The sequence below is a fragment of the Aythya marila genome (genome assembly GCF_965140915.1).
Source record: "Aythya marila genome assembly, chromosome: 2".
In the NCBI taxonomy this organism is placed as follows: domain Eukaryota; kingdom Metazoa; phylum Chordata; class Aves; order Anseriformes; family Anatidae; genus Aythya; species Aythya marila.
Genome location: NC_139043.1, coordinates 100,635,209 through 100,779,387, shown reverse-complemented (window position 1 = coordinate 100,779,387; position 144,179 = coordinate 100,635,209). Strand labels below are relative to the sequence as shown.

At 35.6% G+C, this 144,179-nt stretch overlaps 1 protein-coding gene across 1 annotated transcript; it reads left to right on the top strand.

Moving 5' to 3' along the window:
• Positions 1 to 40,497: 40,497 nt before the first annotated feature.
• CDH7 (cadherin 7) lies at positions 40,498 to 129,861 on the top strand (the record flags this gene model as incomplete). Its single annotated transcript, XM_082754439.1, has 12 exons — positions 40,498 to 40,550; positions 49,895 to 50,279; positions 83,281 to 83,575; positions 90,971 to 91,090; positions 94,650 to 94,817; positions 96,400 to 96,587; positions 106,700 to 106,953; positions 111,262 to 111,398; positions 117,350 to 117,471; positions 118,990 to 119,107; positions 121,577 to 121,828; positions 129,368 to 129,861. The coding sequence occupies exons 2-12, from the start codon at positions 50,070 to 50,072 to the stop codon at positions 129,859 to 129,861; spliced, it is 2,358 nt and encodes a 785-aa protein (XP_082610565.1). The 5' UTR covers positions 40,498 to 40,550; positions 49,895 to 50,069.
• Between the last annotated feature and the right edge of the window lie 14,318 nt (positions 129,862 to 144,179).

Here is a 144,179-nt window from a genome sequence, read left to right as displayed (position 1 = left end):
CAATATCTTGCTAGACAATTTTGACCTTTCACAAACAGTGCTACATTTCCTAAATTATATTATCAGGATTTTGAGCAAAAATCAGTAATAAAGCCTACATTTTACATATGTATCCTTGGATTTGTATTAGGAGGTGGGTTATGGTTGTTAAAAGTGGAGGAAAAATACTCATACCGTTAGGACATTAGTTGATTTTAAGTAGAATTTAAATGCTTAGGACCAAATTATACTAAACTGCAAAAGTGATGCTTGAATATTTGCATACAATGAACCAGTTGTCAGGTGCCTGCTATCAGATCATGCTGCAGGTGCACACTGACACAAGAAGCACTGAACAATAATAAATATAGGGCATAAGGAATAAAGGAGATTTAAGAATTCCACAGGTGTCAATTTAGGATCTTAACAGATATAAACAAGAGAATGGTTTTATATTAACAGAGTGGTTTCAAATAGCAAATAAATACAGTTCCTCTCCTGGAATTGTTTAGAGTCAGGAAATGCATTTGTGTTTATAAGAGTCTTCAAGAAATCATTTATTTTTAATTTATCTCGTGAGACTGAAACAGTAAAACTGAATACCTTCTGCCATCATACTAATTCCAAATATGCTTTTCTTCAAACTAATGTCTTCCCTTGCTAGTCTCCTTATTTTCCAGAACATTCTGGTTTCGGTAATATGCAACTAGAGGGTACTGCAATGAATTAAATTAATTTTAATAAATAAGGTCATTTTTTTACCCTTTCTGTATATGAATGAGTCCATATTAGGATAACTTTGTCATCTAATAGTTTAAGCTTCTTTCAAGTCTGTCTTCTGACCATTAACATGGTGTTGAGTCAGGATTAAATAAGAAAGTAAAACCTCTACTTTTCTAGAAAGATTGAAGTACATTTTTGTGTTTATAATAGTCTTTAATACAATATGGAAGACCAGGCCTTTTTGTTTGTTTGTGTTTTGTTTTGTTTTGTTTTGTTTTGTTAGAAAGACTTCTAAATGAAACAACAGAGTAGCAGACGAAATAGTGTGCGGTATGATCTTAGCTGAAGTGTGTATAAATACATAAATCACAGCCTATATTTCTGAGCCTTGGTACCTACTTATGACCTCTTAAAGACAGTGAGAAACATGTTGACTTCAATTTGTGAAATAAATTACAGTGAGGGGTACTTCAAATATCTTCAAATATAGACTTCTGGCATTTTAAAATACTCTGAGAAATAAAAGAGAAAACAGCTGCCAATTAAAAGCCTCCTGCAAAATAATGAGCACTCAGGAGTGTTACAGGAGGATATCAGATTTATGTACTAGTATGACTGGCAACATTTTTAGCCAAAAGCAGTTTATATACATGTATGATATCAGTACATGGCGCTGAAGAAATATAATGGACGCCCAACTTTTTTCCTTTACCTTCTCTAAATACTTTTTGGACAAAATCCTCTGCTTTGTTCCACCATCACAAACATTTCCCTCACTTGAAATAGTTTTAACATTAATTCATATTTTAGAAGCCACTTACTTGTGACATTGTCCTATAACAAACTAAATCTGTACGTCCTGTTCTTAAATGTAAAGAAACTCATGAAAGTCTTCATAATGTGTTTGGAGGTCTGTTGAACCTTCAGGACATGTTACAAGCACAACAATTTCAAGCTACTGCATTTGCTTGCAACACTAGATCTCTGACACATGCTGCTAAAATAGTGACACAAACATGACTATCCATGGCAGCAAAGACAGAAGCATGTCTTTCAGCAAGGTCAGAGCTTCCTTGCTCACAAGAGTGATAACATGGTCATAAACTGCACAGATTTTACATGTGCCTAGGAAAATAATTTTAGGAACTATATTTTTGACTGCAGAGCCATTTGTAGGACATGGGAGTTCATTTGGCCCATCTTCTGCCATCAACAAGGTGTGACATGGACAAGTTCATGCATGAACATTCCCTAGATGAAGTGCCATAGCAGTACAGAGTTGCTCTGTGTGAAACTCTGGCCCCATGAGCTGGCATCTGGCTACCAAGGAACTTCCCCTGCTGCCATGGTTCATGGCAACCCAGCACAGTCAGCTACCCTTTTTCTGGCACCTCAGGTGGTGTAAAGTATGCTGGCCTTGATCAGAGGTGTTTCTTTTTACTTTTCCCATAGAGCACAAATGCCTTTTTTTCCATCAGGCAACAAAAGGAGGTAGTGTGAACCTTACACATCATTCCATGTGTGGTTCAACTCTAGGAGTTCCTCATAATGCTTTGCAGTCCTCTTGGGCTTTGAAAACAGCATGAAAGGGTTAGAAATAGTGGCAGAAGGGACAGTTCTCTGCAAGGTCACAGAACTGATCTAGTTGTTATTGATATTTTTTCCTCTTACAAGCACCCTCTAATAATAGAATAAAATCCCTGCCACTTATCTCCCTCTGTGGATCCTAACTCTGTCACAATCTGATGATTTTCTTCCCACAATAGATAGTGCTATGTCTGAGCTGTACTTAGCAGTTAGTGTCACTGCCAAGCAATACGCAACTTTGATAAGTAGATTATTGACATACTAGATGGTAATTTCTCAGCTGGAACAATTGTTTTTTTCATGTCAATACTCACTTGAAAAGTTTGTAATTCATGGATATGCAATCAGTAAGTGATATAACATTAAGGAGAGTCCTTCAAGTCCACAGGTTCACACATATACTCTCATGATCTGTTTTAATCCTGAATTGGTATATTTAAAAATAAACATACTAAGCAATCTGTATATTATAATTAACACTAATAATAAATATGCATTCTAGAAACAATAGGAAGGAACAAACATAATACCGGGGAGTTTTAAAGCTTAGAGATTACTGCTGCATTAATACAAAAATAAATAACTACATTGGTCACTTATCGCAATTACATATAAACAGCTGTAACATTTGTGGATTTATCTTTCAAAGCATTTGAGGTACAGTAGTGATGAAAAAGAATCATTGTGTCTTCTTTTTGCACTGTAGACTTCTAGAACTTCATGATGTCTAAACCAATTTATACCCATATTAATAAAAACGCTTTGAACTCAGAATTTACATGTCAAGTTGTAACACAATGAATTTTTACTGTCATGTTGTAATCCCCTAAATTAGGAGGTGCCTTATAATTGAAATGCTGACACAGACATCTAATTGTAGAGGGGTTGGAAGGTGCTGCTATGATAGCATTATATTAGCAACTTTTACATGCGAATATTGTTCATTAAGGTTATGCTTATATCACATACATGCAGATTATAGGATGTAGAACAGCAGCTGTGGAAAATCAGTCAAATTAGAACACACACTTTATATACAAACAGTCACACATTAAACAGATTGAGTGTCCTTCAAAGCTTTTTCATTTAAAAAATATATTTGGCAAATATATTATAGCTATATACTTAAAAATAAAGGATCTAGTTTATGAAATGGTTCTTGGTATACCATTAATAACAAAGGAAAAATAAAAATAGATATTCTCTTTTAACTAAATATTAAATTAACTCACCTAGTTGCCTGAAATGCAAGTGAATGTTATAGAATGCAGATCTAATTTCTGTAGTGTTCCAACTCCCCAAGCAGTGCAGATGTTATGCAAATAGTTTTATGTTTTGTGTGATTTTTTTTTCAAAATCTGAATGAATATCAACACATACACATGAAATCCACTGAATTTCCTTATGCCTGGTGACTAGAAAAACATTTCAAAGCAGAGCCCTATTTTACAATGTTAGTGACAGACCCCCACCAAAACTCTTGATTGAAAGGTAGTAGACAGATAAAATTTGGATCTGAACGTTACTGGGCCTGCTGGGTCTCACTCTGTGTGTGTGTTTATTGAAAATTCTCTGGGTATGAAGTACCACTGTGTTACATTGGTATAAATATCTTCCTTTCCTTGAGTCCATCCTGTAGAAAGTCCTAGTACCAACTGCTTATATGTTCTGCTGGTGTATATTAGCCTATTTCCAATGATAGCCAGTGATAATTTAGTATGTGTATGTCTAAAGTTGACTGTAGGTGCTGAGATATTTGCAATTACCAAAGTTTTAAAATTGTGAGTCTTTCAACTTTCTAATGTTTCCATATGCCTTGAGTAGGGGATTCTGGCAATTCAGAATTACGCTGGAGACGTTAATACAATGAGATCAGCGAGAAAGAGAGAGAGAGAGAGAGAGAGAGAGAGATTAAAGTATTATTTCTAAACTTTATCTTTTCTTTCCTTGACTTTTATTTATTTATTTTCAGGGAAATGGTTAATTTGAAGTTAAAAATGCATATATTAAACTTTTTTTTTTTTTTTTCTGTGACATTAAATTATCCTTTTTACCTATAAAATATATATTCAGCTAGTCACCTCCCACTGGCATTTTTAAAAGGTTTGTTATTTTTAGTAGTTATTCTCTTAAGTAGATGTCATTATTATATTTCAATGTATGTTTTATGTGGCAAAGAGTAAAAAAAAAAAAAAAGATAAGAAGATAAAAAGATAATTTCTTAGTAGCTTTTCAGTGACTTTTTTTTACGTGAAGTTGAATTCCTTATTCATCTCACCTATTCTGTCCTATCTATTCCTTATTTATACCTCTCTTCAACTGACCTTTTAACAAGATAAATTTATTTCTAAATTTATTTATTTGTTTGACCCTAAATGTATGTTCTACATACTGTAGTTAATCCCCATGTTCAATTATATGTATCCACATATAATTATGAATGAACATGACTTAGGTTTATTTGCATACTTCCTAACCCATCTCTTTTCTAAAAACACCTACCATCATTTGCCTACCATCACTGTAGCCACCTTTTCTTTTGTGTGATTCATCAGCACACTCACTGGATCACAGGAACACATCTTTAGTAGTGTTATGTAAAATGTCATTAGCTGAAATTTCATGCAGGAAATTCTGAGAAAAATCACCAATGTGTATCCTTGGCATAAGGCATATTAAACGTCAATTAAGTCTCTTAATAATATCACTGGTTTTAAAACGAGCAACTTTGTGACAAAGGAATTCTTTTATTTGGCAACTCCATCAAAATTATTTTGTCTTTGAGTTAATCTTTTACATAGAATTATTTGCTTGAGGATTCTTTTAGGTACAAAGTTAAGACTTTTTTTTTTTCTTCCTTTGGATGACAAACATGAATTAAAAACAAAGAACAAACAAAACAAAAACAAAAACAAAAACAAAAACAAAAAAAGAAAACAATGAAATACAGTCAGATAGATTTTGTGTTCCTGCTCTGTTTTAGTTTATATTTCTTGCACAAGACAATTGAGAGTAGGGATTAAGATCCTGTAACATACTATCTACTGTTTCTATGCTAAGGAAACAGCAGATTGCATGTGTATGTTCAGATATTTTCTCTGAATCTGTGTAGAGAATTGAACAAAAGATTTGAGCTATTGCTATCCATTATTGTAGTTCAAAAATACTTTGAGCTATGAGGAATGTTCTTATTAGGAAATGGCTTAAGAATTGACAGCTACTGGAAAGATGCATGAATAAACTGTGTCAGAGAAGGTAGAAGATTGTCACTTCTCTTATTTTATTTTGAATGATTTCAACAGAAGATCATGCTTTCTCAAGAAAAAAAAATGTATGTATGTCACTGAGTTAGAAACAGTATTTCCTTTTACCAGGGGAAGTACAGGACAGAGCAGGTAAAGTTATCAATTGTTATCATTTATCAATTTTTAGTATCAATTATCATCTGCTTCCTGACCTCCATAAGTAACTTTCAGTTAGTTAAATAAATTACCAATAAAAAACAAAACACTTTCTTCAAAAGTCTGCCTTAGAAAAAGACTAAAAATAAAAATTAAAAAATAAATCAAAACTAAATAAGGTTGAACCCAGCAAATAATTAAGTATTTCAGTTAGGGGTTTGGACTTCTCTCACTGTGCTCAATCTTATGCTTTACCTGCAGAACTGTTTTCCTTGATTGTAATTGCAGTGGATTTAAAACATATTTTGTTTAACAAAGTAAGAGGTTAAGATATGAAAAAAAAATACCACAACACTCGCAAACACTTTATTGCTCTGAACATACTGAAATGCCAATTTGATTTCACCTCTGCCACCTGGAGGAAGCAGAGCTCAGTTTCTCATCTTAATGCCTGTCACTAAATTTCTTTACTATATGACAGTACACTGGCAAGATGAAGTGTGGCATGGTTAAGGCAGGTGCCTGAAAAAGAAGGCTCTGTTCTTTCTTGTCTGTGTTTTGTATTGAGTCCATCATTTTATTTTCTCTTTTCCTTTTTTCTTTTTTTTTTCTTTTTATTCATTTACAAGAAAGAAAGAATAAAAATTTCAAGACGCCCAGTATCTTGATAAAAAGTGCTTTTGCAAGGTTCTGTAATATTATGGTATTTTAATTGTTTATTCTTCTATTACAAGCAAACTGTTAAATTTATGGATCATATATGTAGACTTCTAAAAACTTTTTTTTTTTTTTTCTTAAGTAAAGAAAAATTACTGCCTTTCTAAATAAAACAAACTTTAATCATGTGTTCTGGAAACAGGCCTCTTGATTCAAAAAGAAGACAAGGAAATTAAGTGAAGTTAAAATGTCAGTGGTTAGTCCCATTAAAATATCACTGTGATGTTTTCTCAACTGTGCAGCATAAATAAACAATAAACAGTTGTATAGCCAAGATTCAGGAGTGCTTTTATTTGATCATTCTACAGCCTCATAATAAAATGAAGATCATTTTTAAGGAAAATGCTACTTTTCTGTCCCTCAAAAGTTGTATTAAACAACATTTGGATAATAAGTGATATCACTGCAGACTACTGCTATATTACCTTCTTAAGTGAATAAAACTGTTCCCACCTGAAGAGTAACAGTAGACTGGGATGAGCCAAATGAGTTAAAATATATGTATGTACATGTATATATGTATGTGTGTATATAAACAAATATATGAAAATATGCAGATATATTTACTTATGCATGTATGAGTTTATCTATATTGTAAAACTAATACCTTTTTGTCTTGCAGGAAAATCAAATGCTTGGATCCACTGAAGCTATTATTTCACAAAAATAAATAAATAAATAAATAAATAAATGTGCTTTAGCATGCTTTATGTCTTGTTTGCATAAAAACATAAGAAAAAACAAAACAACCTCACTTGAAGGTAAAAACATTTTCTTTAAATAGAGCACTTCATTCAGTGCAGGAGAGGTTTGTAATAGTTTGTAGTCTGGCACTGATTTATGAGGTGAAGTTTATTTATCTTTTTTGTTGTTGCTGTTTGGATTGTCTTTTTCTGTTCTGGTGATCAGATATGTTTTTAAAACATTTTGTTTAGTTTTGGCAGAAAATTTAGTCCTCTGAGGATTAGTGATATGCTACACCCTGAATTAACTGCCAAAGATGCAATAATTTTTCCCTCCTGCTTAATTGTATTGTGGAAGCAATCAGTCATGCAGCAAAAGCAATTACATTTTTGTTTTTATCCTATTTTCTTACTATATTTGTTAATATCAAAGTGTATATAGTACTCGAAAAGATGTTCTCTCTCAAGCACATTTTCAATCTATAAGAGTGAGGAAGCAAAATAAAACCACCAGTAATGAAATAAGTCTGTATTTTGATAGTACAGTGTAGAAAAAAGACATGGAAATTCACAACTACCTCATCAAAAATATTCTATCTGTTTTTGGTTTGACTAACAAAAAATAAATAAATAAATTAGAAAGACATCTGCTCTCCACAGAAAATTGCATCTACTCAACAAAAACAAAACACCTGAATGTCAAAAATACTCAGCTGAAATATTTTTATTCACATCTGCTGATAATAATGCCCCATAGGCATTCAAAAGTCTCATGCCATTGTTCTCAATAGGTTTGGTTCATTAGCAAAGATTTTTCCCCTTGATGCACTTTTGGCCAAAATGTAACATGACTATTTTTTTAATGTACTGAGTTTTCAGCTCCTAGGGGAAATATATATATATATCTACTTGAAAAAAAAAATAATAAAATTGAATAAATAAATAAGTAAACCAGCAGTTTCTGCAATGGAAATATTTTACACAAAATCAACCTGTTTTTCTGGATGTTCTCATAACCTTGAAATTTCAAACATCCAGCACTATAAAGAAGGATACTAGACAACCATCTAACCAACAGGTCAGTATTCCAGCCCCAACTGTTCTGTGATATGGATGATGCTTTCTGTTTCAACAACAATCACAATGAGGCTGTCCACTCATTTGTAACAAACACACACACATAAAAGCCTTAATCCTTTGAATATTGCATCTAAATATACAGAAATAAAACTGTCTTCCCTGTTTTATACTGTGCTTTGTCTAATGTACTTTATTCTTCATCTCTGAAATCAGATTCAAAATTATTGCTAAATTACAAGTAAGTGATGTCCTGAAATCTCTAAGGTGTATATGAGAAGAAACACAGGTATTTCTGCAGATAACATTCAGTGACTTGGTCTTACCAAATTCAATATTAAATAAGGTATGTTTTTATAAACCTAATTTTATCCTGCTATAATTGATGAAAACTAAAGGAGGTGCTTCAGTGGAGAATTTTGAGTTTCTCATAGATGTGCATAGTGAATTTCTAGATAATGACCTTACCAAATAAATGACATTCAACTTGGGGAAGACCAGATATTAAACATTGAAATAAACTAAAAGAAATCCAACCAATCATTACCATATTTTAATCATATATCTTGTAATTTTATCAACTTTTTTGTGAACAAATTTTCATTTACAAGATTGCAGCTGCAAGAATAACCTTTATTAATTTTAGTGGGGTAAATTTGTAATCTCTACATAGAATTTACTACAGGATTTTAAAAACATTAGAATTCATCAAAATGAAAGAAAAGTAAATAAATAAACAGTCTGCTTTCTAAATATATTGAACAACAAACATATTCTAAAACACATTTACTAGTGTCCAGAGACATAGAGAAACTCTACATTAACCATTAAAATTTAATTAGTAACAACCCAGTCATACTTCATAACTCTTCATGTTCACACAACACAATGGCTTTTGTTGATGACTCATTATATTGCTCATCAAATTATAAATTTAATATATTTTCTTACATTTTGTATGAATTATTTAAAAGTGCTTTACTGTGAGATTGTTTGGAAAATCTACTGATATATTTACCAAACAAATCATTAGCTAGACTTTATTAATTTTCAGAATAAGATATTGAACATTTTTACTGCATGTTACCATTATTGATTTTTTTTCCCATTAATGGAATACTTTGTCATTCAAATTAATATTAAGTAACTTTCTTTAAATCTCTTCTGCCTGAGTCTTGAGCCTAATAGGCTGAAATTCAACTCAGTAAGGCAGAAAGGAGGGTGTGTGGCTGGTGGGAACACAAGCACCATGGGTGTGGGTTGTGCAGTGTGGCAGCATTCATTAAGACTCACATTCTGGCACTTCAGGTTTCCACTTCCATGCTCAGGGAAGCCTATTGCAATACATTTTGTATTCAGGATACAGTATCTAAATAAGTGCACAGCACAGCCAGCTGCATTGTGTACAGTACAATTCACCTTCATCAGCTTAAAGTAGTTTCAGCAAAAGTCATTTTAACTGTCTGTTTCCTTAAAAAGTTAGGAAAAATAACTGCTTGAAAGGTCTCCATCCCTATGCTGCCATGCTGTGGTTTTAATTAAAAGCTCCGACAAGGTCCTTGTTTCATGAAGAGGCTGCTGCTGCTTTGGGGTCAGCAAGCCTAGGTTGTTCCAGGTGCCTCCTATTCCAGAGGAGGACAAATGTCCCAGGCCACCTGGCCTGTGCCTGAGATGGGTCATATTTGAGGACTGGCAGCCCTCTGCATCTTGGGAAGATACACTGAAAGGGAAACTTGGGAGTAGTTAGAGGAAAGAGTAGTTAAGAGGAAAGAGTAGTTAAGAGGAAAACAGGGACTGAAGCAGATTATGGAGGGCTTTTAGTCTGGGTACTAACCAGTATGTTTGAGTGCTGTTATACAATTAAATATATACATATATATATATATATAAATTACCATAGAGATTAATGCTGAATCTGCTGTAATGACAAGAGCAGAACTGACCTTGTCTGAATCTAGAAATCAGCTCTGTGTCTACCCAAGTATTACAGAAATCATCTGTCAGTCTCAGGTGCTTAAGAGCTACAGAATTATAACTGCTTTCTTCATTGGAAGGGTTTTCATTTCACCCCATCATTGATGTAGAGATGAAGAAAAGAGGAAAACGAAAGGTAAAAAACAAATGTACCTACATAGACAGATGCAAATATGCATGAAAAACAATCTTACTGAGCATACCAAATATAGCTCTAAAGTAGAGCTCCATGAGTTAATGAGAGTGTCAGTGGTGGTTAATGCATTGCTCTGCATGGAAAAGGAATCAGGACTTATCTTGCTGTGGTAAGGAAACTAATTTTAAATTCTCTCTGATATCAACATGCAACAACTGTGAGCAAATATTGGACTTGTAATGACAATCACTGCATTTTAATTAGTGAATAAGCTATGTTGCACACATTAGACAGTACATTTGCAAGTACTGTTCAACTTTTCAAATGCTGAAAATAAAATAACTATAGACTGACCACAAAAAATCTTTTTTTTTTTTTTTTTTTTTCCTAAAAAGCATGCAAAAATCAAAGGAATATATCACTTTCTTGAAGTAAATAGAAATTTTATTTAAAACAAGAAAACAAACAAACAAACAAGTAGAGTTGGAAAAGTCATATCATGACAGACAGGCTTTCCTTCTGTTTGTCTTCTCCCTTTTCCTCAACTTCTTACTCAGATAGTTGCAATAACAAGGCAACTGGAATGACATAATCTGACCTGTGTACAATACTCAAACTATGAGCTGCATGGCTGAATAATCAGATTTTTTTCTTATAATGCCCACTCTGTAGTCTGAGATTAAGCACTGTTCTGAAAATTAAATATCTTTGCAATCATTTTAATATAGAGCAGAACAAAACAATGCTGAAACATGCCTACATTTAAATAAATTAGAACAAGCAAGCAAATTCCAGAAGTTGAGAGAGAGGGTGAATTGTGGGAATGAAGCAACTTTATCTAAAAAGGTTTCAAAACATGTTTTATCTCTGAATTCATGAGAGGTGAAAAGAAAATCAGCAATAAAGGAAGCAATAGATGAGGTTAGCATTTTCACACAGTAACCAAACCTTTGTAATGGCAGATCCACTGCGTACCCTATTTACTAGAGTCTAAACTTTTGTAGATAAATGTAGATCTTTTGTGCAAGAATGTGTGCACAATGGAGAAATTCTTTATTCCTTCAGAGAAAGGCTTCTTCAATATAAGTCATTACCAATGCAAGGTAATTGTAGAGAGAGAAAAACAAAATAAAACAAAACAAGCACCAAAAATAAACCATCATCCACTGTAAACTTAAGTCCTTGCTCCAAAATGAAGGTTACTCTAATTTGAAATAAGTATTTCTTCAGTCTTGGAATTAAGATATTTTCAGGCAATAAACATTCATAAACAAGTTCCTGGAATTCTTACCATATAGTTCACAAAGGGTTTTATTCAGGTCTCTAAACTAAGTGTTTAAGAAAAGACTTTCTTGTGTGTTTGTTGGACAGTTTTCACATTTTTTACAGTTTTTAAATTTATAACAGAACAGCCAGTCTTTCTGTGGCATACGGAGATTAAACAAAACAAAACAATTGTAAATAACTATGATCACTGAACATTCTCATTTCTGAAATACACAATGTATTCAACATTTAAAAATTAAGGCTTCTTTAGTTCACTATGGTTCTGCATGTTGTTGGTGTGCTCTAGTGACCGTACAGTTTTAGTTAAGCAAAAGTTCATTTTGCACCATGTAGTACAAAAAGCTTGAATGTGTCAAAAATTGGGATTTTTTTAAAGAATTATTACTCAATCATCTAAAAAGTTTAGTAAATCATATTTGTCATTTTATAATTATTTTGCAATGCTCCTAGCAGACATGTTGCTTCCCTTGGTAGAGACTGTATGAAGCTTTCATTACAAATAGGTGCCTTCAGGGAAGGATGTTGCTTAATGAAATTAATCATTATACAGGTTTATTCTTTAATAAAGCAGTTTACTTTATAATATCTAGAGATATTATAAAGTAATCTAGAGATAAACACCTTAGTGAAGATATGCTGTTTCAACAACCAGCAAAGTATGTGAGAAAGGGAGCAGAATAAAGAATGAGAGAGACTGGGAGCAAGGGAGGAAAAGAGAAAGGAAAGGGGGAGAAGAAGAAAGAATTTATTTTCAGTCTTTTCCTTCCCCCCAAAATGCACTTCCCCCCATTCCAATGGCAACGTTTGACCTCAGCAAACCAACCAGGCATTGATCAAGTGACAGATGGGAGATAACTACATAAGTGCAAAGAGTGAAGACACATCCTACAGTGTAACAGGTTTGGGACATTCTCAAACTGTCTTTATTGTGTCCTATGGGTGTTAATGAAATCAGATGATCAACAGAGAGGCTGAACTGAATGCATGAGTGCATGAACTGGATTTTCACTCCTGTTCTTATTTTCTCCCTTAGAAGTTTTCAGATTGGTGTTTCTATGCAGAAGTCTTACAGTATTTTTTTTTAATATATTTTATTTTTATTTTTTTCAGAATCAGTGAATCATTGTTTCACTTGTCTCATCTTCAGTGTAAGACTAGAACTTTTCTCTCTCCTCTCCTCTCCTCTCCTCTCCTCTCCTCTCCTCTCCTCTCCTCTCCTCTCCTCTCCTCTCCTCTCCTCTCCTCTCCTCTCCTCTCCTCTCCTCTCCTCTCCTCTCCTCTCCTCTCCTCTCCTCTCCTCTCCTCTCCTCTCCTCTCCTCTCCTCTCCTCTCCTCTCCTCTCCTCTCCTCTCCTCTCCTCTCCTCTCCTCTCCTCTCCTCTCCTCTTTCCTTTCCCCTCCTTTCCTTCCCCCTTTCCCAACAGTTTTGTACCTTGATGCTTATAAAAATATTAAAAAGGCATTAATTATGTTCTAAGAATACTTGTTTTACCTGTGTTATACTATTCACCTATTTCACAGTGATCATTAGTCCTCTTATTAAGAAGGAATTCATTACCTCCATTCTGTCCAACAGTGGACATTCAAATCACAAAGAGGTTAAATGACTTGACAGCAATTATAAGAGAAATCTGTGGCATAGTCAGAATTGCTGTCTAAAACTTATGGTTCTTTCCTAGTTCCCATTTTAATATTTTCATTCTCTAATGTCTTCTCAGCTGTCTTTGATTATAATCTAATACTTGGAAATAAATAGAGGAAATGTGTTATAGTGACCGTCAACAATGTCAGTAGATGACTGGTGCTTCAAATATTATCATTTAAGATTTCTTAATTTGGTCCTTGCCTTTCTTTTCTTAAGCTTTCATAAAGATTTTGTGTTGCCTCCAGAGCTAACTCTACAGGCAAGAAAATTGGCACATTACCCTTAGGCATGAAGTCTCTGAGCTGTCCTGCAAGTTTAAATTAGGTGACACTGTAAATCATCCAGTGAAGCTGGAGGATGATACTGGAGGCCATACTTTAGCTTTGTGTGTGTCCAGCACCAGGTTAGTCTTCCACAGACCACATTGTCAGAGGGAGACATGGCTTCTGTCTCAGAGCTGGAGCAAGTGAAGCACAGGTAACTAGGTCTCTTCTGTGTCAGAAAGTCCTAATGAAAAAGGTATTAGGTGAACTAGTACTCTTCCTTTTTCTATCCATTTGTATCTCTTGTTGCAGATAGCTAAACAGCTTTTTTTATTTTTATTTTTTTTCCTTTAGTTAAAAATTTGTTCTCAGGATTCACAGTAAATGACCTTCTGATGTGAAAATATGGTATACTAAAACAAAGAGTATGTGGTGAATTTAACATAAAAATAAGAAATGTTAAAAATAGATAAGGCATATAAAAGGACATGGCATTTTACTTGCTGTGAACTTAGGTTTAATACACAGAAATTAGCTAGAGATCTATAAGCTTGGTATTTTTCTCAGACAAAGAACACAATCTGCAAAAGGAAGAAGAAAAAAGCAATTATTTTTGTGAGCATAAACTATAAACTATCAAATCTGCTAATTTGGACAGTAGCTTCACTCTGAAGCTTAGCCAGCCTTTTATAATTTAACAAGTAGCCCTGATAATCTGCTATATTGTGCACAATCATTGTGCCATTTCTAATTAAAATTGACAAACCCCTTGGAACTTCCCCTAGACAAATGCAGCGAGTTTAGAATAGCTTGAACTCTTTTAACTCTTTAGGAGTATGTTTTTAAATAGGCACATTTCAGAAGAGAAGTAGCAATGTACAGAAAGTTATCAAAAGTAAAGACAAATATCCAGAAAATCATCACAGACTTCTTGCAATGATTATAAACAAAATCTTTACCATATTAGAAAATGTAGCAAAAACATCATTTTCTCTTTAGACATGTCAAAGATACCTTGTGCTTATTTGGACGGGAAATCTCTGAGAAAAATATGGTATCATATAGTGTGTGATCAGAGCTGCTGTCTGGATGGCTGCTTGTATGTTAAACTTCAAACTCCTACTGCAAAATACCGTATGGGCTAGGGCTCCTATAAAATGACCTAATTAATCTTGATAGAGGCAACAATGGACCACTTAATACAAAGGCATCACTTGACACCTTTTCCTCTCCAGCAGCAATGCAGCATACTTGTACTGCACTAAAAGACTGAATGAAAGGTGAAGTACAACAATTTCTGGACCGGGAAACCATAATCCTTCAGTCTTTCCTTATATATTATGACACAGAATTTTGACAGTCTTCTATTCCATTCCTCATAGCAATTAAAGCTAGTTAACATATTTATAGAAAAAAATATCTTTCTCTACTTCTGCAAAAATGATTATCAATTTTGGTCTTAACAACCTTTTTTTTTTTTTTTTTTTTTTTTTTTGATGAAGTAGATGAAACTGCAAAAAATGTTAATAATGCATGTATATACATGTGCTGCACACAATTGCATCAGGGGTCATGCAATTTACATATTTCAGGAGCTGGATTTTGCCTGCAGCCATGCACTCAGTTTCTTGAAGGTACTGAGTAAATTCCTGAGACTATGCATGGGGAAAGAGAGAAAAAGAATGAGGAAGAAATGACACTAAAATGTAGATCTTCAGCAATTCATGTTAGAAGGCTTCCAGAGAAAGTACTGAAGTAGCTCTTGCAGAGACATTTTATTAATAGTGCTCTCTTTAGTTGCATGAATACAGAATATATGATACTGAAGCCCTGGTTTTGGCTGAGATGCATAGCTAGTGTTAAAATAGACATATGATATAATGAATATATTCTGTAGACATCTATTTTATAACAAGAACAGAACTGCATTCTTTGCATGTAGGTCTTGCAGGTCAAGAAATCAGGAGATCAAAAATAAATAAATGAATAAATAATATATTGGCCAGAATGTCTTTTCTTCCTGAAAAGATTTATATCTCTTTATTTTGCAGTTGCACCTTCACATGTGACAATGAGGTCCAGGAAGAGAGTTCTGTTTCTTTGAGATCTTAATAACAGAGAAATTGGTTAAAGGAGAGGAGTTCAATATATAAGTCTGATCTACAGGGAACAAAATCACTACAAGGAAGAAAAAAAAAAAGTCTAAAAAGTCTTTGTCTCTAGTTCCCATCTTTTGCGTGCAAGTGTTTCATTTTGTATTCCACATGAGTGAAGGCAGGAATTTTGAGAAAAACTTCTATTTATTACTTTAATTTGGAACCATTTTTGTAAGGTACTGGTAAAAAAAAAAAAAAAAAAAAAAAAAAAAAAAGGAAGATATTAAAGTCCATAAAAAGTTATAGACTCTCAGATTTCCTAGTGAAAGAAAATTAGTCTCATTTTTAAACCCATTATTCCTTCCTTTAGATTGAGTAATGCATCTGACCTAGCCTGTGCTTCCTTGTTTCCATCCTTGTTGATGAGACACACGAACAGCATTTATTTTCTGGCTGCCCTCTTCTTTTCTCTTCTCTGTCTCTTCTCAAGTACTTGGATGCACGTATAGCATATTTCATCTTCATGCATCTTCTTGCATGATGAAGCATCTGCCGGTGGTGCTGAAGCTACTGGCAGTGCCTGTGTTTGCCCCAGAGCACATTACAGATGGTAGTGTCATTGCAGATAATGATAGCCTGATATACTCGTGGTAGCAACAGGGGACAGCTGCTGCTTTTATTCAGTTTTCAGTGGCAGATCCACACTGCAGAATGGGGCGAAGGGGGGAAAACTCAAAATAAGCAGACCTGGCAATTTAGGTAATGGCCGCTGGGTGGGGCAAAAGCGCACATCATTAAAAAAAAATAAATAAAAAAATAACGCATCTGATGATTTGTCAGAAACAGCATAACATGAGAATCAGAAGCACGACTCTTTAGGGTGGCCAGGAGATTCTCAAATATGTGAAAATTCATTGTCTACATATGAAATAATTCTCCATGTATTACTTCCACAACTATTACAACAGATTACATCCCACATTGGAGTATTTCAAAGCACTTTGTCTCTCAGGATATGAATGTGAGTAAATCACATCCTATAATCTTCCATCATTCTCAGTGCTTTTTACAGGGGGGATTTACACTTACACATAACATAAGCACTTAAAAACCCACTGAAAAATGGCTAAGGACCTTTCTTACGGAGACTGTAAGCATCTAAAGTACATGCTTTTGGCCTTTGTGCAGCATAGTCTACAAAGAAAGGCCTGAACAGACCATGATATTAAGTAGAAATTTATCACTATTTTTATTGAATTATTTTTATTTTGACAGATTACATTTGTCCTATTTCTCAACGTAATAGCTTGAGATCCTAAAAGAAAATGTTCGTGTTTTTAATGATTAACATGATTTTAGTGCAAATCAGCATCTTGTCCTCTTACAGTTAGCAAAAATAATAAGAGCATGGGCTTCAGATTATCCCGCATCCATGTTCAGCCAATGTATCAGAAACACAGGAGTCAAGTCAGTAGCTGAACAAAAAATCTCCCTGTGCATGACCTTTATTTCTTGTAGATCATCTTACCCATACTCAGATCTGCAGTCTGTTTTCAGCACTAATATGACTATTCTGCATCAGGTTCTTGAAAAGACTAATTTCCAAAGAACTGCTTTTCTTTGGTATTTTTTAATGTGAAGAATTACTGGAATGAATTCAGCAAGTCCTTAAGAAAGAAGTCATGGGGAAGAAGGGAAGAGGTAATTTTGACATTTTTAATAATATCTCCCAGACTCATCCCTAAAGCGTTATCATAAAATAAATAAATAAAAGAATCCCCATTGTGTTTCTAATGCAATTTCTGTTTTCTAAATTAGTCAAAGGAATTAATCCACATGCAGTTGTCTAAGCACTGAATTAGAGTATTGTCCTTTCTCTTCAGAGAAGGTCTTAAAAATACATATGCACACATATATGTATATATATATAAATATTTTTCCTCATTATCTTTCTAGTTCTTCCTGGCTACACCCACCTCTAAGTCTAGGACTCCGTATTTATGAACTCTGTAACTATTTTCATATATGTGATAGGGTCAGTGAACAGGAAAGCCTATACAATACAGTAACATTTTCTAGAGGGAGAAAACACCTCTGTATCTTATTTTCAGCAAAAATACTAAAGCAAGGTGATAAAAGCCATTATATTTCCTCAGCCATTTAACTCCATGGCACCATTTTTTCAAAACTAGTTCTTTTTTAACAGACATCTTGATTAGATCTACTTCCTATGACTAAAGTAACCATCTGCCAACATTGCCAGCCCTTCTGCTCCTAAAGAGGACTATTTCATCTAACTCTTTTTAGAGGAACTGACCACCTGGACGTATTTCTACTTGCAGTGCTTGGCCTACAAAATGAGCTGCTGATTTCAGTCTGTTTCCTGCTAGTGAGGCATAACAATCAGCAAAAATCATTAGAACAGATGTTGCTATCTGTTAGTGACTTTAAAAGAGGAGACATTGGAGAGCTGAACTACTTTGCAGAAGTTTCCAGATGTCAAATGGTCTAATGCACATCACTTTTCTTAATGGTCGTAGCCTGTGGATAAATGAAATTCATTTTTCACTGTTGCCAACTTTGCATTTTTCAAAAGATTAAAAACTAAAATTAAGGAATGCAAACACAGTCACAGATAACAGTGAACTTATCCACAGAGCTTTGACTGCAAGGAGTCATTTCGAAAGGAGTGCCTTTTGATTGCCATGCTGAGACAGTAATAATAATAAATAATAATAATAATAATATCAACAGTATAAGTAGTTGTACAAGAAGGGTAATGACTCAAATATAGAGACGCTACCCTATGCTCTCCAATAAAGTGCATAATAAAGTATATTATTATATTATGTATGTGATATTGGATATAGAACTCACAACTTCTGTCCTGTAATGACAAGATCATCTTCCCACTCCAACAAATTCAGTCTTGCACTGCAAAGCTAAGCTAATAGTGCTTCTTAATAAATGTCATTACTGATAAAGCTTATTACTTAAAAGATTACACACAGTTGTAATACAACTGCCAGTCAAACTGTATCTACTTATACCAGGGCTGAAACTGCTTTGTAAAGCATTATAAACTCTGAAGTACTTCACACATGTAAGTAATTATGACCCTATAAACGAAAATACTGAAACATAAATTTGGGACTTTACTCTGGTAACTTTCTCTTCTATCACTTGTACATTAAAAAGCTGTCTTTCAAATTTATTCAGTTTTGGGGCCCAGTGTTGGCTTCAGCATAGTATAACTATGCTTTCCAAGATATCTTCTTCCAAACATTAGTAGTCTGTAGGTTGCTCATCTTCAAAAAATTAGTCATGATCCCAGTATAAAATAGCTAAGACCTTTCCAACCTACACAGTGAGTGCAGTGAAGATTTCCATTTAGATTTGTATCTCCTAACTTACCATCCTTGGCTTAGACCATTGAAAAGTTCTGCTTTGTAGCTCCTTTTTCATAATTGTGTTGGGAATTAAATGTTGCAATACATTCAACCTGGATTTGATATTCAATAAACTATTGTCAATAGCAACTTGAAATATTCATTTAAGGCCTAAAGTAAATTTAATAAAAATTGCATATGAGTTAATTAACATAAAACAGCCAAATGCAAAATGAATTACATAAACTAAAATAAAGTTCATGTTTTAATCAGCAAAGCCTTGTTGCTTAACAGCTCCTTCAGGCTTAATGTTCAGCTTAGTTTCTGGATCACACACTTTCAAATTGCTCCACAGAGACATAAATCTGACTGTAGCTACTATATACTCTTGTGAGAGTGAGTACATGTGTATATTTCTGAGTTGGAATGTAAAATATAGTGTGCTGGTACATTGCATATGCATTAATCTTTTCTGTAGTAGGAAAAAATATATTGTAATATTTTTATCGTACAGAACACTGTCAAAAATCTTCAATTTTCTTTTGTTTGGGGTGGCACTATTGAAATTCAAGATCACTAGACTCAATGAGTCTGCATAAAAACAGAATAAGGTTATTGACTTCACCGGATTTTTTCAGAATAGACGTCAATAGGTTTAAAGTCCAAAATAGTCCAAAATTTCCTCCATTTAAGTACCTTCAATGCTATATTTTTATTTTCTGAGACTAAACATTCTTTTCACAATCTCTTAATTCATCATTTCAAGACACACAAATTTCAAAATTATGTCAAAATTTATACCTAAAACCAGTCAACTAGATAAATTATCCAGATCATGCCACATGCACTAACCTGCTCTGATTTGCTGTGCTTCATCATGCATTCCTCTGATGACCATGATCACAAGTGAAAATACAACTTGAGATGTCTATTTTTTTTCCTCCAGTTTCTTGCTCAAGTTAAGAAAAAAATTGACCACCACATGCTCAGTGCAACACAGAGGCCATCCTGAAGCTTCAGTAGAGAAACACAATATAGTTAGGAATGTTGTTGATTGACAAGATAGAGAAATAAGTGATCAGTATTAGTTGGCCACTTCTTGAATCTAAAGTGAGTAGGCTGAACTCCCAGCAGATGTCCACTGCTGCTCCCCTCCCGTCCCCCCCCGTCCCCCTCCCCTGCCCATTACTCTGCCCTGGCTGTTGTGTCCCTTTCTGGGAAGACACAGAGAGAAAAGTTTTCCAACACTATTTGCAGCACAGGGTCCATATATGGTCTATGTATCAGAGAGGTATTTTTGGTGGTGGTGACTAGCTCTTTTTTTTTTTTTTTTTTTTTTTTTTTTTGAGGGGGGGAATAGGGGGGATGTGGGGGGGGGAGGTGTATACTCAAAGGTATGCCTGAGCATTCCAGATAAATGTGGGGAAAAAAAAATAAAAATGAAAAAGGGAAAAACAAAACAAAACAAAACACAACAACAACAAAACAACAACAAAACAAGACAACAACAACAACAACAAACACTTTATTTTCTGTCACTTTCTACACGGAAATCTGCTTGTATTATTTTACATGCATACTAAGAATCTAGTCTACTCTTCAGTCTGTTTCTGTTAAGGACTGATGATGTAACTTGTCTGAGTTTTTCTTTCTACTTTTCCCTATCTGTACAATCCTAATGGTGCTAGCTTGTACCACAAAGACTGTGCAATTTAATAGAAAGGTTAGGAAGAGCTTTTTGAGCCTCAGGTGGAAAGTTTCACACAAGTGCAAAGTGTCTTTTTATTTTCTGAAGGCTATAAAAGAATCTGCAGCTCAGAACAACCTTGTGAAAAGCAGTTCTCAGAGGCAAAATAGTTCACGATTCTATCTAAGCCAAGCAGGTAGATGCTGTTGTGGAAGTTGTGTAATTCATGAACAACTAATTGAATTCTAGAAACTTTTATGTGGCAGCAATCACTGAATGAAAAAATGCTAATATTCAAAATGAGTATCTGTTTTTGTTTGTTTTGTTGTCTGTTTTTAAGCAGTACAGATTTCAAGTATTGGGATTGGTGATTGCTGTTAAGAAAGGTCCCCTCTGCATACTATATTTTGCAAGAAATATTTGTGAATAAAAGTCTGGTAATTCTTTCACTATTTATTTGACTTAAAGAGTCACTACATGGAAATTTCTGGAGTTAATCACATATTGAATGCAAATATTTTTAAGACAACCTATCTGACAGCTGGAAAACAAGAATCCCTCAAGTACATGTTTTATTTTAAGCTAAGTTACTAAAATACAAGCTTTTGATAACTGACATTTAAAATTGGAAATGTTTTCTCAGGAACCAACAACTCTGCATCAACATCTCACCATTAGATCCACCCTGTAAAACTGGATATGGAGGAAAGCACTCAGGCTTCTTTATATATGATTTCCACTAATGTTTCTTTGCACAAACTTTTCAAAAGAAAGAGGCCTAGTGGACTCCCAAACCAGTTTAAAGACATCAAAGTCACAGGAACATCACAAACTGTGAAAATAACTTGAAATGAAACTATCAAATAAGTATTGGCAAGGGCTTTCCTTGTGTTGTACCCAAGGCTGTAATTTCACTTGTCCCAATGGAATCTTCTTTGGTGATACAGAGGCAAATAATACTCTTCCTAAAATAATATTTCTTGGAAATTTTTTGTTGCCTGACCACTGATATTTCCCATAAGCAAGGATGATCCTGATTAAGACATACAAGAAAGTATGGTAAGAGATTTACTTCCATTTTAAAGCAGATCACATGAACTGAAACACAGAAAGGATATCAGTCCTAGAGCTATAACTTGTGCAGTCTTTCCATCAGGTTCAGATACAGCACATGCTGTTGCAAAAAGAATCACAGTGAGATTGTCAGTAAAATGCCCCCAAATCAACACAAAACTAGAGGTCAAAACAAAAGTGGAGGAAAAAATCACTTCCTGAGCAATCGCCAAAGAACTGCAAGGCCAGGTTAAGTGCAGTTTATGCAATTCTTCCTAAAAAGGAGGTTCAATATATTTATAGAGCTGCAATCCTGATGCTCAGGCTCAAGCAAATGAAAGCTGAGTGGAGAATACATTTTCTTCGTATCAATCTTAGCTGTTGTGCCACACACAACTGACCCTGTAGATGGCTTGCATCACAAGTTCTATCAGTCATTGGATCTTTCAATTGCTGTGTTTCGTTACCTGGGATCTGTGCCCAGCAGCATATTTTGTGTTCTGAGAGATTGTTCATCAGTTGTAAGGAGAACCATTCGGAGTAAAGCAGAGAATCTCTCTGGACAAGGAAGAGAGGTTTATGTGCCAAAACATAACTAAAAATAAAACATTCAATATCAAAGTTAATATACCTTACAATTAAAAATAAAACATTAAATATCAAAGTTAATATGCCTTACAATTAAAAATAGCATAGCTTTTAAGAACTTGCTTATTTGTAGAGTTGTTTCTAAACACAACTTACATACAATTCAAAACCTTTTGAGAAACTATATATACAAACTACAGAATCCACTTTACTGTATAAAACATATTTTAATTTCAATCTTTTAACACTCATCTTAATAGAGCTTGTAAATAGAGCTGTAAATTCAGCATTTACTGTCATTCTAAATAGCATGGTTTTATTGATTTGACTTATAATGTCCCAGCAGATCAGTTTCATGCATTTTTCCTCAAAACCAAGCAAATTGACTTGAAAAGTGAATTCACATTTTAGTTTCTGATTATGTCTCAGAACTACTGCTCAGTATTAGATGAACCAAACAACAAACTGAAATTGTCATATTCTTGCAGTTCTTATTTTCAGAGCATATTTACTTCTTAAGATTTGATAGAAACATCCATAAATATATCTCCCAGATACACAGAACTGACTTTGAGAACTAAAGGTAGAATGATCAAAGTGTGAAGAATTGACACCTTCACAACAATGAAAATCTTACAGTTCTGGGATTCTTGTTTTCAGCTTGCTCATCTGAGCATGGATGGCTTTGCTAGGGACAGAGGTTTAAGTTTAGCAAATCAGCCTAGTTTTCCACATACTTAAAATTAGTTTCCATAATGATCATAACTGACTTTGATTTCAGGTGCATGCTGTAATTTTTATTTTCCCCCATAGGATAAGGCCGTGAAATCAGCATCTTATCGATTTACACTGATTATTTCTTAATCACCATAGAAATTTATATATAATAAATAAGGAAACATACCCTCAGATTTTTTTTCCTCTCTCTCTCTGTTTTTTTTTTTTTTCTTGTAAAAACAGATTTCTGTTGACTATTTGTATTCTGCTTTAAAATATTCTTTTTATTTCCAAAATTCATTGGCTTGAATTTTTACTTGTGATTTCTTCATTTCACATTGCAGGAAAATAGATGAGTGCATTGAATTGCTTTTTATAGGTTTCAGTGTCTAATGACTACAATTTTCAAAAGTATAGAGGGCATTTGATATCCAGTTCAGTTCCTTCATGTCTCTAGGAAAGTAGTAACCTCATCAGACACCAGCTTTGTAGGCTGATTCTTCTTTTCATTTGAGAAGAAATGTTCTTTTAAAATGCATTTTCTTTTGAAAGGTCTTGTAGGAAGCAGTGGTGGAATGACCTTTGCCATAATCTCTGTAATTAGAGATCAGGCCTGGGACAAAGTGACCCTATGTATTCATGATACTTCTGAAGAAGAAATTTAGTTTGTGTGCTATTTGGGAACTTTTCTGTGTTAACATTGTTGTATTTACTGAATGTAAAATATCTTATACTAGAAAAAGTACTGTTTAGGCTCTTCAAGATGATTTTTCTACCAATGGAAAATAAGCTCTGAATTAAAAACAAACAAACAAACAAACAAACAAACAAAAAAAGACTCCTCTGATTCATGCAAAGAAATCTTAATCTCTGTCCACATAAAATAATGATGCTAATAAAAATCTAAAGTCTAAACTGTAGCTTATTCCTGTCTGTTTTTGATAAGTTTATCCTGCTACCTTATCATGTATTCTTCACTTAAGTTCTGTACCAAAGGATAAGAACTGCTTTTAGGAAAAAAAAAAAAAAAAAAAAGTCTGTTTGGAACAAATAATTGGTCTAACTGGACCAAGTAATTTTGGGTGTAAATCTATAGCAGAGTTCTTGTGAAGAAATTGTGCGAGTGTTCTTACTGTTTCTGATTGTAAGGTGAGATAACCTGTATATCCCCTAGGTATCCTACAAAGACAAAAACTTTATCAGAAGTGTCATGTTACATCAGAGTACCTGATACTTTAAATAACATTATATACCTCATTATTCCACTGTATACTACACTGTAGCTATTTGTGGGAACTGCCTATGAAACTGGAATTTATCTATTTAAATCTCTGAGTTTAAACAGTATTCAAATACATGTTCTAAGACCATGGATTGAAGGTTTCGAAGTCAGGTAAGTAGTTAGAACACCTTTATAACTGTCTCCTAATGGAAAAGCATCACAGTTATACTTGAAGTCTAGTCAAACTGAGAACAGTGTTTATTCTGAACTGGAAGGATCAAAAGTAGTCTAAAATTGCACTTCAAATATTTTATGAAGTAGATGTTATCAGTATGGCTTAGTCTCAAATTATCCCACAGGTTGTGTTCCCTCCCCACCCCCTTATTTATTCTTAACTTAAATAGCATCCAAAGAAGTACCAGAAAATGTATAGAGGGAAAACATACTGCATGAAAATGAAGATATTAATGAAAGCCTCTGGTCTGGAAGGGAGCTTGTTCTTCTTCATGATATGCTACCCAGTGGCATTTCTTCAGGCTTAAGTAGCCTGAAAGAGTCAGGGAATATTACGTTATGGAACACTTTATCTTGGAAAGACATCTGTATCCTAAATCTTCACTTTATGGCTAGTACAATTTTCCTTGTCTTCAGTGACAGTTTTATCTAAATAAATAGTGAAGGACCCATAGATATTTATATACATACATAGATGCATAGACATACATATATAAATATGGAATAGGCAAATTTCAAAATAGGATAAATGAAAAAGAATAAGAAGGATAACAGTAAAAAATGAGTGTCAGGTTTTCAAAATGGTGAAAGTACCATTTCAACTGCCAAGTACATTTAAATTTAAACATAAAGTGTTTCTATTTCAAAAAGAAAGCTGATGGCATTAAATTCTGTGTTATAAGGAATTTTTAGCATTGATTTTTGTCTGTTACTTTTCCTAAGGTAAAAGAGTTCAGGGTGATTCATATAGGAAAATAAGTGTTAATATATGCTCTTTGGAACAAGTAGTTCATGTTTATAAAGTGCTTTGAGGAAGGACTGTACATAGAAGGAAATATACTGCACAACTCCTCTGGCTATATCCCGTTCACACATTATGACATTTTATAATTTTTAACTGCTCAGTAATTGATACAGAATTCCTTCCTGGACAAAAGCTGAGTGAAAGAGCTTATCATTGGATTGGTTCTAGTAAGGTAAAAAGGTGACACAACATATACTTAGACAAGTTCCTGCAAAGTTACTAGTTCTGTGACTGCATTATTCAATTATTACGTAGGATTTGCAGTACTCATTCAGATCTGTATTGGGCTCATGTGGCAAGGTTTTGTTAGAGGGGAGGCTACAGAGGTGGCCTCTGTGAGTAGGTTTCAGAAACTGTCCCAAGTTAATTATGAGACAGTCCCAGCTAGCTCCAAAAGGGATCCGCCACTGTCCAGAGGCAAGCCAATTAGTGACACAGGTTGCGCCTTTGTAACAGGAGATTTAAGAAAGGAACAAACTGCTATGCAACAACTAGGAAAGAGGAGTGAGAAAATGATAAGAGAACCAGCTCTGCAGTCACTGCAGCAGGAGAGCAGGAGGTGCTCCAGGCACCAGAGCACAAGTTCCCCTGAGGCCTGTGGAGAGGCCCCTGGTGGAGCAGGCTGCCCCCCTGAAGCCCATGGGTCCCACATGGAGCAGATCTCCATGCTGCAGCCCATGGAGGAGTCACCGGCAGAGCAGGTGGATGTGGCCTGGAGGAGGCTGCGGCCCATGGAGAGCCCCCGCAGGAGCAGGCCCTGGGCTGGAGCTGGAGAGGAGCACATGCAGAAGCAGGGGGGTTCTGGGGGGAGCTGCTGCCCATGGGGGACCCGTGCTGGAGCAGTCCTTCCCTGAAGAACTGCACCCCATGGTATAGGCCTGTAGCTTCATGAAGAGCTGCAGTTTGTGGGAAACCTGTCATTTCAAAACCTGTCCTGATAATTTCAGGAAGGATGGAATCTTATGGGAAAGACCCCATGTTGGAGATTGGGAAGGTTGTTAACATGAAGGAATGGTGTAGAAGAAGTGTTATGGACTGGCTGAAGTCCCCATTCCCCTGCACCACTCAAGGGAAGGGTGTCGGAGAGGGTGGATGGGATGGGGGGGGTTAGGTGGTTGGGGGGGGGGATAAGGAGGAAAGGGAGGAAGGGGAAGGCATTTTCAATTTGCTTTTAGTTTGTCACTGCTCTAATCTGCTAATGATAGGCAATAAATGATATTAATCTCCCTACTCTGAGTCTGATTTGCCTGTGACAGTAAGTGGTTCTTCAAGTCTTGAGCCCTTTTTCATTGTGTTTTCTCCCATAGTTGCTTTGAGGTGGTGTAGTAAGAGGGCAGTGCTGGTGCAGTTTAGCTAGACAACAATGTGAAACCAGCACAAGATCCATAGCCTATCGTGAGCAGAGCCCCCTCTCTGAGAGAGTGTTTGGGATTGGATTCTTTAAAGACCTGGAGCCCATTCCCCAGTCACTCTATATCATATAGTCTGCCCTGAGTTTTGAAAGTTTTTTGATTGCAAGCAATGATTCATTGGAACCCCAAGCACAAAATGTTTCAATATGTTTCAATATACAAAAATATAATTCTTGCTATTTCCTTTGGGAAGATTTCCTTTGGGAAGTTTTTGCATTTGTACACAGACTGACCCAGTGGGCTACCATAGCTGTCATAATTATAATCATCATGAGGGATACTCAAGGAATAATGGTGTGCACAAACTCCAACTCTTGTCTGATTTTCATTCCCTAAAAACATCTTTACCTCCATCATATCATTTTCAGTCAACTAAATTGGATCCATGTTCTGATTTTATTTCTCTGAGGTATTATTGTACTGCCTGGAGATGAAAGTGCAGTGTAAATTTCTGTATATGCTAATCCTCTCATTTATAATCTTTTCCTTATTCTGGGTTTAAACTAAGCCAAGATCAAAAACCTTCATAATCATTCAGTTTGTGTTTGGTTCAGATTATTTTGTTGATAAATCTTACTGTCCATAGAGAAAAAGGATACTGCACAAGTGGGAAAGAGTGAAGCTCCTTTACCATGAAAACATGACTGGAGTTTATACTAAAACCTGAATTACATTTTTAATTTATTGGCATTTCAGTCCATATTCATTGTACCTCCTATGAGCCTCTATTTAATTTAAACAAGAGAGGAGAGTAGATAGCTTTTTGCAATAGAAGACTTATTACTTTGTAGAGAAGTTGCTTACCATAGGCTCCTAATTTCAATAGGAAAAGAGTAACTGTAGTTGGTAGCCTCAAGGGCCTGACAGAGTAAGACTTGTGAACTAAACTGAGATAATGAGTTCTCATAGGGCTATACTCTATAGTCACCATAGTGTTATGAGTATCACCTGGCCTTTCAGCATGGCCATATGCAAATGGATGCCAGAGGTTCTTGTTACTGAGAACCGTTTATAACTGAAGGAAGACCTATGAATGTCCATGAATGGATAGAATGAGCACAGTTTAACCTGAAGGGTTCCCATGGATCCATTGCAGCCTAAATCTCTGAACTGCTGTCCGGTCTTCTTGAAGGTCCTTGATTGCCCTGAGATTGCCAACCAACTACATGTAGGCATGTAATATAAGCACTAAATCAACCAGGTGATCAACCTGTATGCTAACTACAGACAACAAAAATCATGGCCTCTATAGAGAATGAAGCCACTTCAGAGATGAATGAAAACCCTTTTGGTTTCCATCAGCTTGTTTCAGGTAGAAAAAGAAAGACCATGTGGATGTTTTCATTTCCTTATAAATTCTTTCTTCCAGGTAAATAGTCAAGAACAAAACTATAACATATTGTATCCTTCAGACTAGCACATCTCTGTGGTATACCCAATCCTAGTGTAATACAAAAAATTAAAGATTTGAAATTGTTTTTATTTGTTTTTCCTTTAATCTGTAAGGATAGTAGATAATAATGAATGTGGTTTGGTGCAGATAAGGCTAGTTCTGGCACTGCTGGGGAAAGAAACTCACTTCTAAGTTGTGAGCAGGAATACATTCTTACTCTGTTTTCTGTCTCCTAATTAGTTTTTAATCCATAACATGACTGTGCATCATCCCCTCTCATCACTTAATATCCTCAGAAGAATGATTTTTTCAAAAGACTCTTGAAATTCTAAATAAGTTACGTTGTCTACTTCTTTATGTATTTTGTTAACTACCCCAAGTAGTAATAGTCCTTTAATAATGTAAAACTCTCTATAATAATCTTTGTTGTTTGTTTGTTTGTTTGTTTGTTTTCCTTTTCATGTTTTACTCATCAGAGTTTCTTATGAACCTTGAGTGAGTGATACCAATTAAAACCATAGACATTCAGACTTAGTTACATAGTGGTCTTTCCTGTTCCTATCAGTACTGAAATTGCCTGGAATGTAATACATGTGATATGGATAACGCATCTACTAAAATATGCCATAACAATAGCCATCCATTAATTCTCTGTAACAGTGAGGGTTTAAAGATTCTTTTCTCTGGTAGCTTCTCTGCTTAAATTTTAAGGGTTAGAGTATTTGGGTTTCAGCCTATGGTCTTCTGAGGTCTATTTATGTAAGACCAGATATCACCAAATAATTTAGATATCATCAAATAATTTTGTATACCTGAATATTAATATTTGAACCATCAAAATGACCTGATGTTATTATTATTTTTTTTCAATATGATTTGCTACCCAGAAGGGGCTGGCACAAGCTTTTTCACGCTCAGTTGTGGCATGTGTTTTTTTTTTTGCTAGTAGAATCCCAGATGAGAACTTTTTTCCTTCAAAGCATTAATCAAGTCCCTTTCTGTTTGCTTGTGCCTATCTTATTAAAGAGCGTATCACCTTGGACTGACAACTGGCAAATACCCCTACCCTTCCTGCCTGTCTCCTCAGCAGTATTTGACACTGTCAGTCATACATTGCTGCTTCCATGCTGTACAAATCTGGCAAGTGTAGGCAGAAGCATGCAAGTGACTGATATTTTCTGTCAGATTAATCGCAGAAGTCCCCATTTCTATATCCAGAACTTACCATTGAAGTAAGATTCATTAGTAAGATAATCAGTAAGATTCAATTCCTTCCTCTTTCTCATTCAATGTCTATACTTGAGGAAATTATGACTGCAAAGGTTTGGAAAAAGACCAACAAGAAGAACATATAACCCACTAATAGAATGAGATAAAAAGAAGATAATATACCAGCAGATGTACCCAAAGACTGTTTATGTTGAGGTTCCCCAGGTTATGTGGTTTCTGAAGGAAATTTACAGTGAAGATTTCCTTATTGCTTGTTCTTGCTCTCTCATCCCTGTTATTTGTTCCATCCAATTGTGCTGATACAGACTTCTGCTTAAAAGTTGATCCTGGAAGAAGAAAACAAATGGGAAAGATCACCTTTTTTTTTTTTTTTTCATTGTCTAATTCAATCTGAATCATCGAGCAATGCGTTTTACTATGTAGCCTCACACACGATGTCACCCCAGCTGACAGGAGATGGTGAGCAGTAGCACAGGGGTAGGAAGGAGAAGAGGAATGTTTCAGCTGTCTTTGTTGTCAGTGTCACCAAAACACACAATTCCACACTTCACATAGCTGAAAACCATCCCTTATTTAATAGGCATTGGCCACTGTTTATTTTGTCTTGTATATTACAAATAGAAGTGAGTTTTCAGATGCAGCTCTCCAAAATTCATACACATATTATTTCCTGTGCCTTAGAGAAAACAAAGGTTTAACAAGTTCTATGAGGAAAATTTCATGATACAAACTATTACTGTTTTTAACCAGGAAAATAACTGAACTTTTATCTTGAAGAGACAGACTTATTTGAGTCTTTTATTTTAAAACTCTTATTTCAGTATACAGCTTTTATTTTGTTTTTCCTAATATCTGTGTAACAAGCAATAGGATGAAATAGTAGAGAAAGATTGAGATATATCTCAAATTTTTATCTGTTATTCAATGAGTTAAAACCTGTTTTGTTTTGTGTTCTTGTTAAGTCAAGTAGCAGAGACTAGCATACCGCTTGGTACGTTCTTTTCTACAGCTCAACTTTTTTGAGTCAACAGGAGGGTTTTTACATATCTTTTCCCCTAGCTTCCATTTCTACACCTGTTAACTAAGCACATACAAAGATCTTTTTCCTTTTTTCTTCAGCATATTAAACTGCCTCATGAATGAGTGTACTTCAAAGGTCATGTGTTAGACTTCCATTTGAATGCACACCCAGAGTAGTAAATGCTGTAATTGCTAATTTCCCCAATCTTAAATCCATGGTTTTATGAATTAACATAAACTTTTTTTTTTTTTTTTTTTTTTTTTTTGAGGGGGAGAGGGGCAGCCTGGTGGAATTTCTCACATACACACAGAGATTTTGCTTCCTGTCAGAGGGATCAAATAATGAATCCTTTTGAAGTGGTAAGTGCTTGGTGCTATGGCTTAATGCAGTACTGTATTGTTTTGTTTGACCTCAGCCTCAGAGAGCTGTTGGTCTGATCCTTCACACAGTAGAAAATACTGTGATCTGATATCTGGGACTGAACCAAGTAATTGCAGGAGATTGGCTGTGCCAGGGAAAGGGGGAGGGTTATGCCTTCATCTTTCCCTGCTAATATGCTGTATGCTCTTACCTCACTTGGTAGATTAGAAAGAATTTAAAAAGAGGTAAATACCAAATCTACATCATTTGTATTTTTTTTCATCTCCCCTGACCCCTTAAGTTAACAGCTGTGTGGCAGTTTCGAGCTACTGAAAAGGTTGATAAGATGGTAGGAAATGATGATTATTCTTCTCTAGAAATTGACAGCAGGAATAGTTTAGAGAACTTGTTGGTAATGTTTCTAACAATATTATAGCGGGGGAGAAACTGGTCTGTAATCACACTTACATCAATAATATTCCATCAAGGGTTAAAACAGCAAATTGTTCCCCAGCCTGAACTGTCCGTGTTACTGTTTTAAATGTTTGCAAATTAAATAATTAGGTGTAACTTAATAAATGTTTGAACATCATTTTCTCTCCCCTTCTCTCAGTCCAACTGTCTTGTAGTTTATGTCACTATGGCCTACTTTTCAGCAAGAGCATGTCTTAATATTGAGTGTATCAAATCTAATCCTACGGTTTATTGTGGGCAACCCCAGTTGGTCCTGTTCTAAGGCTTTCCCTCCCTTTCTGGTGAAAAGCACTTGTACCATGGCCCTGCTGGTGGCCTGAATCACCTCAATTTGTTCTAGCAATCAGAGGCAGCTGCTCCATGTGAAAGGAGTGAGGACCACTGAACAGAGCATTAGGACTGACCTCAGGCTGAATGCAAAAGGCTGAGCCCTTTTTGCAAGGCCAGTCGAGCATGTGCAAACAGATTTGCTGAAGTACAAAATGGTCCAGTGATTTAAAGCAAGTTTTCTTCTCTCTTTCTCTCTTTTCCCTTTCAGAAATGAAACAGGATAGAGGATAGCCTGGGTACAATCTTAGCAACATCTGTTGCCTTTCACTAGGGTCTTGGCCAAGGACAATATCTATTCAAAGAGGTACTGACATTTTATTGAAAGAGAAAAAAGCCTTAAATAGAGAAGCATTTGGACATGTTTCCCAACACACACAGTTGGGTCTTTTTATGGGTCAGAATGCTTTTGGTGAAACACTTTTTTTCCTCTCTTCTCTCTCCCTTTTCTGGTGAAAGTGTCAGAAAACAAATCTTCAGAAAATTATAGAGCTCAGTGTACTTACAATGCTGAAGAACGGTTAAATTTTCCCTTGTTTGCTTTCATTCTCTGAACTAAAGAACATTTGATAATTGAAATCTTAACCATGCTTAATAAGAAGAGTGAAGGAATTTATGCTTAAGATTGTTTCACATCTGTTATTTTCTAATTTCTTTTATCTTTTAAAACAGCTACTAATAGAGCTGGAGCAACTGCAGCACAGATGTTATTTGTTATGTTTGTTTTCCTGTATACTCTTCTCTCTTCCCCATCACCTCACTCCCCCCAAACACTAATTCTATCCAGCACTTAGGAAGAGGCAATTACCTGTTTCTGTCTCCTTTTTTTTCCTCACATAGCTTTTCACAGGCAATTTTGCTCTGTCCAACCATGACATGCCTTCATAAAAATGACAGATGAAGCAGCTGAGTAACTGGTGGGTATATTATCCTCCGGAAGGCATCTTCTGCTGAAAAGGTACCTATTTTTTTGTTGGCCTTGGAACTGAGAATGTATATTGCATTTCATACATGAAGCCATTCTTATCAGCTTTCCAATATTTTGAAGATAATCACAGTAAATTAAATAAAAGCTATTCAAAAGAAGTTGAGTTATTCAATTATATAATTTAGCAACAAAGCTTTGTGTAAGTACAAAATTTTAGATGAAGATAGTGCTTAAGAAGAAATTCTGCAGTGCCTCCAGTTTTACTGAATTTTGTTTGGGTTGTCTGGCCATGGTCATTAAGTAACATGAAAATGTATGGATGAACACTAACTCCATGACATGAGATGACTTAAAGTAGCTGGCTTAAGTGTGTATTGTCTGGATGTGGGTAGTAAATTATTAATATTTATGTGTACAGTGGTAGTTCCCACTAGGAGTTCTGTCTGTCCTGTGATTTGTAGAAATATGTGACCTAAAAAAGTCTTGTCTTGGAAAGTTCACAACAGAAATATGACACAAACTTTAGTGACTAAAAGAAGAACAAAAGCAGTGCTTCTGTTGAAAAACCAAGGCATGTAGGACTGGTAACACTAAGGTCAATGTTGCTGAATGATCAGACACAGCATCCTAGTGACCAGCATCTAGTGTTTCTAAAGGCCAGACTGGAGGAAATACACTGAAAGTGTGAAGGGGATTGAATTGTTCTTAATTCTGGTGTCAGGGCACTACACCATTAACCTCCTAAATGTGGCAAGAAGAACATTCCAGAGGACTGTTATGTTCTTTCAACTGCCCTCAGCCTTTTTCTTTCTCCTTACACCTACAGGCACAAGAAGTAAGAGGAGAAAATAGGAACCGATAAACCTCGATATTGATTCCTGCAACACTATCATGTATATACTGTCTTGGGATATGCGTCTTCAGAGCAATGAGAAGAGATTTTCACCACATTCATTAGGACTTGAGCAAAGTGCTGTGCTCCATACCCTGAGTTAATTTCCATACCCTGAGTTAATTTTCAAACTGACAAGGACTTAGATGTTTCATAGAACATATTATTCTCTTATCAAATCCAGTGATTTTTGTTCTGTTTTGTTGTTCCTTCCCCCCCCCCCCAGTTTTAATGAACATAGAATCCATCCCAAAACAGGTAGAACTTAGATAGGATTAAGAGATTTGTAAAGAGATTTGTAATGCTTTTAATATTTTTAACATAAAAGTAATGTTTCAGTTGATTCCTAAGGGGGGAGCGTGTGTGTGGGGGGAAGTTGGAAGTTGATTTTATTAACTTTGTTGAAAATTGATATATATAATGATGTCTCCTTTGGCCTTCACAACAAATAATTGTTAGAATGAGCAGTTCAATATGGTGGAGATAGTCACATTTTTTTTTCTATATTTCACTTACAAAATAATTTCTATCTGCTTCCTGTACAACTGCTTACATGTCATTTTAGAATTCTCTCTCCATAAATATTCAGGTATAGGAGTTTAGCATTTAGCTTAACATTCAGACATGAAAAGTTTGATTGACTGAAGGTGAAAAACTAGGGTCACCAGCAAGATCCTTGCATATAGTGTTTCTAGTGCATATAATGCTTAGACTGTACGTTTTGTAAATGTTAGTGTTGTTGCATTTTATTTTTATATTTTGAAGGAGAGAGAGAGCTTGTCCAATTATTGCTGTGGTCGGGGAAAAATATACAAATAAAATCTGTTTACTCTGCTAATGTGTTCACACAGGGAAGGTTATGAGATCTTGAATATCAATCATGATGCAATAATGTAGTTTTAGCTAATTATTCAGAAAATCTTTCTAAAATTGCAGCTGTAATCTCTGATTTTGTTTATGAAAATATTTGAGTTTGTATTGACAAGCTATGGACTTAGAGGTTATTCACATTAGTTTCATACAGAAATGCAGAATCCAGGCTCTAACTTGAAGTGATACATCTTGCTGTGTATGAGCTTTTACTGTTGTTCGTCCGTCCTTCCTTCCTTCCTTCCTTCCTTCCTTCCTTCCTTCCTTCCTTCCTTCCTTCCTTCCTTCCTTCCTTCCTTCCTTCCTTTCTTTTTAATATAAAATAGGGATTTTTCACATATAACTTAGCTGCAGATTTTCAGAAGGCTGTTACACAGTAGTAGCCCCCTGGAGCATGTAAAAATCCCTGAAGTCAATTGGACTTCCTATGCATAACTTTTCATAGGATCAGACAAATGCTCTCAGTCTGCAGCGCAATTCCTCTGAAAAATTGACCTTAGTTTTACCACAGTGTGAATGCCCTGAAGAACTGAGCTTAATACCCAGCAGAAACTTATCTAACCTAATTTTTTTCTGCATACATCAGAAAAGAGAGAAGTGTTGATTGTAAAAATGGTGATGCCTCTCCTCCAACAGCAGGATCTTGCTGGTATGAAGCATTAATTTGAGACCCAAGTGTTTGTGGATGTATGTGTTTGCAGTTTGAGCTATTATGTTCAACAGTATTTTAGAGATGGTCATAAATGTTGCTATGTGAGAGATCTGTTGGAAAGCTACTTTTTGACATGAGTGACACATCATGAGGTCCAAGGATACACAAGTAGTTAGCACTTTGTTTACACTTCTCAGGAACTAGTTTTCTTCTGTTGCTCCTATCCTGATTGTGCCTTTCCTAGCATTGTTATTTGAATGATCTCATCAAATGAAAGAGAAAAAAAAGTCTGCTTTGAAGCATTCTTCCTCTCTTTTAATTTTCTTATCATAATATCTTATTTCCTATCCCTTAGTCCTAGCTCCCATTTTATAAATTCAAATGTTTTAAAAACTATTTTAATGTTTTTATTCTCAGTATCATTCTTTGCCTGATGATTCTTTTTTTCCTTATTGGTAATCCATACTTCTTGCAGAGTGCTTAGAGCACAACACTGCCAGCTTTGTCCTGCCATACTCTACCTCAGTGCTGGCCAACTTGGTACATCCACTTATAATATGATGAATAGTATCTGGCGCCTGGCCACACATCCTACATTCTAGCATTAGGGTTTTTTAAGCCATCTATCCTTGCTTGTACAAATTGCTCATTCCTGTGTGGCCGTAATGAAGTTCTTCATTTCTCTTTTCAGTCTTCTGACAGCCTGCTTAACATTTGCCACAATCTTCTCGTGAGATTTTTTTTTTGTTTTTGTTTTTTTTGTTTTTTTTTCAATTGATTTCTGCTTGTGCTATTCTTATTACTATGTGAATTATAAGTTACTCTAATTGGTAGAATCTTTTAATTTTGGACCCTTTTTAGGATTAAACAGTCCAGTTTTCCATCTACACTTTCTTAAAATTACACTTCCTTACAATATGAACTTCATTTTTATCTGCATTCACATTTATTACCTTAGACAATAATAAATTCTTATTAGTTTTATAGTTATATTCCCTTATATTAATCCGATGTATTTCTGAAGAGGAATAACATTCTTGAGAATGTATCACCACATATGCCGGCATATGTGGGCCCACCATGTCATCAAAAGACTGCAGAAACACAAGAGAAGATACAGAGAAATGAGAGAAGGACAGATAGAGCTGTGATGCTAATACTGAATTGATAAAGTACCAATTCCAAAGTGGAATGGGTGGTTGTGGAGGCTTAATATTTTGACCACTTGAATCACCTTTACTTTTCTTTTCTACAATTTAGTTCATATTATTATCTCAGTTGGGTTGCCAAGTCTTTAAAGGATATTCTGCATAAAGTCTTCTATAAAGCAGGTTGATGAACTTTGGGGGATTATTAAGTAAGCCCCCATAGTTACTGTGGCTTGATGGGAGGTTTCTGGAATATGGGAAACTCCTGGAACCTAGGCAACAATGCAATTAACTAAAAAACTCAGTTTAAGTGTGGAATTAAGTCATAACAGGGTGGACAGAGAATGGCTGAGACATTCCTGTATTGAGTATCTTGTTAAAGACAGTAAGTGTCTTAAATTACAATAGGATTTTTGTTTTTCCTTCTGCAATTTATAGAATTTAGAATAAAAGAAAACTAAACATCAGACAAGCAATACTTCATTTTAGATCTGAATCTGAACTAATGTAACCACAGAAATGGATGATGATATGAGAGGTGAGAAATGTACATCAGAATTATAGCCACCTGTAAATAATATCTCTGGACAGCAGAAGCCCGAATTTAAAAGTCATTTATAATTGCATTAGTACTCATACTAATGTGCTAATGTTGGTTAGTAATGTTTTCATTTAAAAATGATCTTAAACTGCAAGCTCTCTTAGTTGCCTCATGAAAACCTAATATCTGTATAAGATTTCAGGAAACATAATGAAAAGTTAGCATTTGCCTCTAAGCATATCAAAGGAACTCTGCAGGCTGTTGCTGAGTGCATTATAGAAGTTATTTCTACCTACATAGTCAATGATTTACCAGCATCCAGGTAGCAGGTACCAGATGTTGTTTGTTTGTTTGTTTCTGAATGCATACTTTTTAAAGATAGAAATATTATTATTGAGAGACTCTCAGTGGTTCAGGGAACTGAAGAGAACTATAAAAGTTTTCTATTTTCTGCCTTAGGTCAAAATGCTCTCTAAGCAGTGCCAACCAAAGCCCTCATTGTATAAGAAGTATTTGAGAGTGTGTGAGAGCATGTTTTCTGGTCCTAGATCTGCCTATGGTTCTGCCATATAGTATGGGATCACAACTCAAATTGTTCGTTGGCATACATGACACTTTGAGAAGTCAAAGGAAAGGTGCCAGAACCAATAGGCTCTTTGATGCCTGCAGCTGTCTTTACAGGGCCTAAGATGCAGGTCTAATATTTGTTTTGACTAAACGGTAGACTGTCCCATGGAAGTGGTACATACGTACCTCTCAGGATGAGTAAATACACTACAAACCATATTAGAAAGAAATGCAACAGCACTTCAAGTATGGACTACAGCCAAAATCTTTCGGTCAATGTACTGGAACGGACTGACTCACTGGCAAAAATACACCAATAAGACAGTCAAGAACAAATTGTATTAAAAAAATATACATTTGGTTGTGTTACTAAAAATGGTGAATTGCCAAAACTGACTAAGAATAATTGCTTCTTTATATTTTCTTCTGCCAGGGCAATGAAATTAAATTGGTCTGCTTAGTCATACTTTTTGCTTGGAGTCACCGAGCTGTTTTGCTCCTGTGAAAGTCAAAGGGTACAATACATTTTATTTTGATGTGACTGTGTAAGCAGTTAGAAAAAAATAATCAGACCAAAATATCTATCCTATTTTCAACACAATAAAAATAAGTTCAAGCATTTTCACAGACATACAGTTTAATTAAAGGTTTTGCTTGAGAGAATATAGATTTTTGGAACATAAACCACATCCTTGAAAGTGGTCTGTTAAGTTAGTAGGAATGTCATGAAATATGTCTACACATGAAAGCTTCTTAATTGGGTGATATTTGGCTATTCCAATTCTTGATTAGGAATATCAGGATCAGAATCAAAATTAAGGAGAAATAATCCTTCTATTTTAAAGATTTAAAATGATGGTAAAATTATTTAGTCCATATTTTGATTCTCAGGAACAAAGAAAGAGCTTGAAGGTGGTAAGTACAATTTATGAAGATCACTACCCTCTGTAGATTCTTCTTTCATTTTATCCCATCACCAAACAATGAAATATTCTTAAATAAATAAATAAACCTTCATTTTTCATCATTGAAGTTACAGCTTTCGAATTAAGTATGAAAAGATAATTTTCCCAAGTACTGGTTTCATTACAGAATGAGTTTGAACGAAGATAGAGCAAAGGTGTTTGTGATATTTTGTGAGTGAATAGACAAATTGTCCTTGAACTTTGCTCTTTAAGGATCAGTGCAAAGAGTCTTATTTCAATTAATTTGTGAAAGATGCATTAGGGATTGGGGGAAGGAGGACAAAGGAAAGAAGAATCCTTAATTGCAATCTTAAGCGATTGCATGCAATCATGTTTCAGGATTTTCTTGCCTGAATACATCCTATTGCATTGTAACCACACACTCGGATGCTGCTGAACATCCATAATGAAGATTGCTTCTAGTTGCCCTCTTTAAACCACTTCTCCTGTCCTCAAATGCCATGTTGCTGAATTGCTACTCTCTGGTTAGAAGGGCGACACATCAGAAATTACATCTCTGAAAATGAAGCTACAAGACAAGAAACACATAGAGATTAACTATTACATTTATAAAAATATATATACTTCTTTGCACTTTTGAATTCAAAGGCTACAACCACATCCAGAAACTAAAATTATATTAAAAAAAAAAAAAGGAAAAAAGAAAAATTCTGTGATATAAATCAATTATTTTATTTTTTAAGAAGTGACTTTGCCTTCACATTACTTCATTATTGTTGACACCACACTTTATTGTATATATATATATGGAATTAAAATTAATTACAAACACAGATTATTAGTCTGTTCATAGTAGGTTGAGAATGCTTTCCTCATAGAGCAATAAATCAAAAGACATTGGCCAAGGCTCATTTCTTGCTATTGCCCTTGGTTTGATCCATTGTTCTAAAAACAGTAAGTTAAAAATATTTTTGCCCGTGGAAAATGTCAGTTCAGCAGCTCCGCTAGCATTTGGAACCTCTGCCCCCCCCCCCCTTTTTTTTTTTTTTTTTTTTTTTTTTTTTTTTTAGCAGGAGGCGTCCTGAGTCCTGGGTGATCGCATTTCACTGTCAGACCTCGTGCATGCTGCAGACCCAAAAGGCTTCAGTAGTGCTGAAACGAGGCAGAAAGTTTGTGCTGCCGCTTTCCCAGCCGAACCAAGTCCAGACGAAGCAGATACTCACTGCCCAGAGCTGCTTCCCCGGGCAGCTCTGGGGATGCGGGGCTGTGCGCAGCCTTCTCCTCCTCCTCCTACCGGTGCGCAGAGCTCCAGCACGGGCACACTGCCCCTGGCACAGGCGCCTCTTTCACCGTGTATTCTACGAGAGCACCTGGTTTATGGTTTATTTATTCCAGCTATTTACACACACTTTATTTTATTGTTATTATTATTCCCCCTCCCCCCTTGCAAACAGAGCTGGGGAGAGAGGAGGGACAGCGGCACTGGGGAGGCTGAGGGCACCAGGGTTGAGGGGGTTGCGGTCGCTGCGGTCGGTGCCAGCTCCGTGCCCAGCGGCCCCGCGACCCTCGGCTCCCCTAGGGCCGCCCAGGCCATTTTGGGGGTGGGGTGCTGCAGGCTGGAAACACGGCAGGTTGGGGGGGCTGAAAGGGCAGAATTATGAAGGAGGGACCCCAGGTACTTTGCGTTAGTTTTGCGACTTTCCCTTCACGCCTCGGGTGCTGAGTTGATCACGGCTCCTAGGACAAGCTTGTGTATGAGCGGGGAGGGAGGGGGGGGGAAGGGGGAGAGCTGGGGGAGGGGAGAGGAGGGGAGTATTAAAAAAAATATATATATCTTAAACTCTTTCCTTCAGCTCCGTGTTTTCAAATGCAAATCGGGAGATAGATTGGCTCGCGCCCCACCCCCTAGCCCTGCTCCCGATTTTTATCCAAAGGACTCCATCTGTATATCCTGTCGAGGAGGAGAGGCGGGGGGCGCGGGGCCGGGCAGGCTGCTTGCTCTCCGGGTCCCTGCTCAATAGGCACCGCTGGAGGTACAAAAAGTCGCCCTGCCTCCTCCGCGCCCGCGGACCGAGCTGGCAGCCGGCACCGGCCGCTGAGCGGTGACATCCCCTGCCCAGAGCAGCATCCCCACCTCCTCCGTCTCCTTCCCTCCCTCCCCCCTCCTTCCATCCATCCATCCCTCCCTCCCTCCTCTTTCTCCTCTTCCTCCTCCTCCTCCCGCAGCCAGGATCCGCACCCAGTCGGATCTGGGCTTGGCACCGGCGCCCACTTCTCCCTGCGTGCGCCCAGCTGCTGGCCGTGCCGTGCCGTGCCGCGCCGCGCCGCGCCGCGGAGGAAGAGGAGGAGGAGGAGGAGGAGGAGCGGGGCAGCGGCGACACTCCTGCCTCCGCGGGTGCGGGCGAGGGCGCGGGCGGGCGCGCAGCCCCGATGCCAGGCGGGTGCCCGGCCGCCGCCTGGGAGCATCCCACCAGCACTTCTCCGCCGAGGCACCGCCGGCCCTTGGGATTAAAATACTCACTGCGCTGGGCAGCCGAGGGACGGCAGGTGAGTGAGTGCCGGCTGCACCTGCCCCCGCCGCCTTCCCGTGCGGGCAGGGGGCGGTGGGAGCAGCTGCGGGCAGGGGGCTGAGCGCGGCTCCTCTCCCCCGGCCCCGCACCGCTCCTGCTCGGCAGCGGCCGCGGCAGCAGCGGCAACTTTCCTCCGTGTCTCTGCGCCGTGGTCTCCTCTCTGCCGTGCCGGGGGGCGGCGGGGAAGGGAAGAGAAGGGAAGGGAAGGGAAGGGGCTGCCCGGGGCAGCGCGGCTGGCAGAGGCCGCCCAAGCGCTGGCTGTGGCCGGGGAGTGGTGGGAAGTGAGAGGGAGCACGGATGCTCTACGCTTGTGTGCACCTACCGCAATAAGAAGGGAAAAAAAAAAAAAAAAGAAGAAGAAAAAAAAAAAAAAGAACAATAGCAACCCTCTGACTCTTCGGAGAAGTCTCGCAGACAAGGGGGGAGATGGAGTGGGGGAAGGGAGGGCTACAGACTTGTGCAAAATGTAGGCAGCACCAAGTCCCGACTGCCTCTGTCCTTTCCGCTAAAGCAAAGCGGTTGCCTTGCTGGCTGAGTCCAGCTTTCATGCTACAGAGCAATACTGCGGAGGCCAGGAAATTTCCCGAGAGTTATTTCCCAGAGCTTTCTTCCTTTTATGTCAAGGATGTTCTGGAGTTTGCAAATGTGAAAATGATGGGAGCTTATTTCTTTGATTAGCATTCAGCTGGTAAGGCAGGCTCTGCAGTGCTTGGCAGTTTGATACTGACCCTTCCCCCCTGCCCCGTTCACTCATTTATCCACATATCCACACACAGACAGGTCCTGCTTTCCTCTAATAGACTATGTGCACTGGTAGGAAGTATTTTGTGATCTGGATCCAACTTCTAGTCGGTAAACAGAGGGAAATATCCCATTTTGATATAGGATTTAGCCTTCATACCCCATGCTTTCCAAAGGTGAGGTAGTTCAGGTGAGCCAGGATTCTGCAAACAACTATAGCTTTCCCAGCAAAGCAGAGGATTTAGGGAGGGAGGGGAGACTGAGACTAGTGAAGCACTCTGATTCTGGGAACTGAAATGCTGATACTTTAATCTTTTTCCCATTGCAAGATTAAAAAAAGTCTCATGTTCTGATAGATAACTTCTCAAGTCAAAGCAGAGACTTGAAAGGGCAGTGTATGCTTTATAGTCTCTCTAACAAGACAAAGTGCCTTGCCATTTTCTCAGCTAAAACATAGCTGATTGTAAAGCTTTGCAGAAAATAAATTGCTTTCCAGGACAAATAAGTAAATAAATAGATAAAGGAGCCAAACTCTTGCATGTCATTTTCTGTAATGGTCTCTCTGTGACAGTGATGTGTGACTTTACTTTTTTACCTTTATCATATCTACTAATTGCTCCTCTGTTACATGTTGTGAAGTCTGTAGGAGATTGTTACTGGTAAAAGGTAGATGTTATTCTGTTTCTGGAAAAGATAGATCTATCTAATCTCAGGTGAAGAGCTATTCAGACGAGCAAGTTAAATTAACAGCATGCAAGTTGTATAAATAAGTTTGTTTAGAATTTTGCTTTTGAATGTACAACAGGTCAGAAGATAAAGATTAGTTGGGAAATGGTGCTGGTTTGCTCTTAGTAATATCCTAACAGTTTTAAAAATGCAAAAGTGAAGTGAGAATGTATAGAAACAATAAGCATGCCTCATTTGAAACTAGTTCAGTGTGACTGTGGCATTATCATCTTTGGAGGGGGGAGGGGGAGGTACCAAAAAAGTCCAAACCAACTTTTGGGACCAAATGTGACATCCTGTTTAAATTCCTTGTACACACTTTTCTAGCTCTCACAGCCTGCAAATACCAGAGGATCTAATCTAGACACGCTTCTTTTGGGGGGACATGAAGAAAGCCTAAATAAGATTGAGAAATAATTACAGTAAAATCCACAGGAAGCAGAGCAGAGCAAAAACGCTGAAAGCTGACTCTGACAACTTTTTATGTTATGTGGAATATTCTGGGTTTGAGAATTTAATAGATCAAAAACTGCCTGGATAATTAACTAAGTATCCAAGTTAATAATCTGAGCTACCACTGAATTTTAGAAATGTGAGTGAATGTGAAGAAAAAAACAATCTCTGGTAAGTTAGAGTATTTTCTTGAAACAAACAGACAAAAAAATCATTGAATACTGGAGTTTTAGTCAGAGGGCATTTCACCCTTATAATGGAAGACTTTATTGTAATTAAAGGCTGCCGTAGGTCATTAGAAATGTGTTTGTTAATAATGTACCACATGACAGCTTCAGAGTTCTTTTAAGTCTACTTTTATTGATATAATTGCAAAGCACTCTTGGTTATTTGCTATTGATTTAATAGCAAAGAAATCTTAACATAGAAATCTTACCATAGAATGGTTTGGGTTGGAAGGGACTTAAAGATCGTCTAATTCCAACTCCGCTGCCATGGTAAGGGACACCTTCCATTAGACTACACATATAAAGGGGTAATTGTGAATCATTTGTTTAACTGCAGATTACCCATGACCTATCTGATAAGCAGAATGGATCCTTCTCATGGATCCTCAGTGTGTTCTGTCCATGTTTTTCTATGTTTCTTCAGTTGTCAGATGCTTGGCTCAAGAAAATCATTATTAATGTAAAACCTTGGTTGTTTTACTCTAAATTAAAGTCCTACTTTGCTGTAAACCTGGCTAAGCCTTTTCTCAAAGGTAGTCAACACAAAAACTGACTCCAACGTGCAATGAAAATAGAAGGTATTTCCAACTAAAAATGCTTTTCATATGAATATACTACTCAGAAGGCAGATTTAGTGGCAGATTGACTATTTTTTTTTTTTTTTTTTTTGGATATTGACATAAAATCTGATCTGCTCAATGTTTCTTCAATGAATGCTTTTCCTGAGCCATCCAATTTATTTTAGTTTAACATACACTTCTCTCTCTCTCTTTTTCTCTCTCTCTTTTTTTTTTTTTTTTTTTATATATATATATGCTTTCATGCTACTACTGGGTATTGTTTTCTTGTAGGAATAAAAATCATTAAATTCTAGCTGAGGAAGGGTGTATAAAATATATGACGGTTACTTCAGTCCTGCCTGTCAAACTAGGTTTAACTCTAAGCAGTAATGCAGGAGTGCCTCCTCTGGGAATTCAGTGGTTCTGCAAGAAAATGCCACGAAGTCATTTCTTCCCTTAGGTATTATGTGAAATTCCTCAATTTAAATGAGGCTGCAGAAATTGAGCTTGTGGAAGTTTAAATATTTGACTTGATTGGTCTCACATATACAAGTACTGCTAGCGTTTCTTTTCAATAACTGATCTAATTAGCATTTTCCTTTCCAGCAACTCTAGATCTATAAAATGTACCAATGTACCATAGCAAGGTGAAAAACCAGCAAAGCACTTTCATATAGAGAAAACGATATAAAATTTCTTTCTTTTGTCATTTTTTTCTAGAGGGAGGGAAAAAAAAAAAAGTATGAACTCTTCAGCGACATCAAGTCTTACAGTCAACTGCAGAATATTGTGAAACACCAAAAACAGTCGCTTGGTTTTCTTTCTGCATTTTGTGAAGCCATATCATTTATTGAAGTGTGCCTAGTGTTTTTCTGTTGTGTTGTCAGGTCCTTTCACCTGAGTGAGAGGGTATTGGAGCCAGCTTAGTGTAACAGTGCCATATGTTTGGAGCAGTGATAGTTTCTTGCTTGATAACCAGATGCAGACTTCAGGATTTGCACTCCATTTACAGATCTCCCATGTGAATATTTAGGCCATTTAGCTGCAGGAGGTTGTGGTCTGTAGATGTAATGTCATCTGGCACAGGGAGTTAACAGGTTTGATCATACTGCCTTGACTCATAGACCTTCATTTCATGGAAGGGTCCCCACCTCACTTGCTCTAAGGCACCCTCCTTTTTATTTTATTTATTTGTTTATTTCCATGAAAAAATGTTGCAACCAGATGTTGCAATCTGCAATGTAATTAAACATGTTCTCTTCTCTAACTCTTTTGTCTCAAGGATCACAGAGTTTCTGTACCCGCAAAAAGAGTCCCTGTGATATTTCAGATATGTGACATTGTTGTGAGCTTACAGATCCTCCAAGGGGAATTTTCTCTTCCACAGAAAGTGATACCTTTTCCAATGGGCATTGTAAAACTGAATGTCAAAACATAAATATTTCAGCAAGATTAGTTCAGCTGTCATGGGGCTCACCTGCTGATTCTTCTGTGCTTATGGTATCCTGGTTCAAGATCCAGTGGCAATAGTCACCCTCAGAATTATTTCAACACAGAGGGTCTTGTTTTATTGAAAGGCTAAAGTGTGTATGGGGAAGGGGTGAGAGGGGAGGTTGGTAGGGGAGTGAGAGGGAGGCTGGGAAGGAAGGATAACTGTGTGCTATTGATCAAGCTAAAATAAAATTTACTCACAGGTGTTTTCAGGGCTGCCATTCCAGAGACAGTGAGATCTGAGTTTAAACACTAAATTTTTTCTATAGTATCAAAAATTGAAGCAATCTTAGGAGAGGAGACTAAGGGGTGGGGGAGGCAATAGAAATGAAAAACTCTTCACTTAAACCTTAAATGGATGCTCTGAACTGACACTGAGTTTTCAAAACAGAGAAATGTAATCCAGTCAGGTGGAGTCTAGGAAAAGGTATTGGATTTCCACCTCTTCTTCCTGAAGTATTTTATATGTTGCAAAGACTTTAGGACAATAGATGCTGATGGACAAAATTCTATGTTAGGCTGACAAGGTTGATAGGGAAATAATATGGTTCATATATTAAGCTGGCACTGTGATACCAGCAGCAATGTGTGAGTGGAAATCTGTAGAAATCTGTGCTTTGGCTGAAAAGTTTAGGTGGCACCAAGAAGACCTCAAGGGCTTTCACCAAAGGCCCAACGAGACCACAGAAAATTCAGAGGTGGGGAAGGAGGCCTTTCATGAGAACATCTAGGGGACTGAATACATGTTTTGTCCATATCTAGTGGGGCTCAGGGGTACATGAGTATAGCCAGGACTACTCTTGATGTGTTGTTTTAGAAATTATGGAGTGAAGCAAAATATTCAGAGAGATTTTCAGTGGGTGTAAATTGCCCTTAATTGCTTGCAGTGAAGGGAACTATTCCTTAAAGCTGAGGATCTTATTCATGATCTGAATGTTTTCATCAAATCAAGATTGCCCCTTGGAGACAGTGCATAATGGTGTCTTTTTGACACTAGCAGATTGTTTTGGTGAAGTAGAGTAGTAACATTTTTCAGATTAGCAGTGTTCACGAGAACACTTCTGCTACTAGGCTATGGCTTAAATATAGCCCAACTTCTCTACAGCAGATGGGAGAAAATTTAAATTTTATGGTATATATTGAATGAGGAGGTTATTATTTTTTCAGATGTCTATTTTTCATTCTGATGTTTTATAGATGAACCAAGTATTTAAGAACACACCGTGAGATAGTTGATATTCAGTGTGTGTTTGTGTGTGTGTATATATATATATATATATATATATATATATATATATATTCAAAGAGTATGTTATGTGATTTGGACTGTGCTTGTGCTTACCATATCAGTAACATGCTGTCTAAGTGAACAACTGCAAGAAATCCCATCCTCCCCCCCCAAAATTCACATATATATTCGCATATATATTTTTTGGGGGAGTATGTGTGTATATTCACATATATATTTTTGGGGGGAGTATGTGTATATATATATGTGAATTTTGGGGGGGGGGGGAGGATGGGATTTCTTGCAGTTGTTCACTTAGACAGCATGTTACTGATATGGTAAGACACGCTACAAGCACAGTCCAAATCACATAACATACTCTTTGAATTGCATACTGGTTGTTTGGGTTTATATTTTTTTATATTTGTGAATTTTGGTACTATATGTAAAGTAAATAAGGAATACGAGCTTAGATGTAGAAGGTAGAGCATCTTGCTTAAAATACATGAGCATTCAAATTCATTTTATTTTTAAAAGCTAAAATACTTTTCATGAAGGAAAAGCTTGAAGAGATATTATTGTACCTGAGACCCTGTTTGAGGAGGGAAGTAGCATTTCATGGATTTAGAAACATTATATGAAGATGTACTAATGTCCTAGAGTAAATAAAGACATTAATTACAAGTACAAATATTTCTCAGTTCCGTATAGTCTGTTTGTACAGAACAGGTTACTATTTCATAAATGAGAATGCTTAAACACAAAACAGTGCAGGTCAATTTTGCCTTAATTTCTCACTCAAGTGCATAAATGCCAATGACAGAGAAGGCACCTAAATCAGAGAGCTTCATTCCACCTATTGCTGTCATTGTTCTTCATATCTGTAGCTGCAAGTGCTCTCAGAACATTAAGTTTATGCCTTGATGAAGAGAAAAAAAGCAACCTTTTAGGTTACTTTTTAGTTTTCTGAATGCCATGATGTTGCTTTTGTTTTACATATTGACTTCATACCTAGGCATTTCACAGAGCAGATGATGTTAAAGTGCTATTTATGCTTGAACAAAAACATAATATATATATATTTTACACATAACCATACAAATTTCATATAAATATATATATCTATATCAGAACAAAAGATACAATTTAATACAATTTAAGAAGTAATTATTCCCAAAACAGGAAAAAAATTTAAACACCAGACACTTTTACTTCTGCTTTGGGAAGTATCACACTCAAAAAAATGATGTGCTGAAAAGACTATAAATAAAAACCTTAAAAAAAAAAAAGGGGGGGGAGGGTGCACTCTTAGAAGAATTGGAAGATTCCTCCTGAAGGGGAGGAAGGGAGGGAAGAGTGTTTCAGTACAAAGTGCTGCCACACAGCTGAACAAAAATAATTGGAATTCTGGAGACTGTGTGGTGAAAAGATTTGAGAATGAGTAAACGACAACATTTTTTTTTTTTTTTCCAGGGGGTGTGAGTATTCTGTTTTTCATCAGATTGTGCTGTCTAGCATATGGACTGTTTTTCAGTTGGTATTTTGGGTGCGTTTTTCAGTTCTGTGCTGTGGTGTGTGGCTGGGGACCATGGAGCTCCATATGGTGGCTTTCATACTTCCCTGCAGGTGTAAAAGAAAGGATATAAGAGAACACTGTTCGAGATAAAGGTTAGAGCAATTCTAGATTTGAAATGTCTGTTCAGAGCAAGAACAAGACATTTCAAACTGCTTAGTGGAAAGACTCTAACATATTGTAAATGTTTAACTGACATTTCTTAAGAAAATCCATTTCATATTTTTATCTCTGTTAAGTAACAATCTGCTGCTTCTTTGAAATAAACTGACAGTTTATCAATATCATATGTATTTAACCTAATGTAACTTAGATACAGAGAAGGAAGCTAAAGGGTGTGCAAACAGCCTGTAATACAGACAATATTTTTCATACTTGAAAGGAGTGGTAGGAAGTGAATGTGCCACTTGGGAAGCCGAACTACTCTCCTTAACACCTATGGTAGCCCTTTTGGTTATTACAATGTCACCTGGTCATGATTTACCCAATGGCCCACATCAAAACCTAGCTATGACTAGTTGTGATTAATCATTTTAAATTACGCTCTGCTAGTGATGATGACACCTGCATGTTAATCCTGCTGCCAAAAAAAAAAAAAAATCTTGGTGCAGGTTGGAGGGATGTGTTTTATAACTGTGCATCACATTTTGAAATTTAGAATGTTTAGGTAAGACAACACCTATTCCCATTGTTTTGCATGTATAGAGACACTAAATTTTCACATATGGAAGCTTTCAAATAGCTGCTGCTTAGCATACATGCTCAGTGGGTTTGTGGTTTATCCCACCATTCTCTAAGCAAAGCCTTTCTGGTGCAGGGCAGTACCACAGAAGGGATTACTATAAAAAGGCTTTAAATACAGTCTATAATCAGAAGAGCTTTTTATTTGTTTCGTGTTTGTGCCCTCTAGGTACCTTTGGCTGCACGGTACATAGTATTGTAGCTAAAAGAGCTTGACATAGTGAAATCAGATATCAGAGATCACTTTCCAATCACTTTTAATAGTAGTGGATAGGAATATGAGTTTATCTAGAGCATTTAATGCATACGTGATTTAATGTCTACTGCATAATGTGATTTAATATAATGTATAAAGGATGCAATCTTCTTTCTTCCGTGGCTTCCTAAGTAGCAACAGCTCACTCTAATTGAAAGCCTTGTTATCCATTTTAATTTCATCCTCATTTTCACCTTGTATTTGGCACTTCTTAAATACTTCTTGTCTGCCTTATTGCTCACTCAGACAAGGAGAATGCCTGTTTCAGAGACAGCATTGCTTACTTGGGCTTAATGTAGATGATTCCCTTGAAATACAAAGCTGCATTTGGTTCTGGCTAACAGAACTTGTATCATCATTATATTATATATATATTTTTACTTGGCCAGAGAAGGTTTGTAACTGTAAGATGCACTTTAAAAAAGGATTGATTTAAATGTTGTTCAAAGTTTTTATGGTTTTTGTAAATGATTTTTTATTCTTGGCAAGTTCCACCAATTACTAAATGATCAAGGTTTTGAAAAGGAAGCAGACAATATGCACAGAAAAATAAAACTTATGTGTATTTTTGTTGAAAAATCATTCATCATTAATGTAAGGTTTCACTGAAAACGCAAAATCAAATAATTTTCTGATCTTGCTGAACATATATGTGTATAAACAAGTACATAAGCTAGTCTAACATGCTTCTTATCATGCCTGATATTTGCTTTAGAAATGTAGAAAAAATGAGTGGGGACACTCGGAGGGCTTTTTAGCCGGTCAGATTCAGATAAGAACAAATCATAACATCTGGTCTAAGAATGTGACTAAGAATCAATCAAATTTTTCTGATTCATCTTATACTCTGTTATTTTACTCTTCAGTTATATGGAAAAGAGAAGCTAACATATGTCCTTTCCATTAATATTGCTTCCCGTCTGTAACTGTTTTATAATTATGTCATAGTAATGTCAAGTAAAGCTGACTATAACAGGCAGAGGAGGAAAAAATGCAGATAATAACTGTAAAATAATTACACTTGTTTTGCTTATTTTAAAGAGAAGAAAATTCAGTCTTTGTACTGGGGAAATGGGTATATTAAGAGAACAGTCACAAGAAAACTTTATAAATAAAAAATACATATTGATCACTAGTAGCAAAATCCAAGGAATGAAGTCTAAACTCACAGATTAATTAGTAAACTCAACTGTGTTGATGATTAGAAAAATCTTAAAAAAACATTTCTGCATTATGTAAATGTTGCAAAGAATTTACATTAGTAAAATAAATAAATAAATGAAATTCTGACAACAGTTCTTGCTTTTTTTTTTTTTTTTTTCCAGATAGGTACCTGTTATGCCATTTCTTTGGTGAAGGCTATTCAGCAGTGGTGACCTCTCCCAATCGACCACTCCACAAATTATTATCTCTGGACTCCCAGCTGACACCCTGCTGGAAGCTAGAGCTGCAGAGACAACTGGAATTGTGCCTGCTCTTGTCAAAAGGAGAAAAAAAAAGATGAAGTTGGGCAAAGTGGAGTTCTGCCATTTGTTGCAGATAATAGCTCTTTTCCTGTGTCTTTCTGGGATGAATCAAGCAGAGCCCTCAAGGTCCAGGTCAAAGCCCTACTTTCAATCAGGGAGGACAAGAACCAAACGCAGCTGGGTGTGGAATCAATTCTTTGTGCTGGAAGAATACATGGGCACAGACCCACTCTATGTAGGAAAGGTAGGGGATTTAACCAAATATTGGAAAGTACAGATGCCTGCTTTTTGATGTGTTTATCTGGTGTAACCTGAAAATTGAAACGCTGTCAGTGTGTCTGACATAAACCAGGATGGGACAAAAGTTATGCAGATTGAAAAAGAAAAACCTTTAGCACTTCAAAACAGCAATGCATCATATTTCTGACCACTCTCACAATTTTCTTTAAGAGTTTAATCTATTGTCTATGCTTCTTTAAGGGAGTACAATAATGAAAGTGCTTTGCCATTAATTATACAAGGACAATATTTTATTACTAATATTAGTTGTTTTGTTACATGGGAATACAGAAGTATAATAATGCATATTCTTTCCTAAGAACAAAAAACTAGTCCCAGAAAACAACATTTCTATATTATCCTGTTTGTTCCCTAAAGACTGGCACTATTATGGTCAAGAGAGAAAGATTCAGGCATCTAGGGGTGTGACAAGTGGAAAGGAGGGCACGTCTACATTGCTGCTATGCTTTGATGTTGCTTGGCTGGCAGAGCGGCACCTTGGGGGCCTCACTGCCCTCTGAGCATGGCATAGCCTTTTGGCTTTACCCACCCTCTGATGGGCACCAGGCCAGCACAGAACAAGCCCTTGCATCAGGGCATCCCAAATGGCTTATTGTCAGCGCGCCCATAGCTGCATGTGGAACACACTGAGCACAGCTGTGAATCTGTGCCTTAGCTCATTCACTGCGTTGTGCTGGTGAGTAATATGCTTCAGCAAGTATTGAGCAAAAAAAAACACCACACAAAACAAAACAAAACAAAAAAAAAAACAAACAGCCTTCTTGTACTTCTATGTAACATTTATGTGTAATCATCTTATTGAAAGAAAAACTCATTTTTCTATGTAATATGAGAATCAATAAATGCAGTTTCTCATTAAGATATAGCAAATGCATAGAAAACAAGGGAGTGACAAATTTTTGCAAAATGGTATGCTTACAGAAAAAAAAAAAAGTAATCTGAAATCCACTACTTCAAATGTACGAGTGCAGGGAATTTCAGCTTACTTGATTTGCCCTACCGAGACAAAAACCTTAATGTTTGTGTTAACACAGCTAAGTACTTAGAATTTAATCATGCCATCAAATAATCAAGTTGAATGGCGATCTGTTCTTGTGACTAAGGCTATGGTTGCGTTTATGTGTTTTTCTGAACTGGAGCTAGTATTATGCACAACTGAGCACTAAAGGAGAACTAGAATAAACAAACATATGTATATTTCATTGCAAGCATCATGAAAGTTTTTGTTAAGTTGGAGGTTAGGTAGCAGTTTCAACTTGGAAACTACTTGGCTTTGTAAGGTGTTTTTTTTTTTTTTTTTTTTTGGGGGGGGGGGTGGGGTGAAGAGGAGTGAAGGGGAAAGGGAGAATAATATATTTGGAAAGGAAAATAGTATATTTGGCATTCTTACCTGCTGATATAAAAGGATGTGTGGCTTACAATTTAGAATTTCTCTCCTGGAAAATAAATGTCTTTAAATACTTGACAGAAGTCTGGTTTTGATCTGTAGCAATTCTCATATTCACTAGATTATTGTGTTTTGGCCAAATATGCTGTGGTAACACTGGAGTACACGACGTGGTTATTTTTATCTTCACAGTCTGCTTTTTCCAGTCCTTTACAGGAGTCCTAACATTCATATATATATATATATATATATTCTGAAAAGCAATCCCTCCACATCTATTTTTATTTATTTTTTACTAGTAACAGTCTGTGCCCAGCCTGCCTTTGTATCAGCAGTATGAATTGTTGGCTCAAGAATTCACATTTGTACCAGCATTTTGTAGGAAAAGCAGACATAAATTTGCACTTTCAAAAGGAAGCACATTTTCATGGAAACATAGCCCTTGCTGAGCATCTTATAAGATAAGATGTGCCCAGTTCCTAACCTTCACTCTGGAGAGGCTTTTTACTGTGTGGTTCCTGAGGTGCAATCACGACCAAAGCTGCATTCCCATGCAGGGGAGAAAAGAGGTGAAGAAGTGATTTTCGTTCTGTGTGTTAACATATTATATGGAGTACCACTCTGAAGTGAGCAGCAGTCACCTTCCTCCCCCTTTCTTCCTCCTAAAAATATTGCTGTGCCTGTTTCAAAGCCTCTGTAGGCAGGTAGAGACTGAGGAGATCAAGATTTGGATGGAAGGGTGTTTTTTTTTCCTTCCTCTTGGTGAGGAAAGTGAAGAGCTGGCATAACTCACTTCTCTCATCAAGTGAAGTGGAAACAGCAACCACTCTGCTTCATATTCTGCAGAGCATTCTGCTCCTGGGGAGGTCAGTCCTGTGCTATCTGAACAGAAGTTCAGGATGCTTTGCAGGGTGCCAGTCTGAATGTGGACACCCAGGAAGGAGGAACCTGCCTTCAGATTTTAATGGCTGTGAGAGAAAATGCTTCAGAAACAAGCAGGCAAATGGAGCTGTGCTAGGGAATATTTTCTCTCTGCCACTATCCAATTTTAAAACACCCTCGGCAGTTCTGTTTGGATGAGGCAGTATTTGGAGAATGTTAGGGTTACATGGCAAATTAGTTAAAAGTCATGAAATACCAATGTTAATTCCATGTTTGGCATTAATTCTGTGCTTCTGGCTGCATGCAATTTAACATTTTAATTACATGATCATGCAAGGTAAAATCCAATTCCTTGGAAATTATATAATAGGATTCCTATTCACTTCGTTAAGATGAGTCTTTCACTTAAAATATTTTTTTTCAATGTTTTCATATTTAGATTTCAGATCCATATTGTAAGTGTATTGAATTCTTGAAATGTTGTTTATTTTCAGTGGTGTTTGTTTGTTTTTAAATTTATTTATTTTTTTGTGGCAGCAGGGTCCTGTTTCTCCCAGCACTCTGGAGAAACCTTTGGAGAAACACCAATAGTTTTACAATAAGAGGAATCAGAGGTGATTGAAGTTTGTTGCTGTTACTGGTAGTTTGTTTTTGTTTTTTGTTTGCTTTTATATGCAGGTCTTTCCTCTCTGTGGTATGAATTTTAATCATCTTGGATTCAATCCTGAGTAATTCTGAGTGCCTCTTGGGAGGTGCTTAACAGTCCAGATTGTGGACTGAAACATATACAATTTCTTTCTATCAGTCAGCACAGCATATTTTTTTTATTATTTTATTTTTAATAAAAGGGTTGAAGAAATTCACTATTTAGCCCATTTACCCATCCAGATAGTCCCTGTTATTTTCCAGACATTCCATGTAGGAATTGAAGCAGTTAACTATGATAATAATTTAGCTGGAAGCTTAGGTGGCTTCTGTTTTCCAGAAACAGTTTACTATTTCTCTGTAAAATGTCTTACTCTGCATTTTCCATATAAATGAATTTAGTTGAATCTACTTGGGCATAAAAATAATAATATAGAACAGTTTAAAATGATTTGATATAAAAATACCTAAAATCACAAATGTATATAGTATATATAGTATATATGTATATAGTATATGCTATAATACTGAATATTTTAAAATCTGTTTACAGTCACATAGTTAAAATCTGGATAGGTATGCAGAGGCAAAAAAAAAAAAAGGATGCAGTTTAATGCACAGTCTAATTTTATGTCTGATATTCTTTTGTTGTTGTTTTCCCATGTTTTTGTTACATAATTATGCAAACATCCTCTGTGTGTGTTTTTGTTTTTAGTTTGAAGGACTTTGTGTGTGTGTCCTTTTTGTTTGTTTGTAGGATTTGTGCTTTTTTTTGTTTTGTTTTGTTTTGTTCCTGGTTTTCTTTTATTTAGTTTCATCAGTGTTTGCCTGCAAGAATGTTGGTCTCCTCAAAAGCATTGGAATGACACAAAGCCACAGACAGTAATTCTTTTATTTGTCTTTTATAAGTAAACAAGCAAAAAACAACAACTGAATCAAAAGCAGCCCACAAATAAACTTGAAGTGAAACAAGGCTGTGAACTCCATGTGATTGAGTGTGAAAATTGATGGCTGACTTTATTATTTTCTTTTGAACCCAGACCAAAGCTCCTTTTCCAATGGCTCTAGATTTATGGATAGTTAGAGACAGAAACAGTTTCAAGCACATAAGCACAATGGCTACTGAGATAAACTTTAAAATTATTATTATTATTATTATTATTATTATTATTATTATTATTATTATTATTATTTTCTTGAGACCTTTCTAAGATGTGAAGGGCTGATAATAAAGGGTAACAAAGAAAATCATTGATACAGTGATATATCAAGCAGAATTTGCAGTTATGCACTGAAGCAAGGTGGAGAAAGGGCTTTCTAAGCAGCAGAATAGCAGAATAACCAGAAATGTATATTATTTGTTGGTATAGACTGTAGAATGCTTCTTCCAGACTCATCAGTTTGGAGGGAAGAAGGCTGTTTTTTTTTTTTGTTTTTTTTTTTTTTTTTGGTATGACAATTATTCACATTTGATATTTACCTATTGCAATATGTTTACAATATGTAACAACCCATACAGACACAGTGAGAAATGCATCTCTTTTCCTGGCTCATTGCCCGCCATTTTCAAATGTGCATGGTAACTTTTGGACTGTGTTGGATAATAAGTGTTCTTGGTAAAATACTTTAAATCAGTAAGTACTGTGAAAGCATTGGCCACACTGTCAAACTCATAGCAATGTACCAAATACCAGTCACTGAGAAACAGAGGGAACTTCATCTGTGAATGAGAAAGCTGAGAACCTCTGAATAGAAATAAGTCCAGTAGCTTTTCGTCTCACTAGAAACCCACTACAACTTTACTGTCACTTTGGGAAATGGAGAGGAGAAGAAGGGAAGTTATAAGGGCTAAATTTAGGCAAAAGGGGCTAGGCTGCCACATTTATAGATAAGGGAGCAGGAGGCAGGTTGGTTGTGATTCTTTTTCCTCTTGTTGTCTGTGGAGGTAACCCATGGAGACCTGAGCCCAGTCTCAGCCTTGGTCTTTTGCCTCTCCAAATAGCCTGCATAAGATAAATGTTCAAGTCTACTCAGAAAAACTGCAAGTGAGCACCCAGCTGGGAGTAGCTACAGCTCTGCACAGAAATAATTTATGTTTTTTTTTTTGTTGTTGTTTCTGTTTTTTTGTTTTTGTTTTTGTTTTTGTTTTTTTGTTTTTCCCAAGTCCTTTTGAGAGGAAAAAAAAAGTTCCTTTTCTTTATTTGTGTACACTATGTGGAAAACAAAGATAGCATAATGAATCAGAGAAACTTCCTTCCTCATTGTTACATATATTTTTATTCTTTTTCTATTTGTTATCTTCATTTTAAGATAATCTTTGAATCAGTATTGTTTTATATACTCCCAAAAGTCAACTTCTGAAACTGAAAATGCGAATCTGCTCTGTTTCTATTTATCCATCGCAGCGACTCTTTGTTGTTCTGTGCTGTGAAAATTGATAACAGTTGACCTTTTAAGTAAAATCGGACATACCACTCTTGTCAAAATTATTCTACCACAAGTTCTGCAAATGAAACAAATGACTAATCAAAATACTCAAGTACTGCATATCTGCTTTGTAGAAGGAATAGGTCTTGGTAAAGGGGTACCCCAGCCATACAGAAGAGGTATGAATTTACCAGCTCAACTTGTTATTCATAAGTTGCTAGTAGCACAGACTTTTCATCACTGGGGAGTCACTATGGGCTTTGTGTTATTCCATGCTTTATTTTGTTTGGATTACCCCAAATAACAGTGTTGACAACCTGAATGTTTCCTACTTAGCATGTAGGGCTAAAGTATCTCTGGGGAGAACAATGAGATTAAGGCACACAGGAAGAATTATCTGAAGGGATAACCCAAAATCTACTGTTTTTTTCTTGGTTTATTTCATTAGCCTGCACAGCTATAGTGTAATTTCCTCTTTCCCTATTTGTAGGAAGTCATTGTCTTACTCACATAGCTGAATGGATACAGAAATGGGTTTTATGCAGGGGATTTAAAGTGATGACAATTCCGCATGCTCAAGCTCTAAAAGACAATTTATATGTAATTTCATTATTAAAAGCGATAATAGTTGAGAGACTTATGGTTGAATACTGAACCAGAACATGAAGCTTTATGATCTTTTAGTATAATATAGAACATTGATGCTTAACATGTGGCATTACAGAAGAGGAAGGTTAGTGAAGGTGATGACAACATTTGTAAATTAAGTAGCCCTCATCACAGCTTTTTATTCGGTGGCACAGCTATGCTATTTGTATAATCGTGTAATACCAGTGCTGTACTTCAGTAGACTAATAGGCTCTACCTGCAGTGCTCTGCTCTAAATTTCTTTGGGATGTTATTTTAAACTATATTTTATGGGTCTCTGACAAATCAGAAAAACAAAAGTAAAAGCTAATTTTCATACCATATATAGATGTAAGTCTCCTGTATGCTTGGCTGGTTATCAGGAAATGCTTTATTTTCATGAGAGCTTGAGGAGTTTTACAGTTTTGATGTGAGTTTGGTGTTTGAAGCTCTTGTTGCCTCAGCTGACTTTTTTTTTTTTTAATCTTTTATTCTAACATTTGCATATGCTAAAATTGTTTTCTGTCCTATTGGCTCTCTTTATTGGCTGTCACTTGTTATCCAGTTTTACTTCTGTCCTCTAGTCTTACTGATGGTGTTGGAAATGCAGGGCTGTAAGACCGGGGCTACCAAGAAGTGCCAGTATTCACGTTATTATGTGAATTCCATTATTGTTAGGGAAGTCCAGTCAGGAATCAAATCCCCACCATGAGCTAGGTGCAGTGCAGGCTAAGACAACCCTCTGCCCTGAGACAGAGGTCTTGTAAAACAAGAGGCAGTAAAACAAGAGGCAGATTAAGAGGTAAGAATACAATCCAGTGAAATATGGAGATATCAATCAACATCCCCAAAATAACTCGAGAACAATAACTCGCTCACATCCTTTTCCAATAAGATAAAATATTGTTTATTCTAAACATGAGAATCAAAACTATGTTTTAAACAACATGAATAGATAACAGAAAGTCTTTTCCTGCCTTTATGTTCTAACCTTTATAGGTGACAATTTGGTTGAAATTCCTAAGGGCAGATCTATGTTAGTATGAGGCTACTTGTCTAAAAATCTTGTTTCAGGACAGTGAAGATAAAGGAAGTTTTTCTATTGCTTTCAAAAGTTCAAACTGCACATGCTTCAAAGTTTTATATCTTGTAACCTGCTATCACTCTATATTTTCCATGTTGTCTTTTTTCTTATACCTATACTGTTCAGCACAAGTATCTGTCTACAGGTCCATTGGATGTTCATTCCATGTATTTAGCACTTTTCACCTCACAGTCTAATAGCACTATTGCTGCTCTGTCACATATTTTTTTTCTGCCAAATTTCTTCTTTGCTCCATGGCATCTTTGTTGTTGTTGTTTTTCAATCTCACGCTTCACAACTTAAGTTCCTTTTGTGTGTATGTATGGGTGTGTTTTGGTTTTTGAGTACTCAGTAAAATTATACCATGTACGTATGTCAGATTTTGATGTTAACTTTTACCAGTTGAGGTGAGTATGTGGGACAATATATTAGAGATCCTGAAAAGTCAGGCAATGGTGCTTTTGTGTCCAGTAAACCATCTTTAACATAAGTGGTAATTAATGCTGGAAAATCTCTGCATTATAAATCTTTGTCACAACATCATGAAGTTCCCTGGAAGAAGTGGCTTAACCGTGTGTTGAGGTTGGAATGGCTGAAAGAAGAAAGACGTGAATACACTACGTTGCCCACTTCTGTCAGAGTACCTGTTAGCTACCTTGTACTACCAATGTATATCTTCTTATATCTTCTCAGTGCTTTTTGTGCTAGAAGAGACAGTTTTGTCATATAAATTAGAAACAAGTTACTCTTAGAAAAATCGGTGTAAGTTATGCTGCTAGGTGAATCCTAGCTGTTCAAATTATATATCCAAATATGATTACCAGCACACACTGTGAGCAGAAGTTTGAGGAGGTCCTAATGCTTACTGTCATAGCTTTAAGGCTGTAAGAAAAAGTATCTTTTATTTTTATTTTTATTTTTATTTTTATTTTTATTTTTATTTTTATTTTTATTTTTATTTTTAAAGGTAGGGTTGTGAGTTTCCATGGTATAAAAATAAAAAGATAACAAAAAATAATAATGTCAACACCTAATTATAGATCACATGCCCTTCCCAAAACCCAGGAATAAGCGAGTATATTGACACATGTTAGTTCAGCTCCAAAACCTTAACTAACTTTGTTCCAGGGTCATTACGGTAGAATTTTGTAGGTCCAAGAGAGAGACTATATTTCTCTTTTTGGTATTTTAAATATTGACTTAAATAGATTTTACTTCCAGAGCTTTCTAATATATATTTTTTTGACTGATATGTATTAAAAGCAGTGCAGCATAACAATTATTTTTGTTTCATTCAGTATTTCAGGAGAAAAAGGTAGTTGAAGAGAAAAGGAACACCCTCACAATTTTTGGTACAAGAAGTCATGTTTGAGTTCAGGAAAATCAGTGGCTTATATCCCTCCAGATACTATAAATGCAATCTTTGCTACATATTATGTTTGGTGGATAGTTCATCATAGTGTTGCATTTGGATTATCAGCAATTGAAAATCTACCTAAACTTTTTCAAACTTATAAGAAAAAATTTTATTATAGTAGCATATTATTACATTTTTTATATTTTGCAGTGGCTTCATTTGAAAGAAAAAATCATAGAGATAAATTAACAATGATATTTTTCCTGAGCATTCCATTTTGAACAAAAATATAATACATAAATATGTTGTTGCTAAGTTATATTCTAAGAGAGCTGGGCGGATATGATAGAAGTAAGCTCACATTTCATTTTACCCAAGACACTGATAAAAGTAAAAGAAATTAAACTAATCAAAGTAAATTATGATTTTAAAAATATATATATATTCAAATACTGTTGGAAATATAGAAAATAACCATTTCACCTGCATCCTAATTATAATATTGAAATCCAAATTTAAATATTTTCATGGCATCAACTGCATTTTCTTAATCATTACATTCCATACATTCAACTTTATAATTTAAATGGAAGAGAAAATATTTATCTTGTTTATTTATGTGTTCTATTTGCATAAAAAAAAAAAAAGAAAAACAGCACAAATTTTGCTACTGTGTGTTTCTCCTATGTATTACTGTGTTAACTCAGTTGGGTTAAGTGAAAGAGGACAGTGATATATCTGCATTAGCATTTTTGCTTGGATCAGATGTGCATTTCTGAAGTTAACGTCTGTTGTCATATAGTATATTCCAGTTGTGGAGTGGGATTTGAGTGGGCAAGCTAGATTCCAGTTAGTCGAGACTAAATTAGAAAAGTAAGATCCATAAATGCACTGATTAAACTCCTAATGGGACCAGACTGGTCTCATTGCTAGTCCAAAGGAAAACCCCAGAACACATAGTGCGGACACTGGTTCCTCAGCACCGACAGTTTCTCCCTGAGTATCCCAGCCCATTGTATTGTACTACTTGCTGACATAGCCAATGAAGGAACTCTGTTAATGACAAAAGAAACATAATAAAAGGGTGCTGATCATCAAAATCAGTAAATATGCTCATAAAGTTATACTATATATATTTAGGATTCGTTCTTGCAAATGTTTGTGACTCAGTTTACAACTTGCTAACATTAATAGTGTCTTTCATTCGGTACAGTATTTGCTGGTGTTACATGCCTGTGCATGCCTGTGCAAAATGTGGAATTTTGTCCTTTACGTTGGTTTAAAACACACAGTACTGTAGTAGCACTACTACACAAATCACATATCACAAATAATATAACAAAGAATCATTTTTTTTTATTATTTTATCTTTCAGATAAATAGAAATGCCAAGACAAATACAGCTCTTTTGCACATGAAAATGTGAGAAAATACAAAATATACCTTGCTGTCTCAGGCTGTTTTTCAGAATGCTCCCCTGGGACAAGGTAGTTGTAAACAGCTGAGAAAAAGTCTTTATTTTATTTTATTTTTTATTTTTTTATTTTTATTATTATTATTATTTTTAATATATGCGGCTTTGTGTATTTCATGGAATAATTGAAGATTTAAACCAGAATCTTGAGAAGATCACTTTTATTTACCCTAGAAAGCCATCTGACTATATTATTTTTTGGAATAAAGCTATTTGTCCATTTTAATTGATTTTTTAACTGATATTTTATTTCACTGTTTATTTAAAGAAGAATACTGAGGATTGATTGGCAAGAGATAGCAACATATTTCGCATTTTTGACAGTGAAAAAATTACCTTCCTTTTGTACAATCACATAGTGTTCTTTGAGCTCTGAAGGTCTGCTTTATGGTGTTTCATATGGGTGTAATAGGATATATGTTGCAAACAGCTAAAAGCAGTCTAACATAATGTTCTACCTAAATCACTAAGGATTCTTTGGTCCTTTCCGAGTAGAAAGAAATATACCTAACAGTATTTTCCAGGTAGTACAAGAAGATTTTATTGCATGAATTCCATGAACTGTTGCCATAGTCATACCGTCCCATTTACTCTTCCTATTTAAGTAAATCATGAGAAATTGCATTGAGGACCAGAGAGACATGAAATTTTGTTGCTGTGGAGTGCATGTGAGAAAAATTAAGCCCATAATATTATTTTCCATTTGAAACATTTCCAAAATGCATAAGAACTTGGTACTTGGATACATGCATAAGGATGATAAGCTGCTTAAACATTTCATACCAAAGTATCAAATTGTAACCCTCCTGACTAGGAAATCAAACAATTCACTTTTTTTTTTTTTTTTTTTTTAAATTTCTTACAAAGTAGACAGGTGCTGCATTAGGTAAGGTTTAGCTTGTTATTCCATAACAATTGAAAGTTTTCAGACACAGCTGTGAAAAGCAGATGGTCATTTCTTAAGTTTCCATAATCAGGGTATAATAACAATACTATAAAGTAGCCAAATACTTGTCTTTCTTATACAATTTGCATATATCATATGGATAGAGTAAGCATTTGTGAAAGTGCTTGGCACATTTCTATGTTTAAAAACGAACAAACAAAAACAAATACAACAAACTTTCAGGGATTTAATACTGCATAGCATTTATATGGAAAACTTTAAAATAATCCCTCTTGTTTCTGGATGTTCTTAATTTTATATATATATGTAAGCTGTCATCCTTCACACCCACCTCTTCCATTTTACCACATAACCATTCCTTACCAAGCAATATATATTTCGCTATTTTAAAAGCTTTCCTAGTCAGCTTTGTAATCTTTTGTTCATCTTCATGACTCGTCTATTCACTAGGTCTATTTTTTCACTGTCTTCTTGACATCAAGGCCAGGCAGGAAAGGGCCTTGGCCAACCTGAACTAGTGGGTAGCTTTTCTGCCTGTGGCAGGGGGGGTTGAGTTAGATGATCTTTAAGGTCCCTTCCAACCTGAATCATTCTGTAATTCTGTGATATGGTATGGAATATCCCTTTGGTGTCTAAGTCAGCTGCCCTCGCTGACTCTCCCCACTCTTAGTTCTTGCCCTTAGAGGGGGGAGGGGACCATCCACCAGATGGTCCACCCATCAAATCCATGTTTCCAATTTAGAGATTATGATGTCATGTGGGACTGTGTCAAAGGCCTTACAGAAGTCCAAGTAGATGACATCAGCAGGTCTTCCCTTGTTGACTGATGTAGTTACTCCATCATGGAAGGCCACCAGATGGGTCATGCACAATTTACCCTTGATGAAGCCATGCTGGCTGTCTTGGATCACCTGCATTTGCCTTAACATTGCTTCCAGGAGGATTCATTCCATGATCTTGCCAGGCACAGAAGTGAGACCCACCAGTCTGTAGTTCCCCAGATCTTCCTTTCTACTTTTTTTAAAAATGGGAGTGATGTTTCCTTTTTTCCAGTCACCAGGGATGTTGCCTGAATGCCATAATTTTTCAAATATGACAGAGAGTGGCTTGGTGACTACATCAGCCAATTCCCTCAGAACCCTGGAATGCATGTCATCAGGGCCTAGACTAGTACAACTAGTAGACTAGTTACAACTAGACTTGTAGTTGTTAAGTTGCATCAGGAGGTCCTGAATTTGCTCTTTGCTTACAGTGAGTAGGACTCTGCTCCCCCAGCCCCCGCCTAGAGGTTCAGGGGCATGATAGATGTGGGATGCCTGATCACCAGTGAAGACCAAAGCAAAGAATTTTTTAAGTACTTCTGTCTTTTCCTCATCTGTTGTTACCTGTTTTCTGTCTTCATTTGTCAGAGGCGGTATGCTCTCCCTAGCATTTATTTTGCAGCCACCGTACCAGTAGAACCCCTTCTTGTTATTCTTTGCATCCCTTGCCAAGTTTACTTCTGTCAATGCCTTGGTTTTCCTGATCCCATCCCTGCACATCTAGACAACATTTTTGTGCTCTTCCCAGGGCACATGGTCCTGTTTCCACCATCTGTGCATTTCCTTCTTTTGCCTAACTTTGACCAGCAGATCCTTAGTCAACCATACCGGTTTCCTACCTTCCCTTCTTGATTTATTACACATGGGAATAGAGAGCTCTTGCACTCCAAGGAAAATATCCTTAAAGGGTTGCCAGCTCTTATTAGATCCTCTATCCCTAAAGACCATGTCCCATGGGGTCTCACCTACTAATTCTTTGAACAGCTGGAAGTTGGCTCTTCATTTTCCTGCCTTTGTTCTTAGCCAGGCCCATATCCCTCAAGATCACAAACTCAACCAGAGTGTGGGCACTGCAATGTAGGCTTCCTCCAATATTAATCTCTTTAATGGGCTCTTCTGCATTGGCGAGCACCAGGTCCCATGCCACACTCAACAACAGAAGCTGGGAAGGAGAAGAGGGGGCTTTTGTTACGATCATGTCTGTTCTCCCAAAGAACTGCTATATGTATTAAGGCACCCTGCTTCCCAGGACGTGGCCAAACATTGAACCTTGCTCATTGATAGGGAGTAGAGAATAATTGTGCTGTTTTATTTATTTATTTATTTATTTGTAACTGCTAATGTTAGCTGACTTAGGCATTGTTAGTTCAGATGGGGAAAAAAAGAGGATCTAGCCATAGATCCAGACATATTCTGGTTTGAGAATTATGCAGATGACTAGGTCTGCTAAATAGAAGGCTGAAAGGGACAAAAAGGTAAGAAAAGATCATTTGTAATGGAAGGAGGACGATACTATGTACGACAAGGTAATCTACATGTATGATACTTGGGAGCAGCAAAAACAAATACAATCAAGAAAAAAAGTAACGCAAAGGTGATTTGATGTTTCTCTTCTGGTAACAGGGAAACAGATGACATAAAAGGAAAAATTTAATTATTTCTTATAAAACATTTCTGCAGTAAACCAGGAAACTCAGCATTTGACCTGAAGAAGTCTTAAACACAAGTATCATCATGCCAAACAACATAGGACAAGACAGAAAAGCCTCCTATCAGTATGATTTCCAAGAATTGCTGAGTCAAGCAAGACGGAGTGTGGATTAATGAAGGAGAGGCAGATCTCAAGAAGTCCAAGCAAGATTAAGCTATTAGAAAATGGGGAGAAGGATGCAAGTATGTATAGCCATCAGGGCAGCATCTGGTCCTTGTCCAGCCTGTTTCCAAATTAAAAGCTAAAAATGAAAAGGATTAATACTGTGGTTCACCACTAAGGAAAGCTGCCTGCACCTTATGAAGTAAACTTCTTGTTGGAGTCAAGGGGATGAAATAATGATACCTCTGGGTCTTCAAGGGCTTTCAGTTTCTCTGTAGATACCTTCCCTTCTAGACTGATATTTTAACATTCATAATTTCATGTCACTGTATTTCCTTCAACCTGTTTGCAGGCTACATGAGAACATTTCCTTCAGACTAATTTTAATGTCTTGTCAAAATTAGACTTTTTTTTCATGTTTTGTAAGCCACAGTGTCACACTCAGAACTTTCCTTTTATCTATTAATTTATAAGTGGAAGGAGGGTAGAAGGTGATGGTCCATTATGCTGGATTGATCTTATGCTGAAAAATCGTATTTTCCAGACAGTTTTTGCAAATTTTACTTCCAGAAGCACAAAGTGAAATCAATGAATGCTTTTCATAAGGGATGTTGCAGACTGAGAGCCCAGGTGCTTTGTCTTGTTTCCAAAATTATTGCCAAGTAGGCAATGAGACTGTGAGGAAGACAACGATAAGAGGTGCATCCTGATGACAGAACCTTCTGAGACCTTTAAAGATATAAGGGTCTGTCTGCAAACTACACTAAAAATACAAGATATTTACCTTTGAATCAGGAATAATTTTACCTTCTGTGTATTAGACACAACAGTTCATCTTTCACCTCTGATCATTTCATGCTTTCTTTATTACAATCCTTAGGCTGCAAAGAACAATTTGGAATACAGTTTGGACTGTAGCAGGGAGAGCTAAGAGGTTGTGGATCAGATTCAACTCACCAGAAAATCACTTTGTGAGGTAGCAAGATACAGGAGAAACATGCTGCAGCTTAACCATCAAGGTCAGAAGAGTTAAGTTTATTACAGTGAAGAAATTTGTCAGCAATATTACAGATTTTTTCTGGAGTCTAGCATTCTTGCATATGTAAATTATCTTTTCTAACAGAACTCTGACAGAACTGATGCAAACTCAGAAGTGCCATCATAGAGAGTACTGGGATGAAACCAGAACTTTTTCCCTGATAACTAATCTGACTTGTTGGAAATAAAAATACAGTAATGATGAATGGCATGACACTTTCTTATTTTTTTCTTGATATCAAAGTGCACCTTTGATTTTGTTGGTGGCAACATAAATAATGCAATTAAATAAGCTTTTTTATTTTTGTATTTTTTATTTATTTTTTTATTTTTTAACACTAAAGCATTAAGATTCTATTTAATAGTGTTTGGTAGAAGACATCTTTTTTTCTGAGTGATGACTTGGAAGGCAAAGTAAGAGTTTTTCATACTCCCAAAGTTGTGTGTACCATTACCCTTCCTGAAGTTTTGCTGTAATGTTACATACTTTTTTTTTTTTTTTTTTTTAAATACTTTATTATTATTATTTTTATTTTTACTTCAAATGAAGGTTTGGATACCTTCATGGTGGAGTGTGAGACTGTCAGAAGCAGCAGCATGGAAAATGCAGCTCAGAAACATGAATCTCCACACCTTAGGTGTCTTCACGAAGTACAACAGTCAAATATGTGTCTGATTGTTTGCAGAGTAGCAGAAAATTTGCTTTTAAAAGTGACTGGATAAAATTATACTTAGTTTCTCAGTAGATGAATTCCATATGTGAGTCACACCTGCCCATTCTGCAGATAATTTTTCCTACTTATTACTGCTCTTAGTCCTGCTGAGCTAACACAGCTGAGAGACAGCAAACTGCATTCTATTATTTCTTGAGTGCCATCCATGGACTTGTTTGTTATGTTCCACTAAGTTACACCTGCACAATCCCATTGTAAGCTAAGGGACCATATATTTTCACAATGAGAACAGAGTCTCAAGACAGCAGGGGTTTTACTTATGTAACCAGAGGCATAATTCATCTTGTGGAATGGGAGTTTGTCTTTACAAGACTGTACCAAGGTTGCAACACAGGAAGCCAATGTATGACTTATCCATTTAGTCTGTTTGCAATGTGAATTGCAGAAAGGCATTGCTGTTTTTGTACTACCACTTTTCAGCAAGTAGAACATTAAAAGAAAGCCTGTTCACTGTCTTAATGCCTTTTTATGATAAAATCGGTTTACTGTGTTAATTCAGTTTGTTCTTTGCCTCTTAATATTTAACTCACTAGATTAGATACTGAACAACTATTCTCCTTCCACTCCTGTCGCTATTACCACAATTTTTGAATATGTATGAACAGAACTTGGCTCTCTTACTCAACTGGTACGCTTTCTCCTTGAGAAAAAAAGAGCAGTAAATAGAGCATTCTAGTTCCTGTTATATAGTCATTGTTTTTGTCTTCTAGTCTTCCACCTGTTCTAAAGTTTTGCAGAGCAAACTTAAGGATATTCCATATCCAGTGCTGTCATGAACACTGACCACCAATGTTTGTTCACTTTTGTAGATAACACACTTCAAAGTTTCTCATGTACTCTTATTTGAAAACAGAAAAAATATCTTTTTGCTTCGTCTCATTTTATCTATAAAATATGAATAGAGATTGATGGAGAAACAAAATAGAAAGAAGCAATAAAACATATTTTGGAAAACAAACAAACAAACAAAGAAACAAAAGAGCTAATCAGGCAACTAGCCAACCACAAACTCCCATAAGACTATGGGATTTGTGGGACCATTAAGAGGACAAACAGTTTGCCAGTTAGCAATGTGAGGAATAGAGTGAGGCTGAGGAAACACAATTGCATTTGAAAACGTATATAAATTAGACAAAGGAGAGGAATATAAATTCCAGCTGTGAACTACAAGTGAAGTGATTAAGCAGACCTTTGTTTACTTTAGAATGCTTCATTTTAAGTGTATTTGAAGTTGATATGTCCTTTATCTTCATTCTGATCTGCTTCTGATTTTTTTTTTTTTTTTTTTTTTTGTGAATGTGTGGAAACATTTATTTGTGTTATTTTCAAAAGCTATATCTCCTTCATTCATAAGTGATATAACTTAGTAAACTGCATTTGTATTTAAACTACAGTCTGCACATCTTTGAAGGGAAAAAGTATGCAAAACCCAACCATAAATAAGAGATATTTTTTTTCATGTGCAGAAAATTATTATTTGGAAAATTATTATTGAATTAAAAATAATACTTTCTTTTTGAAAGTTATTAAATTTTATCAGTATCTAGTAATGTACAGAGCTCAAAATTTTATGAATAAGGTTATATATTTTTCCTTAAAAATATAGGAGCAGCTTCTCAATGATTGGAAATTGTTCTCTCCTTGCAGACCACTAAGCTGTGCTGATTCACACCAAGTGAAGCACCTTACAGAACTTCCCTGAGGGGGGTTATTTGGCACAGCTTGTTTGTTTTAATGGACCGCACAGAAGGTATAAGACAAAAGTTGAAAATGCTTTGAGTATGAATTTCTGAACATTACAATTAGTGACAGAAGGCCAATCAATGAGACAATAATCCTATAAAAATACAGAAAGATCAGAGTGCTTGTAGAACTAGAATAGCTTTAATATGGATGTATGCAAGGGGATAGCAAAGGAGCTGGAAAGTTTCCATCTGCTTTATATACAAAGTGATTAGATTGTGATCACTTAGTCCAAGAGGACAGAAATGATGCAAAATTCTGCCAGGATGAGACATGCAAATTGGATCAATTAAGCTTTGAGAGTGCTTAGACAATCTGGTAGAGAAGTTTACATGCTGTGTCAAGTGAAACTTAGCAAAGATCAGTCTTGAATGCTGGGGGCAAGCATGACAGTGGTTTAAACTCTAATCTCCAAAGGTAATCCATTGTTTTAAGATTTCTTTATAGAAAGAAAATGGTCAGATAGCTTAATAAAAGACCCCTTTAGGACATTCTTGATGGTATGTATATATAAGAAGTATGACAGAAAAATTAGTAACAGTCATAGAATCATAGAATCATAGAATATCCTGAGTTGGAAGGGACCCTTAAGGATCATCAAGTCCAACTCTTGACACCGCACAGGTCTACCCAAAAGTTCAGACCATGTGCCTAAGTGCACAGTCCAATCTCTTAAATTCAGACAGGCTCGATGCAGTGACCACTTCCCTGGGGAGCCTGTTCCAGTGTGCAACCACCCTCTCTGTGAAGAACCCCCTCCTGACGCCCAGCCTAAATTTCCCCTGCCTCAGCTTAACCCCATTCCCGCGGGTCCTGTCACTGGTGTTAATGGAGAAAAGGTCTCCTGCCTCTCAACACCCCCTTACGAGGAAGTTGTAGACTGTGATGAGGTCTCCCCTCAGCCTCCTCTTCTCCAGGCTGAACAGGCCCAGTGACCTCAGCCGTTCTTCGTACGTCTTCCCCTCCAGGCCTTTCACCATCTTCGTAGCCCTCCTCTGGACACTTTCCAACAGTTTCATGTCCTTTTTATACTGTGGTGCCCAGAACTGCACACAGTACTCGAGGTGAGGCCGCACCAGCGCAGAGTAGAGCGGGACAATCACCTCCCTTGACCTACTAGCGATGCCGTGCTTGATGCACCCCAGGACATGGTTGGCCCTCCTGGCTGCCAGGGCACACTGCTGGCTCATATTCAACTTGCTGTCTACCACGACCCCCAGATCCCTCTCTTCTAGGCTGCTCTCCAGTGTCTCATCACCCAGTCTGTACATGCAGCCAGGGTTTCCCCGTCCCAGGTGCAGGACCCAGCACTTGCTCTTATTGAACTTCATGCGGTTGGTGATCGCCCAGCTCTCCAACCTGTCCAGATCCCTCTGTAAGGCCTTTACGCCCTCATTTGAGTCCACAACTCCTCCAAGTTTGGTGTCATCAGCAAACTTGCTCAAAATACCCTCTATTCCTACATCCAGATCGTTTATAAAAATATTGAAAAGTACCGGCCCTAAAATGGAGCCTTGAGGGACCCCACTGGTGACCGCCCGCCAGCCTGACGCAGCCCCATTTACCATAACCCTTTGGGCCCTGCCCGTTAGCCAATTGCTCACCCATCGTATGATGTTTTTATTTAGCTGTATGGTAGACATTTTGTCCAGTAGGATCCTATGGGAAACCGTGTCAAAAGCCTTGCTGAAGTCCAAAAAAATCACATCAGCTGGTTTCCCTTGGTCCACCATACGGGTGATCTTATCATAAAAGGAAATCAGGTTAGTTAGGCAGTCAACTAATGTTAACAGTTTAAAGTAGATGAGAATAAATACAGATGGCTGATCTTGTTTGCAGTTAATGGAATATATAATACTAACATCTTATATACCTTCACGATAATTTACAACCCCATGCAATGCTACAGGGTTGGGACAAAGTCGCTGGAAAGCTGTGCAGAAGAAAAGGAAATGGGGGTGCTGATTGATGCTCATCTGAACATGAGCTGGCAGTTTGCCCAGGTGGCCAAGAGGGCCAACATCATCCTGGCTTGTATCAGGAATAGTGTAACCAGCAGGACCAGGGAGGTGGTTGTACCCCTGTACTCTGCTCTGGTGAGGCCACATTTCAAGTTCTGTGTTCAGTTATGAGCCCCTAACTTCAAGAAAGACGTCGTGGGATATGTGGGAAAAACTGGGATACTCAGCCTTCTGATCTGGAAGTCTGGGACAAGGAGCAGAAGAAACCCCACACAGTTCAGGTGGAAACAGTTAGAGACCTGCTGCTCCACCTGGACTGTCACAAGTCCATGGGGCCATATGGGATCCACCCAAGGGTGCTGAGGGAGTTGGCAGATGTGATTGCTGGGCTGCCTTTCATCACCTATCAGCAGTCATGGTCATCCAGAGAGATCCCGGATGACTGGAGACTTGCTAATATGACACCCATCTATAAGAAGGATCATAAGGAGAACCCACGGAACTACAGGCCTGTCAGCCTGGCCTTGGTGCCAGGAAAGGTGATGGAAAAGGTCATCTTGAATGCAATCACACAGCATATGCAGGACAGCTGGGGAATCAGGCCTAGTCAGCATGGGTTCGTGAAAGGCAAGTTGTACTTGACCAACCTCATCTCCTTCTGAGTGACCTGCCTGGCGGATTAGGGAAAGTCTGTTAATATAGTCTACCTAGATATCAGCAAAGCCTTTGACACAGTCTCCCATAGTATTCTCCTGGAGAAGCTGACAGCCCATGGCTTGGACAGGTACAGTCTGCTGGGTTAAAAATTGGCTGATGGCATCCTGGCTTGTATCAGGAATAGTGTAGCCATCATGACCAGAGTCCCCTTGTACTCTTCTCTGGTGAGGCCACACCTTGAGTGCAGTGTTCAGCTTTAGGCTCCTCACTGCAAGAAAGACATCGAGGCGCATGTCCAGAGAAGGGCTACAAAGCTGGTGAAGGGCCTGGAACACAAGTCCTATGAAGAGCAGCTGAAGGCACTGCGGTTGTTTCGTCTGGAGAAGATGAGGTTCAGGGGAGACCTTATTGCACTCTATAACTACCCAAAAGGAAGTTGTGGGGAGCTGGGGGTTGTCCTTTTCTCATAAATAACTAGTGATAGGACTGGAGGGAATGGCCTCTAGTTGCACCAGAGGAGTTTAGGTTGGAAATAGGAGGTATTTCTTCTCAGAAACAGTAGTCAGGCATTGGAACGGGTTGCCCAGGAAGGTGATGGCATCACCATCCCTGGGGGTGTTTAAGGAAAGGTTGGACTTGATGCTTACAGACATGGTGTAGTGGGTGACAATGGTGGTAGGATGATGGTTGTACTAGATGATCTTGAAGGTCTTTTCCAACCTTAATGATTCTGTAATGACCACAGTGCTTCAGAAGCAGGGATTGTTCTTGTAAGAAAATCATTGTCTGTTCCATTTTCATTGAACCAGACTATACTCAGAATGGAAACAAAGTAGAGATGGTTATTAGACAGAGGTGTTCTAATTTTATCAGGGACTAGCTATTAATTTGAATTATGTACCTTATGCAAAATCTTGTATACCGCTAAAAGGACATATAGCCTTAGATAATCAGAGGGGTCTTTATGTAAATGAGAAGCTCACAATATATGTGAAGTACTGTAGCCTTCGTAAATGTTTTTTTTTGTTTGTTTGTTTGTTTTTTTTGTTTTTTGTTTTTTGTTTTAAGAAATGCTTTGAAGATTCAATAGAATCCAGATGGTTTTCAGAATTAGAAACAGGTCTGCACAATTTGAATTTTAATGTAAATTAAACAGGTACACATGACCAACATAAAATAATATCTGCCTCTTAATCATCATTTGTTCATCAATGGCAAATACATTGATTGTGTTGCCAGCATTTAATGGTAATGACTAAGAAACATAGTAAGAATGTCTTATGGTGAAAATACAAAGAACACATAAAAAATCCTGGGTGGGCCTTTTTTTTTTTTTTTTTTACTGAAAAACAAGTGAAATTCAGTTTTAATCCATAACTACCTTCTGTCATAATTTTAAATGTCAAAATATGGTTTAAGGAATCAAGGTGTAATGACTGCATAAGAATTTTCTGAGATTGTCTATTAAGCACTCCTCATACTCACCAAAAAAGAAAAAGGCATCAGGAGATCATTGTCCTTTTTGTACAGCTGTTAAAATCCCTCTAAGCAGGAAGGCTTTATATACAATTAACCTAGCATTGTTCATGTTAAGGCAGTTTATTATGGTTTTGAAATACTAATGCATTATCCTCCCCCTCAAATGTTTTCTGAAAAACAGCATAAAACACAGGCATTAAAAGCTTTTTTTTTTTTTTTTTCCTCAGCCCTTAATCCTATGGAGTGAAAATGTCCATCAAAATATGAAATACTATCTTGAGATCAGCCCTGGCAGACCTGCAAATTTTAATAATAATAATAATAATAATAAAATCAAACCTTTTAAAGTATTTATTCACAAGGGATTAACTTAAATTATCAGAAAAATTTAAAACAGACTTTCAAACATCCATATTTACTGTGCATATCCTACTTCTTGTTCTGAATACTGAACAGCTACATTGAGAACTTAGGTAATGGAATCACTTAAGCTTTCAATGCTGCTTCTTACAATTAGTCAATGTGATGCGCATTGCCGTTTATTAAAGAACCCTTTCTTTGCTCAGGGATTAAGTCTCAGGTTCAGAACGGTGCTTATGCAAATGGTCGGCACAAGATTCCATAAGCAAGTCCTGAAATGTTTGAGGATGACAGAAATGAGGATGCTTTTTTAACCCAGAGAATTATAAAATACAGATTTACTTTGATGTAACATAGTGTTAAATTTCCTTACTCTTCTGAGTAAACTTTGAAAATCAAGCTGTTAATTAACTAGTCAACATAGATGGATGGATGGATATGGATATTACACACATACACTTCAGGGTAAAAATGAATGTGATAAACTACCTTAAGTGAAATACATAAGTGTAAGGGAAAGATAAAAATTAAAGGTACTAGTCTTATAAGCTTCTGAAAAAATAATAACTTATTTGTTATTCAGTTTCACCTTACAAACTCTGAACTTCAGTGCTATTAATCAGTCATAACAGTTAATAGAAAGCACTACAGAAATGTTAGAGAACTTAATCAAGCCAGACTGAAAAGAGATTCTAAATGAAATACAAACACACTGCTAACAGTAATATGTTTTGAGATAAGAAGTTAACCAAGGGATTCTTTTGCTCTCTTTAAGTGAACTTACAAGATTTTATGACTGTTTTCACAAAAGTCAATATTAATTTAATATTTACAAAGCAAAATACAATAAAAATGTCAATACTTTGACATATATATTATCATTTCTGTAAGTAAAAAGAAAATAAAAAATATTATCCAGATGTCAACTGACATATTAATTCTTCTTTGTTTTAATAGTTTCATAAATTTTATTTAAGTCCTTAACTGTTTGCAGAGAATTAAAAGTTAATGTGTCTATAGATGCTGTTAATTACTTCTTTTTTTTTTTTTTTTAATGGTATTTTTTTTTGTAATTAAAATGATCAGATTGTGCTGTCTGCCATAGTCCAGTATTCTATAAGCTTCTATAGTCAAAATTTGTCACAGTTTACAGTTAAACATTTTATAGTTGTCTTCTAGACTGTTAGAAGTTAGGGTTTCAGCACTCCCTATCAGCACACAAGTGGATTTTTAGTAGCATTAACTTTCAAGAGCAAATAAAATTTCAGGAATGGATACAGCATAAAAATAGACATACACACACAAAGAAAAAGGAAACAGAAAATGAAAATAAACATAAAATAATAATAATAATAATAAAAGAATAAAAGAAAAAGGAAAAAAGACAAAGAGAAAACCTCTACACCCTCCAGGAATCTGTTTCTTAGTACTTGGTACTAATGTTCTTTGGAATCAGGCTCCTATGAGAAAATCATTATCAACCAAGCGGTGCTGCAAGCTATTTTGGATAGTTGAAGCAGAAACAGGATAATCACAGTAAACTATAGATCAGTAGTTTGATAAAGACACAATATGAAGGTATAATTTCTACTCGAAAATGAAGTCATTTAGTATAAGTACATACCTATCTCATAAAATACTTTAATACCAAATGAGTTTTTGTTTGTAAATTTGGTATTATTGACATGAATAGTTCAACAAAAAAGTGTGTGATTATTTTCCCACTCAGTGCTATTACAGCTAATTCTTTAGGTCATAGAGTTAGAGATGAAAAAAAAATATATTTTATATGCTCTCATCTTTTATGGTTGAAATGCCAGACCTGAATTATGGATAAGTAGAAAAAGTGATAGGGGAGAAACAACTTGGTATTTTTTTTGTTATTTCTGTTTCCAAGAACTGGAAAAATCCAGAAGTATTCATTTTGCATTATGTCAGGTGTATAGATTCTGCAATCAACATCGTTTCCCCTTCTGTCTCCTCTTCTTTCGTGTACTACAAGGTATAGTGCATTTATGCATTTTCTGGACTTTAAAACAAACAAACAAACAAACAAACAAAACACAAATAAATAAATAAAATCCAAAACTTTAATACCATAAATAATTAATAAAAAATATTAATGTGTTAATATAGAATACTATAAGAACTAGAAAAAAACATGCATATACACTTGTGTAAATATATATCTTTCATTTAAGGAAATTATGTATATTAGAAATAGTTCCTTAAGTATATTCAACTTATATCAGTAAGGATTGTTAGATGCATAGTGGTGAAGTAATCTGAGAAGAATATTAAGCGAAGTTAGTTGAAAACTGTTTCTGTAAGATGTTACACATGCATAAACCTTTGGACACCTACGTCCATGAACATCTGCAAGCCCAGAGATGTTCTTATATGGAGTATGCTCGGGCCTTTGTTGTGTTGCATTTTATTTGCCATGTTGCATTTTTTAAGCCTGTTCACTTTCATAAAAGCTACATGTTGGGAATGCAGGAAGAGAACATCCTATATTATACTGCTGAAGTAAAGAGCGGTGACTTTAGGAGAATTTTCTCTTGTAGCTTCAGTGATTCTCGGCAACAAAATAAATCAAATCATTGGATCAGGAAATGCATTGTTTTAGTATAGAGCAGCAAGTATTTGGATCATGTAAAAATACTAGTGGTATGTATAAAAGAGAACTTAGTCTCTCTCTTCTGATTATAAATAAATGCAGAGACCCCCATACAGCTAGTACATTTACTAGAACTCAGGAATTCATAAATAGAATTTCACTCCAGTGGTATTTTCATGTGATTTAATCAAAAAAAAAAATCTATTTATATTGAAGCACAAGTAGTTTTTGTTTTGTAATTCAGAGAGCAAATCCACTACTCTATGGCTTGGTTTGTCAGTGATAATTTTGATGAAAAACTCAGTATAAGAACTCCAAGGCATAACTACTGGTGTACTGAGAGTGTTTTGAAAAAAAATGTGATATGCATATTATTTACATAGGAAAAACTTGGAACACTGGAAAAACTTGAAGTGTGTATGTGAGGGAAAGTCATTCCTGTTTTCCATTCCAACCATGTTATGTTGCCTGCAGGCTCTTGGTGGTGCTACAATACAGTATTGTTGGCCCTCTCCCCCTAGTAGATATTATGCAATTAGTACATGGTGATGCAGAGTATACAGATGGCTTTTACCTCCCAAAGCTGCCAAACTGTCTTTTAAGAGTGCGAATGACAAATAGTCATTTTGGAGAGTGACATGCCATGATGATGGCCCATTAAAACTCTTCAAGAATACTCAGCCAGATACATATGCCCACTCAGCCCCATCTACAGAAGCAGCTGCTTCTGAGTTCCTCCTGTAGCTGCACAGATCTTAATGGGCTGACTGCACAAGTCCCTGTTGCCACAGGGCATTTCATACTCTTATTAAAACTGTAGGGAGAGAGGCACAGATTTATGTGTACATCATCTGCAGAAGTAGGAAAAGAAGGCACAATAAGGAAATATATGAGTGTATATGCATACACATATCCAAATATATGTGTATGAGTGTATATGTATACACACGCATATACAGGCATTGTGTTTCTATATGTACATGATCACTATTGGTCTATATAAAGAATTGTTATACATGTATACAGAAATAGAAGACACTATAGAAATAACTGAGTATTATTAAAATAAAAATGTCAAAAATATGATATGGTTGCTATTATCATATCCAGTTTTCAGTATTTCCTAATAATTATTCAGCTCAGTAGCCTTTAGATGACAGTTTCTTTTATTCCTAGGGGATCCTTTCATTTGAACTTTTTTATTCACTTAGAAGCCTTGGGGGCTTACTTAGATACTAATTGGAATGTTATGAAGTATAAGTCTTAGAATTTTGGTACTTCTATTTTGAATTTTGTTTGAATAATAATCATCAAGGAGTTAAAAAATTTCATTGTTCTCTTTTCTGTTTCACCCCCCTTTTTAAAAAAGTTGGCAAAATCAAACATTCACTTTGCTTCCTGTCGTTGAGTTGTTAAGGTTATTATCCTCCTAGAGCACTGATTAGTCACTAGAGAGTGTAAGGGCGATATACTTTTTTCTGAACTCTCCCACAGACATGTCTGAACTTTTGACTGGGGAACCTGCATGGAGGGAGAACAAGACAGTGAAGCCTAACTGCTTATTCCAAATTTGATGATGGGAGAAATGTCTGAGGAAATTAATAAAATTATTTTAATTTCTTTAAACAACAAAATGTTGAAGAATCTGTTTCTGTCCCACATTACTGTTGTAACAAGACCAAAATAATTGAAATTAAAATATTAAAGAAATTTTAAAATATTTTAATTTATTATTTTAATTTCTTAGGCATAGAACCATGCATTCTGTAGCAGCAAGAAATGGTTCAGAAAGTAAATTAATAGGGGAAATAATGATTATTTTTTCAAGAATCATACCTAATTCATTTAGAGGAGGCTGATACTTAAGTTACTCTCCCTGCCCCTCAGCCAGTTTTCTTTATTTGCTCCCCTGATTTGACACCTGATCAGATTTATGTTATCTGCCTTTTTTATCATTGTTGTGTAACACACAACATGAAAAGACGTTGAAAAATATTGGTAACTCTATACAACATTACTCTTAAATACTGTGACTGCCTAACAATATTCAGTCACTGAAAACAACAGCTCAATTACTATTTTATGATTTTGTTTCATTAGTTGTTGTTGTTTTTTTTTTTTTTTTTTTTTTTTTCCCAAAATTTTTTCAGAATGTTTCTTCTCATTTCAACTTGTTTTTCTTTTTCTCTGTGTCCTTTTGTCCTCCTTTTCATGTTCCATCTCCTCTACCCCATCCTATCCCCTGGAGTTCTTTCATCAGTTTGTTTCCCATTCAGCTTCTCTGCTGGTCCCACAGAACTGGCTATGTTCTCATTCATGTTTTTGTTGTTGTTGTTTGCTTGTTTGTTTTTAATCTCTAGTTCTTCTCTCCTTCTTTAACTTATTCATGTATTTATTTATTTATTTTATTTATTATCATGCATCTAAATGAATACTTTGACTTTAGACAGAGTGTTATTCTTACTGGCTATATATACACTGTTGAATATGAAGATTTCTAAGCCCAAGATACACAAACAGCGTATAATTTGCCTGCAAGAGAGCTATTAACCACAGCTGTGGGGTGACACAGCTGGTACTCCCAAAGGGATGTTCTCTGGTTTTACCTTGAAAATGAAATGCACTCATGTGATATGTAACCTCTCATTATGCATGTGACCTTGGGATGTTCTTGGATAGATATATTAGTTTGTGGTCATTTGTAGGACAGCAGTGTTACCAGATGCAATATAAAAGAGGATTTGGAGACAGCCTGAGTTCAGACAGACTATAAGGATGATGCTGGGAATGAAGAAATCTCAGGACCTCAGTCATTACAGTAGCTCTTAGGTCTTCTGTCAGCTCTGGGCACTCTAGATGCAATTTTCAGGGGTTTAGTTCAACACAGAGTAGAATTTTTTTCTAGGTTGACTGGGTTTTGAACAAGGCTGTCACAAGCTCCTTGTATTAGACAAATATAATGTGGTTATACTGTGGTTTGCAGTATGGGACCTCGCTGCATTCCCATGTGTCTTTGCTCTTTCCTGACAAGGAGGAAGTCCAGAGGCAACAAAACAGTGCATGAAATTGCTAGTATTTCAAAGTGGCAAATTTTGCCAATGTGGCACTGTTTTCTGTACTGGTTCCCTATCATCCTGATAACATTGTTGCAATGAGGAAACTGGCAGCATAAGTATGTACTCTCAAATTTCTTCTATTCAATCTCCCTTTTATTAAAAATACTAGGGGTTTGGGGTAAAACCATTTATGTTTACTTGACCTCTTGTCCTTGATAATCATCTGTTATGCTGGAAGCACAGAACTTAGAACAGAGTATTCCATTCTGAAGCCAAGCTTATACTATAGTTTTATATAAATTAATAAAACCAAAAGCAAACAAAACATTTTTTATTATTTTTTAAAATCATTTTCTCAGTGTTTCTTGGAGGAAGAAAGGAAGGAAAGAAGGAAGGAAGGGAGGGAGAGAGGGAAGGAAAAACTCATCACCTGCTGAATAATACTTTCACTACCTAGGTATGAAATGATTCACGTGAATAACAAGGCTTTGCTGACATCAACAAAATGTTGAAGAATCTGTTTCTGTCCCACATTACTTTTGTAACAAGACCAAAAAAAAAAAAAAAAAGAAATTCAGAAAGATGTCTCAAGCTGTTGATAATGAAATACGGTTATAGTTTACAAACGTGAGACTTTCATAGCTTTCTCTGAAAGCTGAAACAATATCAATAATATGTTTGTAGGGCTCTTACACATGGTGATATGTGCACAAACTGAATTTAAATGCTGACTCCATTGTCTATGCTGCACTTTAAATATTAGTTATTTAGTCAATAACATGAAGTCGTTCCAAATCATCAGTACTGAACCCTTAGTTATCCTGATAGTTAATAAATTGAACATCATTAAAAGTAAAATAAAATAAAATAAAATACATATGTCTATTAATTTATGACTTATCACAATTCAAAACATTTTTTGACAGTTATAATCTGAGTGGAAAAGACATTTTAAAACCTCTGAACAGAAGTTTTAAGAACTTTTCTGTTGTGATGAGAATAATTTAAAAGAAACAACCAAATGAAGTCTTTGCTTGTAATCGCCTACTTTCTTTCATCTAGCAATTACATGTTTAATCTGTATATAGCTGACAAGTTCCCTTTCTATATCTTCCCAAAAAGCAGTTGGGGCATACTGTATATGAAGACAAGAGTGCTTTTCTCCCACAGTCAGTTCTGTGTAGTTTTATGATAGAAAGTTTTGGTTATAAAATAGGCAAGAAGATTACTCATGGCTTTGCTCTGTGCTTTTAGAGACAAGGCAGAAATAAAGCTACAGTTTAGCCACTTCCACATCACCAAGAAGTACAGGTGCCTGCAAAATCATGAGTCATATTTTTATTTCTTTCCTCCCTTTCTAGCTACTTCCACATCAAGAAATGAAAGGGTGCAGGCAGGCAGGCTCTCCTTCTTGAGAAAACTTCAGTTATTCTGCAAACAAGTGATTTTTTCTTCTGGCATCAAGGAGATATGGAGCTGGGTTTCACTGAAGTATCTCATGTTTGCTATGTCTGTCCCTTTGCCATCATTACTGTGTGATCCTGCTGCTGCTGCAAACCTCTTAATGTTCTCTCTGCTTTTCTTCTTCACCCAGATTCAGCCCTAAATCTGTAGTGTCTGCAGTGAAACATCATCCATGCTACCATAGTGAGGAACTTCTATAAAGTGAGATATTTGAAGAAGAAAAAAGGAAAAGAGAATATGAATGTTGTATCTACTTTAAGGGAGCCTGAACTGAAAATCAGAGCAAGAGAAAACCTCTAATTCAGAACTCAGACAGATCAGTGGTGGCCAGATAAATTGTTTTTAATGCATTGCAGTACCTCTGCTTGCTGATAAAAATAAATGTCCTTCGCTACTGAAAATACTGCATTAGCATACTTTAATGGCAAGTGATGCAAACTACAGATCTGCACCTACAAATGCACTAAACCCAAAAAGCTATTGAGTATTAAGGATCTTGAAGGAAATATTTAGGTTTGAGTATTCCCTAGAATAATCATGATTCTAAGAGTCCAAATAAGCATAAATCATTGGGTGAGACAGTATACTAAGCATTTACTGCTGCAGAATTAAAAATGTATGTGAAGACAAAATTTTATTCATCACAGGAGTTAGGGTAGACATGCCTTTGCTACTGAGTCAAACTGACTGCTCTCTTCTATCGCACATATCTAAACAAGCATTTTCTAAATCTGAGGGGAGATTTAGAGCTTGGTTTAGAAGATTTAAGTGCTCTCTTTTTAGTTTGATTTCATAGACAGTAGAAGATAGTAAGTTCTCTTCTAAAAACAACCACAACAACAACAAAATAAATAAATAAATAAATAAATAAAAAAGCTCACTTCTAATAAGCACTGACATTCTGCCTCCACAAATCTTGTGTAGCTTTCCTTATTATATCTCTTTGCTCTCTGTTAACCTTTGCAGAACTTCAGGAGTTAAAAAGCATCTTCTCTTTCTGCAAAAGCCTGCTGCTTTCTTTCTCTGTTTTCTGTGCAGTGTATTGCAGAAAACACCCAACACCAAAATGCCCAATATCTTCATGTTGTATTTATGTGGAATCTAGCAAAGAAGCAATAAGATGTGGACCATGATGGATATTTCATGGAGGTGGCAATGGGTGGAGTGAACTGGAAGCATGAAAACATTCTATAGCATTCCTCCCCCTTCAGAATGGAGCAGCAGGAGAAATGAAGATGCCTTACACCATGGCTTAGATTTCCATCTTTTCAAAAGAGCTGTACAAGGATGAGAAATTATTTTATTTTAAATATTATTTTTTTTTTGCAAACTGCTTCTGAAATAAAATCTTTCTGTGATATTCCAGAATGAGATCAGATGAGATTTACCCAGTGAATCTTTGAATCTTCCGTGTCTCTTGAAACAAGAATTTGAAGTTGAGTTTGTCTTGCTCCTCTGATATTATTGTCATTGTGTTCAGCTGAGCTGCAATTCCAGCTCCCGTATGAATCTCTCTGTAGAAAGTCTCAGGAGCAATAGACAATCTAGTAGATGGCACAGATATATTTCTGAAGCCGACAGATTCTTCTGGAATCTTCCAGTAAAGTACAACTGTTCTGGGGACTAATACTATTTTGGATAAATACTGTCAAATCAATCACGGGAGAAAATAACAATATGTACTTAATCAGAGGTCTCATTCTTAAACGTGCTTCTTCATTAAAAATAAAATAAAAATAAAAGGAAAAAGTGTATTTTCTGAAGACAACTTTATAAGGAAAATATAAACTCACTTCATAGACTCTTAATATAAATAGCTGGACAAATAGAGGTGATCTCAAAACTGCACCAAACATATGTCTGGATTCTGTAAGAATAGCTTATTTTTGTATTGTTTTCTTGTGTTGTAGTTTAAATGACCTCACACTGACTCTAAAATATACACATAAATGTTGAGACAAATCCTTGAGAGTGTTTTACATAGAATTGATTATACCATAGTGCAAGAAATGAACTAATTGTTTATCTACATCACCTTCCCTGGGGTTAAGTAGGTAGAGAATGGTGCTTTAGTAACTTGAACATGGGCCAGTGTTATTTTATAAAGGCTAAGTAGAAAAAAAAAATAGCAAAAGATTCAAATAAGTTTTCTTACCCAGAACTTCAACCTTGGAGTAACAAAGGCCATTGCTAATCAATTTACTAATCCGTTTGCAGTTTTCTACCAAGGCATAGTTCCAAAAAGTAACTTCTGTTCAGTATTTCACTGCAGGGCACCAATCACTGTAGTGCAATCCGTGTGGAGATTTATGGACCTCAGAGTGGTACACCTTAAAAACAATGTATTAATCAGAAATCTACTGTGTGAGCAAATGGGAAATGCTGAAGCTACAGATTTCCTTTTTTCTCTGGGATGTGAAAGCCTTAGTCAGTGCATCTTTGAGGATTTACGCTTCTGGTCTCTCCCCTGAAGGTCTCTTTTCTTTTGAAACACTGCTAGAAAGTTACTCAGGATTGATCTTGATACAAATCCAATGTGAAAAGGAGGTTGTGCAGCCCTGCAGTGTGCGACCCAGGCGTGAGTGTTACAGTATGATGGACTGACAGGTGAGGCTTCATTTCCATGAGGTAGAGCGAGGTTGTTCTCAGCAATTTCAAGTGTGGACTCAGTTCCCTTAACTGCCTGAAGAGATCTACTTTTACATCTCTAACTTTCAGATAACTGCTCTACCTGATAAACAGCACATCCTTAAGTATGTGCTTAAGAAAGTGGAGTAATTTTTACAGAGATAATGGGAGCATTACAGCCACCACAGAAAGACTAATTCTCTACTAGAATATGATATATGGAAAAAACTGATTTTCTTCAAGCAGAAAAATGCATTGAATCTTTGTACCCTATAGTTTCAGTTCTTAGCTAATGTGATGATCAATATTTCAGTCTACACTGCAGTCATCTGGCTATGTAGGGGAAACTACACAGTGCCTCTGCAGCACACAAGAGAACCCAGAAAATGTGTCTTAGGAAAACAAACAAGCAAACAAACATAATCCAAACAACGAAACAAATAACAAATCAACAACAAACAACAAACCAAATTCTTACTTGCATACACCACTGTTCCTTTTTAAGAAGGATGAGTACTCCTTCCAGTCAAGTTTGAAAAAACAGCAAGAGCCACCGCTTCCAGATTTGTGAGAAGAACAGCTGTATAGTTTATTGAGTGAATGCATTGTGGCTAAGGAATAGGCAGTTCTGTGGATATTCAAAGAGACTTGGTGTGAAATACATTTTCCCTTGATCTGCTCACAGTGTCAGCATTGACTATATCTTAGTGTGCTAAGAAGTAGGACTTTAAAGGATTAAGAAACTCTACCAAAGAAATCTCAGAATTGTTTAGGTATTTCAGGAGTTAGGAAGCAGTCGAATTAGGATAAGCTATATTTTGAAATAATGTATCTAATCTGCTTTAGATACCCCTCTTCTGTTTTTCAATCCACTCTGAAGCTCAGATTCCATTCTTGCCTTAAAAGAGAGAGAAAGTGCACTGCAATTGCATGAGATAACCTGACTGTGGGAAACAGTGTAAATGAACTAATGTGTAAGAAATAGGCAGGTTTTCACCCATGTGAAAAATTCAAAACTGATCACTAGTTCTTCCCTGCTGAAATAGGAGAAGGCTTTGCAGCTGTACAAAGTTGTGCCTGAGACAGCAATATACTGCAAATGCATTCTGGAAGTGATTAGTATCTCAAAGATAATCCCAGCTGAGAAGAAAAAAAAAAAAAGAAAAAAAAAAAAAAAAGACCTCCTCAGTGGAGGACATTGTAATAATGATGACAATAGAGTTACCTCCAAACCCAGTGTGATACAGAGTTAAGAGCAGGTACAAAGTAGACAAGAGAGAAAGAATCTTATCATCTTTAATATTCTCCTCATCTATTTAAAAATAGTGATCCATTATGGTGTGTGTGTATTACTTTGACATGATATCTAGATCAATTAATTGTTGATACAAGTTTTAAAGGTATATCAGTGGTGTTTGAGTCTGTATTCTGTAACAGGAACGTGGGACTCAGTAGACATAAAAGAGCTACAAAAACTATGGAATCTTGTTCCATGATTTAAAAGAGTCTTCATGATGAGGAAGACTATTGGATGATATAAAATGTATTTGAAAATGCATTTTCATTCCTTTGCAGAAAGGAATGAAATTGTCTTGCTCAGAAGAGTAAACTGACAGATTCTAACAGTCCCTTATGTGCTGTGCCTGATAAACATTCAGCTTATCTTTCCAAGAACAATAAAATTTCATGTACTACTGTTCAACATAAGAATTATTTTTACATATCTCCATGCCACTGACTCTCTTGTAAGTTAATCTCATCTCTCATCAATTTTTCACCAGCTTCACTCTGATGTTGATAAAGGAGATGGTTCCATCAAATACATCTTGTCAGGCGAAGGGGCAAGTTCCATTTTCATTATTGATGAGAACACAGGGGATATTCATGCTACAAAGAGGCTGGATCGAGAAGAGCAGGCCTACTACACACTCCGAGCACAAGCACTAGATAGGCTGACTAATAAACCTGTGGAACCAGAATCTGAGTTCGTCATTAAGATTCAGGACATCAATGACAATGAGCCAAAATTTCTGGATGGTCCTTACACTGCTGGAGTTCCTGAGATGTCTCCTGTGGGTAAGTGCAAAATACACTGTTGATGTTGTGGGAATTTTTTTCCTGTTGCCTTTTTTAAAACAAATTCATTTTTTTACTGTATCACAATAAGTTACTTAATTATCTATGAGCCACCTGCAACAGTTAGATATTTCAAGGCTGAACTGAAAATAGCATACTAGATTTACCCCTCAAAAATGTTGTGAAACTCAAATAGCTATTCAGGGACTCAGATAAGCATTTTATGATGTATTTCTCATTCCAGTGCCCAGAGTCTTTGTCTTGTAATTCTCATTAACAATAATAAGTTTCACACCTATGCTATGGTACTCAGAAGTGATAATATATCATTTTGTTCAGATAAAGTCTGTTCTTAACAAATTCTTCATATTCCTACCAATGCATAACATTTTGGTAAGTGTTGCATATATTTGTAGCAGTTTATTGTGTATCTTTTCTAATACTCAAATCCAGCTCTCTGGGAAATAAATGCAAGTAGCAGATATTGGGGTACAGCTGGGGGTAGTTGATAAAATTCCAGTAGAATCAGGGAAGAATAGCTATTAGAGGCTTCAGACCTCTTTTCTTTGTTAGAAAAGGAGTGTAGCTTCTATACCTGACTTTGAATTATAAAAGAATTTCAACATCAAATACGCCATCTTTTCATTTTAGAGAGAACAAATGTTTATCTGTTGTCAGGTGCTTGTGTTCCTTCAAAACCTGTCTGATTCAAGACAGATAAGAATTTTGCCCAGAGACATTTTGTTGAATTTTAGTATATCTTCAAGTTCTAAATACAAGCGTGACGTTAAAAAGCATAAGAACTTCATCTATGTCAGTGGAAATACATGTATGGGAACTCCTACCTCAGGTTAAGAAAGTTTTATGGTGACTGAAAGTAAGAATGTCTTTGTTTGACTGATTTTAGACCATAGCAAAATCTGGCACTTAAGTACTTAAGTGACTTCTTAAGTAAGCTGCCAATATATAATTTGATATAGTGTTGTCAATACTTTTTAAAATATTGTTTTATTTTTATTTCTATTTTTATTTTTGGACATTGAACAATGTCTCTAAATTAGAGCTAGAGAGAGGAATAAATAAATAAATACATAAATAAATAAATAAATAAATAAATAAATAAAGTCTTCCCTGCCTGTGTGCCCTGCAGCAATCATTTGTCAACACTGCTTTTACATTTGAATCTCAATTTAGGAGCCAATAGAATATTAGTAAAACAATGTTAATGAGTTTTCTATTTATTTATTTTACTAACCAGTGAGCATAAATACATAGATATCTTATTCATTATCACTCAAACACTATGTGAATAGCTGAAGAAGCAGTAGCATCCATGGAAAGAAGGATGGACACCATAGCTTTTGAGCAGCATTAGGGTGGATATGATATTGTGATACACTGATGAGAACTTTTGCCTACTGAACTTGGCAAAAATAATCAGATAATACAAGACTAAAACCTATAGTTAGCACTGTAGAAACATGCTCTGTTATATATATATATAGAGAGAGAGCAATTGATGTTTTGTTTTAGAATTTGATTGTGAGCTGTAGAATGCTACAATAACTAGATTTTTACACCTTTGTCCTTCTTCTTTAAGAATAATATCTCTAATATCTCTTAATTTCCCTCTTCGAGGAGTTACCACTTTCCTGTCCTGTACTGATATATTGACATATGAACGACTCTGTAAATATCTGGGGTTTGCCTATACACACAGATCCTTGCCCCAGCCTCCCACAGACGTTCCATTTGTTCCAAAAACACATTGGGAGTCAACTCTTGGGAAGTGCATGTTAAACAATGGGTGACATAAGGACTGTTTTTCAAAATGAGATGGTTTTGCATATTTTGATAAATCTTTACCACGTGAGTGTTTGAAAGAAATTCTATCCCATATGGACAGCAGCACAAAATATATGTTCAATTTAGGTAGAATGTTGTACAAAATTATCATTAACTGTACCATGTGCAGTCTCTAAGATCTGTGTTGAGGCAGGGCAGTTTCATCTTCATGAACTTCCTGGAACTGTACATTTAAACTATCTTCAGTGTTTGTATCACACATCTACTGAATACTGAAATATTACTAAATTAAGGATTACCATGAAGTGCTTATGTGGCACTTGTCTTACATAGTTACATAGATCCATAGTTTATTCATATAACACAACTTTTAATTAACCACTCAGAGCATTTGTGAAATATTCAGGCAAAACAAAGTATTTTTTTCTCCTATTTTGCATGAAATTATATCTATGACAATGATTTTTAATTGGATATTTAGCAAAATGAAAGAGATCAAAGGATTATAAACCCAAATTAACTATAAAGCTAGAACTATCACCTTTAACCTTAAGGAAGGTTATGCAAATGTAATGATTATGTATTATATTTGGCAAATATTTTAGGGCATTATCTAAGGCTAATTGAAGTCAATATTTTCTGTTATTTTAAATGACTTTGGGTCAGGTTCAAATTATATTTGGGTCTGGTCCAATTATACTGATTAAGATGAAAAGGGTAAATGGAAGGGAAAATCCAAAGGGAAAATCTTGATGGCTTATAAATCTATTCATAGCAAAACCCTCAAAGATATGGCTTATCTGAAAATCATATATATTTAAGTAGTCATTTTACTTAAAAACATCTGGCAGTTTTATATTTCAAAGAAAAAGTTTGTCAATCATACTTAAAAGAGTATTAAAAGAGCATTCCTGGGATGTGTGATGTTGTACACAAAAACAGCTGAAGTGAGACAGACCCATTTGGCTTATAACCAAGAGAACTGGCAATAAAAAATCCAATGAACAACATAGCTTTGGCTTTGTTTCATTTTCTAGACTCTCCGCACATATGAACGAACAGCCTTAGTTATCACCTAACACAAGTAATGCCTTTCTTTCTTGTTACATTTGTTATATCTGATTGAGATGGATGGAAAACTTCATATTTATAAAAAAAAAAAAAAAAAAGTGCTTCATCCAACCTTGATCCCAATCTTGGGATTTTTCCCAAGTGAAGGCAGACTAAAGAGGGATAAGTGTAGAACCTGCTTCCAGGTACTGTGCCTCCTACTTTGTGCTCCTGGAGGGGAAAAACTGTCAAGGCATTATGACACCAGATCTAGCCCAAAGGCAGAAGCACAGAAATACCAGAAGCTGTGGAGCAGACTAGATAATCCAGGCTAGGTAATTGCATTTAGAGATTAAGCAGGTATTATGGATACCTTGTTAGTAATGTTGTTTAGTATTTCTGGTAGAAACTGCTATCCTTTAGAAATGTGAAGCCATCATAGAATTGTTTCGCATATTATACATCATTAATTTATAATAGTCCATATCTTTAGTAACTGTCTGCCTAGATTTAATTTTTTAATATGGCTAAAATTCTATTTTTCAGGGCTTGTGTAGTTTCAAAAATCTGCATTTGTTAAATTCATCTAATTTTGGAAAGCAATTTTCCCTTAAATGATTTCACCAGTGTTAAAAACTGAAGTAACACACATTTCTCATACAAATCTATTTTAAAACTTTGATCAAGTACTACACACTGCAATAACAATTTAAAAAAACAAACAAACAAACAAAAAAACTGTAGAGAGGTTTCTAAAAAAATAAAACAATAAACCTAGAGATTTAAAAATGATCCCTGTGAAGTGTCTCCATCTCAAAACAACATCAACAACTAGCTCAACCAGCTCAGCTCACTTTTATTTGATCCTATCACAGAAAAGGCTGATCTCTGAAACATCCGACACCTCTGTGAATCTTGACTGATAAAATGAAGTATAAATATAATTCTAAATTCTGGGTGCCCTCAACAGAAGAACCTCTTCTCTTCTTTTTGTCCTAATATCAGAACTTAAACATATCAAGTTCTTAGATAACTGTTATATTGTGAGATAACTGTTATATTGTGATATCTATTAGTGTCTGTTAAGGGTTAGGTTAAAAATGACAGCTTAAACATTCTGGATAAATAAATAAAGCAAACAAACAAACAAACACCATCAACAATAACAGCAACAATACAGAAGTCTGTGCTATCCACGCAGAAGCCAGTGTTATTAGCTAATCATCAATAACAAAATATGTAGAACATCCATGTAACAGCACAGACTTTCCCTCAATATTTGCTGCAATTGTTTAAAAACTTTATGAAGATGCTTTATGTAGAATTCATTTAGATGAACTGACATTGTAGCTTTGCTACAAAGCCCTAGACTATTGTATAGAAAGATAATTGTAGATAAATCCATATCCAAGAGGAAAATACATGATTTTTCAGTAAATGTCCGTTGTCTTTTCAGCCTGTATCATATACAAACTATGAGAAATATTTAAAGTTGAAGTTGTGAAGCTACAGGCTGTAGCACGTTAATGGGTTTGAGGTAGGGTTAGTGTCCTGTTTCTACCTCAATCTAGGGCTCTGAACAATGCTGCAATAAAGATTTACAGCACCAACCAGTTCATTAAATGAAAAGAAGGTGTGGTTCTGTTTGTAGACTGTCCCATGTTACCTTTGATTCCACCATTACTTGGACACTTACATGATAATTGCTTGCCTCTGTTGTGAGGTCAGGGAAAGTGTTCAGGAAGGAAGACAATTTCAGTAAAGGAACACATCTCTGTGTTGCAACGTTGATCCTCTTAAGGAATCCTTATTCTTCAAGAGAAATCTTCCTCTGGGAAAATATCTCTGGAAATCTCTACTGATCTTTCCGTGTATTATGTTTCCTTGCAACAGATCTCCTAAAAGTAGGTCTATTCACATCGTTAAAACACCTTATGTTAGATTGCATATATTATTATTTTTTTTAAATATATTGTGCAAAAATCTCCCTCTGGACATAGAATTTCTGGAAATTCAAAGTTTTTTGAGCACAAATCTCAAAGAAATAATTATAATAGTAGCTGTTTAAAAAATACCTTTCCTATGAGCTTTGAGGAAAAAAAAAAAAAGCGTAAAGGGACTAGGAAAGTATCATCATTTTCTAGTTGCTGATTACAGTCAAACAGGATGAGTGCAGAAATATTTGGTGTTAGAATTTCTGCCTAATTTTGTTTGTATGATAGTTTGTTTGGTTTTGTTTCTTGTAGATATATGTGTTTGAAAGGTAAAACCATCAGTTTAGGGGAGAACCAATTAGATTCAGATACTGGCTTTATTTATCTCACAGAATGTAGAAGTCTTGCTCGTCACATCAGTAGATATTTTATAGCAAACAATTCCTTCCAAGATTGCAGAATTTCTGTGATGAGATTGCAGAGCTTGTAATTTCTTTGATCTTTTATTGGTCTGAAGTCCTTGAAAGCACCAAGAACAAGGAGCAAAGGCACAGCTCCTTGAGGTTTATAAGAACTTTCGCCAATATTTGCAGACATCATAAGCTTCACTGTCAGGGCTTAGAGACTGTGTAAATGTGGTAAGCTTTCACAAAAAACACAGGATGTAAAATTAGGACAACCTTGTACTCAAAAGCTTAAGAGACTCTGGAAAATTTAAAATAGGTCTCCATATGGATAACATTATAAAGTAATCTGTAAAATCAGTTTGACATACTGAATCAAAGCTCTTAATGATGAACAGAAAATTGATGTATTTTAAGCCCAGTAACTGATAAACGACTTGATGGATTAACTATCAATTTTCTTTTTAAACTTCCCATCTACTTAATAGTTGCACATGAAATTTCAGGTTGAGAGGGACCTTCTCTCTGTACAAAAATATTAGAAAGAGAGAGAGAGAGAAAATACATTTGAAACAGAATTGCAAACATAATGCCTTGCCATTGATACTTTAGGAAGAGAGGTCAGGAACGTGGGTTAGTTAGGTCATATATGAATAAAGTTATCTTATGAAAGATGATTTCTGGTCAGAATTCATTCAAGTAAATCTCATCCTTTGTTATTTGTACCATTTTATAAAGGGCATCATTTTATCCTCTTTCTCTCTGAACCTTCAGCCTGATCCCAAGACCCATTTACGATCTTCTACTTATCTGAGAATAGAAAAACTAAAGAGAGTGAATGGTGCACATACTATACTAAACATGAATAATTTCAGAACTTTCTCTCATCCTTTCCTGAGTAAGTCAAAATAAAACTAACCAGAGTACAATGTATGTTGAATTCATCCTGGTCACTTGTTATAGCAGTTTGTTCTTAAAGAATGATTTCTGGATTTGCTGCTCTCATTTTCACAGAACAAAAATGTGTTCAGTTGGAAAACAAACACTCTTTTTAACAAATGTTTCTCTCTAATCTTGTTTCTAAATCCAGTTTAATAGGGAATATGATCCTCAGCTGAAGATCTGCACTGGGCATCTGCCAAATTGCTACAATATTAATTTGCAACCTAACCTCCAAATGGGTCCTTTGGCTGTTGAGTAGAAGGTCTCAATGTTCCAGACAATCTGCCAGTGAGAAATAATAATCCTTTCCACCTATCAAAGGTGGTGACCACAGCCAAGACCCTGGCTCCCATGTGTTGGCTTATTCTGAACTCAGAGTGTACATCATGTACAGAACAAAAACAAATGGTAACTTACATAGAGAACATAATAAATAGGAGAGGGATGTTGAATGAGATTCTCACAAATTACACCCTTCTTGCTAACCAGTTAAATATGTTGCTTTCTTATTCCTGTTAACATACAGACATTTATCCTAAAGAAATATTTATTTCTATTTAGCAGATTATGACCTCAAGTGTTACTGAAACGTTGTAGATACAGAGGAAAATGAGTGCTTTATATTTGGAGGTATTTATTTATTTGGAGGTATCTCTCACTTGTTTGTTGTCTGAGCTGAAATAGAAACTTTTCAGTCTTCTCTTGTATAAAAGGGCAAGTAATGTTATAGACTAAAATTAATTTGTATATATATGTGTGTATTTATAAATATCAAAATATGTAATTTATGTGAATATGTTTATATTTTAATCTGTATTACCCATAATTAATAATTTTAATATGTGGACTTATCTTCAAAGGGAAATTGTTACTATATTTCATACTTGATATTTCATAACATATTTCAGGCATAATTATCAACCATACTTCAGGCTTCATCATTGTTTAAAACACTGTTCATTGGAAGTTTGTTGTTATATATACCCTCCACCAACCAAATTTATAAATAGAGAGGGGAACTACTGAGTGATGTGGTTTCTGTTACTGTGAGTTAAACTCTGAGACTATTTAGGAAGAACAAATTCTATAACGATTAATATTATTGCTTTACAAAAAGGACCTTATATTCTAGGCAGAATCATGGAAGTGATGAACAGCTGTGAAAAAGCCACCTCACACTGTTCCATTGGAACTGCATGTTGCATGTAGTTTAGATGCATGGATCTTTTATGTAAAATAGTTCCTTAAACATTTTGCAGGTACCTCTGTGGTTCAAGTAACAGCCACTGATGCAGATGATCCTACTTATGGCAACAGTGCCCGAGTGGTTTACAGCATATTGCAAGGACAACCTTACTTTTCTGTGGAGCCAAAGACAGGTAACTTTTTACAAACTCTCTCTACAGTAAGGCTGAGAAAAAAAAAAAAAAAAAAAAAAAAGCATGTGCATTAAAATTTGCTAGGAACTTATTAATGCGATCTCTTGATTAATTGAAGACCTTATGATTTTGTTGATCTTTTACTCTCTTATTCTTCTGAATATACCACAAAATTAACACATCTGAGCAATTTGATAAGCTTATAGTGTTGAAACTGAAATTTTACCTCTTTGTCAATCTACCAGCTCCCTGGTCTACTGCCTGTTTCAGTATTTCTGAACAATGAAAATTTCAAGATGTTGTGAACATTTGCTTTGTTTGTTTGTTTTTATTTGTTTTGTTTTTATTTGTTTCATTTTCAGATATTTGTTATGGAAATGTCCAAATGTCACCTATTCACCAGATTTCCTAAAGTGTAGATTTATGGCATGACCACCTCACTCCTTCACTTTTCAAACTGGATTATTTTATTTTTTTTTTGGTGGGAAAAGTATTCTTTATTCACTAGTTTGAACCAGAAATCATTGTACTTCCCATCCTCATCTGATACACTATCCTTCTGTCACTTTCAAAACAAATTATTATATTTTTAATGACTATTTTCTTGAAATTTTGTGAAAATGTATTGTGTATTTTCAGGCACACGAAAACACAACCTTTATTCCTTTTTTAATATATATATTTTTTTTAATAAAAATTGCCCCTTTAACTGTATATTTTGTTCAGTTTTGGGTCCTCCACAACAAGAAGGATATTGAGTTGGTCTTTTGCGTGCAAAGAAGAGCAACAAAGTTGGTGAAGGAACCAGACAACAAGACTTATGAAAAGCGACTTGGGGAATTTTAACCTCATGAAGTTCATTCAGCTTCATGAACTTGCAAAGAGCAAGGTCCATCTGTGCCGGAGCAATCCTAAGCACAAATACAGGCTGGGTGTACAATGGATTGACAGCAGACCTGAGGAGAAGGACCTGGTTGACATGAAATTCAGAAAGGAGTTGGAAAAGTTGGAAAGACAACCATATCCTAGGCTACATCAAAAACTGTGTGGCCAGCAGGTCAAGGAAAGTGATTTTTCCCTGCTGCTCTGCTCTCGTGAGACCCCACCTGGAGCACTGCATTAGGCTCTGGGACCCCTAGCACAAGAAAAGTATGGATGTATTAGAACGAGTTCAGAGGTGGTCCATGAAGATGACTGGAACACCTCTCCTATGAAGACAGGTTGAGAGAGCTGGGGTTCTTCAGCCTGGAGAAGACAGGGTTCCAGGGAGACCTTATAGTTGCCTTCCAGTACCTAAAGGGGGCCTACAGGAAACCAGAAGGACTCTATCAGGGAATGTAGTGATACGAGAACACACTTTAAACTAAAAAAGTGTAGATTTAGATTAGGAATTAGGAAGATATTCTTTACTCTGAGGGTGATGAGGCACTGGAACATGTTGTGTTCTGGAGAAGTTGTAGATGCTCAATCCTTGAAAGTATTTAAGGTCAGGTGTGATGGAGCTTTGAGCAACCTGATTCAGTGGTAGGTGTCCATGGCAGAGAGCTTGGAATCTTTGAGGTTCCTTCCAACTCAAACCACTCTATGACTGTGATTCTGTGAATTGAGGCTGCGAAGTCTGGAGAAGAGGAGGTTGAGGGGAAACCTCACACTGTCTGTAACTACCTGAAAGGAGGTTGCAGCAAGGAGTGTGTTGGTCTCTTTTCTCAGGTTACAAGTGATAGGATGTGAGGAAATGGTACCAGCTTGTACCAGGGGAGGTTTAAATTGGACATTAGGAAGAATTTCTTCAGAGGGATGTTGGTCAAAGCACTGGAAGGGGCTGCCCAGGGAGTGGTGGAGTGTCCACCCTTGGAAGTTTGGCTTTGTGATGAGACTCAGTAGGTCAGGTTGATGGTTGGACTTGGTGATCTTGAAAATCTTTTCCAAATTAAATGATTTTGCTATTATAGCAAAAATTTTGCTATTTAGCATGCATGGAGAGAAATTATAATCTCCATTTCAGAGATGGACATGCTGAGGCAAAAGAGAAACAAACTATTTACTCTATTTCTCATTTAAAAAAATGTGTTGGGAAACAGACCTGAATCCTAATGTTGTGACCAAAAAGATACACTCCATTTAACAGCATCTAAATTTGCAGAAATAAGCAGTATAAACATATTCATATTACAACAAATCTGTCCTCAATATAGTATTTTTTTCCACAAAAAGATATGATACATAGTATTTTATTTTTGGCTTTCTATGTGTATGTACAATGTATATTGTCACAATGACTGCAAACAGTCCCTGACCAATAATATGGTATTTTCTGCTAAATCAGAACCTTTAAAGATTGAGACTGGAATGTTTGCATTCTATTTGATTTTGATGTGATACTGAAATTTCCTGTGTGCCTGATAATTAGCTTCCTGTTTAACAGTGCTTGACAATTTAAATATGATAGAAAAACAAGCAGTCCAGGAAAAGTATTGTAGAGACAATAAAGCTATGAAATTGTATGTTAACTGTATTTTTTAATATGTTGTAAAAGGGGTGAAATAGTGCCAGGCAGTCTGTGAAGTAAATGTTTCAGCCATGAGTTGATTAATGGCAAGTCCTGAATTCAGAAGGGAAGAAAGAAATAAAACTGTAACTAAACATTCGGCAAACATCACATGCAGAGATATGTGCCCCAATGTGCCTCTCCTTTATTTAGATTGTTTATGTTTCCTTTACTGCTGACGCTAAGCGCTGCTGGAGTAAGCGGCTGCCTCTCTGGAAATCAGAGTTAGCAGCTGTACTGTGTGCTGAACATGAAATATTCATAAAGTCATCAGGTTTTGAGAAAGAGTATTTATTTTCTGATCTATATCAACAGAACTAAAAGAAGGAAGCATGGAGCTTTCTTTTGGTTTTTGTTTCAAATCAAATAATTACAAATTGTATGCAGATAATCAAATGGTTATAACAAAAACTTTATTTCAGATATAACAATATTTTCTTTAACAGAGGTATCTTAATTATGTTAATACTTTAGAAGTAGTTATTTTTAAAGCAAATATTTGGTGAAATAAGATAATTGCATATATATGCAGAATGTGTCATGATATCAATATTTGTAAGAGTTAATGTGCTGAATGACTGTTGGGCATTGTAAAATGAATCTTGAACTTGGAATCTTGAAAGCGAATACAGAATATGCTATTCTTACTAGCTGTAAGAGAGTGGAGATGATATCTTTCAAGGAAGGGGGTGTTACCTGAGTAACTTTGCAGTTCAGGGAGAAGATATTCTGAAAACATGGTCATGTTTTACCCAAACAATGTAACACAAACTGAAATAAATAAATAAATAAAATGCGGTTTTCAGTGGTTTCACTACTTCTTCAATTAAGCTTGTAGTATGACAGTTCAGTTCCTAGTAAAATATTATTAGTGTTTTTTCTTATCTTTTTTTTTTTTTTTTTTTTTTTTTTTTCCAGTCATTGATTTGCTGCTACCTTTTAAAGGCAAACTCAGCTTTCACGGCAATATATTTACTTCTGCAGCCATTGACATATCTTGTCTTACTGCAGGTGTTATCAAGACTGCCCTTCCAAATATGGATAGAGAAGCCAAGGATCAATATCTACTAGTTATTCAAGCAAAGGACATGGTTGGGCAAAATGGTGGATTATCAGGAACAACATCTGTAACTGTCACACTGACTGATGTAAATGACAACCCACCCCGCTTTCCACGACGTAAGTTACTTGAATTTTGGAATTATTTCTAAACATTGCTATTTTCTTTATATATTTTGTTATTTCTAATCAAAGAATAAAATTAGTCAACTTCCATGTCAAATACTTTGAGAACCACTGACAGCAATGTATATTACTATAATTATTGTTATTATTGCTACTACTACTAAATTGGAATATATTTTTTTGTTTGTTTAGCTAATATATTTTAGAGCATATGAAATGAAGTAGGTGCATTTATTAAAATATTTTACTGCTTCACTACCAATAAAAAGACAAAATATACAAGTTAACAGATCCTTATCTCTTGCCAGTTGGACTTCAGGATACTTAATTTCTTGACTGTTAATCTTTCATATTACTTTGGAACTTCAGCAGGATTTCTCTTGTGTATAGTGTTTTGTAAGAAGTTAATCACAGAAGAGCTGGACATTCATCTTCCCTCAGTTTACTTTCTTTCACCAAGGTGGCTCTCATCCCAGCCGGAGAAAGGAATACACAGTTGTTTTCTCTTACCAGTTTATTAATAACATTCTGTCTGGGATAATTTTACAAAAATCACATGATCTTATAATGACCTTGCAAAGTAACACAAAAATAATGTGAAGAATATATCCACTCCAGCTTCACCTACAACAATGTAAAACAGGCTTCCTACCATTAACTGTTTCAAGTAATCATAGAATAAGAAGTTATTTTTGAAGTTGAAGATATTATCGGCTACTGACTGCATTCAGATATTCTTTTGACAGCATATATATAATTTTCTACTTGAACGAAAAAGCTGGAATTTTCAAGAGTGCAGATGATGCATTTATTGTCAAAGAATATATCTCAGTTTCTAGTCATATTCAGAATGTAAACTGCCTTACCAAGATATATGAAGGGATGAAAGTCATGGACTCCCAATGGCTCTTGAACAGGAGACCCTTACTGCCATTTTTCTCCACTACATATATATTCCCATAGCCCCATGTGCTGCCCATGCACCCAAATTAGAGACCCTCAGACACACGCCTCAAGCCAGCCAGAAACACAGCACAAAGCTAATCTTTAATGCTGCAGCCAAGTTATTTAACTCAACTTTGCTCAAGTCTTTGTTTCTACCGCTTACTTCCTCATTATATCTAGTTCAGGGATGTGTGAAACATTGCAAGACCACCTATGAATTCCTTCCCCTCAGATATAGGTTTATAAAGTAATGTCTCTATATTAATTTCATTTGATATATTTACTTCTGTTTCCTCTTTTGTAGAAAACAAAGAAGGAAAACATCTTTTTCACTGGAAAGTTGCAGACATTTGCCTCATGACTTACATTTAAGTGTGTAAAGATGTTCATGCATCTTTGTCTTGTAATTTTTGTAGAAAAAAATGAATACCCATAGTACTCAAAGTAGAGTCCATCTATAGAAGGTCCAAACCTTCTATTTAAACTGAAGAATATTTTCTGGTAGTTTGAATAAATACTCAGATGCATGAATACAGAAGAATATATATAATACAATATATATTGTATATATGTATATATTAGCTTGCAGTCTCAGGAAACTATGAATTTATTAAACTTCTAAATTTCACAGGATCATATCAATATAATGTCCCAGAGTCTTTACCTGTGGCTTCTGTGGTGGCCAGAATAAAAGCTGCAGATGCAGATGTGGGACCCAATGCTGAAATGGAGTATAAGATTGTGGATGGTGATGGTTTGGGAGTATTTAAAATTTCTGTGGACAAAGACACTCAGGAAGGAATCATCACCATTCAGAAGGTAGGTCTAATTTTTCTCACTGATTCTGCTTGGGTCTGGGCAAGATAAGGGCAGGAACTGTGAAGGTGATTTTTTGTTTGTTTGTTTCTAAAACCCTTTTCTGATGTAAGAGTTGACATTGCTGAATTTCACCATGCATGTATGTGTACCTGGTTCTGAGCTTTCTAATGCCTTACAGTGAAAATTATTGTGATTTTTTTTTTTTTTTTGGCAAGGGTTATTTTGTTTTATTGTTTTGCTTGTTAGTTTATGTCTGACCCAGAACATACAAGCTTGAATGAGAATGTCAATTTTACTATCATTTTTCAATTAAATAGAAAATGTGAAAAATATATCAGACATTAAAAATGTAAGCTCCAAATCTGAAATATATCCCAAGCCTAACAAATAAATAAATAAAGATCGAATTATCTTTAGACAACCTTGTTCAGTCCAGAAAGTACACATAATTTATATTAAAATTACGTATCAGTAAGACTAGCTGTTTTACAAGATAATTTACTATAAAAATATTATTTCAAAAAAAAAAAAATATTTAAAGAAATATTTTTATTTCAGCTTTCCATATATGCAGTTAAATAACTAGCATTTTAAAACAGAAAAATTGGGTTTATATAAAATATTAAAACTGAGCATTCTTGCCGTACTGCAACACATTTTAAAAAGTATATTTTTTTCCAAAATAATAGTGGGCTGAAATATTTTGGCATAAATTTTCAATTTTGAGTAGAACAGGAAACCTGACAAAAAAAAACCTTAGACAGAAGAACACGATGTCTTAAAGTTTCATACTCTTAATATGAGAATGTTTGACAATGACTACACTGAAGCTATGGTCCTAACTGTTCTAAGCTATTAATCATCCTCTAAAATGTGGGACTTAGTATTTTAAGTGTAGCCATGTTACTGAATTCTGACATATTGTTACAATTACATTAATCCTCTAAGTGATTTCTCTTGCCTAGGTACTCTTTAATCTCTGCAAATTTCATGTACCAATTTTCATTATTTTTTCTCCTGGTGCACTGATTTCTTTCTAAAGCAATATAAATTTCAGTATCACTTCTCTTTTGAAATAAGTTAATACTGCATGATGTTGCAAAGTAATGGGCTAATTCTCTTATGCCCTGAACACCTGCTGAGAGCTGGTAAGCATCCATAGATGTCAGAGCAAATGTAGGATGTTCAGCATCCTTGAAAGATCAGGCTCTAAAACATGTAAAGTAAATCATTTTTTTCAAGGCAAAAGCATTTGTCTGACACTTCTTGCATACTGTGCTAATTTCTGCTTAAAATGTTTGAAATACAAGTGATGAAAAGCTAGTTGACTGTTCAACAGCCAAATTAAATGTGGCTCCTTCAGCTCACTCATTTAAAGCTTTTGAGGAAAGATCTGGAAGAATTATACCCATTCTAGAGAGAGAGAGTGTTTATCAAGTGTCACAGTGTGCAACACTGAATCAGTTGGGGGCTTCAACAGTCTTATTTGGGAGCTTATAAGAATGTTTTAAATTTTATGTTTTGGTAGTCACAGTGTTTGTTCTGGGACTCTCCTGATTCAAGTCAGCCAAATAATTGTCATTTATTATTTCTATCATCATTTCCATTAGGGAACCGAACTGGATTTTTCAGTAAAGAACATTTGTTCTGAGAAATGCCCTATGAAATGGCTGTTGGACTGAACTAAAGAAGTTAACAAATTTTGACCCAATGAAATAACCATTTGCTAATCTTTTTTAAATCTAGTGGACACTGCTGTAGATACAAGAATTCAGGCTTTTTTTTTTTTTTTTTTTTTTTTTTTTTTCTCCTCTGCAGCATTACAATTTTTCTCTCATTTTTGTAAGATTACTAACTACCTTTCCCCCTGTTTTACCTGAAAGTGAGTTCCCACACTGAGGGGCACCTCCCAAACCTATTTGTCCTCTTAGGTCTCCACTGAATTCCAGGGAAATTGATGTCTTGCTCAAGGCTGAAATATTTTCCCTACTAAACCTGCAAATAAAATAGCAGAGATCATTGACTTAGAGGGAAGAAATAAAATGAAGATCCCATGCACAGTAGTTATGAGACATCTTGTTCTTCTCTGAAGCACATGGAACAAGAACATGGAAGGCCATTGACAAGTGTACACAGGTTAAATGAATTTCAGTTACAGAGCCTAACCTTATAGGCTCTGTAACTACGGAGTCGGGTAGAATTTATCCTTGTATGATGATGTGTGCTTTTCATTAAGGAATGAGGGAAGAACTGTAGCATGGAAACTGCCTTAACATTTTACTACCTGGCACATGATGTTCTGTACACCTCTGAGTGCCATTAGCTCTTTTCTTTTCATGCCACTAAAGTCAGCTGAGAGACTGAGAAACAGCTCAGCCTCCAAATGTGTGCCTTTCATTTAAACTCATGTGTACATATATGTCCAGATAACACTTCTGCATCCAAATCAAGCAGTAAAATGCCATTGCAAAGACTTGTGGAAAGGTGTGATTCCGCTCTAAATGTAAATACATGATTTAATTTTGTGTACTTCTGCTCTAATAGTACATACAAATCAAGAGACCAAACATCCAAATCACTGTCAGTATACGTGGGCAGCTGGAGGCACTACTCCATCCACTTTTGTGCTAGGTTTTGTGGAGAAAGTTGGCACTTGCTTAACAGAGTTCCACACACAAGCTGAGGATATGGTCTGTTCCTAGATAACCTTTTTGAAAAAATTTGAAATGCTGACCCCAAAACTAGTTAACTTATGTTAAAAAATATGTTTTAACTCATAACAAGAAAAAAAAAAAAAAGAAAAAAAAAAAAGAAGAAAGAAACAAGATTTAAGCATTTGGTGAAAAATGTATAATTTTTGTATTCTCCAAGTGGATGAAATATGAAAAAAAATGCTCAAGGATTGGCAAAATAAAAATTCAAACAATGCATTTATATATATAAATACAGAAAACTGAACAAGTTTGAAAAAGATATGTAATAAGGATAGAGACAGTAGAATGAATACAATGTTATGCAAACATAATGTTGTATGTATTTCCCAAGCTTACTTGTCTATAATGTCCTTGACTAATGCATGCTATTGGCATGAAAGTCTGATGAATGAGATGTGGATTGGCTTATTTATTTATTTATTCATGCACATTTAAACACATTTCTTCTCTGTACTGGAAGAACACAGAGACTTTAAAAAAAATCAGAAGTCAGAAAAACAAAGAAACAAACATTATTTTATCCTAACAGTGATACTCAGTGATATTAATCAATATATGAATTGTATGCTGTTTCATTTATCTATTTTGCATTCCTAAATTCAGATATCAGCTTGGCTTTTGTGGTTTATTCTGGATGGATTTTTCTCTAAACAGAATAAAAGTTGCTCATAATTTTTATAACTAAAGCAAGAATAGAATATAAATGTTCTTGAGCACGCTGATGCTGTTGCTGCTTATTGCCTAATGTCAGTATATACAAGCTGCTGGCCTAAATCTTAGTTCAAGGTAATAATTTTACAATAGGCTGATATTCTTATAATAATTCCCTTGAGAATATGAAATAAAAGAAAGAATGAATACTTTTTTCTGTATTTTCTTCCCCTTGGTCTTTGCCCCTCCAAAGAGTAAAGAGAATTGTGCTACCTTATTCATTATCACTAAATAACATGCATGCAGTGGCACTTTATAATTTGCTGCTCTATGGCTCTTCTTACACTTGAGACACCTGATTTTCCTATGTCCTGGTCAGCATGCTTGAATATGAATTAAATGAATAAGATGTGAAGCTAATGTAAATGTGTTGCAGCAAATTTCTTAAGTTCATTCAAGGAAAACTAAACTTCTACCACAATACATTAACTAAATTCATTAACTGAAAGTGCATGCAAGTAATATATGCAGTATGCATCTAGAAGGCATATAAAAGTATGTAAGCTGTATTTAAGATGTCATGCTCTGTTTCCAACCTAAAAATATTCCAGAAAAAAAAAAAAAGTCTTTGTTTTTCATAAGCTAGAATAAACAAGAAGTAAATGGGACCCATAAGCAAAGTTCAGTGGGAGAATTTGGCTGTTCTCTAGCCCCAGATTATTTCTTTATTTTTATGCCTTCACCCCATAGGCACACTCTCTTTGGTAAATTCCTAAGCAAAACTCAGTCAGATGTCTAAGTTACATTTAAGGAGGATTAGTAAAACATCCACCTTAGGTGATATGTTTGGAAAAATTTTCTTGTACAGCTTTTGAAATGGAATCAGGCATTTATATTCTTTAGAAGTATTTGAAAATTTTATCCTCATTCACGCTGTGACTCAGTTTTCCATCTGTAGAGTAGGATCAATTCCTTCCTGTGAATTCATTTGTAATTAACATACTGCTATCAATGCTCTGTTAGAAAGGACGCAAATCATTTACATACGGGCAGTATCTCATTTGATAGTAGTGAGGGTGTTTAGAAAAAATGTGCAATTTTTCTGCAGATATTGGAGTTATAAAAAAAAAAAAAAAAAAAAAAAAACCTGTTGGATTGGTCTCTCTGCAGCAGTAGACTTAGAATTGAAGTAACATTTATGGAAGTGAATGATTAATCAATTAATAGAACAAATTTTGTAGTATTGCAAATCTATGTGTGTACAATTTCAAAGTGAATTCAGGATTACTGTTCACAGAATTCTGATCGTAATACCCATGAATGGAATTTTTGATTTAATTACTACGGACAAGAATACAGAGACCCCATTGTTTGGAGTTTCCAAAACACTATTCCTAAAAACAGTGCACTGAGAAAAGCATCGTATAAGTATGGCTTCCACTTTCTTTATAAAGTTGCAGGCTACAGTGAGACCTCAGTAATAATAATAGATGAGTGTCAAAAAAATGTAGGATAAAACCTGATAGATAATATGCATCCTCCTAGTTCCTTGGTGTTTGAAGTTGTAGTGGTATTTAAAAATTGCACACAAAAGTGTGCAAGGTATATTTTTATTATGTGCATTATATGTAACTTTTTGAAAGGCTGTGAGATCTGATTCAAGCTGTTTGAAGCCTAGGGAGAAATTTTAGCAGACTCGATTTTAAAAAATAAAAATAAAAATAATGTCTGAAGACTCTGTAGAGGGTTGTCATGTTTTACTGTAGCAAGTGACCAGCATCAAGATTTTCCGCTACACAGTTATTGCTCACATTGTCTTAATTTCTCCCCCCAATACACAGCCCGACCACCAATATCATCAAACACTTCGAATGTTATATGAAGAAGTGTGAAAAGAAGTTGCAAAGTATGTACGCATAAAAACAACAACAAGAACAACAAAAAAACCACTGATATTATTCTAAAACCTGATCTCATTCTAAGAGTAATACTTGCAATTATAAATACGGATGTTTTATGTGTAAGCCTTTGAGTGAAAAGCTATCTTTCTGTTAGTGTTAACATTTCTTTTTCAGCTAGAAAATTTGCTTTCAATTCCATATCAGAGAAATGTTTACAATGTAACACCTTGAGCCTTCCATGGTTCCTTTGAGACATAATGTTCATTTGTTTGATGTACTGCAGTTTTCAATAAAAAAAAACAAAACAAAACAAAACAAAAAAACTCAATTGGGCTTAAAAATGGGATTTTCACCTCTGTAAGGTACATTATTACAAAGTTACCATACAGTAAAAAATGAACATTTCTAAAATAGGCTTCCTGTGAAAGATAACTTCATATCCAGTCTCTGTGATATAGGTGACTTGTTTTGTAATTTCATTCAGACAGGACAAAATTCTCACCGTTAAAAAAAAAAAAAAAAAAAAAAAAAAAAAAAAAAAAAAAGACAGAAAGTAAACATGAGAGCCCCAAAAGGAGAGAATGATGAATGATCCTGCACAAGATCTAATCAGATAACACTAATACACAGATATTAATGAAGCTGTCAAGCTCTATTCACTGTACTGAAGAACTGAAGTATATATTTTCCTTTTAACCTTCAACGCTGATGTAGTGATTTGTAAGCTGCTGACTTGCTATTCTGTTATTGGAATCTGTGCTTTTGTTATGGCAGGAAATAATGAAGATATGATTCACAGGCCAGTTAAAAATTGCTCACTATATAACAAGTATCAGTGATAATTAGATAAGGAGAGAAAAAAAGGAGATCTTTTCAATTTACTTTTTTCAGTCTTCTGTTAGTGTCTGTAGTACGTAATATCTTCATTATATTTTATACGGAATGTCTAAACATTTCCTGTAGGTCAAGAACATTTGCATGCTAACAATATTTTAGAGATTTTGTTTATTTTCCCAGATCATATTCTTCATTAAATCTTGATACCTGTTTACTCACCATAGGATCTAAGGATGTGTATCTTATAGGAAGAGATTGAGATTGATGACTTTAGCTTTTGTAGTCATTGTCAAACCCAACAGCAAACAGACTCTGCTGCAAAGAACTAAGAAACAGACAACAGTACTGCCCTTTTATAACTCTACACCATTTGATGATGCAACCCCTGCCTTGCCCATCCATTCTCTTCCTCTTCTAAACACCAACTGTTCCCCACCATATATATGCATACATTAGATTTATATATTTTTTGTTTGTTTGTCTTGTATGAGCAGAGAACCTTAGAGCTTTTGTAAACTACTAGCAGCTTTGGGTACCAGAGAATATCTGAGGGAATCCTCGGGCAGGATTCCCTTGAAAGCAAATTGTTGAAAATATTGAAAGCAAATGTTTACATCTTCCAGTTCTTGAGACACTCTTTTTACTGGTTGGTGAAAAACATTCATAAGTAGACCAGCTGATTCCTTCCCTAAAAGAATCTTCACTCACAGGAAGCAGCATATCGCTATTTTCTCAGATGTATGTGGCTAAGTTAGAGAAGGTGAAACAAACCTGTTAAAAATATGCATCTCCACCATCATTAGTTTTCCATCCTTCTCAATGAAGAAAACCCTTTCTACTGAATGTGTATTCCCTACCAGTCTAACACTCCTGTACTCTAGTCAAATAAAAGATGATATCTTTCTATATTAAAGAATGAAATATGATGATCTTAGAGCATGTAAGCTTTGTGGTAAGAATTCACATGGAAAACAAATGGTTTTATTACTTTTAATTAAAAACCAAGGCTCTAATTTAGTCTTTTTAAAATCAATATGGAGACCTCAAATATGAGGTCTGCAAAATTTTCATTTAAATAATTACTTCACTATTGGTCTTAGACTGTAAAAATAAATTTTATATAATTTGCTCTATACACATTTTGCATTAATTCAAAATTTTCACAAACTTTTTTTTTTTTTTTTTTCCTTAGGATGACTTTGGTGTTGACTTTTGCATGTCATTAGAAAGTATCTTGTCTGTATCTGCCATGATTTTCATGTTTGATTAAAAATTTCTGTATCATCCAATTTCAACAGATATAACTGATTAATGAAAACAAAGTGGCCTTCCTTTCTTCACCCTATGCAATTTTAAAGTTAGAAGGGAAATGTGAAAATAAAATAAAATTTAAAAAAAAAAAGGAAAGAAAATAAAAGAAACACAGTCTAGCTATGCAGTACTAAATTGTTGTCTTGGAGTCACAAGACATAATATATGTAAGAAGAATTAAATGGAAACATCACTATTTGACTTATTTTGCCTCATAATTTACCGTGTGTTGGGTACTCCTTAGTTTTGTGTTAACAGAAATTAACACTAATAATTCATCCTTTTTATTCAATAGAAAACACATCCAAGTTTAGAATATTCATGCAGCAGACCACAGCTTCACCTTTTTTTTATAGTGTAATTCAGTTATACAATGTTATTTTAAGCATCTAGGGCAGATTAATAATAAATGTCATGTGATATCACATTTCAATTTCAATTGAATAATAAAATAAGCAGAATCTGGAGTACTGTATAATATTGTTATATTATATATAATACTGTTCTATTTCATTTGAAAACACTAGTTTCTAATAAAAATTAAGTCAGCATAGATTTTTTTTGCCTGCAACATAAGAGACATACAGAAGTTGGACATATATTTTAGATCATTGTAACAAAAAATATATAGTTTGATTAAGGCTTTTAATTATTATTATTATTATTCATCAAATCTCAGTGTTTTGTCTGTGAAGTTCTTCAGGTTATCGTTTGTTTAGTTCATACGATGTTTCCACTTGAAAGTGAGAAGAGTATGAACATATTTTCATTTGGTTTTCTTCTCCTTAACCTCGCCACTTATCTGGTTATATCCATTGCTTCATTTTTATCATCATACAGTACACTTTCTGAGAATTTTTTTATCATTCTAATATCACAGTACATTTGCATTATGCCTTTAAGGTGTGTTCCATAGGACATATTTTGTATTTAAATGTAAAACAAAGATTAAGATTCAAAACAATATCAACATCCTTTAGTAGTAAACACTGACCAGTTGTATATAGAGTATTGACCAGTATCCAGACCCGGCTTTTATGGCATAACCCTTTTTGGAGAACTATGGGTACTTCATCTCTGATTCAATGCAGGAAGTAAGTGCTTGCATATCTTGAGGATCATAAGCATTCCTGTTCAGAAAAGCATTTTGTTGCCACATAGATATTACAAAAGTTCAGTACCTTTCCAAATGTGATATGTTGCAAATCATTTTTCATTTTTAAATCCAGGCTGTTTACAGATGTAGTGTAATGTCGGCTTAATCACTGACTTTAAGATGCTCATTTGGGATTTATTTTACTGTAACTCGATGGACAACTTATATTCTTGTATTTGTAGGTCAATAGATGTGTATTTCACTCTGCTCCTCCTCTGAGTGAATACAGGAATGTTTTGTGGATACTCTCAGATTATTTTGCAGGCTCATTTCGGATACTTATGATTTGCTCAGGATCAAAACTGCAGAAACACTTCTAAAATCTGTTTTGTACACTTGGAAACATAGTTTGAAAAGACAGTTGAGTAATTAGACTGCAGTTTTAGAAATAGTTGGGTCTGTTGTTCTTAATGTTTAAACTTGGAATTGCAAAGAAATAATTAGCCAGGCATTTGGTGCAAACTGACGGACTAAGACTGTAGAAGTGGGGTAAATGGTTCTAATATTAATATGATGTTTTCCTTCAATAATTACCTGTGAGGTAAAAAGACTTTTTGCTTCCAAAACATGTTTTTTAATGTTACTGTTATCCAGATCACAGATATAGCGTGAGTTCTGGGGGCTATTTTTTTAACTCTAAAGCAGTATTAATTCTAAAGGGAATTCTACTTTAATCAAAGAAAATTAAATTGGAATGAAGATGGAAAAAAAAAAAAAAACGTTTAACAGATAAAACAAATGAATCTCCAGGCTGTATCTAAATACAAAATATTGTCATATAAGCAATGTCATGGAATTGATTGACATATTTTCTCCACAAACTTATAAAGAACTTGGGAGTAATAGTTTATAGTGCCAATGTTATGCAAAAACAAAACAAAGCAAAACAAAACCATAGTTTCCTGAAAGAGGTGTTTTCACTAGTGAATATTATATAGATTTATCATGTCTGGGTTATATGGCACATTGTATCTGGGTTATTAGGCATATTACCTTAGAAAAATACAAATAAAGAGAATTCATTCACAGAAATGAAGTAATGAAAGAGAATTTGGTTCCCAAAGATGTCACACAAAGTTTTGGTATTAACTCAGAGAATTCTGAGTTAATAATTTAATTCACAGGGCAGAATTTTCAGAACTGTCCTTCCCATTAAATTATTGGGAAATACTTGCTAGGAATAATTATAGTGGAATTAAGAGTATTCTTGAAAATCCCACTCATATTTCTACAAAATCAAACATGTTTAGGCAATTATAGATTTTCTTAAAAATACTAATACACTGATGAAAAATAACTTTATTATCTCATCATTTTACAGTAGTCATTCAAGCTATGTCAGATCAGACTGAGCAAGACATTACAAAGCCAGTGTTTTGAGAAAGCCGAAAAAAGAGACATCAACTATGTTTTGCCAATCAAAAGTATTGCTTGAATACAGATGGAAAATCTCATTTTATACTCACTGATTGTTGTGAGTGAGTATATTTTTGCTGCAATATTACTGGGTAATAAAATTTCCAAATAATTTTACCTGTATAGGAGCTGGATTTTGAAGCTAAAACAAGCTATACCCTGAGGATAGAAGCAGCCAATATGCATGTTGACCCTCGCTTCCTGAGTCTTGGACCCTTCAATGACATGACAACAGTGAAGATAATTGTAGAAGATGTTGATGAGCCGCCTATGTTTACTTCACGTTTGTACTCCATGGTGGTGTCTGAAGCAGCAAAGGTTGGCACTATCATTGGAACTGTAGCAGCCCATGATCCAGATGTCTCAAATAGTCCTGTCAGGTAATTAGAGTCATAGAATCATCTAGGTTGGAATAGACTTTCAAGATCTCCAAGTCCAACCATCAACCTGACCTACTGAATCCCATCACTAAACCATGTCCCTTAGGGCCATGTCCACCTGTCTTTTAAATACCTCTAGGGATGGGAACTTCACCACTTCCCTGGGCAGCCCCCTCCAATACTTGATCACCCTGTCCATGAAGGAATTCTTCCCAATATCCAATCCAAACCTCCTGTGATACAATTTATAAGACTTCTTAATTGTTTATTTTTATAACTTTTTTTTTTTTTTCTAAATGCTTGTTTTGTGATGGAAGATTGTTTGCACTGAAAGCAACTAGATTTTTTGTTTGTTTGTTTGTTTTGTTTCTTTGCACTTACAGAGGGAGAATGAAATATTCTAAGACTTTGCATATTTTAAATTTTATACTCATAAACTGCAGAACCTTTAAAAAATAATATATTTACATCTGTAAAATAAGTAAGTAAATAAATAAATAAATAAGGAAAGTTAGAATTTCAGAATTACAAAGCAAAAATAATCCTTATTATACATATTAATTTGTAAATTTAGAAAGAATCCATATCTATAACAAATCTATATATCTTTTTATAACATTTCTATAACAAATTATGTTCTGTTTAATCAATCAGGATGAAAATCTCTTTCTCTTTCTCTCTCCATTTTGTGTGTGCAGTATGTGCAAGCAAGTAATAGGACTCTTTTACATGGTAAACCAGAATTGATGTCCCACAGAAAAAATGTATTGCTACAAACTCTTTATGTGAAAGAAATGGATAGGACATGACCTCCTGTATTTGCCAGGATGGTTAAAGGCTCTTTTGGCTTTTGTAAGTTCTGCTGCAGCCAAATATCTTCCGTTTGAAAGGGAAGAGATATGAACACTAGAGAAACATAAAAATTCTCAAGGGCTTCTTCCTTTGTCTTGTGTGAAAAAAAAAAAATCTTCCATAATATAATGCGCAAGAATGTAGGGAACCTGTAGAAAACAACAACAAAAGAATATATATTGATATTATGTTTGTCTGTCTTTAGGGAGAAAAAGTTCAGAGAAAAAGACACATCACCTAAATTAAAACACTAATTTAAACACTGAATTATTTGTTAGTTTTGTTATGCAGAATAGTAATTCTAATAGCCAAAAAATAATTAAAAAAAAATGCGAAGGGTCTGGAGCCCGTGACTTCAGGGGAATTCTGAGAACTTAAACATCTTCAGGAGTAGGACAATAATACAGTTAAATGTTAGTACTAAGTTTCAGTTGTTGTTATTGTTCATCTAGAGCATACATAGAAAAAAACTTCACAGATACAGAACTCATTTAGATGTCACCTTTTTTGAGATACTTTTTACATTCATGTATTGAATATGAACTCATGAGTCTACTGTAGCTCTGTAATTTCTGAAGCAGCAATTTCAGTTGTAAAAATAAAGCATATGTTTCACTCCTAGAGGTGATACAAGTGTTCTCTCCCTCTTTTTCATTATATATTTGCAGCAGATTCAAAATAGCTGCTTCCTATCATGTATAAACAAGTCCTAGATGGATTGGTTGGCAGGGATTCACTTGTGAAATTTATCTTTTGCTGAGCTCTTTCTTTACAGTGGCAGTGTTTTCTGGCACTGATGTTAGCATCTGGTGTATAATATCTGGTTTAGCAGAACCATTTAGAGTAGGATTAAATCCAGTTCCATAAATTAAGTCTATGCTCTCTATGCTTTTGACTCTTGTGTAAGGATGAATTTATTGACCTTGTTTTGGTTATTTTTTAGAATTTCAGCATCAAAAAAATACTATATCACAAGCTTAACAGACATCTAGATTTCTTCGGCTTCAAAGTTGTTTGGAATTTGAGGGAGATGAAAATAAGAAATAGTGAAGGTTTATCTCTATGCTTGTGAACCTACTATATATGTTGTCAGGGGTACTGACAAACTATATAATTTAAAGATGTCCTGCATCTGCTGCGATGTACATCACAGACCAGATGCATAAAAATTGAACGTGTTAAGGAAGATTAAAGCATAATAATTTTCATGATCTACTTAAGAACTTTAAATTATTAATCTATAAATAAGTATTCCATATTCCAAACATTGGATTATATTGATAGATTAAAATTTTTGGTTTGTTACAATTCTGAAAGTGTTGCAATTGCAAGATCAGACAAACTTAAAACCATGTCTTGACAATACTAAAATAATTAAAATACTAATATAATTAAAATAAAGAAAGAAAGAAACAAAAAGAAAATGAAGTTATTTTATATGGACCTGAGAACTATTGGTGTTTGAACTACCTTAAATAAAGGATTTAAAACTCCTGAAGCTCAAAGATTTTCAAATATTAATGGCCACAAGGAATTAAAGGATTAGGAGTGCTTAAAATATTTTTTTTTCAGAATTTCAACATGGATACAGTAGTTGTAAATAAAAGTTAAAGATAACTGTTTGGGTCCTATGCATAAAAACTACTTTTTCTTCTTTCACTACAATATGTTGTCTAATTTACATAGCTTGTTCTCTTGCATTCTCACCCCTTCCTTCCTTCCCTCCTTCCTTCCTTCCTTCCTTCCTTCCTTCCTTCCTTCCTTCCTTCCTTCCTTCCTTCCTTCCTTCCTTCCTTCCTTCCTTCCTTCCTTCCTTCCTTCCTTCCTTTTTTTCTTCCTTTCTTCCTTTTTATTGATTTCTTTTATTGTTTTTGTGCATTCTTTTTCATTGTTAGCCTCTTTCTCGCTTCTCTCTCCCTCTCTGTTCTTTTACTTTCCCCTTTTCTCTCTTTCTTACTAGGTTTTTAAGAAAGTCCTTTGAATTTTCCAGTTATGTAGTAACAGTGTTAATAATTAGGAAATGTAAAGGCTGGCAAGAGACTGAATCAAAACTACTGAACCTGACATGATTGATTACATAGCAGAGGAAACAGGCATATTCCCCAGGGGAAGCTTATCAAAACTAAACAAAACAAGGGAGGGGGAAAACAAACAAACAAACAAACAAACAACAACAAAAAAACAACAAACAAACAAACAAAAACTACTGTTTAATTAGAAAAGAAGAAGAAAAGTGAAAGAGAGAGAGTTTCAATCCATGAAAACTGCTATTACTGTTGTTTTTATGACTCCTTATGCCTTTCTCTTACTGTGAGATAATGCAGTAAAGCAATTCTTAATGCATAACAAGTCTCTACTCTAGACATTTTGCAGCCAGGAGGGTTAGATATAATCACAATACAGCAGAGTAGAAGCTAGTATATTACAACACAGAACAAGCAAATAATGCTGTCATATCGTTATGTCTGGGAAGTCCTGTCTTTGCACTATCTTCCATTATTCTTTCCTTCCACATTGTTCAAAGGTTTTGATTAACGCTATATCAATAATCTAATATATCATCAGTGTGACAGTAATTGTAATGATCAAACTTGGTCTCAGACATTTTAATTCATTTTGAGTGTAGGGAAGTGCTCTGAAGTACTTGATCTAAATGATCTAAATGACACTGCAAGAATCTGACCCAATATTAAGCCAAATATCAAGAATACTATAGTTTTAAATCTAACACTGCCTAATTAACTATCCCTTTCTCTCAAAAGGGATATAAGCAAAATACCCACAGGAAGTCTGACCTTTTCACTTATGCAATTTTCTATTTGCTAAGGAGCTAGGTTCCCCTTCCTAAAACAAGTTTGGAGGCAAAAGATATGCTAAGACAAAGAGTCTAGGGCATAAGCCTGTGTTTGTCAAATGACAGTTAAGCACTGGGAGATGAAGGTGATGACACACAATCCCTTGACATACTACATTATCTTTCTTTTCTTTTCCCTGCCCTGGCAGCTCTGGGTGACTCAGGGGCTCTATTGCTGTTGATAGAAAACTGTGCTCAGGCTGTCAGCCCCCATGGGATCCATGCCTTACTGGTACAGCCATGCAGCAAACTTCCAACTCTTCTTCTTGTTAGCTTGGGCTCAGTAGGATGCTATTCCATAAGTAAATGAATAGCTGCTTTACAATGGAGAGGGTGATAGAAAAGAGAGGGGAATGCCTATAATCTTGCTTAACAGGTCACTGTGGTAATGGAGCCTAACACTGTCAGCATAGGTCACTGCCTGTGTGGTCTTGCCTTTGCTTACAGCTTTCCTTCTGCTAATAACCTAGAGAAACTGGACAAAACCAAGTCCCAAATGGGGAAACAATGGAAACACTTTCTCTCTAATGAGAAATCAATGAAACATTTCTATAAGCTTTAATTGAACATAAATCAAAAGTTTTCATTCATTCTTCACCTAGGTACTCAATAGATCGAAACACAGACCTTGAGAGGTATTTCAATATTGATGCCAACAGTGGAGTCATTACAACTGCCAAGTCTTTGGACAGGGAAACGAATGCTGTTCATAATATCACAGTCTTGGCTATGGAGAGTCGTAAGTAACAATTTAAAGATTTTATTAGTTGTTTATGTATAAAAGTTCAGGTTTAGTTGGGATAAGCTACACAAAGTGAAAATATGACAATGTTTCAAAACATGGCAGATAACAATTCTTCTTACTCAATGTAAAAGACACGTATGTGATATAAATACAGAAATACAACAGATTAAGCATTTACACTTTCTTTTGCCTCACACTTCATGTATTTTTTTGACTTTAGAAAAGCAAGCACAAAAGAAGCTGAAAATGTCAAGAGTCTCAGACTAAGTATAATTAGAGCAAAAATGATATGAAGTAGAGGACAGCAGTTAACTCCTCTTAGTGATGACACCCAGGTTGATTTCTGTTCATTAATCACAACACTCTTAAAAAGGATGAAGTAAAGGACATGTCAATACCTATGTTATTTTACTTTCCTGAATCTCAAGTAAGATGGTAAAGGATATTTAGTAAACAATATCTTTTTATGGTGTAAGTTGAAAAATGATAAAGAATCAAACTCTTCAGGTACGTACAATAATTCTGTATGAAAATTTAAACCTAAACTTGTTTAGCTCTGAATACATTCTGTGAAATGTGGTTCTTCAAGAACTGCTCCAACATGGGCTCATACCATGGAGTGCAGGCCATCAGGAGTAGACTGCTTCACCACAGGTCCCCCAAGGGCCACAGTTCCTGCCAGAAAAACTGCTCCTGTGTTAGTTCCTCTCCACAGGTTACAGCTTCCACCAGGGCACCTACTGCAGTGTGGAGTTCTCCATGGGCTGCAGGGGGACATCATGCTTCATCATGGTCTTCTCCATGGTCTGCAGGGGAATATCTGCTCCAGAGCCTGGAGAATCTCCTCCTCCTCCTTCTTCACTGACCTTGGTGTCTGCAGGGGTTCTTTCTCTCACATCTTCTCACACCTTTTCCAGATACTCCTGCACAGAATTTTTACTTTTTCTTAAACACATTAAAACAGAGATGCAAAAAGTGTCACTTATTGGCTCTTTTTTTTTTTTTTTTTTTTTTTTTTTTTTTCCTGGGGGTGGGGAGGGTGCTTTTAGATCAATAGAGGAGAAAGTTAGTATCAAAATTCCTTTCTATTTCACTATTTCACATGTGGAATTAAAAAAAAAAAAAAAAGACATTGTGAACTACCATAGGCAAGGATGTTACTCACTAAATCAGGTTGCCCAGGGCCCCATCCAACCTGGTCTTAAAAACCTTCAGGGATGGGGCATCCACAACTTCTCTGGCCAACTTGTTCCAGTGCCTCATCACCCTCTGAGTCTAGATCTCTAATCTAAATCTCTACTCTTTTAATTTAAAACCATTCCCCCCTGTTCTATCATTATCTGATTGAGCAAAGTCACTCTCCATCTTTTTTTGTAAGACTCTTTTAAGTACTGAAAAGCTGCAATGAAGTCACCCCAGAGCCTTCTCTTCTGTAGGCAGAACAGCCCCAGCTCTCTCACCCTTTCTTCATAGGAGAGGTGCTCCAGCCCTCTGATCATCCTCATGGCCCTCCTCTGGACCTGTTCTAACAGATCAACATCCTCCTCATGCTGGAGGCTCCAGACTCCAAGTGGGGCGTCATGAGGGCAGAGCAGAGGGAAACAATCACCTCCCTCGACCTGCTGGCTACTCCTCCTCTGTTGATGCAGCCCAGGATGCAGTTGGCCTTCTGGGCTGCAAGCACACACTGGTGGCCCATGATGAGCATGATGAGCATCTGCCAGTACCCCCAAGTCCTTTTCTGCAGGGCTGCTCTAAGTGAGTTCTATACATATGTCCAGGATTGTCCAGACCCAGAGCAGCACCTTGCACTTTGACTTGCTGAACCTCATTAGGTTCACGTGGGCCTAATCCTCAAGCTCGTCCGGGTCCCTTTTGATGGCATCCCTTCCTTCTGTTGTATCAACTGCACCACTCAGTTTGGGGTCATCTGCAAACTTGCTGAGGGTGCACTCAATCTCACTGTCTATGTCACTGATAAAGATATTGAACAGTACCAGTTCTAGGATAGACCCCAGTGGTACACAACTCATCTCTAGCCTCCACTTGGACATAGAGCCATTGACCACCACTCTCTGGTGTTGGAGCGCGTAGCAGGAAGCACAGCCGAAAGCACGACAGACACCAGTAGAGTCAGATCATGCTTCTCCATTTTATTGCCCTAATAGCCTAACTTTTATAGTGAACTTAACAGGGGCGGACAGTGTTTCACACAAGGTTATTGGTCAAAAGCACTCAGACAAACAACTACAAGAAAACAACCCCATCTGCAAGAAAACAACCCCCTTGTGATTAGCAGTCAAGAAAACAACCCCCTTGTGATTAACAGTCACGTAGATCTTGTTCTTGAAGCCAGCTGCTGGTAGCAATATTTTTCTGAATTCCTCAATTGGGCGACGTGGGAACACTGTCATGGGAACTTCTCATAGTTGCCCTGGTAGCTCGTTTTGCTCAGCTACAGCAGGCCATGGGATTTGCTAAGGCCTACTCCTGGTTGCTTAAAGCAAGCTCAGATCGAGCAATTGTTCCACGGACTCATGTCCACGCCCTTTGTGCCAATTCCCAACACTCTGGGAGGAGCCTTCAAACTAACTCCTTATCCACTGAATGTTCCACCCATCAAATCAATATCTTTCCAATTTGGAGGCAAGGATGTCACGTGGGATTGTGTCAAAGGCCTTACAGAAGTCCAGGTAGATGACATCAGTAGCTCTTCATTTGTCTTTCATTGATGCAGTCACTCCATCATAGTAGGCCATCAGATTGGTCAGGCACAATTCATCCTTCGTGAAGCCATGCTGGCTGTCTTGGATTACCTGTTTGTCTTGCATGCCTTGCATGTGCTTTGACATTACTACCAGGAGGATATTTTCCATGATCTTGCCTGGCACAGAGATGAAGCTGGTATTCCATTCTACCCTTTTAAAAATGGGAGTGATGTTTCTCTTTTCCCAGTCACTGGGTCTTTGCCCAACTGCCAGGACTTTTCAAATATGATGGAGAGAGTCTTGGCAACTACATCATCCAGTTCCCCCAGGACCCTGGAATACATGTCATCAGGCCCCATAGACTTGTAGGTGTTCAGTTTCATCAGGTGGTCTTGAACTTGCTGTTCACTTACAGTGACTTTACTCCCACAGCCTCCATCTATGGGTGCAGGGAAGCAAAATACTTGGCAAACCTGACTGGCAGTGAAGACTGAGGCAAAGAAGTTGTTGAGTACCTCTGCCTTCTCCATGTCTGTTATTATCATTTCACCCTTCTCATTCATCAGAGGGGGTACAAATTCCTTGACTTTTCTTTTCTGAGCAATGTAACTTTAGAATCTCTTCCTGTTATTTTTTGCACCCCTTGCCAAGCTCAGTTCCATCTATGCCTTGGCTTTCCTTGTCCCATCTCTGCATATCCAGACTGCATCCCTATACTATTTCCATGCCATGTGTCCCTGCTTCCACTGCGTGTGCATTTCCTTCTTAGACCTCAGTTTGACCAACAGGTCCTCGCTTAGCCATCCCAGTTGTCTGCCCTCCCTGCCTGCTTTTATGCAGAGGGATGGAGAGTTGCACTTTAAGGAAAACATCCTTAAAAAGCTGCCAGCTCTGCTTAGCTCCTTTGTCCCTAAGGATGGTGTTCCAGGGGATCACAGCTATTAGGTCTTTAAATAGCTTGAAATTTGCTGATTCAGAAGTTCAGGGTCCTGACTTTGCTCCTTGCCAGGCCTGTACTCCTCGAGATCACAAACTCAACTAGGGTATTGTCAGTGCATCCCAGACTGCCTCCAGTCTTGACCTCTTTAATCACAGAATCGTAGAATATCCCGAGTTGGAAGGGACTCACAAGGATCATTGAGTCCAACTCCTGGCACCACACAGGTCTACCCAAAATTTCAGACCATGGGACTAAGTGCACAGTCCAAACGCTTCTTAAACTCCAACAGGCTTGGTGCAGTGACCGCTTCACTGGGCAGCCTGTTCCAGTATGCGACAACCCTCTCAGTGAAAAACCTCTTCCTGATGTCTAGCCTAAACCTCCCCTGCCTCATCTTGACACCATTCCTGCGGGTCCTATCACTGGTGACTAAAGAGAATACATAGGCGCCTGCCCCTCCACTCCACCTCATGAGGAAGCTGTAGACCGCAATGAGGTCTCCCCTCAGCCTCCTCTTTTCCAGGCTTAGCAGGCCAGGTGACCTCAGCCGCACCTCTTACGTCTTCCCCTCTAGGCCCTTCACCATCTTCGTAGCCATTCTCTGGACACTCTCCAACAGTTTTTCATCCTTTTTGTAATGTGGTGCCCAGAACTGCACACAGTACTCGAGGTGAGGCTGCTCCAGTGCAGAGTGAGACAATCACTTCTCTTGACCAACTAGCAATGCTGTGCTTGATGCACCCCAGGATACGGTTGGCCCTCCTGGCTGCCAGGGCACACTGCTGGCTCATATTCAACTTGCTGTCAACCACAACCCCCAGATCCTTCTCCATGGGGTTGCTCTCCAGCATCTTATCACTCAGTCTGTACGTATACAGAGGTACAGACTGAGTGATGACAGACTGGGTTGCCCTGTCCCAGGTGCAGGACCCAGCTCCTCTGCGTTGTTGAACACCAAGTCCAGCAATGATTCTCCTCTGGTTGATTTGTCTAATACCAGAAAGTTATCCTCAACATGCTCTAGGAATCTCTTGTATTGCTCACAGCCTGCCATGTAGTTTTCTCAGTAGACATTTGGGTGGTTGAAGTCCCCCATCAGGATGAGTGTACACGAGCGTGATACTTTTTATAGTTGAAGCAAGAATGCCTCATCCACAGGCTTCCCTTGATAGGGTGGTCTGTAGTAGACCCCAACCACAAGATGTCCTTTATTGGTATGGTCCTTAACTCTCACCTGCAAGCTCTCAACCTGTCTGTGGCTGTTTCTCAGAGGCATCTCTTCATGATCAATCCCTTCCCTAATGTAGAGGGGAACACCCCCTCCCTTCTTTCCCTGTTTATGGCTTCTGAAGAGTTTGTATCCCTCCATTCCAGTTTTCCAATTATGTGATCCATTGCACCACATTTCCATGACAGCAATCAGGTAATATTTGTCCAATTAAGCTATGGTTTCCAATTCCTCTTATTTGATTTCCATGCAGTATGTGTTGGTGTAGAGGCACTTCAGCAGGGTATTTCTTTAAAAACTGCTAATATTTAATAAAACATAAAATATTTTATAAAATTTGTTTGCAATACATTGTTTGAAATAGATATATCTTTTAATGTTTGTGCAGTTTTTCTGTCTGCCCTGCAATCTCACTCATGTCACCACCTACAATGTTTCTGTTCCTTGCTCTAAACCAGAAGTGTTATCTTGCAAAATAAGTGTAGTAGACACTGATGTCCATTATGTTTAGTCCACCAAATATCTACTGTTTGAGATTAAATTATGACATTAGGTCTTTCACAGACTCGTATTTTAGCTAGAAATGTACATCAGTTTGAGAATATGATTCCACTTCAGTTTTGCTTAGAAATACACCTCTTTTTTTTTTTTTTTTAACTTCATAATAGCCTGATCAGTTAGAGTTGCAACATATTATTTCATCCATGATATCTGGGCTATTCCTAGTTTGAGTAGGGTTGTTTTGGTTCACTGTGCACCCTGGGTGATGGTTCTACATCACTGTGCTCTTATCTTTCCATATGATGTAAATTAATGTTTTTATTAGTGAGTTAGATTTTCAGCTTATCCCTGAAAGTAAAACCTCAATTACATTTATGCTGTTGGAAAACACAAACATTGTTTTCATTTTGTCCAAAAGATCAAGCCAAGAGCTTCCTTTGTCTTTCTAGAAGGGATTGTAATTGATTTGACAAGCATATGCAAAAGAAAATTGCAAATGAAAAACATACTGACGCAAAGCATAACTCTCAAGGAGCTCTATTTCATTGTATTGTTGGCTTCTTCTCAGAGAATCCAGCACAGATTGGGAGAGGATATGTAGCCATCACTATCCTTGACATCAATGACAATGCCCCTGAGTTTGCCATGGAGTATGAGACAACCGTCTGTGAAAATGCTCAACCTGGACAGGTATGGCTTTATACTTTTTAAATGTTTACTTTTATCAGATAGGTAGTCATTCAATTCAGAAGCCTGACAGCTTTAAGATAAAATATAATCTGTTTATGAGAGTAAAAACAATGTTTTGATGTGCAGCACAAGCAAATATTACTCAACTCCTAACATATCCACCCTACTTTTGAAGAAAAAGATGCAAATATAAAAATAATGTGTTCGAGGTAGGGTTAAAAGGCTCCAAATTTTCTCAAACTAACTTAAAACCTACACAAGTAGGTTCCCTTACAACATAACTGACACATTTTTAAGCTCACCAAAATGTGAGTAACATTAAGAATATATACTTCCTCCTAATTTTACTGGGAAGTGGGAAATCTTAACATGGAGTTTATTCTGAAACTATACCATTCCTAAAATGAGCACATACTTTTATTTCCCTTAGGAAGTATAGGTCAGAATTTCACAAAACCTATTCCTACCAAACTGTTTTTAACTCCCAACATGATTTACAAACAGTCCTAGACTTAACTAACAGCATCTGGTATTGTTTATCTTTGATGTCTGTCATATTTTAGCTTTTCCAATTTGGTATTTAAGGCCTAAGGAAATATATGTTTTCTAATTCTCTCTTCTCTCTCCCAGAAAAGTAGTAGATGTCTCATACATATAGATCCCACATAGTCCCTGGGAGGCTCTGCACTTTCGGGCCTTCTCCCAGAATATTTTCCTTTCTGTGGGAGATGTTGTCTATTATACATTTCAAAAGTACAGCAGAACTGAACTCTTCAACAGAAAACACTATTGTTAGCTTGCATTCATGAGAAGCACAGGAATAGAATAAGAGTGTTCTTATTGGAATACTTGTTTCTTGTGCCTGTGATTCAGTCAGAACTGTTACCTCTACTATTCATTTCTTTATGAATTGTAAGCAATTTTGAAATCTTTCCTTTAGAGACATGTTTTGACTGAATTTTACAAAATATTTTTCTTTTTTTTTTTTTTAAAAAAAGGAATATATTAATATACTTAGGACTTGGCTTTTTCCTTTTCAACTGGGTGCTCATAAACATAATCCTTTGCAAAAGATTACAGCTCAACACTGATCACAGCAACAGGTGACTAACTATAAGAGGGCCATGTTATAGGCATCTGGAATATATGATTCTTCCACTGCTGTGCAGTTTATACTTCAAACACCAGTGCATGACAGGACCTAACTCTCTCATAAGCACTGCAAAGAATTGCTTTTGGTAAATAAAGTAAATTAAGTAAATTAAGTAAATTTTGGTAAATAAAGGTAAATAAAGATACAGGGAAAGTAAGGAAAAGAGTCACATTATACATGTAATAGTATCTCTACATGCGTAGGAGTTTAGAAAATTAAAAAAAAAAAAACAAAAAAAAAAACAATATAAGCAGGACTCATGAGAGGATTGGTACTTGGATATGTAACAGAGGAGTTATGTAATGTGCATGTATTTATGCTTCTTCACATTTCATATAATGAAACCTCAATGTATTTCGTTACAGGTCATACAGAAAATCAGTGCAATTGATAAAGATGACCCACCAAATGGCCATCAGTTCTATTTCAGTTTAACAGCAGAGGCAGCAAATAACCACAATTTTACACTTAAGGACAACAAAGGTAGATAACTTTTTTTTTTTTTTTTTTTTTTTTTTTTTTTGGGGGGGGGTAAATATTCACAACCAACACCTTTCATTTTGAATATATCATGCTGATAATGACCTACATAAACACTGGTAAGGACATAAATTAAAGTGCAATCAGCTTCAAAAGTGCTTTTATAGATTGTCCGTCAAGGGAATAAAGCTGCTGTCTGAATCATTTAAAGTCTTGAGCCAAACAGAGTAGCTTCTTTTTTATTGTATTTTTTTTTTCCAGAAGGCAGTCTTTTCACATTTTTCCCTTGTATTTATATTTTTGTTTTGTTTTGTTTTAATCCAAAATAGATTATACTTTGGGGCAATAACTGAAAAATGTCCATGAATCAATATTTTATTAATTCAACTCAGGGCATAAAAAATGAGTGCACAAGTTTTTTGTTTGTTTCTTTGTTTTTGTTTTTGTTTTGCTCATTTTTTGTTGTTTTTATTTTGTTTGGTTTTGTTTTATGCACCTTTTCAATAAGTATACTACCTACTGAGGAATGATTTTGAAAACAAAAGCATTTACACTGAGTTCTTACTATTATTTCCCCAGACATTTATGAAAAGACTCCTGTTGACATCAAGTTTTTATTAGTTAAATATCTGAGAACATGCTTCTAATTAGTGTTCTCATTAGTTGCACTGTACAGTATAGCATCTGAGCATGTATCAGTCAGTTTAGCTGTTAGCTGAGGCAAGTAGCACTAAATAGACACCATCTTAGTCTTGCATTGCTCTTCTATGCACCAGCCTGGAGAAAAGGAGGCTCAGGGGTGACCTTATCGCTCTCTACACGTACCTTAAAGGAGGCTGTAGTGAGGTGGGGGTTGGTCTGCTCTCCCGCGTGCCTGGTGACAGGACGAGGGGGAATGGGCTTAAGTTGCGCCAGGGGAGTTTTAGGCTGGATCTTAGGAAGAACTTCTTTACTGAAAGGGTTGTTAGACATTGGAACAGGCTGCCCAGGGAAGTGGTGGAGTCACCATCCCTGGAAATCTTTAAAAGACGTTTAGATGTAGAGCTTAGGGATATGGTTTAGTGGGGACTGCTAGCGTTAGGTCAGAGGTTGGACTCGATGATCTTGAGGTCTCTTCCAACCTAGAAATTCTGTGATTCTATGTATCAGCATTATCCAGAGTTACAAAGCGATCATTATTAATAAGAAAAAAGAAGCATATGGTGGACTAAGGTGTACTGTTTGTACAGAAAGACCTTGAACAACAGTCACTAAGTCCACGGGACCTAATAAAGACCTCTCACACAGGCATTTATTGCCTTATTCTGCATGTAGTATTGACATGTTTAACTTTCTTCATATTAGCAGCATACAATTTGAAACTAAAAATTGTAAATAGTGGTCAAAATAATAAAAATGCATTAGAATAAGACTGTTAAGAATTCTGATGCTGTTACAAGTTCTGCAAAGTACTCAATAAAAAGACAGTCCATCTTCCAAAGAACTTACAATTTGCAAAGGGTAATAACAGACCATTGCAATGCCAGTAAAATCAATGGAGTTACGAGGCAGAACCTGTTGCCTCTTCTGATGTTTTAGCTTTAGATATATTTCACATGGTTCTGTATGAGGAAATGTTTGTATTTTTTTGCCAGATAGGTCATAATAGATGACACAATAAGATACCTATACTAGATTATCAATGAATCTGACTATAGATAGACAGATAGATAGATGATACATGTAGCTAGACAGACCGACCGACCAACCTTTTCTATACATTTCTAGGAGATGTATCTCCCTACCTCTCAGGAGCGGTCAACCTGTATTGAACACAGTGAGTTATGCACATATTTTCTGGAACACCTGGACATTTTAGTCACCCAAATCAGCAACATCGAAGCACATGTGATTATATTAGCCAACTTGCTGACTCTCAGCTGAGACTGAAAACAAACACGTCTTTGTTATACATGCAATTACATGTATTTGTGCTCCAAGAGGTTATTTTTATATTTCAAAAAATATATATTAATTGGTGTTCAGAACCTACTCACCTATGAATATATTCTCTTATTCCATGCTCTCTATATCTGTGAATAATTGAAATAGATCCATGGAAATTAGACCTGAAACATGAATATAAATACTTAAACTGATTACTGAAGTGTGATTTTTTTTTCTTCTCTTTTACAATACTCTCATCTTCAGCTATATATTGAGACTGTGGAACTGTAAGCATACTAAAAACAAATAGACCTCTGCGATTTTGAAATAGTTTTTCATGGACAACAGGAATATTTTTGTTTAGTTGAACATGAATTCTCAGCTAATCCTACCTCTGCAGATTAAGGAAAATACGATCAATATAAACTCATTGAAATAACAAAAATGTGTTTCTAAAGTCTTCTGAGAGAAAGGCTGTATTTCTTATAGACTTATATTCTTGAAAGGCCAAGTATTTTACATTTATCTTTTTATTCCTTTATATAGATAACACTGCAACAGTATTAACCAGAAGAAATGGCTTCCGAAGACAGGAACAATCTGTTTTTTATTTGCCAATATTCATTGTGGACAGTGGGTCACCTTCACTAAGTAGCACTAATACACTCACCATCAGAGTCTGTGACTGTGATGCAGATGGTATTGCTCAGACATGCAATGCAGAGGCATACATATTGCCTGCAGGACTTAGCACTGGAGCCCTGATAGCAATATTGGCTTGTGTATTAACGCTGCTGGGTAAGTCTTCTTTCTGTTACAATTTTTTTTCAATGCAATGTATTGTAATTAGCAAAAGAAAAAATAAAAAATATGTATAGATATACACACACTATTTTATTTATTTATTTATTTTTAATCACTAAATTAATCACATTCCAGGAAGAACAACATTTTGTATCACGAGCCACACAAAACCTTCATTCTGTGATTTTCAAGATCAGATACTTTCTAATTTAAGCTGACTCCAGAGGTACATATGAAATAATATTAGAAGAAAAAATATTATTTACAACAAATTTAATATTTAAAAAATGTAGTTTATGTATGTATTTCTCTAGTTTAGTATAAAAGCTGTTTTTTTCCAGATTAATTACTTTGTAATCAGTGTGTGTTCTTTTCAGAGATGCAACTTTTTTCAAAAATTGATTTGTAGAGAACAAAAGATACCCAGGAAATACAACAGATATAATTTACTGATTAAAATCATCTTATTCAATTGAACATCTTCTACAGAATGATCTTTTGTTACTCCTGCAACTGGTGTCTCTCTTGGATTTTATGTTGTGCAGTGAAACCACTGCTAGATAGAAGACCAGGGGAGAAACCGGCTTGTGAATAGCAGAACAGTGTCAAGAGCTTAGTTTTGTTAGCATTTTTCATTTCATGAAAAGTCCTGAAACAAAATGCCTAGATGATACTACACAGGTACAAATCAGGGAATAAAGATGAAGGATCATCCTTGCAACTGTGATATGCAGATAAGGAGAGGTGCAATGTTACTTATTGTCAGGGAGATCTACTGTAAAAAGGTCCTGAATCAGCACACAAGAATTCTCACGAGTGTTATCACTGAAGAGATTCGTCTATTCCTTTACTGCACATATCAGCCTAAGGGGAAGGAGAAGACTGAAGTCTCCTCAAATTTATGTGATCATAAATCAAATCAAAAGATTTTTGTCTGCATTTTTGTTCAAGCCAGTATTTTAACCACATATGGGAAATTTCTCATTGACTGATTCACCTCACAGTAAGCCATTAGAAGGAAATGTTTCTTTTGCTACAAACAATTCCAAATGACTCAGAAAAAGAAATCTTCTTGTACTGTTGTTAGAGAATAAGAAAAATCACTACTTCTACAATGAACCCAAACAACTTACTCAATGTCTGTGTATAGGAGACATTTCCCAAGTTTTTCAGCTTTTTGACCAAAGGAAAAAAAAAAGCTAAACACATAAGGTTGTTTAATCTCACTCATCATGTGTAAAGACCAAGGCTTAAGGAGAAATACAAGTGAATGATAATCAACAATTCTAATCAACATTTTTCATACATTTTCTCCTAGCAATATTTCTAGTCCATATCTATTCCCAAATGAACTTTATTTGCACATGCAGGTAAATAGAAACAAATAGGAAAAAAATATGTTCAAATAAATATATAATGTTAGGCTTTTCTCTTGTATCAACTGGCATTGACATTAATGGACATTAATTGACATTAATCACCTGTTGAAAACATTGGTTCAATGTATTTAAGAATTCTGTAATGATAGCAATTAACTTAAACCCAAACTGAAATGTCACCATTTCTGTTATATATAAACAAGGGAATTTCTGAATAATGCATTAGAAACTACTGTAGCTAAAAGTTAGGTTGGCCTGGGCATGAGCTTCTCAGAAATATGAACCATATGTGTTGAAGAAGACTGTTCGGTGGAAACACAGCATTGTGCCAGAGACTGCTTATTCCACTCAGTGTAGCACAGCTCAAACACAACCAATAAATCAGGTAACCTGAGGTTTTATCCCAGTCACTTCTAGATTGTGCTGAACAAGCATTTGGTAAAGAACTGAGGATAAACTATACGAACATAGTGTTTAAATTCGGTTGTGCACCGAAAATGAATCTGACAGACAACCACCTCACCATTGATTTTAGTTGTCAAAGAATTGGACTTCAAATTTAGCTATCTGAATGTGTTACTGTTGTTTATCCAAGTAGATAATTCTATGTAATCTCATCACTTTTCCTTCTGGATACAGTTCAGAGTTGAAGGCACAGTTTAGTCTGTGTTTCTGTGCTAAACTTGGCTTTGAGTCCTGCACTGAGTTGCTGGATCCTGCAACTCAGATACCTGGTATCAGTCTTAATAAAGAAGAGGTACCAAAGAATCACTGATGACCAGTGAAACACTAATCAAGTGTTGCTTGTCTTGTTCCAGAGCCTTTCTTTTTCTCTTATTTCTTCCCAGAACGCAGTTGCTGGCTCAGCTGAATGGCAATAATGCTCGGAATTTTCTTTTTACATTAATTCCCAAGGAAAGCAAAGAAACAAACAAAATCAAAAATGAGGAAACAAAAAACACCAAACAAATAAAGAAATAAAATAATGAAGATCAACTAGTACTACATAAAAAATAAGTTTAAACTTGTGTGGTTCCAGGGCTGGGACCAAGCAATGTACATTTTCATGTAAGGGTTTATCAGAGGAAACAGGTTACTGGATCAAAACTTTTTTTTTTTTTTTTTTTTTTTCCTCTGATTAAAATTTAAAATACACTGCAAATCTAGTCACATTCATCAATGTCATCTCAATGTAAGTTTCAGTTGCAAAGCAGAGGAGAGATTTGTATAACTGTCATGAATGAATGCATTCTGGTTGTAATATCTTGAAATTGCAACAAACTCTTATCTGCTTAAAGTTAGAATTATATGCCTTGATATTCATTCCTCCCTACACATCCTTTTGCCTAATAACCATTTGTCTCAAAGAAGACTCAGATTGTCTCAGTGGGATTTCTTAGTATTCTTATTTTTACTTAAACAACTGATCAATTTTAGACAAGCACAATGGTTTCAGTGATTGCAAGAAGAAAAAGAGTTACTACATTATACCAATTTATTATAATCACATATAATGTAGCATAGTTTTTTTTTTTTTTTTCAAAGTTAAATAATTTTAAAAGTTATAAACATTTTACCACTTTTTTCTCCTTCTTAGATTGATTTATGGAGACTAAATTCTAAATTTTATTCCACATTCAAGCTTCACCAGTACTTTGTTAATTACCCCAAAACCTCTATAATTATTCACTCTGCAGTGAGGCTGTGTTTTAAAGAAAAACAAACAAACAAACAAACAACAAAAAAACCTGCTTGCAAATTATTCTATTAAAAGCATATGAAAAGCTAGTTTGTATTAATTTTAGACTGTACATAATTTTTAGAGAAATAAAAAGGAATTTTACCTCCTTTTAAAATTATATGGTAATTTAATTCAAGGTAATTTGTTTTTCAGTTAGCATCTTCCAGACAAAATAACTGCTTTTGTAACAAGTGCTTAGCATAAAATGTATACATAAAATCATACATACACAAAGAATATTCACCTGTAAATAACCCAATCATATTTGAAAGGTTAAATATTTTATTTGTATTGAAGCAATAGAAATTCATTATTCTTATCTTCCATATTTCAGAATAAAATTTATTAGCCCCAGCATTTTTCTCAAAACGATGTAGCAAACCTCCTCTTAATCTGGCTTTAGATTTTACAAGTTAATGATAGGTTGATTACCTTTCAAAATACAGATTTAAAGTATTACTTGTTTTCAATTAAGGGACAAGTAAATTATTAACGTATTACTTACAAAAGCCTAATACAACCAGCCATGTAATTTTGTGACTCTTAAACAGGAAGAAACAGTACTAGTAATAAGGATCTTATGACTAAATGGGTAAAATGGATATGGGATAGGACAATGCAGTATGTATGGACTGGGTCTTACAGTTGAAAAATGATAAATCAATAATTGTTTCAGTTTGGAGGTAATTCAAATTGAGTCATTTAAAAGGTGGCTGACTATGCAATGCAGAACCTGTTTTCTGAAAATTATAGAGCCTACTAATGTTACTCAGTCTAGGCATTCAAAGGTTACAACACTTTGCAAAAAGCAATCTAAACTGATTAAGCAACAGTTATACATGAAGCTTGTTAACTGGAAATTAAATATACATTTCCTGAGTCTTGGCCTCTGTATTCTCAAATCTCTTCTGACTGTACTAGTAACTGCAATGTGTAACTAAACAGATCAGTGTGCTTCTCGGATGGCTGAGGGTCTCCAATCTTCAGCTTTATAACTCATGACACACCTAAGGCATAAAGCAATGGCATGTTCATTTGCAGCTGACATGGCTTACTGCTATAGTAAATGCCAGGCTTAGGAGCGAAGTATACAGGGTATGATAATGATTGTGATTTAGCTCTGTCCCTTTACAGCTCTGCCTGTTTCTGAGTGTAGGCTTCTCCTTTAGGTTTTTTGAGGGCTATTATAGCTTCTTTACAATGACACTGTAGTTGCCCTGAGTACAAACAGAAATTTTAATGCTAAAACAGAGAAGCACAGGTAAACTAAACCTAACTTTTTGCAAGATCACACTAAAGTGAAAACTTGATAATAATTCCACAAAGCACAATGCAATGTAGCAAACAAAAAATTTTTCTTATATTCAAGGGCATTAGTTTAAAAACTGATTTAGGTGAACTGAAACTACTGATACTGTGATTGTAGTTATACCAACACAAAGATAAAATTACATTTTATCACAGATAATATAAATACAAATGCCAAGGTTCTGTCAGTTGTTGTACCTATTAAACAAAATAAACATTTTCAACAATTCTGGTAAACCAGAACAAAAGGTTAGTTTAGATATTTCTCTATTAGTTTTAGTTATTCATTTATAATTATTAGTTTCAATATCATTTATTTATTTATTTATTTATTTTAATTGCATACAAAATCAGTATTGACATTTCATCAGCTTGGCATCAGTTTGTTGTGCTGGTATAGAGACAATGGCCAAAATGTACAATACATGTGTTCCTAAAGCTTTTTCACTGTGTTTTATTTCTTTTCTAAGATACTGTGTTCTCTAGATGTTCAGCCAGTCACTGACTTGATCTCTGCTTTTGTGATAAATGTAGAGGGAAAAATGACAATGAGAAATGGATAAGCTTTACAAATCATTTTCACTTGATTTAGTTACCAGTATAATTTGGTTTGCACTTGTATACATCTGTGCAGTTGCTGAAATGCAGCTAAAGCTTTGTTCATTTAGAGGTTAAACATTATTGTTCATAGCTGTTGGAATGGAGATAAATTAATAATCTCATAAAGCCATCTACATGCTAAAAGGTTTAACCTTTAGAAAGACTCCATATTTTTTTGACTTCAAACAGGGATGTGATGTACAAGGAATACTACATAAAACACTCATTGCATCATGACTTTATTTCACCTTCAGCCAGACTTACCTACTGAACTTCATATTTTTCACTTATTAAACGTATTTAACTTTGAAAATTAAGTCTGTTAAGAATGACAGTAGTGTGAAAACACATGTGCACTTGATTAAAGGAAATGATTATCTGCTTACTTACTTGGCAATAAAAAATGTGTCGGTAAATTTTAAAAATGCTTAAAAAATAGAAATCAATAGCAATCTTGACTTAAATGTATTTTAGTACTGTCAACAACCTAATTTGTCTCTCACTTAAAAATACCTTTTATAATAAGGAAAAAACAGTAAGAGTAGAATCCAACTGTTGTCTATATAATGATGATAATTTTATGTTATCTGTTTTATAATTTACAACTTAATTTGTATTATACAATGATCAAAATGTTTTGAAATTTCATAAAAAACACTTTAAAGGTCAAACTCCTATATCATCAAACTACTTATGTAAATACTGTTGAAAGCAAAGTGCCCCAAACCAGTGGCTCCTGAATTTAATACACAAGACATGATTCAGTGAGATGCCAGGAGGAAAAAAAAGTGGAAGAGTGATGATGATATTGAAGTGTTATAAAGTCATAAGACATCTGTTAATAGATGGATCATTGAACCTGTACCTCATATTTACTATAAATATATATATATAAATAAATTAAAAATATTTTCCTAATATATTAATATATTTTTAAAAGGGAAAAAATGAACTTGTTCCAGTTTTACTTTTAAACAAGCATCACTCCAAAGGAAATTATGACAATATCTGTGGAAATATAGCAGTTTTCTACATGTACAATCTCTGAATGACTGGTTAATTCTAACCAAGTGATCCCTATACTAAGTCATGTCTCACAATGACTAGATTGATAATGATTTTCAAATGTTCCTCCCTGAAAAGAAAGGCTTTCAACAATATTCTATATTATTAAATTTATGGAGGGCATTTCTGAGACAGCCTAGAGAATATCAATCTTAATTTTATCTCAACCAGTTGTTCCTTTTTTCAGAAATGTATACGGAATTTAGTAGGCATATCAAAGTACTGTAAGTAACGATAGCAAACCTTAGATATTTGAATATAAAAAATAGTATATTCTTAACATTAAAAATATAGATAATATTATAAGGAATGATAAATTGAATATGGAATGATACTTACTTTTCAATGTACCATTATTTTTACAGTCATAGAGATGCCTGCTCTTTTCTAGGATTATCATTAACTCAGCAAATGTTATCGAGATGCTACAGGATAGTATTAATCACTTTGTGATTAATATGACTCACATTTCATCATGTCCCACATATGGGCGCAATATTCATATTGCAGGTTCCATACTTTGTGTATCAGTAATGGTGTTTCTCTACCAAATCTGTATTTGAAAAAGATGAATCTTGAGTTTGTTTTTCTCAGTTCTTTTGGCTGTCACTGACATTTAATATTAGCTTTCAGTCTGATGAAAAATTATAATTCTATTTTGATTATAATTCTATTTTAATTCTAAAATGATTACCTTTTCTATTATAATTCTAAAATGATTACCTTTTCTAGAACTGGCTGATCCAGCAAATTTCAGTCCTAGAATTTCTCATTAGAAGTAATTCATAAATCTGAAGAACAGCGCTTTGCACTTAAAAGGAAAGTGCATTCTTATATATTCTTTTAATCCACGAGCTAAGACTGTTTTATGTTACACATTGCTTAATAATTAAGTCTTCACCAGTCTAGGAAGATTTTTTGTTTGTTTGTTTGTTGTTTGTTTGTTTGTTTCCCAGCAGAGATTGGCCATATACTTTAATTCAGTGACTTCCCAAACTGTGGTCATTAAATTCTATTCAGTTACTTTGCAAATGTGCTTTTACCGCTTGGGCAATTAAGAGTACAGGAAAAGGTCTTTTTTTTTTTTTAATTAAAAAAAATATTGTTGTTTTTTTTTTTTTAATTATTATTATTTCATAGCTATGACATTGTAACACTCATACTGAAACAGTACTAAAATTTGCATTTAAAAGATAGCATAGGATATAGAGTTAGAGAAGAAAACATTAATTCACAATGGCTTTTGAAATAGATTCTTTAACATCTAAAAAGCAAGTGGTTTAAAAGCCATTTTATAACCTGCTAGATTTGAAATCTAACTCTATAAATTACCTGCTACTCCTTGTGTCGTTATCCATATAAATTAATGAGTGCTTCAACCACTACCAAAATATGAGCAAATTTTAGCATTGCTAAAACTTCAGTCTTTTTGCATTCCAGTTCTCGTCTTGCTGATTGTCACCATGAGGCGACGGAAAAAAGAGCCCCTCATTTTTGATGAAGAGAGAGATATCAGAGAGAACATTGTCAGGTATGATGATGAGGGTGGTGGAGAAGAAGACACTGAGGCTTTTGACATGGCTGCCTTGAGAAACCTCAACATCATCCGAGACACCAAGACCAGGAGGGACGTGACACCTGAGATTCAGTTCTTGAGCAGACCAACTTTTAAAAGCATCCCAGATAATGTAATTTTTAGGGAATTTATCTGGGAGAGACTAAAAGAAGCTGATGTGGACCCCTGCGCACCACCCTATGACTCCCTGCAGACATACGCCTTTGAGGGAAATGGCTCAGTGGCAGAGTCACTCAGCTCCTTAGATTCGATCAGCTCAAACTCTGACCAGAACTACGATTACCTCAGTGACTGGGGCCCTCGTTTTAAAAGGCTTGCAGATATGTATGGGACTGGACCAGACTGCTTGTACTCATAGCCTTGGAACCTTTCTCTGAAAATGCACTGAAGAATACTAAAATAAAAAACTCAACTTTACAGACAGAAGAAAGTTGTAAATAGTTCTCCATTTTTAATATTTTTTTTTCTTTTTTTCTTTTTGACTTGGTGGAACATATCCTCATTAAACTTGTCCTAGGGATTGCACTGACCACATAGCATATGAGCATTTGAGGCATTTTTGATAAAATGAAATGCTCAGACACATTCAAATAGATAGCTTCATAAGATACCTTCAGAGGCAACTCACTTTCAAGAGTGTTATGCACTGTAACCTTAATGAGTCGATTACACTCTGTAGATGCCTTTACAGTATTGCTATATCTAGAACACAAAGTCTTTGATATAAGTGTAAGAAGCAAATTAACAAATATAATTCAGTACCATATGACAATATATAGTATTTGCAAATGTAGGCCTTTTAGCAAACTTTTTTTACAATGCTGCATGCAGCTTGCTAAACCAAAAACAGAAGTACAGAAATGAAAACAAACAAAAACCCAGATCATTTTTTTGTTTATCCCTGCTTTTTTCAAATTTAGTTAATTGAAAGTCTCTGTAAATTCCTGGGTAGTTTTATGAATATATATATGAAGAGATACATATTACTATTTGTTCTAAGAAACTCCATGTTTGTCATCAACTTACTGATGTGGTTTACAGACCACATAAAATCAGAAATATGGAGTGGTATCCTCAAGGTTGAAAAGTTTCGTGATGCCCATGTAGGTATAGAAAATATGTTGCTATCTATTTGTTATTTTTTATTATCTCTTCTGATTTGTACAGGAGAATTTATCCTTTTTTATTATTATTTGACATAAAGCATTATATTCATTTTGGAGCTCTAATCTCCACTAAATTCAGGTCCATTTTACTGCCTCATGGTATTAGACTTGTCAGAACATGCTGATTTTTCTCCAGTCTCAGATAAATGAAGCGTGGAAATAGAGAAATTACAGTAAAGCAATTGAGCCCACCATTCATCTCTCAGAAATGAGAGCAGCCGCAAGGACACACAGTTGTTCTTCTGAGCCACTACAATGTCTGAGACATTTAAATAAAATATTTGTACATTGCAGTTCTGGAAAGAAGACCACAGAGTAGCTGGGTGTGTCTTTAATGCAAGATATAATTTTCAAGGTCAAATATCCTATATACTTCAAAGACTTTAAACACCCTGCTTTTCCCCCTCCCATTATCTTTTGCTGCTGATGACAGTAAAAGACTCTTAAATTTCTTTCTTATGTTAAGCAATGTAATGGTATTAATTACAGAAACCATCTTTAGATCTTTCTGCACATATGTATTTTCCCCAAAGGTGTTAACTCAGTATACATAATTTCTACACTGGTTCAGGAGTGCCAAAACAGAAAGAAAACTGCTGTCGCTTAAAATACTGTATGGTTTTGAAGTAGGATTTCTTAGAATAAGATAACTTTTTTATTATTCTATTTATACTTTATCTTTCATGATTTATTATTAGACAATAAGGCATATAATCAAGTAAAGTAGTGTTTTTAAGTATTATTTCAGATTATTTTGTTTGAGATAATCTGTAGATAAGTTCCTAAATTAGATTATGCTCCTATGAACTCTTTTGCTTGTACCTAACTTGCAATGATTTGACTTGCCAGCAATTACTGAGAGTCATTCAGAATTGTTTGCAGGATTTTATCTGTGAATAGAAGGTACTACATAGAGAATGATCACTCCAAAAGTACATATTTCTGAAAGAACGATCCTTGTACTGAAATGTATGGGTGACACAAGGCTGGGAGAATGAAAATTATCGTTAAGGCTTTTTTTTGCAGCCCAGCATTATCAATTAACTATGTGAAAGTGGCCTTCAGCTTCATCAGAGAAAAGCAAAATAATTTTAATCATCTGCAACATGGATGTTTAATTTTGAGTTACACTTTGGTAGACAATCATTGATTCATAATTCAGTAGATTTGCTTCTAGTTGTACTAAATATATATATATATGTATATATATATATGACAGATTTTGTAATGGAACTGAAAGATATTGCCTATGACTTTTAGTCATACCTGTAAGATTTTCAATAAAAATTAAAAAAAAAGAAAAAAAGAGAGAATGATCCACGTTTATAGTTCAATGAGAGTGAAAAATACTGCAGGAGTTAATTGGGTATTAGATCAGCAAGGTGTCAGGAGAACAGTTTTTGATTAATCTACTTTTTGTTTGTGGGAAGACTAAGATTAAGGTGTCAAAAGATGCTGATTGTAGCACATAACACTTAAAGGAGATTTAAACATGGTTTAGAGTAAACACAATTTTCTTGCTTTCCTATGGTATATTTCTGGGAAAAACAAACAAACAAAACCAAAAACAAGCAAACAAACACAGAAACCCCCCTTCCTATAGCTCAACTGCATTAGTTTTATGTAAGTGTTTGTTTTCTGTGGAAAGAAGTATGTTTCATTCTAATGCCATAAAAAATCCTGCATATATTTGTTTGCTGTTCTGATATAATCTAGTAAATTTTTGTTACACTACATATGTTTACCTATTAACAATTATTTCAGCAAAAGAGAAAGAGGGAAATCCCTTACATTCAGTGACAGATGTTACCATAGTATATACATTTGCATAATATAATGCTCTCTGTAAGTTACCATTTGTCTATATGTTTTCATGGTTAAGGTCCTGATTCAAATTCTTTCTTTTAGTGTTATTTATGTTGTATAATCTGATGTCATAATCTATAGTTTACTGTCCAAATATAAGAAATATTTTCTCTATCTCTGAAAAATTATGGAAGTGTTGATCAGATTAATTAGAAAAGCTTTAAAAAAAAAAAAGAATCCCTATTTTATTTATTTGCTAAACTTTCTGAAGAGCTGTGGTATCCACCTACAGGCCTCAAATCCTCCTTAAAGAGTAACCTGTCAACCTTTGCAGTAACATCCATCTTAGAGTAAAATATAAATCATACCATCTGAATTATACCCTAAAGATTTAAGGCAAGACTCAGCTTTGACCAGTGTAAAATCTACTGAATTGAGCAATTCAGCAGTTACATTATTGTAAAGAGTGGATGTCTTTTTTTTTTTTTTTTTTTTTTTTTAACAACAGTTAAAACAGTCTTTTAAGACTAAAGAGGTTTTTTTTTAAGACTAAATTTACATGTACATATTTCTCTTCTGAATCCAAAAGGTGAAAAATCATACATATATTTAAAAATTCCACCCACCTACTGTTTATTTTAAAATGCCTTATTAAACCATTAAATATCCCAACAAATTAACCCTACCCTCAAATTTATCCCCATTAATTCACAGAATATTTGATTGACATTGTCACAGAATGAATCATAGAATAGCTTGGGCTGGAAGTGACCCTAAAGATAATCTAGTTCCAGCTCCTCTGCCACAGGCAGGCATGCAACTAAATCAGGTTGCCCAGGGCCTCATCTAACCTGGTCTTAAACACCTCCAGGAATGGGGCATCCTCAACCTCTCTGGGCAACCTGTTTCAGTGCCTCACCAGCCTCTGAATTTCCTCCTAATCTCTAATCTTTTCGTTTAAAACCATTCCCCCTTTTTCTGTCATTATCTGATTGAGTATAGTAGAAAATTATTTCTGGACTCAGGCAAAACTTTTAAGACTGCCCATGCAATAAAACCTTATTTTTTTACTTTTTTTTTTTTTTTTTTTTTTTTTTTCCCCTCTTAATATTGTTACCAAAAATAGTTTAATATCTGTTAGAAGTTTGTCAAGAACTACTATTTCTACAATGCTGTAAAGCCATGGATTATTTTACTATAGAATCAGATTAAAATTCTTATTCCTAGAAGCGATGTAAATATTAATGGAGTTTAATGGCTGCTTGATTAATTGAGGTCATAAAGCAATTGTACATCATAACAATGAGCTTAAAGTTGAACCAAAACTAGAAAAAAAGTTAAAAGTTTTGTTTTCTCCTACTTCCCAACCTTTCTGCCAAATCCAGAATTTGTTTTAATTGTATATGAAAGCAAAAATAGTCTAAGCTAGACAGAGCAGACAATTGGATCTTGGTCTTCTAAGAGACCAAAGCTGAGAGAACAAAGGCTAATAGACTCTTTGCTAGGTCATGCAATTCAATTATTCCAGTGTGATGATGTCTTGACTCACAGGTCATACTAACCTGGACCTGTAAAGTTTTTTGTTAGTTTGTTTGTTTCTGTTAAATCTAGTTTTCTTGGTGAAAGGCTTATGCTTGGATGATTTTTTTTTTTTTTAATTTTTGTTTGTTTTTGTTTTTCTTTTGGTCAAAACCATACAAGCCAAAATGTATCTTGACTCTTCTGCAGTCTTGACTAGAAACCCATCTTATTGTCTTCTGTTAATGGGACAGAATAAAGTCCTGAGATGTTCAAGAAGTTGTGGAGAAAAAGCTAAAGACAGCATCAGCAGACTGCAGTGAAACAAATGCATCACTTCATCTAAACATGAGCTCACAAAAACAAAGCTGTCATTAACACCATTCAAATCATGATATGGGTCTAATCTAACAACTTAAAACATGATGTCATTTTCTAGCATTAATATCAGTAATATTTACATGCTTAGCAAAGAATTTAGAATAGTTGAGGTTCTTCACTTGGCAGTTTCACCATTACTATTTATATCATATTCTTGATGCATGGAAAAAGACAGGAAAGTTACAAAAAGTAAAACAGTACAAGTACAAAATGGCCCTGTGTGCACTGACTTTTAATACAGTATTTATTCTCCCTTAGTGCTCCCCAATGCATTGATTTCTTTTCCTTTCATTGAAACCAGCTACTCATCTATTAGACATATGATATCTAGCCAGGTATTTAAGTCACTTTAGACCATTCAAGTCTGAAAAGAATAGTCAGGCAGAATTTTGATGTCTTCATGACATTATGTTTTAATCTCTTATTTACTTATTGACCAAAATATCCTTTATTATTATCACACTGTTGAAATGATATGAGGAAGTGTTTACCAATGCACCTATAAGAGGCCAGGTGAAATCCTGATCATGTTGAATTACCTTGACGGTGACTTTCAAGATGTACCAAATTTATGCTTTTTTAGGGGAGTCTGATAAATGACCACTGATAGCATCAAGATGACAGAGTGTCAGTTTGAACTGGATACTTTTTCTTTTTGCACAATCTTTTACTTCCAATAAGCCACAATTCTCATTTTTTGATGGTAAAACAAATATATTATTAGGAATTTTTTAATAGAATAAGCTATTTGCTATCAGCACAGTACATACAACATTTTTGTGTGAGTACCCTTTCTGTCAAAGTTCATTTCTGATATTTATAGACAGTATAGACAAATATAGAAAGTATATAAAACTATTCCTCCCTATAATTAAGAACATATAGAATTTTCATGCTATCAAAATCAAATTATGACACTTCACTTTTAATAGGACTTTGTGACCATCTGTAGCTTTATCATATCCATGACATACAACCTAAATAGATTATGATCTTCCTGTTTTGGAGTCTGTTATCTTGCTCTTGCTTGAGATTTTACTAACACAGAAAGTGGTAGCAGCAACTAAACAAAAAGGAAATTTAAAACACCTGATATTTTTTATTGCTTCACACCTGATCTAATGATGTGAAAAATAACGTTTTAACAGATGCTGCTGGAATATGAAAATTCCTCTGAACTAGTGATGTTTCCATACTGTGGAATGAGATCTTCCAACAGTCTATGGTATTTGTCCTAGTCTCATCTTATTCAAATATATAAATTAAAACAAACAAACAAACAAACAAACAAAACTATGAAGGAGAAAGATTAAATATCTCAGTGGCAAGCTTAATATGAAACTTGCTATTCCTCAAAACATTAAGCTTTCCTAGTTTGTGTGTAATGAATCTGTGAATGAGCTCTCATAGGATGTATAATCTGTTGATGTGGTTACCATTCCTACATAAGAATGGCTGGATATTTGTTCACTTTCTTCTTCCCCTCAATTTCTAGTAGAGCTTGACTGTGATATATAGAAACAACTACAGGGATAAAAAAGTACTGTGTAATTGCGACCAAGGACATTAGTACATTGTGAACATTCACGCAGTAAAAAATAAATAAATAAATAAATAAATAATTACTTCTTTAAAGAGTTTAGTAAAAAGAAAAAGATTTTGTCTCCCCCTTCCTCTTTTGTCCTCAGTCCCTTCAAAGATAACATGACTCTAAATCTTTCTCTAATATATCATTTTGTTGTTTTGGGTACACATTCATTATGTTTTGTAGTAGTCACATGTAGAAGGTGAATGGAGAACAAACTAGCATCAAAGTCAACACCTGAGAATTAGGAAAACGATTTAATAGTTTCCTACACTTTACTGCTATATGACCTTGACAAATTTGATTCAAGGTAGAATTATCCTTTATCTTTCAGTGTAACTTATATGATAGCAAAATAAAATAATATGAAAAAATGATACCTAGGAACAACTGATCATGAGAAATTGATTAATATATTATGCATGAAATCAATATCTCTTTTTCACTGTGGCTTAACACAGGTCAATAAACTTTATTAGGACTCCAAGATTAATATAGACTTCTTGGCTTATGTACAAAGAACATTCCAGAAGAAATTTTCAAACAGCTCCAGCAAAAAATCTGAGGTTATTTCACTATTCAAAAGACAAGGGTTCTTGGAAATAAACACATGACCAAAAATACAAATTTCTTGTCTTTACAGGTAGATATATACAGAGATGATAGGAAGGGATTTCCCTTCCTGTTAGCACTTAAGATCTGTAGTGAATGTGAATTTAAATCTAAATGACTACAACTGAAAGCACGACAGAAGCAGAGAAGACATCTTTCAATGACATGCATTTTAATCAGCTTCACTTGGCCTGATATAAATAAATTGTTATTTATATTAAAAGTTGCCTGGCTCTAGCTTGGCCTTTATATATTCTACAAAACCCACAACTTCAGAAATGGAAAAGACTTCTGTTGTCTTCTGGTAAGTTTGCATTCATGAAGAGGTAAAGCAAATACGTAACAAAGCTGTGGCTATTAGTCTGGTCTCACCTGCAATATAGTTAAGATTGATGATACAGAGACCACACCGAATGACAATGTCTTACTGTCTCATTTTTCATCCTTTCCTGTATACACTTGTTACTTATCTCTTTCTTTAATTGCTATTTCCATGAGAAAAGTGTGCTTTTGTTTGTTTGTGTTTGAATTCTTTTAGTATTGTACTTCATACAATTGGTCCCAGACTCTGATCAAACCTTCTAAGAAGAAAAGCAATGCTACGGTTACTTTAACTACTACTAATAATGATGCTGGGTAAATGTGACATTGTTGGCCTTGGAGTCAGAATATCAAGTTATCTGCCCAGCTTTATCACAGATCTGTTTTGGTTGGTTGATTCATCCAACTTTTTTATCTGTTGATATAGAGGCCTGAAGAGAAACAGCATGTTTCTAATATATTTTAGAATGAAAATGGTATTGCAATATCCATATAATAAATTTGGTGTTTTTTTTTTTTTTTTTTTTTTGTTTATTTGTTTTGTTTAATATAAACTATGAGCTATACTTATGGATAAAATTCAGTCCTGGTTCTAAGTCTGGAGTAAACATCTTGAGCCAAAGTCAGCAGCAATGTAATTTCAGTTTTGCATATGGGATGACAAAATAACATCAAGAGACAATAAGCATTCCTGAAAATTATTTGGCATTTCTAAAGCACATGAATGCAATGTGATAAACATGCCAGTGGGAAGGAATGTTGTAGGAAACAAAAACAAACAAACAAACAAAATAAACAAACAAAAAGGCTGCTTTTTTTTTTACAAGATCATCTCATACAACTTTTGTTCCATGGAGTTTCAGATGAAGAAAGAGAGGTTGACCTGATTTGTTTATTCATTCTGTCTTTGAAGTAAGTGTACTCTCAAATCCATGAAGAAACAGTGGCATTGAAGAAACCTTTCTTTTACAAAGAAAGTTGTGTATGAAGGTAGATAATACAAGGACTTAATTGATGCTTTACTGTGGAAGGAGCCATCTTTGCAAGTAATCAAGAAAGGATTTGAGAATACAGATTGTCTTCAGTTAATTTATTTCAACAACTGAAACTTGCTAAAATCCATTCCTAATATAAAATGAATCTTTGTAAGCCTAAGGTTTAACTAATGAGATTAATAAATATAAATTTTATCAACATGGAAGCTTCATCAGAGGAGGGAAAGTTCATTCATCCTGTTTGCCATTTATCATTTAATAATAATAATAATAATAATAATAATAATAATAATAATAATAATAATAATAAACCTATAGTTTTGTAAATTTTAAACCTGCCTTTGGAAACATGCAATTAATGTCACCCAAGTCATATTGGCAAAGCAATGTATGGAAAATCTTATGGTCTTGAACAGACTACTTCATTGCATAATATATCTGAAGTTTATCTACCATGTGCAACAGGAATCACTGCTCTGTTGTAAATTCAAATGAAGCAGCTTAGGTAAGCCATCATCAGCTCCAGTAACAAAATTTGCTCTGTCACTTTATCTTTGTGATTTGATGGTGGATAGAAGAAAGTTGATACAGACAAATTTGATACATTGATAATTTAAAGTTGATGATACTCTCTGAAAATGTTTTCTGTGAAATAATTTATCAAGTTTCAGGTCTGAAGTTGGACTGTTCATTTTTTGCTAAAAGTGAATTGAAAAGGATGCCCATGGCATGATACTGAAGTGCTTTTCTAATCTAAATAGGATCACACAGAACGCGTTTCACTGTTTGCTTTTGACATGTTTAAATGACATGTCAGAAGAAACAGAGGACATAGAAGATAAGTTCAAAGAACTCAAACATGACTTTTTATAGCTACAGCAGCTATTAGTAGTATATTTTGTCATCCAATAACTCATATTCGGTGTAAGATGTTGGCAATAACTTTGTACAGCAGTAGATTGACCAAGAGAATGGGATGAATCAGGCTGTGGTTCAGCTCTTCGAAGGTGTTTGGCAATGTGTGTGGCAACTAAAGACCTCTAAAGGCCAGTACCAGAGCTGTTCCCTCATCGTCTAAGTTCCCTGGAAACCAGAAATCTGAACACAACTCTCTTTAAACAGTGAACTATGTCAAGACTCCCTACCTTAGGAAATCTAGTTATAAGAGAAAAAAAGGTCATATGTAACTTCCATTGTTATTATAGAAAAAGAGATCATACCAGTCTTTTATCTACAAATGTCCAAAATATTGCATGAAACTTCAGCTGAACAATTCTCATTAAAACTGTATAAGTTAGATTCTTTAGAAAGCCTCCCTGACCTTTCTTAACTATACAGTAGGTCAATAATAAAGCTTCTGGAAACAAAAAACAAACAAACAAACAAACAAACAAAAAAAAAAACAAACAAAAAAAAAGAGAGAGAGAGAGAGAGTGAAAAAGAGAAGTAAAAACTGCTTGTTTTATTTGTTTTTTAATAATTTTGTCTTTTGATGGTTGAATATGAACTGAGGTGTAGAATCTAACATGGTTTAGAATAGCAAGATATTTGGGCTTAGAATACAGCTGTAATTGCTCATGAAGCATTCTTTTATTTTTCTTTCTGATATTTTTCCTGTTTCCTATAAGACAGATGGAAAATTATATAGTTTTTATACATATTGCTAGGAGCTAGCAACACATCTTATTTACAGACAACAGGCAGAAGATTGAGCGTATGCAAGATGACATGATGCTAGACTAAAAGAATATGACTTTAACCAGCTCAGAAACTTGTTTACCATGGAGAGCTAATCAGAGGGCTGTTAAGTACAAATTATTAAACCTAGTGCACTTCAGATAATGTAACTGAATATGGGAGACGAAAAATAAAAATTACAGTTTGCAAACAAATAAATAAATTAAACCTTCTCCTATATCTAAAATGCTTTTAAATATAAAGTATAATGTAAGAAGAGGATTTAGAAGTAATCATATTGGTAGTTCATCAGTATTTTATAGGTTAGCCATGTTGACAGCTTGAAAAATAAATGATGTGTCACATGATTCTATAGACTTCTCTTAAGCCTGTATTCCTTCACTCATCTGTCTTTTCCGTCTTCTCATTCCCCTTCACTTCTCTGCTTTATAAATTTATTATATTATACAACCTCTCAGTCTCTTAAAGGTTAGGATATACCAGGTGTTCTCACTACACAGAAACAAAATCTTTGTGCTTTTTAAAACAGTGCTTCTGGTAGTGCTGCCTTCTAGGTCTGTTTAGAAAAAAATTCTCCAGCAGTTTATACCTGTGTTCAGTATTTTCCTTGTTTCTCATGAAAGATATAAAACAAATACATTACCCAATGTCTTCCTCTTCTGCCATGTAGTCTATGAATTCTAAAATAAAAACTTTTCAAGATAACATTGTACTGTGTAGAGAAAATAATAGAGTGAGAAAAGGGACTTGATGCTCCAGAAGTTAATAATGAATTAAGACCCCCTGCCTATATAAACTGAGTTGTGAGTGTAAAGGATATGATAGTCAACAATATTTGAAGTATCATTATACTTGGCTGGCTACCAGGGAGCCTACATCAAATGATTTGTGGTTTGAAATTAAGTTCATAGAGGGTAAGTGTTCACATTACTGCTGACCATTAAAGTAACATCTTTGTTGGCAGACTCATTAAAGAACAAAAAGTACTGAACTAACACAGACGCTAAACTATGGATGTCTTTCCATCTCATTTCAAAAGTTCTCTTCAGGTCATTTTTCTTTTAGTCATACCTGTGGAGAAAGCCTGCATTAGCTATTACAGAACAAGATCAAGAAAGCCTCAGATGTTAATGGACTGTTCATTCAGCACTTTTATAAGAACATTAGAAATTAAAATAGTAAGCTAAGCAAATACAATTCAAGTTAAGATCAGTCATAAAACCTTACTGATAGTTAATCAGATGCCATACTCAACTTTCAAAACTTCTAGTAGTTATGTTAAAATAAGTCAAAAGTACTCCTCAAGCTATGGATGCATTTGATTACTTTAAACAAAACTTTGATTCAGTTTCAAACAAAATTCTGATGTCTTTTTTTTTTTTTTTTTCTCTTACTTCTTTTTTTTTTTTTCCTTTAAACTATATGAAATTGTAAATGTTCAGTATGTAAAAATCTCATTAGATATCTGAAAGAAATAAATAGCAGACCCAGTGCATTGGGCTTGCAGATATCTGAAATGAGAGATCAAATCTGAAATGAGGGAGTGAAATCAGTTGTTTTAGATCAGCAAGCATAAAGTATTTTATAACAGAATTAGCCACGTAAAGTAATATGTGACTGATGCATTGAAGTTCAAGACAAAAATAAGCCTCTGAAGTTTTAGTTTCTTTCTTCTAATTGGTGATGTTGACTAGACTGAAGGAGGGTTTAAAGTCTCTGAATGTGGAAAAAAGAAATATTTTCTCTTAAAAGAGCAACTTTGAACTGGATCTTGTATTCAAAGCAGGAGGGCAAAATAATGGATATAGAAAAAATATGAGATTTATTGCCTGAATGAACATTTCCAAAATAATATTAATAGGAAAAGCACAAAGAAAGGAGAAAGAATCTGTGAGAAGAGTGACTATGAATTGATTTCAAGAAAAAACAGGAATATAGTGAAAATAGTTACAATCTAGTTAAGCTAAACAACAGCTGTCATAGAAAAAGGTGAGCAAAAATAGGAAACAGAAGAAAATTGAAACTAGAATGTACTAAAAAAGGATTAAAGATCAAGGTTAATCTATTCTAGTTGCCCAAGGGATATTTTGCCTCATATTTTTTAAAATGTGACTGCTAAAGAGAAAAATAATGGAAAATACTGGTAACCTATTAAAAAAAAAAAAAAATAGATGCTGTAACAGAAATAAGGATATCTGAAGACAAAGCTTAGACTGCATACATTAACAAAGTCAGGATACTCCATTGTATAGAGATTATATGGCAAGGTTTTGGAATAGGTTTTGGTAGCAGGGGACTGCAGGGGTTGCCTCTGTGAGAAGAGTCCAGTAGCTGCCCCATGTTAGAAAAGGGCCAGTTTCAGCCCTTTCCAAAGAGACCTGCTTCTGGCCAGAGCCAAGCCAATAAGCAATGTTATTTGGGCCTCTGTGACAGCATATTTAAGAAAGGGAAATAAAAACTACTGGTCAGCAGCAGCTGGGAGATTAAGAAGTGAGAAACTGCCTTGCAGACACCAAGGTCAGTGCAGAAGGAGGGCAGGAGGTACTCCAGGCATGCAGCCGCAGTTCCCCTGCGGCCTGTGGAGAGGCCCCTGGTGGAGCAGACTGTGCCCCTGCAGCTCATGGGTCCCACATAGAGCAGATCTCCACGCTGCAGCCCATGGAGGAGCCCCCAGTGGCGCAGGTGGATGTGGCCTGGAGGAGGCTGCGGTCCATGGAGAGCCCCCACAGGAGCAGGCCCCAGGCCAGAGCTGCAGCCTGTGGAGCATGGGAGGAGCTGCCACCCATGGGGGCACCCGTGCTGGAGCAGTTTGTTCCTGACAGATGGACCCTGTGGTACAGACCCATGTTGGAGCAGTTCTTGAAGGACTGCTGCTTGTGGGCAGCCCCCACAGGCTCAGTTCAGCAAGGACAACATCCTGTGGGAGGGATCCCACATGGAGCAGGGGCAGAGAGTGACTGTGAAGGAGACTAAATATTGGGGACTGACCGCAGCCCCCATTCCTCGTTCCCCTGTGCCACTCATAGGGAGGATGTGGAAGAGGGTGGATGGGTGGAAGACATTTCAGGTTTGCTTTTTAGTCTCTTACTGTGCTTGTCTCCTAGTGATAGGCAATAAATTTGATTAATCTACCTATGCTGAGTCTTTGACGATAATTGTTGAGTCATCTCCCTGTCCTTATCTCTACCCTTGAGCCCTTTCATTGTATTTTCTCCTCCTTTCATTTTGGGGAGGGGGAATAACAGAGCAGTTGTGGTGGAGTTCAGCTTTCCATCTGGGTAAAACCACCACATCCATTAATCTCTGCCTCTGAAAAATCTATGCCTTGAAAGACTCATCACTTGAGGTTAGAAGTCCAGTACTACAAATTAATGGTGGCAATGCTCTCAGAATGGAGAGGAGCAAGTAAAAACATTCTACAAAGAGCAGATGTCTAATAGGTCCCAATGTTGCAAAACACATTAGAACGTATTTTGGAGAAAAAAAATACCAAATCCATGGAAATCTGCAGGCCCTTGAGCAAGTAACAAAATTCTTTTAAAGAGATATGACATCTGATTTACTTCTGTCTTGGTTTCATCTGGGATAATTCTTTTTCCTCATAGTTGATGTGGTGCTGTGTTTTGTATTTAGGATGAGAATAATGCTGATAACACACCAATGTTTTAGTTGTTGCTGAGCAGTGCTTACACTTAGACAAGGACTTTTCAGCTTTTCATTCTGCCCAGCCAGCAAGTAGGCTGTGGGTGCACAAAAATGTGGAAGGAGACAGAACCCAGACTGGCCAAAGGGACGTTCTATACCATATAACATCATGCTGAACAATAAGACTGAAGGGGGGTTGACTTGAGGGGAAAGGTCACTGTTCGGGGTCTGGCTGGTCATCAGTCAGTGAATGGCAAGCAATTGCATTGTCTATCACTTACTCTTTATATTCTTTTGTCATTATTATTATTGTTATTGTCATTGTCATATTCCCTTCCTCTTCCAGTCCGATTAAACTGTCTTCATCACAACCCAGGAGTTTTTCCCACCCCCCTTTTTTAATTTATTTTATTTTCTGACTCTTTACACCATCCCACTAGGGTTAGGGGGGGATCAAACTGTGAGCAAATGTCTGTATGGTGCTTAGCTGCCTTTTTGTTTAAACCAGAACAGCTTCAAATATGCTTGTAAATACATATATATTTGCATATTTGAAGATCTCTGATGTATTAGATCATCATAGTAAAGTCAGTCCTACCTATGTAGTCTTAAGAAAGCACTTGATACATCTGCTATAGAAAGTGATATTTCAAATGCTCTTATATTCTTATATTCATCAATAATGGCCAAACATCACTTGTTGATGGGAAGATTATTTTTGCTCTCTCTGTGCCTCCATGTGGCCTTTGCTAGTTTTTTTTTTTTTTTTTTTTTTTTTCCTCTCTTCCTTTTCCTTTTAATTTATCCTCATCTCAACCCGCAAGCCTTTGTTTTTCTTTTTTCTTTCTTTCTTTCTTTTTTTTTTTCTTTTTTTCCTTTTTTATTATTATTATTTTTTTTCTTTCCAGCATACTTACATCTCCCCCTTTCTTCTCAGGAGGGGGAGTGA